The sequence below is a fragment of the Budorcas taxicolor genome, chromosome 5, assembly GCF_023091745.1.
Source record: "Budorcas taxicolor isolate Tak-1 chromosome 5, Takin1.1, whole genome shotgun sequence".
NCBI classification, from domain to species: domain Eukaryota; kingdom Metazoa; phylum Chordata; class Mammalia; order Artiodactyla; family Bovidae; genus Budorcas; species Budorcas taxicolor.
This window is the reverse complement of record NC_068914.1, coordinates 66,819,960-66,964,138: the sequence shown is the minus strand read 5'-3', so window position 1 is coordinate 66,964,138 and position 144,179 is coordinate 66,819,960. Positions and strand designations below refer to the sequence as shown.

Here is a 144,179-nt window from a genome sequence, read left to right as displayed (position 1 = left end):
CCATGATCTTTGTTTTCTGAATGTTAAGCTTTAAGCCAACTTTTTCACTCTCCTCTTTCACTTTCATCAAGAGGCTTTTTAGTTCCTCTTCACTTTCTGCCATAAGGGTGGTGTCATCTGCATATCTGAGGTTATTGATATTTCTCCCGGCGATCTTGATTCCAGCTTGTGTTTCTTCCAGTCCAGCGTTTCTCGTGATGTACTCTGCACAGAAGTTAAATAAGCAGGGGGACAATATACAGCCTTGACGTCCTTCATTTCCTATTTGGAACCAGTCTGCTGTTCCATGTCCAGTTCTAACTGGTGCTTCCTGACCTGCATACAGATTTCTCAAGAGGCAGGTCAGGTGGTCTGGTATTCCCATCTCTTTCAGATTTTTCCAGTTGATTGTGATCCACACAGTCAAAGGCTTTGGTATAGTCAATAAAGCAGAAATTGATGTTTTCCTGGAACTCTCTTGCTTTTTCGATGATCCAGCGGATGTTGGCAATTTAATCTCTGGTTCCTCTGCCTTTTCTAAAACCAGCTGGAACATCAGGGAGTTCACGTATTGCTGAAGCCTGGCTTGGAGAATTTTGAGCATTACTTTACTAGCATGTGAGATGAGTGCAATTGTGCAGTAGTTTGAGCATTCTTTGGCATTGCCTTTGGAAGGGCCATGGAAAGGGAATGTAGAAGCCGCCCCCCCCTCCACTGGTCCCCATCAGCCTAGCAGGCAGCTATAACAATGTAGCATATAATGTAGCATTGCAGTCAAGAGGAAATCCTGGCATGATACAACAGGAAAAACAATTCAGCAAGCAAACAGAGAAACAACATGCTGAATGTGGATCAAACTCAAGACTTTATGCCAAGTGGAAGAAGTCTGATACAAGTCTGAGACAGAGGGCAAGAGGACAGGGCACATCCATTAAAAGAAAGACATAGCTGTTAAGGACGCAACATAAACTGGTTAGAACCTACTAGGTACAAGATGGCAGAAGATTTGACTTCCTGTGGACCTTGAGCCTTATTATATGCACATTGCAATATACCAGCATGCTGAATGACACACCCACAGGCACCATGACAGTTCCAAGGCCAACCATACAAAGCCAAAAAGTGGCCAAATTCTTTGAAATCACTGCTCCTTGTTCAAAATAGTTGGGATAATCCTGCCATTTGTTAGCCTATGAAATTACCCAGCCCATAAAAATTAACCACCCCATATTTGGTGGCCACTCTTGCCTTCTGAAACTCCAATACTTTGGCCACCTGATGCAAAGAACTGACTCATTGAAAAAGACCCTGATGCTGGGGAAGATTGAAGGCAAGAGGAGAAGGGGATGACAGAGGATGAGATGGTTGGCTGCCATCATCGACTTGATGGACATGAGTTTGAGCAAGCTTTGGGAGTTGGTGATGGACAGGGAAGCCTGGGGTGCTGCAGTCCGTGGGGTCGCAGAGTCAGACATGACTGAGTGAATGAATGACTGACTGACTTGCCTTCTGAGGAGCCTCCCAGGTGGTGCTAGCGCTAAAGAACCCGCCTGTCAATGCAGGAGACGTAAGAGACGCGGTTTTGATCCCTGGGTCAGGAAGATGCCCTGGAGAAGGAAATGGCAACCCACTCCAGTATTCTTGTCTGGAGAATCCCATGGAGAGAGGAGCCTGGTGGGCTATAGTCCATGGGATCGCAAAGAGTTGGACACAACTGAATGACTAAGCACTTGCCTTCTGCGATGGACCACATTCTGCCTATGGAATGTGTATCTCTCTGAGTAAATCCTTATGGTTTCCTTTTGAATTCTTTCCTGAGGGAAGCCAAGGAACCTCACTTGGTGGGCTGTCCCAGGGCCTCGCCTGAGACCTGGAACATGACCATCCTCTCTGTGTTCTATTTTCCCACAACAAGGCCATGGATTCTATGATTTCCATACATAAAACGTCCAGAATGAGCAAATCTATAGACAGAAAGTAGGTTATTGGTTTCCTGGGACTGGGAGTGCCAGGGTTAAGATTGAGATTTTGTTGAGGGAGATGAAAATGTTCTGAAACTGATTATGGTGATGGTTGCACAAGTTGATAAGTTATCTCAAAATTATTGAAAGGTACACTTGAAATGGATGAATTTTATTTTATGTAAAATATATCTCAATAAAGCTCTTTTTCAGAAAGGTGAGATCATCCATTCAAGGGGGACTAAGGATAGAATTTTCAAGGATAAAGATAAAAGTGCTCATTTTAACTCTCACAGCTCCTACCATCTAAAGATTGTACAGAGAAGTTTGTTTCTACAGGGAGATCCATTCCTGAGTGCTGTATCTCTTACTACAGTTTCAGTGTTTGAAATCTACTCGTGCAATAAAGAGTAAGGTCAGGGAGACATTAAAAACAACAGGGAGACAGACCATTTCTTGAATTTGATGGTGGTCATCACAAACTTCAAATCAGTTTTCAGAAGATGAGAATGTTTCCTATATTCTGTTGAAAATGATGGAAAGATTTAAAGAGACTTCTATTAAAACACATGCAAATATAGAATGTTTTCAGCAAATACAGTAATGCTAATGATGGACCCTTTGCTTTTGCATTTGACTACATCAAACTATTACAAATATTATCTAGGCTGAAGATTGGTTTTGCTTCATTTATAAGAATTTACTAGCCAAGTGGATAAGAACATAAGATAATAGGAAGTTTCTTACTTTATTCCCTTTAGAAAATATAATGCAATTTGACATGCTAATCACAGCCTCCCCATTCCATTTTTTTCTTTAGAGGATTTCTCTATAGCTAGACTATAGTCTTTTTCAGGAATTTGTATCTAATTTGCTATGCCTTAGAGATGAATACATCCTAAATTGCATTTTCCAATGGGATTTCAACCCTTGAATTCCTGCTAAAGTATATCCAAATGCATGATGATGGTTTTCACAATCACGTTGGATATCTACATATATATAGGGCTTCATATTTATTTATCACACTTACTTTTGCAACTTGGATGCTCCTTTGTTTTAGCTGGACATTTCGTTTGGAAGGGATGAGGCGACATTACTTAATGCATGTAAACCTTTTAGGCCCTATCGAGTGGCATGTAGGGTCTGCACATGGGCCAGGCCAGGGGTCAAACCCATACTCCCCACAGTGGAAGCCTGGAGTCTTAACTACTGTACCTCCAGGGAAGTCCCTACTTATTTTAAATTCAAGTTCCTTAAAAAGGACAAGTTGCTGCTTTTCCTAAAAGTGAAAATAAAGGCATGCACTATACCAACATTTGATTAGATGGTTATCTTATCAAGCTTCCTGAGTATTAGCTTCTCTTTTGAGAGTAACATAGGGACATCACTGTATACTCTCACTTGCCTATTGTTTCAGAAGCTGAGAAAAATGCATTTTACCCAGACTGCAGAACCTCAGAAAAGCAAATAACCACTCACTTAGAACATACTTGATACTTAAAAGGCAGCTTTTACATATTAAGTTAGTATGCTACTTTTTTCTTTCAAGGGATAAGATTTCTATTTGAGGTAGTATATGCCTGGCTATGAAGTTTGTTTGCTGGTTTTATTTACTTATCTTTAGTGAGAAGAGAGATTTTATTTATTTACTTAGTTTTGGGCTGACCTGGGTCTCCATTGTTGCATGTGGGATTTCTCTAGCTGCAGTGATCGGAGGCTACTTTGTGTTGCAGTGCGCAGGCGTCTCATTGCTGTGGGGCACAGGTTCTAGGCATATGGGCTTCAGCAGTTGTGATGGCGCAGGGGCTCAGTTGCTCCAAGGCATGTGGAATCTTCCTGGACCAGGGATCAAATCCATGTCCCTTGCATTGGCAGATGGATTCTACATTCACTGTGCCATGGGGGAAGTAAGTCCCATTTGCTGAATTTAAATTGTAGAAATGTTGCCATTACTTTTTAAAGCAGTTGTCCTGGAACGTTAGTGCTAAACTGTTGAACCCCACCCTTCGAGTTTCTCTATTAGTAGGTCTAGAGCCAAAAGTTTGCATTTCTATCAATTTCCTGGGGTGATGTTGAGATGGCTAGCCTGGGTTCACACTTTGAAACCTGGCTGCCCTATGGGTTTGGCAGGAAAGGGAGGTCCGTGTCTTCCATATTCAGAAAGTTATAACTACTCTAGTTAGGCCAGGGCCGTAACTTATAAGAACCTTGTATGATTCCTTAAGGCTTTCAATTTTCCAAAGTTGATTCTTATCATCTGTCTCTTTCCTCACACTGTTGTTAAACCGTAAAACTGAAGAAGACTGTTGGTGCTGAGAAGATGCAGATTAACATCCAATAAGCCTGAACAGTGGGGGACTGCCCCAGGAGACAGAGTAGATGGTGGCAGCTTTAAAAAGAAAAAAAGTAAGTAAAATCATAGGGTCTGCTAAAAGCAAGGATAAGAAGAAGCATGTTACACCCTCAGTCATGTCTGACTCTTTGCAACTCTATTGACTGTAGCCCACCAGGCTCCTTTGTCCATGGGATTCTCCAGGCCAGATTACTGGAGGGGGTTGCCATGCCTTCCTCCAGGGGATCTTCCCCACCCAGGGATGGAACCTCTGTCTCTTGCATCTCCTGCATTGCAAGAGGATTCTTTACCACTGAGCCACCAGGGAAGCTGGCGAGAAAGAGATAAGACACAAAAGCAACCCTTCTTGCTGCTCTCCAGCTCTTTCACTGACGCCCTCAAAGCTCACTGGACTCCACTTAATTGTTGGAGAAGGACTGTGGGGCCGACCCACTTCCTAGTTCCTTCTGCCAATTTAAGTCAAAGGAGAAGCAAGATGCTAAATAGTCTAAAATAGAAGGTATTTTTTTTTCTGCTTTCTCTTATCTGCCCCTAGGGATAGTTTTCATTCCAGTGAACTTATTTTATTTGGCAGATTAATGTTTTAATATGTCCTTTGATTCATTTTTCAGTGCGCCTTTTAAGAAATATAGCTGTATTTTCCAGGATATGTCAGCCATGAGAACACTCCTAAGCTGCCTTGAATTTTTTTTTTTTCCTTTCTACCATCTCTAATTTCCAAAATGTTTTATACCTTTATAAGATTTTATTTCTCATGATCCCTTTAGAAAAGGTAGTATCAGGAATTCACCTCCAAGTTTTATAGTGTAGACTTGAGGGTTTAAATCTGGTTGTTAAGACCTTGAGTAAATTACTTATTTTCCTTAGGATTGAAACCTCACATGTTAAATGCAGACAATTATACTTACCTGGTGGTGTTTCTGGGAGAATTAAATGGGATGCCTCTAAAATACTTAGTACATGGGAATTCTCTGGTGGTACACTGGTTAGGACAATATGGTCTTACTGGGGAGGGCCCAGGTTCATTCCCTGGTTGGGGAATTAAAATCCCACAAGTGGAGTGGCATGGCCAAAAATAAATAGATACATAAATAAATAAAAAGTAAAAATAAAATGGGCTTCCCAGGTGGTGCTAATGGTAAAGAACCCGCCTGCCAATGCAAGAATATAAGAGATGCAGGTTCGGTCCCTGGGTGGGGAAGAGCCCCTGGAGAAGGGCATGGCAACCCACTCCAGTGTTCTTGCCTGTAAAATCCTATGGACAGAGGAGCTTGGCAGGCTTCAGTCCATAGGGTCACAAATAGTCAGACATGACTGAATTGACTTTGCAAATGCAAAAAAATAAAGTAAAATACTTAGTACCGTGTCTGGTTCACCTTCAATGATGTTAATTTGTATGATCATTGTTACTACTACTCAGGAGCAACTCTTTAATCCTTTTTCCCAATTGCTTTAAGAAGAAGAACAGTTTTGCCCCAAATCTATACTTGTCACTGTCTGATTTCTAGTCCTCTTATGTTTCTTGATCTAAACCTCGTACAAGGGTCTTAGTTTGTGCCCTTGAATTCATATCTAAGCAAAGCAAAGCAGGTTGGCAGGTGGGGAGGCTCCTAAAAGTGGTCTGCTTCCCATGGATAATCAAGAAAAGAATAAACAAAAGGCATTAAGTCTCTAGTTGAAGAGATGAAAGCTAAATTATTTAAAGATTTAAATAAGAATTGGAGACAAAAATAGAAGTCACTTCAAATGACCCCAATTTAATTCATCATCCATAGGACTTTCCAAAAAATAAATCTGATAATTTCACTTTCCTGCCCAGAACACTCACTCTCCCCCTCACTGCCAGGTAACTATGGCCCTATTTACTCACCAGTTTTTTCAGCAATATTTATCTTCCTCATAGTGGTTTAAGTCTTTAAAATACTTCCAGATCAGGTCCCCTCTTTTTCTTCCTTCCAGAGACCTATCTATGGGCTAACTTCACTGATCAGAGAGCTCACTTTGGGCAGTGGCTTCCTTATCTCCTTCTGCCCCCATACACACCTCAAAATAAATACCGTGACTCTATTTGCTATTAACACTCTGTAAAGAACTCTCCTGCTTGAACCAGCTGTGAGTTTTCTAAAGCTAGCCCCAAGGACACCTAGGACTCTGGAAGTAAATTCACAACAGAGGACACAATAGATAATAACTTCAGTGAATGCCTTCAGCAACAAGCAGGCTCATCCAGCTCAGCAAGGGAGTCTCTGGGCCTAAAGGTGCCTTTGGGGAGGGAGGGGCCAGATAAGGAGTAAAACCTTTGCAATAATGCAGGAAGCCAGAATCACAGGGATGAAGTGGAAGCCTGGAGTTTAGGAAGGACTCCTTGTGAACAACTTCAGGATAGAAGGGCAATGTGAGAGCGTCAAATGACACCCCCGTGTAATCTGATATATAAAAATACTAAAACATGTCTACATAACACGCGGAGAAGTAAGATAGGAAGCCTTAAATGGGAGCGATGTGGAGACTTCCACAGGATTTCTTAAGCAGCATATCCAGGTGACTTTGGTCTCCATTTCATTTGCTTTGGAAATGCAGCCTATCCTAAAACAACATTTATCTAAAACACTGTGGAGTCATCTAACACTCACGGGAGCCAGAAAGACAGTGCCACAGAGGTGAGTTACTTATCTTCTCAAATATTGACTGTCCGATTTCAAGCAAGACAGCTTGCTCTGTGTGATCTGTCAGCTGACAAACTGCAAGTCACGTTGTTTTTTGTTACTGTTTGGTTTTTTTTGGTCAGTTTTGTGTGTGTGTGTGTGTGTGTTTGCAAGTCATGGTTTTGATGAACTCATTTGTATTTAACATCAGTCAACAGCATTTACTATGTGTTTGTGTGTTTCTTAGGCATTCACAATAGTGAATGACGGAAGATGCTTGCCCTGTGAGAATTTACAGACCAGAAAGGAAAAGGCATTAGTAAACATAGTAAATCTAGTATGTCTGATCAGTACCAGGGCGAGGGCAAGGGGAAGCAGAATACTGTAGACACAAGTCCAGAGAGTCAGGGAAGTCTTCTTGGACGATAAGCAGATATTAGCCAGGAAAAAAAAGGGGGGGGGGGGAGGGGATATTCCAGGCAGTGGGAATAGCATATCCAATGAATAGCATAAAAAATTAATTTAGTGCTCTCTTATTCATAGATTAATAGTTTTGATGAGTTCCCAAACGCTGAAATGCAAAAGGTGACATTTAGTGACTTAAAATTTATTCACTTAAAAAGACCATGCTTTATTTTCTGATATGGATACCTTTCTTACTTTGGGGGTGTTAAAACGTCATCTTTACCCCAAAATGATAGTGACAGCAGATGATAATGTAATTCTTTAAATAACATCTTTGGCAAAATAAGATTTTCAAACTTGTGTTGATTCCTAAATTTTACTAGTCTATGAAATAGAGAAAGAAGTTCATTCCCTCACCCTATATAAACTTTTCTTTTTTTTAATCTCTCCCTTTTTTGGTTAACACAGTTACTCAAAAAGTCTACAGGGAGCTGTGATTTGTTAGTTCAGAGCAAACAGTTCAGGTAACAATTGAACTAAGGGACGGAAATATAATCCAGCCCTTTGAGGATTCTAGTTGGCTGATAGTTTCCTCTATAGAAAGTACCTTCTGAATTCTTAAGCACTCCAAAGACCTGACGTTTGTCACTTGCAGATTTATTTTGAAACCCAGGTTTTTGGATTGTTTTGACTTATCCCTTAAGGTTTTTTTTTTTTTTTCTAATACTGCTTTGAAAATTTTATAGGTTTTAGAAATTAATTTGATAATTATATATATTATCACAGGCAATTTAATATACCTATCTATCTATCTAAGAACTTTCCTGGTGGCTCAGACAGTGAAGAGTCTGTCTGCAATGTGGGAGACCCAGGTTCGATCCTTGGGTGGGGAAGAGCTCCTGGAGAAGGCAAAGGTAATCCTCTCCAGTATTCTTGCCTAGAGAATTACATGGATAGAAGCTACAGGCCATGGGGTTGCAAAGAGTCAGATGCGCCTGAGTGACATTTTCAGAAGGCAGGAGGAGAAAGAACAGTTCTCACTCCTTGCCCCACTCTGTCTGTTTTCTGTCTATATATGTGGCTTCCCTGCTGACTCAGATAGTAAAGAATCCACCTGCAAAGTGGGAGACCTGGGTTTGATCCCTGGGTTGGGAGGATCCCCTGAAGGAGGACATGGCAACCCACTCCAGTATTCTTGCCTGGGAAATCCCAAGGACTGAAGAGCCTGCCAGTCCATGGGGTCAAAAACAGTCAGACCCGACTGAGCGACTAAACAACAGTTATTCCACTTAGTCCTCATAACAACCTTTCCATTTTTTGGAGATTACAATGCAGAGAAGTAAATAACTTGCCTAAAGACACAGAATGAAGAGTTGGGTTTGTAAGTAGTTGGGAGTACCCTGTAGTTTAGCATATTAACAAGATGAGAAAGTGCCTTTACAAATTCAAAATGTCAAGAAATACCTCCTAGTTTCTTGGATGGGAACAGCCTTACCAAACTTCTGGAAAAATATTATTAAACATATGTATGTCCCGATTTGAAAACCATTAGCTATTAACATTGTCTACTATCCAAAGCTTGCATTTAGGACCAATATTTACCTCCTTTTTTCCCTCCTGAGTACTCCCTAGATCACCGTAGTGTAAAAGAGTAATTTCTTAAATCCATTTATCTCTTAAAGGAACGATTTAAAGTGGGAAACACACACATACAATAGAAAACAGTGGGAGGAAAACCCCTTCTAGAATATGAGTTCAACTTTCTGTTAACTCTATTCTACTGATTTTAAGAAGCATTCAGAAAGGGTCCAGCTGCTGTCTGGGAAGGCAGTTAAAAGTAGTGGCCATTTCGTAATGTATGCAAATATTAAATCATTATGTAGTACACTTGAACCTAGCATGATATTCTACCTCAAATACATTTCAATGAAAGAAAAAAAAAGTAGTGGAGAAAACATGGGCTGGGAGACAGGAATGAATTCGGATCCTAATATTTTGTTAATTTCATTATTTCTATTTTGTAGATGAGTCAGTTTAAGCTCAAAATTTTTGAAGAAGAAAAACCCACCTGATTTCTAATCCAATGCTCGAATGACTGATGGTGTACCGGAAATGAACAGAGCAGATGAGTAAGGGTGGTGGGGGTTAGAAGGATATCAGAAAATCTAGATCTAGGGCTATGGTAATTTTAAGGATTACTTGTTTCCCTATCTCCATTTTGAGTAGTGCAGGAAGTTTCACATCCCTAGGGAAGTAATTACCATGACATTTACTTTTAAGCACAGTTCTATCTGTAGAGTCCTAGAAGGAAACGAATGTATCTATTTACCATTATTTTTGATGCACTGATGTATTTATTCAAAGAAAACACTTTCATGTCAATGCTTTTAAATAATTCAGTTTTACTATCTTTTAAAGTATTTATTTGACATGTAACTACCTATAATTATCGTATACAAATGAAAAAATAACCTAGAAGCTATTCTTTCAAGCCCAGTTTTACATATTTCATTCAAATAACAAATATTTTTCTCCTACTGCTTTATGGTGAATTGTACTTTTCCCTTCATTTCTATACCCTTTGGATCAGCAGTGTTTTGCAATATTGATGACCAGCTAAGTTCAGGATATTTATTTCCATCTGGTAGAGTTCAACTTCTGCCTCTTGTTTGCTTTCTCCATCTGCCCAGCTCACCATCTTTTTTTTTCCCCTCCTCTTTAATGGAGTTCGGGTTAACCCTCTCGCAGGCCTAATCGTTTTAGCAGGCTCCTGCCTTCGTATTCCCGCGTCCCCTCCGGCCCCCCCACCCCCACACCCCCCAGCCTGGCAAGTAGGACTTCAAGTAACCTTAAATGTCTGCCCTAGTACTTTCACAGCCTTCACATTTTATCTTTATTTTCTTGTTTTATAAAGAACAGCAAAAGGCGAAGGCTGAGACAGTTACTTAGTTTAGAAGAAGAAACAACCTTCGGTTTTGTGCGTAAACGGTGTAAAATGCATTATATAGTTTTTTTCTGTTTATAGATTAAACGTTACGGTTACCATACTTATCTGCAATAACAGGCTTTCTTATCAGTTTTAAGATGGGTTCAGTAAGGACTCCATTCTTCTCTCCTTTTGACTCTTGACGCCACTGAACAGCAACCCTAACAGGCTGACTAACCCTCGAGAGCCGGTTCGCTCCGCTCTTCTCCACACTCCCCGTATCCTCAGCACTGGTACCCACACCCCGCTGCTCATCCTGCCCGTGGAGCCAGCCACGTAGACTCGGCGTCGGGGACAGGATGTAAACACTGAGTACAGTCAGCGGGCCACTGCCATGCAGACGTATTCGTGCCGCTGGCGCGGGCGTCCACAGCCTAAGCCGGGCCGCTTTTATCTGCACAGCATTAACCCTCCTTGCAGGCTAGCCCGGGCAGAGTACTCTTGCAGAGGATGCGCTGGCGCGGTGCCTGGAGTTGCTGGAGCGGGAAGGAGGAGCTAGGGCTGGGGAGGCGGGGCTTTCACACGCGCACCCCTAGTTTCTTCCTTCCCGCGCCACTTGCTCCCCCTTCTCCCGCTGCCACTCCAGGGTTTATTTGTTTACAAGCGGATTACGTCAGCTCCTCCCTCTCTTCCTAGTCTATGGACCCGCCCCTTGGCCCCTTTTTCCCGCCCCCTCCGACTCCGAATCTGCTTGCGTCACAATGGTGCGATCTCTGGATTGGCTGGACTGGGCCGTCACGCTCCAGCTACGCCACTTCCTTTCCGTGGCTCTATAAAAAGTGCTGCACCACCCCTTTATCTCTTAGCCCGTCGGAGCTGGAAATGCAACTGTTGGGAGCTTCGGAGGCTGCGGAGCTGGAGGCGGAGGCGGCTGGGGAGGTCCGAGCGATGTGACCAGGCCGCCGTCGCTCGTCTCTTCCTCTTTCCTGCCGCCTCTTGTGTCGAAAATAACTTTTTTTACTATAAAGAAAGGAGAAAAAAAGTAGCCTTACGCCGCTCACGCCCTCTCTCCCTCTCAGCCCTCTGACTTGTGAGGGAGCCCGGGGTGGCCGCTCCTCCGTCGGGGCCGCGCCGCCGAGCCCCGGCCGCCCCGGGCCGCCCCCGCCCGCCGCCCCCATGCATCCCTTCTACAGTCGGGCCGCCACCATGATAGGCGAGATCGCCGCCGCCGTGTCCTTCATCTCTAAGTTCCTCCGCACCAAGGGGCTCACGAGCGAGCGACAACTGCAGACCTTCAGTCAGAGCCTGCAGGAGCTGCTGGCAGGTGAGCGGGCCGTGGTGGCAGGAGGGCGAGGGACGCCGGGGGCGGGGGGGGGACGCGGCCGCGCTTGTAGGGGCCGGGCCGTCGGGGCCGCGGGAGTGTCCTCAGCGCCGCGGGCGACCGCGCTCGAGTCCGACCGCGGGATGGTGGCTGGCGCGCCAGGCGGCCGCTAACGGCTGGTCCCGGGGAGGGTTTGGGGCTTGGGTCGAGGGCGCTCCCTGTCCTCCCGCGGTTGGCCCACGGAGGGGAGAAGAAAACTGACGCACAACAAAGAAACTAAAGCCGACCGAGGCGGGAGCTGCGGTCTTCGGACGTTCCGCGGATTTGGGGGGGACAAAGGACCCACGGGCTGGGGTGGGTTCGACGCTCCCTCCCCCCGCTCCGGCCCAACCGTTGCGGGCTCGGCGGTCGGGCCCGGGGGTAAAACGGCGCGGCTGCCCCGAAGCTCGCTCGGGACAGACGTGCGGTCCCCCCGCGCCTCCTAACCCTGCCCATTAATCATCGGATTTGTCAGCGGCACAATTACAGCTCTGCCCAGAGCGTGGTTTAGGGTGGCTTGTTTTCCTTCTCTTCGGGGTTAACACTCCCGTGGCGTTTCTCCTCCAAAGTCATAAACCCTATTGTGTGCGGCCAGGGTGGGGTGGAGAAAGTAAACAGGTTCCCGCCTGGCCGCCGGTGCCGTCCGGCTGGCGCAGGCTGCGCGCCTGATTCCCGTTTTGGCGGCTCAGCCGGTTGGTTCCCGGAGATTGTTTTGTCCCGTGCAACTGTTGTTTCTAAAACCCTGCCCTGCTCGTTTTCCATCCGCGCACATCCGCGAATGCGTTGCGGGGCTTTTAAAAAAAAAAGTTGATATTCGGCATTTTCACTTAAAGGAGCCAACAGAAGAAGGAGACTAAGGCGGGAGCCGGCAGTAACGGCGTCTAAGCATTGTTTTCTCTCTTTTCTTGTGTAGAACATTATAAACATCACTGGTTCCCAGAGAAGCCCTGCAAGGGATCAGGTTACCGTTGTATTCGCATCAACCATAAAATGGATCCTCTGATTGGACAGGCAGCGCAGCGGATTGGACTGAGCAGTCAGGAGCTGTTCAGGCTTCTCCCAAGTGAACTCACGCTCTGGGTTGACCCGTACGAAGTGTCCTACAGAATTGGCGAGGATGGCTCCATCTGTGTGCTGTACGAAGCCTCACCAGCAGGAGGTAGCACCCAAAACAGCACCAACGTGCAAATGGTAGACAGCAGAATCAGCTGTAAGGAGGAACTTCTCTTGGGCAGAACAAGCCCTTCCAAAAACTACAATATGATGACTGTATCAGGTTAAGATATAGTCTATGGATGGATCATCTTATAATGGATGGATAAATTTGATTTTTGCTTTGGGTGGGCTCCCCTTGGGGATGGATTATGGAATTTAAACCATGTCACAGCTGTGAAGATCTGGCACAAGATAGAGTGGTAAAAAAAATTTTTTTCAAGTGACAGTGCCATAGTTTGGACAGTACCTTTCAATGATTTTAATAGCCTGTGAGTCCAAGTAAATGATCATCTTATTTGCTAGGAGTGAAGTCCTAGGATGGTTTCAGTTTCTCCCAGACATGATACCTAAATTTTTACGTCAGTCCCTTTAATGAAAATTTGTATTTTTCTGCAGTAGAACTTGCAGAGAAAATTTGCACTATTACACTTAAAAGTTGTTATCCTTTTTGGCAGCTCAATAGGAAAGCTCAACATTTTAAACATGGTAGTACTGGAAATTTTATGACAAGACTTTTACCTAGCACTTAAAATATGTATAAATGTATATAAGACAAACTAGTAAGCATGACCTGGGGAAATGGTCAGACCTTGTATTGTGTTTTTGGCCTTGAAAGTAGCAAGTGACCAGAATCTGCCTTGGCAACAGGCTTAAAAAAAAAAAAAAGACCCTTAAAAAGACACTGTCTCAACTGTGGTGTTAGCACCAGCCAGCTCTCTGTACATTTGCTAGCTTGTAGTTTTCTAAGACTGAGTAAACTTCTTATTTTTAGAAAGTGGAGGTCTGGTTTGTAACTCTCCTTGTACTTAATTGGGTAAAAGTCTTTTCCACAAACCACCATCTATTTTGTGAACTTTGTTAGTCATCTTTTATTTGGTAAATTATGAACTGGTGTAAATTTGTACAGTTCATGTATATTGATTGTGGCAAAGTTGTACAGATTTCTATATTTTGGATGAGAAATTTTTCTTCTCTCTATAATAAATTGTTTCTTATCTTGGCATTTTAATCAATCTCTTGTCATGATTATAGAGGTTCAGCTAAAAGAAATACATTTCTCAAAAGACTTAGGTTTTGTAAGCCATGTGAATGTCAGTTGCACACTGGTCATGCTGAAAAACACTTGTTAAGGAGTAAAGATGATTTTTGTATACAAATTTAGGTGTTAGAGGGGTAACATACTTTTCTAAGAAAAGTTCTAAAGTTGAAACATTGGACACAGTCCCAAGCTAATGCAATTGCATGAAATGAGGATGAGACAAAGGTAACATCAACCAAAGAGTTACTCAAAGGATTACATTTCACTGCTTCCCTGTTGAAGTGAAGAAATAAACCTTCCGTTCTGGCCCACCTTTGAAAATGTTATTTTGCCCCATGGATTCCTTGTTCATTTAGAAAATCCTGGGGCAGGTGACCCATAGTCTTAAAGATGACTAATCACTGCAGAGATTGGTTGCTTTTTGCCTTTCGTCAGCTGCAAGATTTACATAAAAAATCACTTAAGCTGGAATTCAACAAAAGGTATGTTTGAATTTTTATTCTCAAGTTGAAATGCTGAGTTCATGATGCATCATTTTCAGACTTCAGATAAATACTAAGAACCTAAATGAAACGAATACTTTTTGCTGGAGTGTAGATTGCTCCACTAACCCGTATGATAAAGCTCTTTCATAATTCTTTGGCTGTAGGAAGAATAACATGGTTTTTCAGTACAAGTTGAAAACGAAAAATTTCTGAGTTTTTCTCTACGCAAGTATGTCACTAACTGTCTTTTGGGTGGTATTCATGTAAACATGGTCAAACTGGAAATAACACAATCTAGGTTATTTGGAAATCGGTAGTCCGAAATAAGTTCGGAGTTTCATTTCTCCCTGTACATTCTGATTTTTGTAGAGACAAAGGAATACCCGACTAAACAAGCAGGTATTTAAAATACAAAGGATGTTTGTGTACTTTACCAGAAGCCTGTCCTTGAGAGTTCGAATTAAAACAATAACACATGGACTACCTTTGCCACTTATTAATGGTATTATTTTTCAGTCTGTTCTTCGGAATCCTATCCACACCCCTTATAGTTTTTCAAACAAATTTACAATAAAATAGCTGGTAGTATGGTTTTTACACAGATCTCACCCCCAGCGCTGGCTGCTACTGTTTACCAGCTACATTTCATCCGGTAACTCATTTGAGGTTGGGTGTACTTGTGTTCAGAAGCCTGTAACTGGTAAAGCTTTGCACACTGGGATCTGGGACGAAGGATGACTTTTCGGGCAGTTTAGGGGGATATATTTTAGTACCTAAAATTTCTGTCAAGCCTTTTCTCAGATGGGGAATCATACTTGAAGATACTGACATCAGACTTTTTGGTACTTTAAAGAGAGTTGATGCAAGGAGAACTTAATGAAAACAATTCAGGTGATGCCAGGCATGTAAGGAACTGGTAAAAGTTCCTCTTTAAAAGGCTTGCAAACATCACTAAGGCCTAGCATCCAGCTGTTCCCTGTGACTTTAACCTTAACATTCCCCGGACAATTGTGTCCAGTTTAGTAACTAATACATCTTTCTCGTTGCTTCTGAGAATGTTTTACCGAGCCATTTTGATAAAAGCATTTGAGTCTCTTGTATGCATGTGCATGTGCAGGTGTCAGGCCTATACACAGACGTTTGTAACAGTGTGTTGTGTACTTTTTTAAAAAACTTTAATTGTGATAGAATTTAAAGGGCATTTTACACTGCTTAAGAGTTTCTTAGGGATCCTTTCTTAAAAGGATCTGCTTTTTTTCTCTTTAACTACTTTCAGTATTGTTAGTTGCCACTGGCCCCAAGATTCACATTTATTGGCACTAAGTTTAGAAATAATTACTTTGAATTTTAACAGGTAGTATTGAAATCACTTTCTTTTTTTCAAATGTAAATACTGTCTTGTTCTATAATGCAAGAATGAAGAAGGCTTAAAGTGGATTGTATGGAGAGAGTTACCCTATTTCCTGTAGGATAATGGGGCTGTTGACTTTGCCCCTGCAATCTGCAATGACAGTCACATGTTAATCACTCTTAATTTCCAATATTTTTGTAATGATAGACTGGGTAGGCCACTAGAAAATTGCTTTCTGGTACAATTGCACAAATGATCTCTCGCACATTGTAGGCAGACGCTTTACCGTCTGAACCACCAGGGAAGTCCTTCCTTAAGTCACTATAACTCAAATTGCAAGTAATGTTGTTTTGTATAGGTGTTACACATCACAGGATTGGCCTTCAAATTAAAAATAAGCAATATTCCTGACTTCTTGAGTTTCATGACCAAAGGTTTCAAACTCCCTTTAATCTTAGAAACAAATATATCTACTATTGACATTTTCTTTGGCGATTTTTAACATATCTGATACAGCCCTTCCTCTTTGCAGAAGAGAAATAAGGTAACTGCAACAGTCTTCTTCAGTATATTGAAGTTTAAAGATACTGCCTCTCTGCATCCTTATTTCAGGTGATACGATAAGAGGCTATTGATAAGCTTTGTGGGGAGATTTTGTCCAAAGTGTTATATATATATATATATACACTTCAAAAAGTGTATTTTGGATTGTCTGAAATGCTGAATTTTGTACTTATCTGAAGGTATGCAAATAATTTAGTCTCTGCAATCAAACTGTTGTATATGACTGCTGCCAAAAGTATCACAGTGGTTTATTTTTCATATTTGAAACGTAAGTTTGAAAAAAATCTTTTGTAGTGAAATGGTTAGTAGTTTGTGCTACTAACCAAATCCAAACCAAGCTGCCTCACTGAGTCCTTAGTTCATTTACATGAATACAAAGGGGTCAGAGGAATTTCATAGCTTGAATTACTTCTTGTTATTTCTATAAATCTTTGTTTTCTTCTGAAAGTGAAGGAAAGTCATTAAGCAAGATGTTAAGTTTGGTAATTTTGAGATGCTCCTGAGCAAGTAAGCCTTAGATTGTATTAATAGGGTTGACACCATTTCCTCAACAGTTTGTGGAATATAGTTGACAGTTATTTTGACTGCCATCTTGACTTGGTGTACCAGTTTTTTTTTGGCATTGATCAGTGTGTCAAACAGGAGTGGAAAAATGGTAAGGCTTCTGTCATAGGATACTCAATTTTCTTTTTTTTTTTCCCCCTCAAGGCTTTGTCATCTCATAGTTGAATAATCTTACAGGGAACATTTGGAAGTTAAATTTCTGACTTTTATATGAGTCTTTTCATGTTAATTTGTTGTTTTAGTGTGGATGATGCAGTGATCTTTTGGGAATTCTGTAATTATAGATTATTAATATTGAGAGAACTGATTCAAGTCCAGGGTTGGATAAAAAGGGAAAGAATGGAGAAAATGAAAAGTAGGAAACTTAGCTGAAATGGAGGAATTTAAAGGTTTAGTAATAAAAATGAATTTGCTGTGGTCATAGGTGTTCATCAAGAGAGGTTTGTGCACCTTGGTCTTTGGCAGAGAGTTTGGGAAATACTACTGTAGGGATTCTAATTCATGAATCTAGGACAAAGTCTACGTTCAGTTTGTTTGTGAACAAGCAAGTCAAAGCGGTAGTGAGGTTTATGGCCTATATTAGGTAGAAACTGAGCTTGTGGTAAGAGTGACGAGAAGCATAAATAAAGCATATTCCTACAGGCATTTTTAAAGAAGTTCAAATATAGTGCTCAATACCTTTGTCCCAATGTTTTATAAAAGGAAAAGATTTAAGCTGTGTAGTAGACTTTGATGATGATAGCCTCGTTCCTGGTACCTTTAAATGGTGAAGGCATTTGTGACTGCATTCCTGATGATAGAAGGATAATTGAGTGTAGGCCAGACACCTATCATCATAACAGGGGCCACAAAACGGAGAAAAACTGTCATTAACTGCATTCCTGTTTGGAGAATATTACATCAAACACTAATTATTTCAAACTGTGCATTGATAAAGACATGTTTATTCATTGGTATACTTTAGTAATTAGATAGGTCATCCCCAAAGTTATGTCATTCTTTTAAAATATTGTTGCTTGTGTTTTCATGTGTGTATGGAAAAGCACATGGTACATTTTATAAATGCATGTATATTGGGGATTACTAAAAAATTTTATTGATGGGGTGCATGAACAAAAAATTGAAGTTTTCTCTAGATTATCACTAAAGTAGACAAGTGTTTTTTCTCTCGAGAGTAAGTTGATTATTATGTTCTTTAAGTGATGATATTGTCTTAAAAGAAGAAGCTGTTGTAGCAATCCAGAGAAAGTTGTTTAATTTTCGTTAATCTGCTTGACTGCTTAGTTGTGAAATTAAGACATCTTTTAACACCCAACAGGTACCCCAAATTAAGTCCTAATACCAATTCAAAGTCCATGTGCACCTATATATTATGTATTGATACGTTTTAAAATTCACATTTTATGTTCTTAGAAATTCTCTTTTCAGACGTTAGGGTTCTTGTAACATTTCATTCATTTGCGTGGTTGTAAAGGAACGGACTTAATATAGTAGGTCAGTGTTTATTTAGTTTTTGCAATTATGATTTAGCCAGAAATCTTGTTTCTTTTCCCTCTTGTTCTGAGCAATCCCTAAATTTTTAGGAAAGAAAAATGACTAACCAACTGGACTTTATTTGAGAAGATTCTATATATGGGCATAAACCTAAAATGGTCATATGTAACAATTACGCTGTAAGTTAGACTGAGTGCATTTTTCAGTCTTGATTTACGGCAGTTTGTCCCGTCAAGTCAGTAGACTAAATGGAGTTGTATTTTCTGTAAGTTGCACTTGTAAGCCTTCAGGTTACCAATGTACATTTTTATTTGACCACCCAACAACTGGGTGAGATTGGTAGGTAGGTAGGTCAGTATTTTTAATCTTTATTTTATGGATAGAAAACTTTTAGGGAGTTAAATTTGCACCAAAGGTAAATAGCTAGTAAATGGTTAATTCATAATTTGAACTCAGGCCTTACTGAACCCAGAATCCAAGTTGTTAACTCTTAGTATATTGTGATATAGATTGATTTACCTTGTTTTGACATTGTTAGAACATGCATGCCTTAACTTCTCATGGTTAATTAGTCATCTTTGGTCATTTTCAGCCTTGAAATCATAATCTTTTTACTCTCTATGCCCAGGAAGCATAAAACTGTCTTAAACTAGGCTTCTTTCTTTGGGAGGCAGTTAGAATTTAGTATAAAGAACACTTGTCTTGGACTTACCTGGTGGCTTAGATGGTAAAGAATCCACCTACAAATGTGGGAGACCTGGGTTCAATCCCTGAGTTGGGAAGAGGAGGGCATAGCAACCCACTCCAGTATTCTCGCCTGGAGAATCCCCATGGACAGAGGAGCCTGGGGTTGCAGAGAGTCAGACATGATTGACCAACTAAGCACAGCACGCGGTCTTGGACTTCAAAGAATGAATAGGAATCCAAGCCTGTACTGCTTGCACCTTGTGGCTTTGGACAAATTGCTTAGTCTCTCTGGGCCTATTCACTTCATATGTGAAACTGGAGATAAAAAGCAGTCTTGTTAAGGTCAAACACCTAGGAAAACACCAAGCACCGAATGGCTGGATTCCTAGAAGTGGGATGGATGCTCTCTGTCATGGGAGCAGATGAACTACGGTGGGATGGATGCTCTATATCATGGGAGCAGATGAACTATGAAGATGGTTTTCTTGCTTTCTTGAAAATTAGATGGTGTCACCTGACAGTGCTTGGAGTTTCTTGAAAGTCTTGCTTTTCCAATAGCTGTATGCTTATGTTTTTGAAATAATATAGAGTGCTTGGAATTTCTTGAAAGTCTTGCTTTTTCAACAGCTGTATGCTTGTGTTTTTGAAATAATATAGGAAGGAAAATGAACTATCCCTCTGCACTCCTCCGTCTTTTAAGGGTGAAGATACAGATAACCTAGGACTTGCATATTTATTTTACAGACTTTCCCTTAACATTGCAGTTTTCAGAGCTATATTCTCAGTAAAGTTGGGGGCGGGGGGGAGACATTTTTCAGATCTTCTATTTATATTGAAGGCACTTTAAGTTGGGACAGGGAGTGAAATTGTCAATTACCACTATCTGTGTATAGTGTATAGCAGTGGAACCCACAGCTGCACATTTGCATCCATTATCTTGTTTAATCCTTACAGCTCTTTGCTATATAAAATAAATTGACTTTTCCCAGGGTTTGCAGTCCTTTGAGCCATATGTATTTGGCCGTGTTTTTGCAAGAGATTTTCAAACAGAGCTCAGTGGTTCTCAATCTCCATAATCTAGAGTGGCTTGAGTACTTCCTTTACTTCAAAGAAAAGCAGTCTTTTTAAATAAGCCATCAGTTTAGGTTTGAGTTTCTTCTTGTGATGTAACCTGATGCAACGTTTGCTTGAATCACTAACAATCTAATTGATTTTTTTCTAGTCAGCCATTGGTGACTCCCTGACCATGAGTTCTTTCTGGTTGAATCTCAAGTCCCTTTTTCTGTGAAGATGTCTTCATTGAGCTAGGTAGTGTAACGCTGCTCTATGAAGGAGGCACACTGAGCCAGCAGAGCTGCTTGCTAATTTATTTTGCAATAGTATATATTGGAAACTATTGGAAATATATATATATACATGTATATATAGGAAACAAAAGGCTGCAAGAGACTTAGAGGCAAAATTCCTTAAACCTTTTCAGAAGTCTTGCATCTTAAAGTCCCTGTGTGGTTCAGACCTTTCTTGGAGTTGTGTGTAGCTTTGTAAATTAGTCATTGTGTTCCTGTCATGTGTAAGATTGTGATGTAAGAGTGGGGAACTAACTGAAACAAGGTTTGGTGGCTAGTGTTGTCAGAACAGTTATCCCATGAGACAGCAGTTATGGTTGTAGAGTTAGAGATGGGGTACTTGTGTAATGTTGAAATAATAGATGTCTGCTGTCTTCTAGTTCCCAGATTCTTGCATTTCCTCATTTCCCTGACCTTTTAAGTCTGCTGGGATCCTTTCTAGTGGTTAACGAATGATCAGTGTTTTGTCCTGTATCTGTGACATTTATTGAACAAATACTTACTGAGCCCTTCTGTGTGCTAAGTACTGTGTTATAAGCACTGAGGATACAAAAATAGTCACTGTCTCTGCTCTCAAGGGGCTTGGAGTCTAGTGGCAGAGAGAGTTACCTAACAAATGTAAAAATTGGACCTGAGAGATACTCAGGGAAGGAACATGGTGGAGTGGTGTTCTGAGAGACAGGACTACTGTAGAAAGCCTTCTCAGAGAAAGGGTTACTTGAGCTGAGACCTGAACGATGAGTAGGGGTTTTCAGTGAAGAAGGTAGGGAAGAGTTAAGTGTGTGGCTGAATTCCAAGGTGGTTCAGTTCAGTTCAGTTCAGTCATTCAGTTGTGTCCAGCTTTTTGCGACCTCGTGGACTACAGCATGCCAGGCCTCCCTGTCCATCACCAACTCCCAGAGTTTACTCAAATTCATGTCCATTGAGTTGGTGATACCATCCAACCATCTCAACCTTTGTCGTCCCCTTCTCCTCCTGCCTTCAATCTTTCCCAGCATCAGGGTCTTTTCAAATGAATCAGTTCTTCACATCAGTTGGCCAAAGTATTGGAGTTTCAGCTTCACCATCAGTCCTTCCAATGAATATTCAGGACTGATTTCCTTAGGATGGACTGGTTGGATTTCCTTGCAGTCCAAGGGACTTGCAAGAGTTTTCTCCCAATCACAGTTCAAAAGCATCAATTCTTTAGTGCTCAGCTTTCTTTATAGTCCAACTCACATCCATACATGACTACTGGAAAAACCATAGCTTTGGCTAGATGGACCTTTATTGGCAAAGTAATGTCTCTGCTTTTTATATGCTGTCTAGGTTGGGCATAACTTTTCTTCCAAGGAATAAGTGTCTTTCAATTTTGTGGCTGCGGTCACCATCTGCAATGATTTTGGAGCCCCAAATAAAGTCTGTCACTGATTCCATTGTTTCCCCATCTATTTGCCATGAAGTGATGGGACCAGATGCCATGATCTTCGTTTCCTGAATGTTGAGCTTTAAGCCAGCTTTTTCACTCTCACTTTCATCAAGAGGCTTTTTAGTTCTTCTTTGCTTTCTGCCATAAGGGTGGTATCATCTGTGTATCTGAGGTTATTGATATTTCTCCTGGCAATCTTGATTCCAGCTTGTGCTTCTTCCAGCCCAGCATTTCTCATGATGGACTCTGCATAGAAGTTAAATAAGCAGGGTGACAATATACAGCTTTTGATGTACTCCTTTCCTGATTTGGAACCAGTCTGTTGTTCCATGTCCAGTTCTAACCGTTGCTTCCTGACCTGCATATAGGTTTCTCAAGAGGCAGGTCAGGTGGTCTGGTATTCCCATCTCTTTCAGAATTTTCCACAGTTTGTTGTGATCCACACAGTCAAAGGCTTTGGCATAGTCAATAAAGCAGAAATAGATGTTTTTCTGGAACTCTTGCTTTTTCGATGATCCAGTGGATATTGGCAATTTGATCTCTGGTTCCTCTGCCTTGCCTAAATCCAGCTTGAACATCAGGGAGTTCACAGTTCACGTACTTTACCAGGTGATGCTCTAGTGGTAGAGAACCCACCTCCCAGTGTGGGACACCCAAGAGATACAGGTTCGATCCCTGGGTCACAAAGATCCCCTGGAGGAGGAAATGGCTACCCACTCCAGTACTCTTGCTGGAAGAATCCCATGGACAGAGGAGCCTGGTGGGCTACAGTCCATAGCGTCTCACAGAGTCGGACATGACTGACGGCAACTTAGCACAGGTATACGGAGGAAGACCAGTGTGTCTGGAGAGGAGAGGAAATAAGCAATGAGGCCAAATGATGTGGGGTTTTCTAGGTAGAGGAGTAATCATGTAATTTGATCAATAAGTTTATCAACCAGACTGTGACTATTTAGAATAAAACAGGGTGCTGTTAATAATTAAACCCAGACTATGAGCATTGGCCAGAACATACTCACTTTTATAAGCCATGTTGATAGCATCTCTTTGAATAAGGGCTGGGCAACCAACAGTGCCTCTATTTCCTAGTGAACAGGTCAGAGAATTAGAACACCTTATCCAGTCCAAAAGGAACTCAAATAGAATTCAAAGGAGTGTTTTTCAGAACAGCTAAATTTATGATTTGCTTTAGTACGGACATAAGTAATTTTCATGTTATAAACATTTAGCATGGAAAGTTGGGTTTTTCGAGTGAGGTACTTCCATGGTATGATTCAAACATTTCTCAAGTATTTTCCACATTTTTGTTGTTGTTGTTATAGCACTTGTCATTTGCAATGAGTGTTTATTTAAATGAACTTTTTTTTAAGTTTCATTCTGGGTTTACATTTTGAGTATAAGTGAGCCACTTAAATTTTTTTCCTTTAAATTGCTGTAAAAATGTTATATACAGTTAAATGCATTGAGTCCAGTGAATTTTGCACACCCATGTAATCCACACTCAGATCCAGAGATGTAACATCTCTCTTTTACCCCAGAATACTCCCTTTTGAGGCACTTAAAATTTGATTAAGAAATATGGTTGTGGAGCCAGGCCTCAAAGTAGAAATGAGTTGTTTTCTCTCTCCTTTTATAATGTTATTTTTGCTTCCTAAACATGTGGTAGTGGTTTCTTTAAACATGAAGGAAATTGTCCCCAGAAGAAACCGTTGCCTTTCAACTAGTTATGATTTAGTGGTTACTAATATGGTTCATCCCTGCCCAACTGGCTATGGCTTTTTAGTCTTTTAAAGTGAGTAGTAACATTTGAGTCATATCTCTGTCAGTGACTCACAAACTTACTAAGGGTTGCCTAGTGTTTATTATTAGACTGAAATTTTAGAATCTTGAGCAACAGAAAAAGATTGTGATAATGCCAAATTTACATAATATTCTCCCCTGGTCCCCACCTTTTTTGTTTGGCCCAGTGATGTCAGTCTATAGTAGACTGCAGATAAGGAGAGGAGACAAGCCGACACTGAACCTGTGTGTAGAGCTGAATCCTAGCCTTTAGTACTTCCATCTCAGTGTTCTCAGCTCCAGTTGCCAAAGAGCAGTTAGAATATCGACCTGAGTTATAGCACAATCAGTTGTGAAATTGATTGAACCCAAGAGCTGTATGTCACTGTCTTTAAAGATTCTTAAATGTGGAGATAGAAAGACTTGTTCTGAAGAGACTGTTAATGAGTTTGGGATCTATGGAGGGACGGGGAAAGGGGGTATTCATCAGTGATTGAAAAGGGAGTTTTTACTCCCTTTTTTCCCGTAGCTTTAATGTTCTAATTTGTAGCCTGATCTGGAACCAGACCTTTTTTTTTTCTCCAACTGTACTGAGTCTTTGTTGCATCCCGTGGGCTCTGCAGCTTGCGGTACGCAGGCTCTCTAGTTGGGGCACGTGGGTTCTTAGTTCCCTGACCAGGGATTGAACCCACATCCCCTCCATTGCAAGGCAGATTCTTAACTGTTGGACTACAAGGGAAGTCCCTGAAAGCAGATCTTGAATTAACTATTTTTATTTTTCCTGAGGAAGATAATGTGTTTTCTTAGCAAGCCCTCTGCTGCCAAAGTAGTGCTGTGTCGTGATGGTGATGGTGGTTAGTGGCTTAGACATGTCTTTCTCAGGGCAGTACTACCTAATATTTCAGTACTAGTTGGGCTTCCCACCCCCCCCCCCCGCCCCCCCACCTATACTGCATTTTAAACAGAGTGAGTTTAGATGTATGGAAGGCTAAAGCCAAATTGGGTTAGGATGAGGCTTGTCAATAACACTTCCAGTTGGAGAGGCTGCTACTCTGATCACATATTACTAGCAGCTTCATTCCTCATTTTCAAAAACTTCTGTGCATTAAGCACAGGAAAATTGAATACAGCATTTCCATTGTATGTACATTGAGGAATTTTCCTTCCTTCTTACTGCAATCCTCACTGGCAGGCCTTCCGGGAGCACCAGACAGCTTTAGACTTCCTGCTCTGCTTCTCTGCTTCCATAAAAGTCAGACCTGAAGCTTCAGGCACTTCCTGTAGACTTCCTGAGTGCCAGGACTGTGTACCTATGTGCATCCCTTCACTGACTCCTCATCACTGGCCTGCAAGATAGACAGATTGTTACTGTCATCATCTCTGATTCTGGTGGTATAACAGTGTTATAAAACTTGCCCAGGTTCACAGAGATGTGGGACAGTTTGAGGCTGGAATTCAGGTTTGTTTGAGGTCAAGCACCCCAGAGAATGAATTGGCAACCCATTGTAATATTCTTGCCTGGAAAATTCCATGGACAGAGGAGCCTGGTGGGCTGCAGTTCATGGGGTTGTGAAGAGTTGGACACAACTGAGGATGCACGCACCAGCTCCTAACTAATACCACATCCCAGTGTCTTGCTGTCTGAGCCCATAGTATTGTAATGGTTTGTATTCATGTCTGATTTTCCCATTAGATGGAAAATCTTAAGGTCAGGAAACTCCACCAGAGCTTTAGAAGAGGCTACAATTGGTTAATGTGCTGATTCTTAAGTATTTATTGAGCACCTACTCTGTGCTCAGCCTTGTTCTAGGCACTTGGAGTTACAGCAGCGAACCAAAGCAAAATCGTACCCTTAGAGCCGGAGGGAAGGAGGCCAGTAAAATATATGGTATCTCAGACTGCTGGTGCTTAGGAACAGGGCTGCTGTGTTGGTATGTGGATATTGCTCTGTGGGGGCCCAGCAGAAAAGGGTGTGATTTAGGGAAGGGGTGCTTGGGGGGGGGGGGTGCAAATTGCTATTTTAAGTAATATAGTCAGGAAAGGCCTTACTGATAAGGTGACGTTTGAGCAGAAACTTGAAGGAGACCAGAGAAACAGCCTAGGAGTTATCTGGAAAAAGAACATTCCATTCAAATAATTGAATGAATTCCCAAATCCTTCTAGGCTCATTTCTCCCCAAGTACATAATCGTAGTTTGGCATTCTTGGACGCCGTTCTAATGTCAGCTCACCTGGTGTATGGCAGTGTTTTCCTGATCACTTGTTACTTAGTTTTCTGGTTGGTGTATGCCCCCAGGAGTCAGCACAACTTTGATTACTGGAAAACTCAGCTGGTTTTTTTTTTTTTTTTTCCTTCTCTCCATCTTAGAATTATAAATCATAATAAACAGGCTGATAAGAAGACTTGAACTTTTTACAGAAAGGATCTGGTTTCTTTAAACTCTGTATCTACAATAAATATGAAATGGGAACTGATGCTCGATATGATACAGCAGGGTGCTCAGGGTTTTGTTAGGATGTTTAGCTAGGCAAGCTAACACACAAGCCCTGAATACACAGAGGTTTTTCTTGCTGGCGTTTGGATAACTGGAAAATTCGGTTATCCAAAATGCCTAGTTCTTACAGAATGTGAGATTACAGAGACTTGTGATCATTTAGAGCCCCAGGTCTTTCATCTATGAGATGTGATAAAAGCAAGGGTAACATTACCTTCATCATACAATCACTTAAAAATCATGGAATACTTACTCTTTAAGATTCTGAAGGGGAATCTGGTCTATTCTTAAGTTATGGAAAGTCCCTGGTTTTAGGATATGAAAATGTATGTTGCTTTGGTTCCACTTGCCTTATCAAAGATGAATGAAATGTACTTTCTCAAATATGTTCCCCATGAATTTTTCCCCATCCTTGATCCCAGCCCAAGAAGTAATATATTCTTTCAGTTTGAAACTTGCTGTATCCATCCAGTGAAGGTGGTCTTCCTTTTGCTGTATAAAAGTTGGAGTGCTTTAGGCATTGTTGAGTCCAGATAAATACAAGATAATTCTGGCTATTTGATTAAATATGGTGGGGTGGAATTGTGGGGAAGAGGGAAGAGAAGGAATTTTAAAAGGGAAGTACACTTTAAAGAAAAGCAATGGCGATCTTATGTAGGATTTCATGCAGAACTTTATAAACTTTTTATCCAAATCATTGTGTTAACTGTAAGTCATTTCAGTTGCATCCAACTCTTTGCGATCCTATAGACTGCTGCCCGCCAGCCTCTCCCCTGTCCATGGGGTTCTCCAGGCAAGAATACCGGAGTGAGTTGCTGTGCCTTCCTCCAAGGGATATTTCCTACCCAGGAGTCGAAAACCACGTCTCTTAAGTCTCCTGCACAGGTTCTTGACCACTAGTGCCACCTGGGAAGCCCTGTCCAAAGCAAATATTTACCAAAAGCGCTATGAAGCCTTTTTGGGGGTCAAATAAGTAGATTGCTCCAGACTTGTTGTTCTTGCAAATGCTAACTTATCTTGTACTATCTAATTATCTCAGTTCTGTGTATTGGCCTGATGATGACAGGCCCACAACCAAAGTTCCCTTATATTGCATTTGGGGACAGAAGTAAAATAGCCATGTTATCTGAAACTTGGTATGTATACAGGTAGTGATTAGAGCCTGTGAATCTTGTAATAATAATTATTGCAGTAATCTATGACTTCTCTCCTGAAAGATTTCCCAGATTCGTCTGTGCGGATTAACATTCATTGTCTCATCAAGATGCTGGCTCTGAGTCTCTGGCTATGAAAGGTATATTTTTACCCTTCTGTTTCCATGAGAAAAACCCTGCCTTCATTTCTTAATGAGCGTCCCCTTTGTTTTTCTTCCTTCCACCTACTCACGCTGAACTTGTCAATTTAGACAGGAAGACACACTACCGTGTAGAATAAAATGAAAACATTTAAAAGTGTGGTTGGACAAACTTATTTTTAACCTTTTGGTGTAACACTTTGTGTTAGGCAGTAACTAAAGTTCTGATAAAGCTAACTGAGACGGAGTTCCTTAGTTGAGTCTTTCATAGTTAAAAGGCTTTAGGGCGTTGTTAGAGTAAAACTATATTTCAGTATCTTGAGTATACCTCTCTGACCTAGTGTATTTTTTTTTGTGAAAACTCTCATTTCACTAGAAATTTATTTTGGGGGAATAAAACCCAACAAGTTTGTGTGAGTGGGTGTGTTACATATGTTTGCTGGAGGTTTGAGGTGGGTAGAGAGTAAGCATTGGAAAGAGGGTAAAATTCAAGAAATAGTACAAAAGGAACATTTCTACATCCTCTGGGTGTCACATGTGTATGATTATGTATGGTCTTAAATCAATGCAGGGAAAGAAATGTGCTGATAAGCTTCAATTTTTTTTTAATAGGGTTTATACTGATGCCTGGCGACTGATTTTGATAAAAGCAAGTAACAGAGAAAGAAAAATATTTCTTTTACCCCAGTCTGTCGTCACACCAGGAAAGTATGCCCCTGGGTCCATACCACTTAAAACCTTATCCTGTTTGGTTGAGACTGGAGCACCTGACAGTGTATGAACCAGGAGGACAGAACTCTCATAAGCTTTTCAAACCACCAACCTTTAGGAAGTGCCTACGATAGCAGGGACTCTCCTTCTTAGAACTGAGTTTTCCATGTTGGAAACAACTTGGCAAACTCAAAAGGTCCTAATCAGTGCTGGCGGTCAAAGACCAAAAGCTATAGCATTAAAAGGGACAGACTAGCAAGTGGAACCTCCCATTACAGAAAGAAGAGGTGAAGTTAGAACTGCCCTTTTATCCTTAGACCTAGATGAAATGTCCATCTATGAACTCAACTCCCACGATAGTAACGTGGGAATCGGATTATAAGATGGGCTGCTCCAATTTCAAGGACAGGAGGCTGCTGTGCCCATGCAAGCCTCTGATTCTGTGGGCTTGGGTTTGGGTTTTTTTTTTTTTTTTTTTTTTTTTGGCGTTAGTTTGGCCACCAAGCTCAAGTTTTGCTATTAGGATTTTCAAATTTAAAATGCCAATGATAGGTCTCAACCCTTTTCTTCTTTTCTAGGCCCTGGCAAAGAGCAATCACAGACCACATGTTCCCATGGTCATTTCAGGGTTGTGTGTAATTTTGGATACACTCCGTTCTCTCCTGGGAGAAACATATTAGAACATAGGAGGGAAGAGTAATGGTGTTGTAAGTAGCCTATCTCTGTATGTAAAGAAGTTAACTCTCCACACACCACGGTACCTACTATAGCCTTGATGCCACCCAGGGTCACTTGAGAGCTCCAGAGCTGGACCGAGCAGACCGCCATTCTTCTGGTGTGACAAAGTCCAGAGTCATTCTCAAGTTTTCTCACGTCCCTAGGCAGCACACCCTCTCCTCTGAGCTCTGCCCTTGAACCATACCTCTGCTGGATGAGGCCGACTGGGTTAGCATTGTAGTAGCCTGCATGGACTGTGCCACCCAGCCCTGGAGCTCGGCCTTATCTGCATTTTGGCATCTTCTCTCATAGAAGTAGAAGCATCTCTTTGTACATCTGGCTTTAGCAAAGGAACAAGAAGATGGAGGAGACTGACATTGCAGCAGCCAAGACATTGTGAATTCTTAGGAATTTTTTTTTTTTTTTTTAATGCTTTGGTCACTTCTGGATCCCAAGCCCTGCTGCTAGTGCCAAAGGACAAGGCACATTTCATCCTCACCGGGTTCCTGGCCTGGAAAATGCAGTTGAGAATACATCTAACCTTTTAGCTCTGAAATTCAACCTCTGAAAGTAGATTTGGGGTTTTCTTCCATCCAGGTTTGGCAAAAAACATTTTTGGCAGTCAAACCTGACCTGATGTGAAGAAGCAGCCTTCTTCTTTCTGTGTCTGTCCACACATGGTACTGCGGGAATGTTCACGTGGTTGAGTTCCAGTCCCCAGGAAAGGCATTCATACCATGTGATACATGATCCGTATAGACTCTCCAACATCTGAAAAGTGCTGAATTGCAGAAACTCAAGTGGCCCTTAGGTGTGGAATAGAGTTATCCAACTCAGAAGGTATTGTTGTTTATCGCTAGGTCATGTCCAACTCTTTGCGACCCCTTGGACTGCAGCCCGCCAGGCTCCTCTGTCCGTGCAATTTCCCAGGCAAGAATACTGGAGTGGGTTGCTATTTCCTTCTCCAGGGGATCTTCCTGACCCAGGGATCGAACCTATGTCTTCTGCACCGGTAGGTGGATTCTTTACCTCTGAGGCCACCAGGGAAGCCCTCAGAGGGCATTAGGAGGGATAGCTAATAGCTGTGAGGGGGTTAGAGGATGGTCATTTAGTGCTGGCCACTTTTGCCATCACACTGTGCTCTTGAATGACAGTAGGAGGCTATGTTTAGCTCAAGGAATAGCTACAAAATTTTGTTTCAGGAAGTACCTGCAAGCTTGTAGTTTATACATTGGCTTATTTTATTTCTGTTGTTTACATTTATCCTGAGTGTTGAATTTTTATTTTATTTTAAATTTATTTTTAACTGGGTATAATTGCTTTACAATGTTGTGTTTCTGTCGTAGAACAACATGAATCAGCTCTAAGTATATATATATAAGTATAATCTATAAGCCTCCTGAGCCTCCATCCCACCCCTTTAGGTCATCACAGAGCACCGAGCTGAGCTCCCTATATTATGCAGCATCTCCCCACTAGCTATCCCACTAGCTGGCTATTTTACACGTGGTAGTGTATATATGTCAGCGCTCCTGCATGTTGAATTTGCTTGTGATTTTCTTTGAGGGTGGCTTCTCAGTGCTTCCTAACTCCAATTTTTTTTTATGAGGAAAAATAGCATTTTCTCTTTTCCCCCCTTTCTCTCTCTCTAGCACTTAAATGCCCTTTCTTCCTGATCACAGGGAACCAGAAAGCTGATTACTGGTGATGCTGCAGAGCCTTTCTCTGAGAGTGGTGATGAATGGCCAAAAGATGCTAAATGTGAAACAGTAATTCAGAAAAGCTCTCAGGACATTTTCCCCCGAGGCAGGTGCTAAGAACTTCTCAACAGGGACAAATTAGTGGGGGAAACGGAAAATGAACACGCACGATGTAAACCTTTGGCTATAAATATAAGCTGATTGAGGGAGAGACTTGGTATTTTGTTTGATGTTTTCTCTATGGTATAGTCTGTTGCCTGAGGTAGCTAAAATTCTTTTTCCTGCACATAAACCTAGGAGCTTGAGTATGAGGGAGAATAAAGGGAGCTGAGGTAGAAGAGCTTGTTTGATTGAAATAAAAAATGAAGCACTTTTTGTCCCATGGTGATAAGATAATCAAAATATCCTTCTATTGTGAGAAATGTTGGTGTTTAGTAAAAAACAAAAGGAAAAAAAGGGAGAGAGTAGTGGATTCATTTTGCCTGTTGAAACCTGTTTCCCAAACTTACTGAATGGAGACTGTTTTCTGAAAATGCATTCTACCAAATATTTCAAGTTGTTACAAGTATTTTTGTTTTTGTTGTGTTTTGTTAAGATTTTGGATTCTCAGATTCTAAGATCTGAATTTCTATGTTGTCTTCATCAAAAACAAAACAAAAAATGTAAATGAGCAAAATAAATCATAGTAAGTGGAAAGGAGATTTAAACAGCAATGAGAACTTAAAATTTTAATAATGTTTTATGTTTACACATTTACAAGTCTTTTCATGCCGACAGCTATTTTAGAGGCCAAAGAAATAAATTTGTCTTGAGCACAGTTGCTATGAATTTTTCATAGAATCCATATTTTTTCTCTTTAATTGTCATGGCTTTCTGAGTTCTAAATGGCATACAGCTCCCCCACTTCCCTAGGTTATATTGCCTTGAGACAAACAGAGAATTTGTTGAAAATTAAAGCACTCGCAATTGGTGTTAAGGAAAAGGAGAAAATCACCAGAGCTCTCTCCTTTTCCTGTAACGGAAGAGCGCAGGTAACCATGTTTTTGTTGGCCTTCTCTAAGGGTGCGCACAGACCATGGAATCGACTTCAAAATAAATCAGTATTACCCACTCCCCCAGCCCCCACCCAAAGTGATCAGGGCTGCATTTATATTCGGTCCTCAGTTATGGTCCCACACCAGACGAAGTCTGATCTTCCCCTCAAACACAATAGAATTTAATCTGTTATTTCTTAAATGCCTTTTAAGATTTCTGAGTCTCTGTTTCTTAATTTTCTTTTTCATTCAATGACTGTTTTTAATTTTTATTTTTGATAAAAGGTAAAATCTACCTCCCAGTGTCCTTCCTCCTTCTGTACTGAAGACACATCCATGATAACTTTCCAAAGAATAAGGAGAAAATGGCTCATTCTTGAGTGGTGTGTTCAATAGAAGAAGAAGTTAGGATCTGCAATGTTTCTAATGTATATGAAAGGATCTGCACAATCTCTTGAGAGAGGACTTTGAGGTTGTTAAGCAAACTTTGACGTTTGTTTCAAGCTGTTGTTGGGTCCACTTTAACCAGTCCAGGCCTACTCATTGTATCTAAACCTCTTTTCCTTTCCTTAAAAATTTTTTTTTAATTGAAAAATTATTTATTTGTTTGGCTGTGCTGGGTCTTCATGGCAGCACCAGGATCTTTAGTTTTGGCATGTGGGATCTGTTTCCCTGATCAGGGATTGAACCCGGGCCGCTTGCATTGGGAGCTCAGAGTCTTAAGCCACCAGGGAAGGCCTTCCTTTCTCTGTAAATGTGTGTTCAATATGCGATTTTATGAGCATCAGCCAACAGGCAGGATTCGGCTCAGTTGAATTCAAAGGTCATGACGACATGGTTTATAATCTAATGCAGAAAAGGGATGTGACAGAATCTCACAGTAAGAGTATTTTGTGTCATGATAAAGGTTTCGTAAGGGAAGTGCCATTTAAAGAAACCTGATGGGTTGAGGGAAGCTGATAGTGAAAAGGGAATGATGTCAAGACTGAAGTGGCTTGAGTTCAGTGAACAGAGTATTCCAGTGTACCTAGAGCTCAAGGTATGTGTTTAAGACCTTGTCCTTAAAAGAAAAAAAACAAATCACAGTCTGGTGAGGGAGAAATGTAAATAAATGAATGAATGAAAGTACATTTTGCACTCTGAGTTATGCACAAAGACCTTTGGAACATCGAAGAAGAAACCCTAACTGTGATGGAGACTGGGGGTTGGTTGGAAAGCTTCACTGAGATTTGAAACTTGAAGGAGTAGTACTTTGTCCACAGAAATATTAAAAAGGGGAAAGTGCATATAAGTTCCCCTTGTCCTTTGAACTTGTAACAGACACAACTTTTCTGGGACTTTCTAAGGAAATTTTATTCCCAGATTCTGCTAGGTAGTAGTTCTCCCTTCTCTGAATTGAAGTGCAAGGATGCCAAGTTCTGCTTTTTCTTTTCTTACCGATTTGTCTCAGTTTTTTCTCTCACTGTTATTTTTGGTATTTATCTCTTTTCTTTCCTCAGCAAAGGTCCGTTTGCTTCTCAGCCTGGACCCTGTAGGCAGCACCCATGCTGTTTTACCTTCCAGGGGAAACTCTCAGGTCATCTTCCCCAACATCCCTTCAGTTTCATGAAGCAAGAAACCTAGTTATTACAAAAGCATGGCGGGACCCTTGCTTTTGGTGAGAGTGGTATAAGAGACATTCTTAGGATTGCACCCAGAGATGGTGTTTGAAGTTGAGGCTCTGAAGTCAGATTGCTCAGTTCTGCCAGTTACTATATCTTTAATCTCAAACTAGTGCTCAACCATCAGTGCCTCAATTTCCTCTTCTGTAAAATGGAAACAATATAGTACCTACCTTACAGGGTTATTGTGAAAATTAAATGAGATAATCCATGGAGAGCATTTAGAAGTGTGTAGAACTTAGGATGTAGTCACATTTTAAGAAATACTGGCTATTAGTTAAATTTTTCAATGAGCCTTGTGGCACTTTCCTGCTTTGTGTGCGGCATAATGCCAGCCTTTGATGAGACTGTAGATGTTTTCTGTGTCACCTTGACTGGGCCCATGGGATGCTCAAATATATGGTTAAACATTGTTTTTGGTTGTATCCACGAGGGTGACTCTGGAAGAGATTAGCATTTGAATAGGTGCCCACAAAGACACGACTGAGCCACTGAACAATGTGGACTGAATAAAGCAATGGCCTCTCCAGTGTGGGTGGGCATCGTCCTATCTATTGAGGACCTGAATTGAACAGAAAGGCTGAGGAAGCTTGTTCTGCTGACTGAGCTGAGGATCAACCAAGCTTCTGCCCTTGAGGATGATCAAACCTTTAAACTACATCCTAGGCTTTCTTGAGTCTCCAGCTTTCAGACAGCCCACGCAGGGCTTCTCAGCCTCCATAATTGTACAAGCTGATTCTTCACAGCAAATCTCTTTATATATATATATATTCCTATTGGCTCTTCTCTCTGGAGAACCCTGACTAGTCCACAGCATTTCTAATCAAAGTGTGGTCTGTAGCAAACAGCCTCAGCATCAGCTCGCTAGTTCATTAGGAATACCAATTCTCAGGTCCCACCTTGCAGTTTTAACAAGATCCCTGAGTGATTCCCATCCACATTAGAGCACACAGTTCCTTGTTCCCCATGAAAACTTCATGGTTGTATCAATGCTCCAACTATGGAATAGCCACAGCCTCACATCCCAAATTGAGGATCAGCCAATTAAAGACAATTTCAGCAAAGACACACAATTAACAAAAATCTAGCCCTATTTCAGGTGGTACAGTTCTTGGGGAAAAAACTACATGGTTTTAAAGGCCTAACAAGTCCAGAAAGATGAGAACAGGAGGAGTAGATCCACACTTTGAACACAGTTGCATACCACAGAGGAAGAGAGGAGCTGGAGGGGAAGAGAAAGCTAGTGACCAGGAGCAGTGTTCTTTACCCTGCTCTTACAGCGGCAACCTATGGACCTTCTCTGGTGGTCCAGTGGTTAAGAATCTGCCTCCCCAGCCAGGATGGGAGGAGAGTTGGGGGAGAACGGATACATGTATATGTGTGGCTGAGACCCTTCACTACTTACCTGAAACTATCACAACATTGTTAATCGACTATACCCCAATAAAAAATAAAAAGTTAATAAAAAAAAAAGGGATCTGCCTCCCAACGCAGGAGATGCTGGTTCCATTTCTGGTTGGGGAGCTAAGATCTGACATGCCTCAGGGCTACCTGAGCCTGCATACTGCAACTACCCAGCCCAGCAATGAGACATCACAAGTGAAGCTAGGAAGACCCCATGTGCCACAGCGAAGACCCAACACAGCCAAATTAATAAATGAATCAATTATCTTTTTTTTTTTTTTTTAAAGGGGCAACCTAGAAAAGAATCACGGGGTCCGAGAAGAGGATTACCTAAGAGTCAAGCGTCTACTGAGGAAAGTTGACCAGAGATAAGAACTAACAAAAGGCCTTTGAGCCAAGAGCTCTTTCACTGACCTGGTTTCCTGTCAGTTAACTTTTGGCCAAGAAGGGGGAGAATGACAAGAACTTAGGAGGTATTTTTCTTAATGGGATTGACTGGGATGGGAATCAAGACATTGGTTGGAGAGGTACCTATGTCTACCTTCCCTTCTCTCCTCAGTTTTCTGAATGACTGAAAATAAACCACTTTACATTCTCTCAAATGTTCAGATCTCCAGCCGGAGTCCTCAAGAACTATTCAAGAGGACCAGGAGAACATTGAATGGATATAGTGGTAATCCTCAAAGCTATTGGGCAATATCAGGACCAGATGAAACTGTGTCCAATAAAAGTTGAATAAGTAGGAAAAGTGGAATTTCCTTACAAATCATAAAAAAAAAAAAAAAAGGAAAAAGTGCAACATGTGAAAGGAAGGTGAGATATAATACATGTTAAAGTAGAGCTTACTTCAGGGAATTGCAAACAACAGGTAAATTTCCTCCATCTTCTCGGAGGAATTTGAGTGCTGGTAAATGGATAGGCGAGCTGGCATACTGAAGAAGGACACTGAAGGGAAGAAGACGATCAGTTTTGAAATGAAAACGGCTTTAGAAGCAGAATCAACATTGAAAGAAGATCAGAGTTATGGAGGGTAGGCATGAGAAAAACCACACAGAAGGCAGTGGAAAAATAAAAGGCAATGAAAGAAATTAACTTGGAGCTCATAGAAGTGGAGACCCAACACAGGGCTGATGAAAATCTAGAATCAGCTGTTTTTAAAGCTTAAAAACATACTTCTATATGTATAACATGTTGTGAAAATATAAAGCAATGGGTGGAAATAATGACTTAATTTGAAAGAGTGACTACCTCAAGGGATTGGGAGATGGAATCTGAACCGCACACAGGGTGATGGCGCTGGTCATGTCTTATTTATCTTTCAGGTAAGGTAGTGGGAGGGTGGGTATTCACTGTATTATTATTTATAGCTCTTTGTTTTATATTCATGAAGATGTGGTAGAACAGACCTCCTCATACTTTATAGATTAAGAGTTAAGTTCTAGTAAATTATTTCTAGAACTCAGCATTTTCAAAATTCATATTCAAAAATTTCTTTATTCAGAATTTCTTCTATTTTTATCTTAACATTTTTGTGTTATAAAATGTTTATAAAGTCTATAACCAGGTTTAAAGAAAACCTTTTGAAATTATAGTTGCATTAATTTTATATTATTTTTGAAAGGATTAACATTTTAATGACATTAAATCTTTCCATCTAGGACAAGAAAAATACAGCAATATCTGATCATATTTGGTTTCTAAAGTCTGGATGAGAAAGCCAAATAATCTCTTCTTAAAAGTTGAGAGACTGAAGAATTTGTTAAAGTTTTCTGAATATATTCAGCTCCTAAATTGCATAGTGAGAGCTGAGGTTAGTAAAGAGAACTATCTGAACTTTTACTTGTTATTTTGCAAGTTAAATTCTGCAGTAAAATGAACTTTCTAATGGTAAATTGTTCATGAGTTTCCAATTTCTTCTTTGGTAAAGAAGAGAGGGAAAGTGTTATTTTTGTTTTACATTTTCTCTTTTGTATTATTTATATCTCCATGTCTTTGCATTTTTTTTTTTTTGGCTTCACTGGGTCTTCATTGCTGCATGCAAGCTTTCTCTAGTTGCAGCCAGCGGGGGCTTCTTCTCCAGTTGTGGTATGCAGGCTTCTCATTGTGGACATGTGGGCTCAGTAGCTGTGTCACACAGGCGTGGTTGCCACACGGAACATGGGATCCTCCTAGACCAAGGATCAAACCCACGTACCCTGCATTGGCAAGTGGGTTCTTAACCCCTGGACCACCAGGGATGTCCACTTTGCTTATTTCTATTTGCTTGATTCATCAAATTCTCATGCAAAATTCCCCACTCTGGCTTTGGTTTCTGTGATGGTTAAACCTGATTTTGTCAGAGTTTTGCTTTATATATTTTGCTGCTGTAGTATTTGGTGTATAGGAATTCATTCATTATACTTGTAGACATCATAATATGCCTCTTTTTCCTGCTTAATGGTCTTAAATTCTTCTTATCTGATCTTGATTCTGCCATTTCTGCTTGCTGTTTGCCTACATTTGCCTGGTATGATTTTCCACAAGCTTTTGTTTTCAAGCTTTTTTCATCAGTCTGTTTCAGGTGTGTTTCTTGAATACCACACAGGGCTGGTATATCTGTTAGGGTAATTTGGGTTGCAGATAAGGTGCACTGGTTTCGAAAGGTAGAGGAGGATATATTTGGTCCTATATAGTTGCAAGATAGGTTTCATTTCAAGCATGGCTTGTTTCGGTTTTGCTGCTTGATTTCTGAGTTCTTTCAGCTCTGTGTTCCTTTGTGTATTGAACTGTTTGTTTCATGGGAGCAAAATGGCCAGAGAGGTCCCAGGTCCCCCATGTCTTTATACCTCACAGTTCAGAGGAGAAAACTCTTCTGAAAACCTTGACAACTCTTTAATCATGTGTCAAACCCTTTTTTAAAAAAAAAGAAAAAAACCCACTATGACCAATGGTGTGCCATGCCCGATTGAGTCTGGGCCTGTATTACTCATCCTTGAACCAATCACTTTGGTGAAGAGATTGGTATTATGTTAAGTGGTTAGTTAGTTAGTTAAGTCGCTCAGTCATGTCCAACTCTTTGCGACCCCATGGACTGTAGCCCACCAGGCTCCTCCGTCCATGGGATTCTCCAGGCAAGAGTACTGGAGTGGAAGCTTCAAACCTATGGGACTTCCCTGGTGGTTCCATGGTTAAGACTCTGAGCTTCCACTGCAGGGGGCACAGGTTTGATCCCTGGTTGTCTGCCACATGACATGGTCAGAAAAAAATCTCAACCCTAAAACTGAAATTTGAGACTAATTCCCAGCCAAACTAATGTGCCATTATTCAAGAGAACAGAGTAAGTAAGTACTGTATAGAAAGAAGTTAGTACAGTTCTCACTAACAAATAGCAAAATCATTGTATATCTTCAGAAGCCAAAAGGGTCAACTGAAAAAATATCCCAGAAATAATTAAAAATAATAAACAAGATTGTTGTTGCAATATTATTAAAAAAAATAATAGTTTTCCTATTAGAAAGAATAACCAGTTAGAAAATATAATTGAAGAAAGTATTTCATTTATAAAAGTATAAAAATATATTGGAATATATTTATTTAGGAATATGCAGTATTTATATCAAACCATATGAGCTTTTAGATTTAAGCTGTTTCTACCTCGAGAAACTTAATTTTATAAAGTTGTCTGTCCCCTTTAAAATACTCTTTTTTTGGGTGTGTGTTTGATGGTGGGGAGAGCAGCTGAGATGAGAGATTTAAAAGTGCATCGGATAAAATGGATTGTTATACTATCCAGAAAATTTCTAAAAACAAAACCAAAACATGTAATGGGCCTGGGTGGAAGAAGAAAGCCTTTTGTCACCAGATACATAAACATAGTATAAAACTAGAGTAATTAAAAACAATGGTGTGCTGGTGTAAAAGCAAATAAAGAAAATAGCTAGACACAAAAGAAAAATCCAGAGAAAGACTAAAGTAATGTAAAGATGGCTTAGAAGATTAACACATTAAGTATGTATGTATATGTGGTGTATGTAAATCCAAAAGTTATGAATTATTCAATATATAATTAGATGATAGTTAAAATACAGAGCCAGATCCTTATCTCACAGCTCATACTAAAATCAGTACCAAATGTAATTAAACTATAAATTGAAGTAGAGTAGGCCTTTCTATGAACCAATCAAGAAATATGACTATATAGGTTTTAATTTTTATATGTGAAAACAAATTTATTATCAAACAATCCTTTCCCTCTAGCTAAGAAAACTATAAAATCTGAACAAAATTTTAAGAGGAAAAAACCATTTAAATCACCAGTGAGCTAATAAGTCAAAGAAAAAAAGGGGTGAAAAAAAAAGGAAACCCAGAGAACTGAGACGAGCCCGTGGAGGAGGAAATGGCAACCCACTCCAGTATTCTTGCCTGGAAAATCCCATGGACAGAGGAGCCTGGTGGGCTATAGTCCATGGGGCCACGAACAGTTGGCCACGACTGAGCGACTGAACCTGCACACTCCCAGACAACTGAGCTTTGCATTTGGGACTGCTTTACCCTAGGCGTATCTACCAATTTTGGAAATTAAGCAGGAGGCTGATAAGGTGAACTGAAACTTTAAAGTCTAGTGAACTAAACTTTAAGGTCTAGGGGAGGAAAAGAAGTTCAATGCTGTCAAGGAGGGAAACCTAAACTCATAGGTTTTAGGTTGGGACTCCAAACTAACGAGCTACATTCCATGAATAAGGGTGATCCTAAATAGATCTTCCCCAGAAGGGACTGATTTTGTTATATTATGATTGAATTAGCATTATTTAGGATTGTCAGTGTCCCTAGCCACCTGTCAGAAACAAAGTCTTCTCTGAAGGAAGGTAACATTTCATGTTCAGTTCAGTTCAGTTGCTCAGTTGTGTCCAACTGTTTGCAACCCCATGGACTGCAGCACGCCAGGCTTCCTTGTCCATCACCGACTCCCGGAGCTTACTCAAACTCATGTCCATCTAGTTGGTGACACCATCCAACCATCTCATCCTCTGTCGTCCCCTTCTCCTCCTGCCTTCAATCTTTTCCAGCATCAGGGTCTTTTCCAATGAGTTAGCTCTTTGAATCAAGTGGCCAAAGTATTGGAGCTTCAGCTTCAGCATCAGTCTTTCCAGTGAATATTCAGGACTGATTTATTTTAGGATTGCTTAGTTGGATCTCCTTTCAGTCCAAGGGACTCTCAAGAGTCTTCTCCAAAACCACAGTTTAAAAGAGTCAATTCTTTGGCACTCAGCTTTCTTTATAGTCCAACTCTCACATCCATACATGACTACTGGAAAAACCATAGCTTTGACTAGATGGATCTTTGTCGGCAACATTACCTCTTACTAGTTTTTATATAGAAATTACTTCTTACTCTTTTTCAGATACAACACATCTGACACTCATTCAAAAATAACCAGACATACAAGGCATCAAGAGAGTGTAGTGGAAAATCAAAAGAAACAGCAGTTGGTGTAAGGAGCCCACCAGGTATCTTAAAATTGGAGTTTTCATGCAATGGATTTTAAATTAAATATAATGAATATATCTGATACAATAAAACATGAGATTGGTAATTTCAACAGATAACGGTAAATTATAAAAAATACACAATGGAAATTCCAGAACAGGAAAAATGGAAATCAAGTCTTCAATGAATAGGTTTAACATGAAGTTAAGACAAACAGAAGAGAGAATTCGTGAGCTGAAGATAAACGTGAAAAAATATACAGAATGAAGTATGAAAAGGTTAACGCACAGAGACAACAATGTAAGAAGCATAGGGGAACTAGGGAAAAGTTTCAACCTATTTGTTAAGATTCCCAAAAGGAGAAGAGAGAGACAATAAGGGAAAAACAATATTTAAAGAGACAATGAATGATAATTTTCTTAAAAAACTCTCTGAACCCAAGCCCGATGAATATGTCATACAAGCTGTGACTGTAATAACAGAGATGAAAATAATAGCATGAGGAGTAATAGTGCCATCTAACAGTGATTGGCAGCATTTTGTGCATCAGGAATCATTGTAGAATCTTTTAATTCTATTAGCATATTTAGTCCTCACTTTGAGACAGATACTATTGTTATGCATATCCGAAAACACTTTATAAGCCAGTGAAAACACTAAACCAGCGGTAATGGTAGGTTATGTTATTTTCTTTATATGCACGGTAGACCTCACCTGCCTCTTATTTTCCTTACATACACATCTTTTCTCTAGTTTTGTGCCATAGGCTAAAGAGAGGAAGAGAGACAAAAACACAGAAGGAGAGGGAGAGGGAAAGAGGCAAAGACAAGGAGAGAGAGAAGAGGAAATGGGGAAAAGGAAGATCTTGGTGAAGTTATTATCCCTAACTGCAGTTTGAGTTTTGTTTTTCTTTTTAAAAGTCATTTAGAGAGAGAGAGAAAACAAAAAGGCAATGGTATCATATAAGAGTATTATTCTGTCTTGCTGATTTTGCCTAGGTTGAGATTGCTAGGTGCTGAATTAGAGATTCTGGAAGACACATGGGGTTTAAAGCTAATGGAGAGTTTGTCTTCTGTACTTGCCTATCAAGCTAGACTCAAAGTAAGTGCTATAATGCAATATTCTCCTCCCCACTCACTGCATTTGCACAAAATCAGGGTCTTAAGTGCCAACTCAAGACAATCACTAACTTTCCACACAGAACTTTTACCTGGTTATGGGAAAAATTAGAAATGGACTTTTGAGGCTCTCAAAGTACTTTTAGGAAGACATTAATGGGCAGCCCCTTAAGATTGTAATTAATTCTGCAGAGAAATTATGATGGAATTGTCCATTTAGAAATTTAAATTTTAGACTTAGATTAAAAATTTTTAAGAAGAAGAAAAAAAAAACAACCTTGCATAAGCAGGGATTCACGTAAGGTTCTTTTTAATCCCTAACAACTGTGGGTTTAAGAGTTTTACAAAACGAGAGGAACCAAATGATGTGTAATTTTATCATCTTCACCAGTCTCTTTTTGCCCAGTCCTTCCCAAATTTCAGCTGCTTGGCATGTCAGCCAAATCCTGCAGTGCACGTCACTTTCGAACAATCTAAATAGGGAAACCACAGAGCTCCACTTCTTTAAAATTATGCACCAACAAACTTAGAATAATCAGAGGAAACACAAAACAGGTAGATTTTCATCTAAAGTGGAATTTAAGACCGGTCACAAGTAATAGATTCACTTTCGAGGATAATCTGAGGACAAAAGGTTATTTAACTTCAACAAAACAGTGGGTCAGTATTTTAACATTAGTGTCAAGCTAGAACCATGAAGACCTTTTCTGGTGGAACCAATCTATTTTTTCGTTTTGCCACCGCTGTACCACCCCCTCTGTTTCAGTACCTGCCACCCTCTGTTGCAAATCCCCGTTTGTGTATGCCTGTCTCCACTGTTCGGTTTTGAGTTCCTTGAAAGCAGGAATCTCTTCTTCTTCACGCTTTTATTTGTTTGTTTTTGGCCATGTTGGGCTTTTCTCTAGTTGCGCTGAGCAGTGGCTGCTCTCTCCTTGTGGTGCTCAGGCTCCTCATTGTGGCTTCTCTTGCTTTGGAGCGCGGGCTTTAGAACGTGGGTCCAGTAATTGGGTCACACAGGCTTAGCTGCCCCACAGCAGGTGGGATCTTAATTCTCAGACCAGGGATCAAACCCTTGTCCCTTTGCATTGCAAGGTGAATTCTTAACCACCGGACCACCAGAGACATCCCTAGTGTACTATTTTTTTTTTTTTCTCTTATTTTTGGCAAAGATTTCAATTACTCTCCTTTCTGGCTCATTTTCTTTCTTTCCCACAGATTCTTAGGGTAAGAAAAGAAGTGAGGAAAACAGTCATTGTATTGAAGATTATCGAAAGTCAGGAAAGTTTAGTTTTTTCTTTCTTTTTTTTGGAAAAAGTAGTTCTTAATACTGGCTTCATTTCTCTGGGTTGTTTCCATAGCAGCCTAAAGTAGCAACCTGGCCGCTTACGTGTGCTGTAATTCTACTACAGTTTATGACAGTGAAAGTTTCAAGACACAGTGGGAGAAGGTAGATCACATTGGATTTTCTGAGAAAATTTCAAACCACAGGTTGGTTATTGGGTGATATCTCCTTTTTAAAATCATCTGGATTCTGGGGTTTCCCTGGGTGGCTCAGTGAGTAAAGAATCCACCTATAATACAGGAGACGCAGGAGATGCAGGTTCGATACCTGGGTCGGGAAGATCCCCTGGAGAAGGAAATGGCAACCCACTCCAGTGTTCTTGCCTGGAGGATCCTATGGACAGAGGAGCCCGGTGGGCTACAGTCCATGGGGTCGCACAAGAGCTGGACACGACTGAAGCGACTCAGCATGCACGCGCAGTCATGCACGCATGAATTCTATGTATAGGCAACAATTGCCCTAGAAAGTTTCCATGCTTTGGGAAAGCTTACATAATTGCAAAACCATCCCTTGATGTGAACTTAACCCAAAGAAGGGAAAATCCTACTTGAAATTTCAGGCTTTCCCTCCTGCAGAGATTGGAAGCAGGGATGGGGGATATTTGTAAGGGTGGAAGAAGGCAGGGTTTTGTGTAATGAGTGGAAAAAGCATTGAAGAGTTTATAAACAGTCACAGTGCATTGAGGCCACTGCATCTGAGATTTTCCGGTGAGGGTTGTGGGGGACACAAAACCATAAACTCAATCGTTTGTCCTCATTTCAGCAGAGAAGGAGATTGTCCACTTTGTGTCTTGTTCTTTTATGTTTTGAAGATTGACGTCAAAATGAAAGCACTGAGCTATTCCTGGGCTTTTCTTTCCTAATTTGTCAATTGAAAATCCACTTCTGAGGTGGCGGGATTTTGCGCGTGCTACAGATGAGTTTTATTCAGAACCTTTGCGAGTTGTGACTTCAGAAAATTCTTTACCTTTTTAATTTTAAGAGAGCAATGAAAGTCTCATGGAGAAGCTTGTTACTGGAAATCAGTTTAGAAGTCTCTGATATGGGAGAGGGTGGGTGGTTGATGATATCAAATCCAAGGTGGGAGGGATTTTTCAAAATTATCGAAAGCAGGGTAGGTGCAGAAGATATTAAATTCTTAACTATTAATAGGGGGTTTCAAGACCAGGTCCTTTGTTTTCCCAGACAGTCTTGTAGCTTGGAAAGGAGAGCATCTCTAAATCCTGGTCTCCTCCTTGTGTGTACGTGTGTGTGTGTTTGCTAAACAAAAAGACAATGTTCTTTCCCCAGATCTCCTGGATTTTACAGGTTCGGGGCGGCTTGCCCTGTGTAAGACAATAAATATGCAAGATAGCAACAGGGCAGTTACTCTAAGGCCTTGGCCTTTGTTAGGATTAACTGTTAAACCAAGAGGCAAAACAGGGCGGCCGGGTTTTTTTCACCACTGGCCTTGGCTGTTCCTGGGTGCCAGATGGCATTATATCCATGAAAAAAAGAAAATGCTGCAAGTTATAATGTTGACCAGGCACTGTTACTTCCACTTGATCACACTGTTTGGGACACGCTTTGATGTACAAAACACTCTTAAGATAATGAAATGCGTTGGCAGCTGGCTAATGGCTGGGAAAGTGCAAACCCTGCATTGAACTCTTCCTCCAGACTATTCAATGGCAAGGTAACGGCAGACCGGGGCTGGACAAGGAGTAAAGAGGCTCATTGCCAGGCAGGCCCGGGACTCCTGGGCGAGCGGCTGTGGAGTGGCTGGTATTTTTCTCCCTTCAATAGATGTGGTCTGTGCCGGCAGCAAATGAGAAATAAATCCATCAAGGCCAAGCTCAGGCTGATTTTGAAGCAGCTGCTGGAATTTGCATAAGAGCCTGGTGCACACAGGTAAACAAAGTTGGACCAAAGTGGAGGTGACCTGAATGTTAGTTTTTGTTTCTCTACAAACTTGGGCCTCATCTTTATGCAAAAAAAAAAAAAAAAAGTCTTTTGAATTAAATTTGACTTTGCTGCCGCTAATCTTTTCACTGGCCTGATTCACTGGGAAAGTAGAGCATGCATAATTGGACAGGGAGGCATTTGCTCACCCCTCTCTCCCCTGATGCTACAGGCCAGCTCCACAGAGGTACACCTCGGTGGGTAGCAGCCCCGTTGGGAAATCCTCCTGTACCCTTGGTCCCACAACCCCACCCCACCCTCCACTCATTTGCTGGCCACCAAAATTTCTTCTACCACCCAGACTTCCCCCAGCTAAACAGAAACCCTATTTCAAATGCCTCCTGATTCTCCAGTCTGTGCTCTTATCTATGTTGTTAGAACATAAACTCAGGGCAGAAACTCTCCTTTTAGACCAAAGGTCAGGAAATGACAGGCCAGCCGTGGAACCAGCTCCAGCTGGCCACCTGTTTTTGTACAGCTCAGAAAGCTAGAAGGAGTTTTTATATTTTTAAAAGATTGGGAAAAGTCAGAGGAATAATATTTGGTGGCACAAGATCATTCTATGAAATTCAAATGTTCATGTCGAGAAGTAAAGTTTGATTGGCACCCTGCCACACCTCTCACTCACTGTATGTATGAGCTGTGGCCGCTTTTCACCACAGCTGCAAGGCTGAGCAGTTGCTTCAGAGACACTAGAATGGGCCGCCAAGCCTAACATCTTTACTATCTGATCCTTTACAGAAAAAATTGGATTCCTGCCTTAAGCTTTCTGCAGAGCCACAGAAGGGGTGCTTAATACACCTTTCCGATCCTTTCTGAAGTCTGAGAGTAAGTTTAGCTGGGTGAAAAGTTCTCCAGAATCCCAGTGTTTGCATCACCTTTATCTGCAAAGGTTGTTAGTATCACCAATTGAGACACTTTCCTTCCTTTCTAGCTTCAAATGGAACCAGTTTTTGAAGCTCTTGCTAAAGCTTCCTTTCTGTACTCTTTGTTTCTCTACTGTCAAACTGTGTGGCCTTTAAACAAATACTTCAGGTCTGAAATGTCCCCAGGGTGTCTGTTCAGCTGAAGTGGAAATCTGTGGGGGAATGTTGGTGTGGGGGGAATCTGACGATAAAGCTTCTTCTTGTGGCATTTACGCTTTGCAGACGCCTTCTGCCAATCTACAACCTTGGGTTCGCAGCTCAAGGCTGGAAGCTTATCTGAGCCAACAGAAATGGATCTGCCCATCCCATCACTAGTGTCTGTTTCTGCTCGGAGCTCTGCCTGTCTTAGTTTCAAAAGTGTCTTCTTCAAAAAAAGTCACTGACCATGTTTTTGTTTCCTCCTCATCCTGTTTGTCAGAGGGTTCTGGGCATGCGGTCTGTAACTTCCTACCTACTCCACTTTATCTTACAACGCTGGGACCTTCTTCTTGAACCCTGGCTTTGCAAGATTGTGGGCCACAGCTGTTCTATGTATAATACATAGAGTCTTTCTTCATGAAAAGATATAGCAGTTGGCTCTATATGGTAGATTATGGATAACTATTTCTTTCTTGTGCTTTTCTGTGTTTCTTAAAGGGGAACATGTATTTCTTTTATATAAAACAGGAAAAAAAAGGTTTTAAAAGGAAAAAAAAGGGAAAAGGTTTTAAAAATACTATTTGGTAACAATTGCCACTTACTGATGAGTGTCTCAATTTCTTCCTTCCTTCCACCTCTTCTTGAAGTGTGCTCAGATGTGTACAAATAGTATTAAACCCATAAAACTAAATGGATCAACTTTGTATATTATGATTTCATAAAAAAATTATGTGTGAGAGAGACAGAATATCTGAGACTGTTGTATTTGCGTTATGAACCAAACAAACCTGGACTTCTAGTTTCCGAGGACAATAAGTGAAAAGCTGGAAAAAACTAAAAAAGAGACTTGTAATGATTCTCATAGAATTAGCAACAGCAAGTATCTCTGTCGGAGAAGGCAATGGCACCCCACTCCAGTACTCTTGCCTGGAAAATCCTATGGACAGAGGAGCCTGGAAGGCTGCAGTCCATGGGTCGCTGAGGGTCGGACACGACTGAGTGGCTTCACTTTCACTTTTCACTTTCATGCATTAGAGAAGGAAATGGCAACCCACTCCAGTGTTCTTGCCTGGAGAATCCCAGGGACAGCGGAGCCTGGTGGGCTGCTGTCTATGGGGTTGCACAGAGTCAGACATGACTGAAGTGACTTAGCAGCAGCAAGTATCTCTGTACATAGGTTTAGGGGGGATGGGTACTTTTAGTTTATGCTAAACTTGTTGAATTGTTTTAAACTTTCAATTGTGATAAAGTATTGCATTTGGAATGGTAAACAATATTTGAAAATCATTTTAAAACTCCAATCCTACATATATTTTCCACAGAGCCTTTGAATGTCTGTTGTCCCCACCTACATCTGTTATTAATCAGTCCCTCCCTCCCACCCTCCCACCCCAACTCTTAGACCCCTCAATCACCCTCCATGGAACATTTGAAAACTGCTAGTGTTATAGCTCATCTGGGAAGGGAAAGGGAATCAGACTTCCTTTATGGTTTCAGATTTCTGAGTTATGTATAGAAAACTCTCTTTACTCCAAGGTTATATTATGTATATATAGTCAGTTATGTTTTCCTTTGTTATTTGTGCTATTGTACAATTTCTGACCCATCTGGAATTTGTTTAATAAGTATATAAATTGTGAAGTAGGAATCTGATGTAGGATGTTTTGATCCCACCATTTTGTAATCAACACAAATTAAAGCTGACAGTTACAAGAGCACATGGTAAAATCAGATACTAACTAGTTGCTTCCAGAAGAATAAATCTTCTTGACAAATTTATATCTGCAGTTATTTGACTTGGGGAAAATTGGACTTGATAGAAATAGTGGTCATAGAGAAAAGCTAAGAGTGGCAGAAGTTTTAATTAGTAAGATCTGGTAAAGATAACGGAGAAGGCACTGGCACCCCACTCCAGTACTCTTGCCTGGAAAATCCTCATGGACAGAGGAGCCTGGTAGGCTGCAGTCCATGGGGTCTCGAAGAGTCGGACACGACTGAGCGACTTCTCTTTCCCTTTTCACTTTCATGCACTGGAGAAGGAAATGGCACTCCACTCCAGTGTTCTTGCCTGGAGAATCGCAGGGATGGGGGAGCCTGGTGGGCTGCCGTCTACGGGGTCACATGTTGTGTAAGCCATTTATAAGATTCACATGACATAAATTTTTGGTCTCAATGAAAATCATTTTTGATAAGAAAAATGGAAATGATGATAATTAGAGAAATGTTTTAAGTATGTTGTATAGCAAATTCATCAAGGAAAATTAAAATTATTTGATTCCAGAAAATTTTCCAAGGGAAATTCATTCGGTGTTGGTAAAATCATTATTTAATAAAAACATAATTTTATTTATTTGTATATTTATTTTTGGCTTTGCTGGGCCTTGGTGCATTGAAGGCTTTTCTCTATTTGTGGTGAGCAGGGGCTAGTCTTCACTGCAGTCCGCAGGCTTCACATTGTGGTGCCTTCTTGCCATGGAGCACGGGCTCTAGGGCACACAGCCTTCAGTGGTTGAGGCTCATGGGCTCAATAGTTCCAGGCTCTGAGCTCAACAGTTGTGGTGCACAGGCTTAGCTGCTCTGTAACATGGGATCTTCACACACCAGGGTCACACCTGTGTCCCTTTCACTGGCAGGCGAATTCTTCACCACTGAGCCACCAGGGAAGCCCTAAAATCATTATTTTAAAAAATATATATTTCTGTTGATAAAACCAGAGTGAAAAGGCTCTTGTGGTCATATCAATGGCATTAAGATGCTCCTTTTTGTGGAGATCATCCTTTATTTTTCTAAATGAATTTCTTACTTTTCTGACACCATTTATGTAGGCACTGATCAGTCTTTAGAGCTGCTTTGAAATGAAATTTTTGCATTCACTGAATTCCCATACCTGGGTCTAGATCTGAATTCTTTAATTTCATCAGTCTGCTTGCCTAATCTGCACTGTTTAATTATTGTAGATTTAAAGTACTGTTGATAACTAGTGAGTAAGCTTCCTCTGCACCTCTAATAGAATTAGTTTTCAACATGTTCTTAGCTGCTGTCTCACTTTAATTGTTCTAAGGAACTTTAGCATCAGTTAATTAAATAGACCAGTTTTTTTTTTTTTTTTTTTTAAATGTATTTATCTGGCTCTGTCAGGTCTTGGTTACAGCACTTGGGACCTTTGCATATCCTGCGGGATCTTTCGCTGTGGAGCATTGACTCCTTAGATGTGTCGGTTATCTGGCTCTGTCAGGTCTTGGCTGCAGCACTTGGGACCTTTGCGTACCATGCGGGATCTTTCCCTGTGGAGCACTGACTCCTTAGGTGTGTCGGTTATCTTGCTCTGTCGGGTCTTGGTTACAGCACTTGGGATCTTCGCATATCATGCAGGACCTTTCGCTATGCATTGCTCTTTAGGTGTGCCATGTGGGGTCAGCAGTTGTGGTGTGTGGGCTTAGTTGCTCTGTAACATGGGAGATCTTAGTTCCCTCACCAGGAATTGAACCTGTGTCTCCTGCATTGCAAGGTGAATTCTTAACCACTGGACCACCAGGGAAGGTTCTCAATAAGCCAGATTTTTTATAACTCGTTGACAAGCTGCATGTTGTTGTTTAGGCAATAAGTCACATCCGACTCTTTGGTGACCCTATGGACTGGGGCCCACCAGTCTCCTCCTCCTGGAGTGCGTTGTTTCCTTCTCCAGGGGCTCTTCCCCACCCAGGGGTTGAACCTGCATCTTCTGCTTGACAGGTGGATTCTTCACCTCGGAGCCACGAGGGAATCCCTTGACAAGCTGCATGATACGATATTTTAGCTTTAATCTCCTACTTGGATTAATTTTATATGTATTTAGATCTATTTAATCTTTGGGCTTCCCAAGTGCTGCAATGGTAAAGAATCCCCTTACCAATGCAGGAGGCTCAGGTTTGACCCCTGGGTCAGGAAGATCCTCTGGAGCAGCAAATGACAACCCACTCCAGTATTCTTGCCTGGAAAATTCCACAGACAGAGCAGGGCACAATCTATGGGGTTGCAAAGAGTCAGACAGAACTGAGCAGACACGTCTAATCTTTATATATCTTTACATCTGCATATAGAGATATATCTAATCTTTATATATCTTTACATCTGCATACAGAGATATATGGGCTTCCCTGGTGGCTTAGAGGGTAAAGCGTCCACCTGCAATGCGGGAGACCCAGGTTCAATCCCCGAGTCAGGAAGATCTCCTGGAGAAGGAAATGGCAACCCACTCCAGTACTCTTGCCTGGAAAATCCCATGGACAGAGGAGCCTGGGAGGCTGCAGTCCATGGGGTCGCAAAGAGTCAGACACGACTCAGCGACTTCACTTCACTTCACTTCACTTCTTAGAGATACATATATGTAGATTTAAATGTGTGTATATATGTTTGGTTTTCAGCTCATAAATTAATCAAATATATTTATTCTATTTTTAATTTCAGACTTGTTTTCTTTTTTATATATATTATTTATTTATTGGAGTATAGTTGATTTACAGTGTGTTAGTTTCAAATGCACAGCGAAGTGATTTAGTTATCCATATACAGCTATTCTTTTTGATTCTTTTCCCTTATAGGTTATTACAAAGTATTGAGTATAGTTCCCCAGGCTTGTTTTCACATTTTGAGCCTTAAATGATCCTTTGTTGTTCATTTCATTTGAAGATAATTTTTGGTACTATATTATATTTTGTCCAGTATCTGTTTATTTCCAAAAATGATAAGGCCTGAGAGCCCTAGGATCTTCAATATGAGATAGTTTTGGCATCTACTTGGAAGTAAAAGTGGCAAAGGTTTATTTTTTTCTCTGAAATTCAGTATGTCCTCTGAGTGTTGATGAAGGGCTAAGATGTTTAAGTGTCCTTGCTAGTGGAGTGGGATTTCCCTCTCTTCTTTCTCCTTTCCAAAGAATAAGAATCTATTATTTATCCTGTCCTTTGCTGTGTCCTCTAAATTCTTGGATGAAATTCACAAGTAGCTTTTGAAGTCTACCTCCCCTTTGATGAGAGCTGGTGACTTGAATTTGCATTCTAATGTCTCTCCTAAGAGGAGAGCCTTAACCTTCACAGTGCTCTACCTTACAGATGTGATACTAGATAACGGACAATTCTTTGAACTGTTGTTTCACTTATATATCGCTTGTTTATGGTTTATTAGGGGGTTCATCATGTGACCTTTGGGTTTCTGTGGGGTTTTTTTCTTCTGTTTGTTTTTTTGCAAAACCTCTTTCATATACAAGTCGTATTCCATGAAGGCAGAAATTAGTTCTAATTCTTAGTTCTATTCAGTGTATGAAATACACTCCCTGGTATATAGTAGGTACCCAGAAAATATTGTTGGTTGACTGACCTGTGTTCTTTTATTTCCAAATACAGCTTTTGAAAAGAGCCAGCTTATCACAATTAGCTATTTGTCTGCCCCAGATGTCATGATGGCATATCTGAAATGAATCTGACACCCCCAAGCCTTTGACTCTTCTTATTTCCAAATTCTGATGTGTCCTCCTCACAATGTTGAAGCTCATCCTTTTCAGTTGTTGTGATCCCCCTCTCTTCCCCACCTGCCTTCACATCCACAGAAGATGTCAATTCTACTTTACAGTATCTCTACACCTGTTCCGTTCTTATGAGGCCCACTGCCCTAGTTCAAGACATTGCTTTGTTTCTCTTGCCTGCTCATATTTCTAATCATTATCCCTTCCTTCTCTCCTCCCTCTCATTTCACCAAAATCCGCTTAAATATTGCTTCTAGAACAACCACCCTTAAACAAGTATGAACCCATCCCTCTATGCCTGTGATTTCTTGTTGCCTCTAGAATGCAGTTCAAACCCTCCAACCTGCTTTGCATATTCTTCTACAATGTGAAGGACCCCAATTATTGTTTCCAGTTTTACTCTGTCTCCTGCCATGCACATTTCTCTCTAGCCTCGGTAGGGTACTGTTGGGGCTTCCCTGGCAGCTCAGTGGTAAAGAATCCATCTACCATGCAGGAAAAAGAGGTTTGATCCCTGGGTCAGGAAGATCCCCTGGAGTAGAAAATTGCAAACCAGTCCAGTATTCTTACCTGGGAAATCCCATGGACAGAGGAGCCTGGCAGGCTACAGTGCATGAGACTGCCAAAGACTCGGACACAACTTAGTGGCTAAACAACAACAGTGTACTGCCTTTCTGTGGACAAACCCGACCATCTCTACTGCTGATCTTTGTTCCATCTCTGTGAGCTCTTTTCAGCTAATTGCCTCCAAGACCTCTCCCAATGTAGACTTGGCCAGCTGTGCCCTCCCTGGCTGGTCTGCCAGCTGCACTTGGTTGTTTAACTGTCATTCATTGCCCAGATCTCACTCCAAAATCACTTCGCAGGACAGCCTTCCATGATCCCTTCTCAGAGAGCCTTCCCTGATTCCCGTTCTTAATCTCGGTCAGATGAAATAGATCTAGGTCAGATCATAGCTCTAGTATTAAAAAGTACCCACTATTATATGCACATTCATGGGATTATTTGACTAAGAACTGGCTCCCTCACGTTACTTTAAACTCTGAATGAAGAGATCTGGACCACTCTGCTCACCACTGAATCACCCCTTATACCCTGCACAGGAGTACACACTAAATTCTTAGTGAATGAATCTGACACTGTCTACACAAGTCTTGACCTGCTACTTAACCCATCTCAGAAACAATCTGAGAGCCCTCATTTAGAATTCATCTCTCATCTCTTTCTAAAAAAAAAAATTTTTTTTTGATGGCACAGCATGTGGGATCTTAGTTCCCCAACCAGAGATGGAACCCTCGCCCTCTGCAGTGGAAGGTAGGAGTCTTAACCGCTGGACTGCCAGGGAAGTCCCAGAGTTCATCTCTTTCTCTCTCATTACCTCTTCTCCAGTAGGTGGTAGTTTCTAGAGAATAGTTATCTGTCTTATCTCCACCATAGACTCTGCTAGGAAGACAGAAGAATGATTAAGTTTTGTGTTTAAGGAAGAACACTAAGACAAGGTTTTGTTCAAGGGAATGTGCCATAAAGGTTTGTTTGCAAATGTTGAAATATTGGTTCCATCTGAAATGTTCTGAGTATTATGTCACGCTTCTAATGACATCGAGTTAGGGTCAGAAGCCTGTCTGATCCAGTGTCCTCCACTTACACCTCGATCTTAGGAGTCAATTCACAGATGTGTGAGGATATTGATTAGAGTGGAATGGAATATGTGATGAGTTCAGTGGGGATCCATTCCTGCAAGTAGAAACCTATGCCCTGGTGCTGGTGGGTTAAGAATATCTTCTTACATTTTTATTTGGTCTTCTTTTGCATACCTCACTTGATAATCTTGTTAACAAATTCTAGTGGGTAATGATAATCAGGAAATGGTAGAAAATGATGGTTAACTAATCTGTGTTTATGCTATCAACTTCGCCCTAGCTGAGGACCTAAACATTCATGGAAAAATTTGGCCTTTGTCTATTTAAGTCTGTTTTCACAATAGAAAGGTGGTCCTGGAGTTTAACCAAAATGAAAGTGAAAGTTGTGCAGTCATGTCTGACTCTTTGTGACCCCACGAACTATACACAGTCCATTGAATTCCCTAGGCCAGAATACTGAAGTGGGTAGCCTTTCCCTTCTCCAGGGATCAAACCCAGGTCTCCCGCATTGCAGATGGATTCTTTACCAGCTGAGCCACAAGGGAAACCCCACGCTGCAGGTTTATTGCTCTTAATTCTACTCACAGCAAAATGAATTGTCCTTCAGTCTGCTTTCACCAACTATGTCATTTTGGACTATAGGATGATGTATTTTAAAAAGCCATCAAGGAATGTTCAGAAAATTGTGTAACACCATTGGTTTTGGATTGCCACAGAGAGTTTGGAGACTTTCCTGGGGCCTATACATTAGTTTGAAATCACAGTAAAGAAAATGGGAAGGGACAGGAAAGGTTATTCTCTAACCTGCAGCTGCAATGGAGGTAGATAGCAATGGTGTGTTGCAAAGTTGCATTCTATTTTTTTTCTTTTTGAACTTTTTATTTTGTATTGGGGTATAGCCGGTTAACAATGTTGTGATAGTTTCAGGTGAACAGTGAAGGGACTCAGCCATACATATACATGTATCCAAAAACAGAGATGTCCCTTTGCCAACACAGATCCATCTAATCAGAGCTATGGTTTTTCCAGTAGTCATGTACGGATGTGAGAGTTGGACCATAAAGAAGACTGAGCGCTGAAGAACTGATGCTTTTGAACTATGGTGCTAGAGAAGACTGGAGTCCCATGGATAGTAAGATCAAACCAGTCAATCCTAAAGGAAATCAACCCTGAATATTCATTGGAAGGACTGATACTGAAGCTGAAGTTCCAATACTTTGGCCACCTGATGCGAAGAGCCAACTCAGTGGAAAAGACTCTGAGGCTGGGAAAGATCGAGGACAAGAGGAGAAGAGGGCAACAGAGAATGAGATGGTTGGATGGCATCATTGACTCAATGAACATGAGTCTGAGCAAACTCCAGGAGATAGTGAAGGACACGGAATCCTGGTGTGCTGTAGTCCATAGGGTTGCAAAGAGTCTGACATGACTTAGTGACTGAACAAAAAGCAATTCTCCCTCAAACCCTTCTCCCATCCAGGCTGCCACATAACAATGAGAAGAGTTCCATATGCTATACAGTAGGTCCTTACTTATATTCATTTTGAATATAACAGCATGTACATGACCATCCCAAACTGCCTAACTATTCTTTCCCCCTGGCAACCATAGTTCATTCTCTTTCTGTTTTATAAGTTCATCTATATCATCTCTTTTTAGATTTCACATATAAGGGGTGTAATAGGATATTTCTCCTCTGACTTTCTTCATTCAGTATGGCATTCTGTCTTTTTCTTATCTTAGCCATTAGAAAGGTAGGGTATGTGTGTGTGTGTGTGTGTGTGTGTGTGTGTGTGTGTGTGTGTGTGTGTGTAGGGTTTAATAACAGAAAATGTACCCACTTATCTTTCTTGCTCTTGTGAGAAAAATTCCTAAGAGATATCTTTCTGAAAGTCAGAGAAGGTATTTTCCAATCTCCATGGGTGTTGGGGATGCAAATTCCTCAATTTTGATCATAGCACCTCGTGTGTTTCTTAATTGTTTCCTTGATAAAGGGAGGGCTTTCCTGGAAGATAAGGGCCAGGAGAGGGAGAAGACAGATTTCAGTGCTCTAAAAGAAAAAGCTGAGATCACTGGGATTTCAGGTAACCTGCTCAATGAGGGTGGGGGTGGGGTCAGATTCTATAGGTCAGAAAGAAGAACAATGAGATCATTGTCAGGTTCTGAGACTTTTGTCACCTCCAGGTTTGCTGTGGTGGTCCTTTTCCATCCCCATTTGGGCCACCAGAAAAATGCTTAAAATGAAAATTATTCATGGGCAATATGTTAATATCTCCCATCAGGAAGCTTCCATAAGCCTCTTATCCTTCTCCATCAGAGGGCAGACAGAATGAAAACCACAGTCACGGAAAACCAACCAATCTGATCACATGGACCACAGCCTTGTCTAACTCAGTGAAACTATGATCATGCTGTGTAGGGCCACCCAAGACAGATGGGTCATGATGGAGAGTTCTGACAAAACGTAGTCCCCTGGAGAAGGGAATGGCAAACCACTTCAGTATTCTTCCCTTGAGAACCCTGTGAATAGTATGAAAAGGTAAAAAGATAGGATGCTGAAAGATGAACTCCCCAGGTCAGTAGGTGCCCAATATGCTGCTGAAGAAGAAAGGAGAAATAACTCCAGAAAGAATGAAGAGACAGAGCCAAAGCAAAAACACCACCCAGTTGTGGGTGTGATGGATGATGGAAGTAAAGTCCAGTGCTGTAAAGAGCAATATTGCATAGGAACCGGGGATGTTAGGTCTATGAATCAAGGCAAATTAGAGGTGGTCAAACAGGAGATGGCAAGAGTGAACATTGACATTTTAGGAATCAGCGAACTAAAATGGACTGGAATGGGTGAATTTAACTTAGATGACCATTGTATCTACTTCTGTGGGCAAGAATCCCTTAGAAGAAATGGAGTAGCCATCATGGTCAACAAAAGAGTCCAAAATGCAGTACTTGGATGCAGTCACAAAAACAGAATGATCTCTGTTCATTTCCAAGGCAAACCATTCAATGTCATGGTAATCTAAGTTTATGGCCCAACCAGTAATGCTGAAGAAGCTGAAGTTGAATGGTTCTATGAAGACCTACAAGACCTTCTAGAACTAACACACAAAAAAATGTCCTTTTCATTATAGGGGACTGGAATGCAAAAATAGGAAGTCAAGAAACACCTGGAGTAACAGGCAAATTTGGCCTTGGAGTACAGAATGAAGCAGGTCAAAGGCTAACAGAGTTTTGCCAAGAGAGTGCACTGGTCATCGCAAACACCCTCTTCCAACAACACAAGAGATGGCTCTACACATGGACATCACCAGATGGTCAATACCAAAATCAGGTTGATTATATTCTTTGCAGTCAAAGATGGAGAGACTCTATACACTCATTAAAAACAAGACCGGGAGCTGACTGTGGCTCGGATCATGAACTCCTTATTGCCAAATTCAGACTTAAATTGAAGAAACTAGGGAAAACCATTAGACCATTCAGGTATGACCTAAATCAAATCCCTTATGATTATACAGTGGAAGTGAGAAATAGATTCAAGGGATTAGATCTGAGAGACAGAGTGTCTGAAGAACTATGGATGGAGGTTCATGACATTTACAGGAGGCAGTGATTAAGACCACCCCCAAGAAAAATGCAAAAAGGCAAAATGGTTGTCTGACAAGGGCTTACAAATAGTTGAGAAAAGAAGAGAAGCTAAAGGCAAAGGATAAAAGGAAAGATATACCCATTTGAATGCAGAGTTCCAAAGAATAGCAAGGAGAGATAAGAAAGCCTTCCTCAGTGATCAATGCAAAGAAATAGAGGAAAACAATAGAATGGGAAAGACTAGAGATCTCTTCAAGAAAATTAGAGATACCAGGGGAACACTTCATGCAAAGATGAGCCCAATAAAGGACAGAAATGGTATGGACCTTGCAGAAGCAGAAGATATTAAATGGCAAGAATACACAGAAGAACTATACAAAGAAGATCTTCATGACCCAGATAATCATGATGGTGTGATCACTCACTTAACCAGACATCCTGAAATATGAAATCAAGTGGGCCTTACAAACAAAACTAGTGGAAGTGTTGGAATTGAGCTGTTTCAAATCCTAAAAGATGATGCTGTAATAGTGCTGCACTCAGTGTGCCAGCAAATCTGGAAAACTCAGCCATGGCCACAGGACTGGAAAAGGTCAGTTTTCATTCCAATCCCAAGGAAAGGCAATGCCAAAGAATACTCAAACTATCACACAATTGCACTCATCCCACACACTAGCAAAGTAATGCTCAAAATTCTCCAAGCCAAGCTTCAGCAATACGTGAACTGTGAACTTCCTGATGTTCAAGCTGGTTTTAGAAAAGGCAGAGGAACCAGAGATCAAATTGCCATCATCCATTGGATCACCAAAAAAGCAAGAGCGTTCCAGAAAAACATCTATTTCTGCTTTATTGACTATGCCAATGCCTTTGACTGTGTGGATCACAACACACTGTGGAAAATTCTGAAAGAGATGGGGATACCAGACCACCTGACCTGTCTCCTGAGAAGTCTGTATGCAGGTCAAGAAGCAACAGTTAGGACTGGACATGGAACAACAGGCTGGTTCCAAATAGGAAGAGGAGTATGTCAAGGCTGTATATTGTCACTCTGCTTATTTAACTTATATGCAAGGTACATCATGAGAAACGCTGGGCTGGAAGAAGCACAAGCTGGAATCAAGATTGCCGGGAGAAATATCAATAACCTCAGATATGCAGAAGACACCACCCTTATGGCAGAAAGTGAAGAGGAACTAAAGAGCCTCCTGATGAAAGTGAAAGAGGAGAGTGGCAAAGCTGGCTTAAAGCTCAACATTCAGGAAAGGAAGATCATGGCATCCGGTCCCATCACTTCATGGCAAAAAGATGGGGAAACAAAGGACACAGTGAGAGACTTTATTTTTGGGGGGCTCCAAAATCAATACAGATGGTGACTGCAGCTATGAAATTAAAAACATTTTCTCCTTGGAAGAAAAGTTATGACCAACCTAGACAGTATATTAAAAAGCAGAGACATTACTTTACCAACAAAGTCCATCTATTCAAAGCTTTGGTTTTTCCTGTGGTTATGTATGGATGTGAGAGTTGGACTGTGAAGAAAGCTGAGCGCTGGAGAGTTGATGCTTTTGAAATGTGGTATTAGAGAAGACTCTTGAGAGTCCCTTGGACTGCAGGGAGATCAAACCAGTCAATCCTAAATCAGTCCTTAATATTCATTGGAAGGAATGATGCTAAAGCTGAAACTCCAATACTTTGGCCACCTGAGGCAAAGAACTGACTCATTGGAAAAGACCCTGATTTTGGGAAAGATTGAAGGTAGGAGGAGAAGGGATTGACAGAGGATGAGATGGTTGGATGGCATCACCGATGTGATGGACATGAGTTTGAGTGAACTCCGGGAGTTGGTGATGGACAGGGAGGCCTGGTGTGCTGTAGTCCATGGAGTCACAAAGAATCAGACACGACTGAGTGACTGAACTGACTGAACTGTTAAATATGGTGAATTAATTAATTCAATCAATTTTTTTTTAATGCCTCTTCTGTACCAGGGGTTCTTCCAGAGCCTGTTATTGAACACAGTGATGATCTGTGCCTTTGCTGAGCTAGCATTTTAGTGGCAAAACACACAGTGAAGTAAATAAATAAAATCTATAATCTTTTAGATGCTGTTAAGTGCTACATGGGTGGTGAGGGGCGGGGAAGGAAGGAGAATGGACATGTTGAAGAGGAGGGTTGCAGTTTTAAATATGATCAACAAGAAATATTTCATTGTGTTGGTGACATTTAAGTAAAGATCTGAAGGAAGACTTACCTGTGTGGTTATTTGGAGGAAGGGTGTTTCGGGAGGAAGAATGCAAGGTTCAAAGATGAATTCTAAGTTAGAAAAGCAATTTATTGACTCATGGTATCTGAAAACTCAAGAGTTCAGGCATGGCTTGATAAAGAGATTGGGAAAACATACTCTTTTTCTATGCTCTAGGTGCTGGTTTCATTCTTACATAGATTGGTCTCTTATAGTGGCGAGAGAGTTGTGTCTCCTGTTCGTACATCCTTGTACTTCAACTCTATGGGAAGAGTAAAGGACTTTGTGTCAGCATCACCAGCAAAAATCTTATACTGCCTCTTGCTCTGATTGGCACATTGCTGATTTCTGAATCAATTTTTGTGATCAGAGTAAATGCTGTGTGCTGATTGTTTTATACTTGTTTTACTTGTCCCACTGGAATGGCAGGGACTGCAAAAGTAAACATGTGTCTTTTTTATTTTTTTAAGGAGAGTGTCTGGGGTGTTCCCCTAGGGAAAATTGGGGAATGAAGAGAACGGTGAGTGGATTTAGAAGAGCAAAAGCAGAAGGAGTCCATTATACCTTCTCTTGAAGCTTTAATGAATTTTTTTTTTTTTTAAATTTTTGGCTGCACCCCTTGGTGGGGGAATCAAACCCACACTGCTTGCCTTGGGAGGTGGAGTTGTAACCACTGGATTCCTGGGGAAGTCTCCTTAAATGAAATCATTAATAGAGCTGTGTCTATCACAGACTTGTTGGGGAAAGTAACTTCTTCTCTATTGTATCTCATTTCTCTTTCTCAAAAACTAAAAGATTAGACCCATGAACGTTGTCATATATAATTTATACTAAGTGTATTCTTAAAGTCTTATATTATTATAGTATGATATTACAAATATAATGTGTTGAAGAAAAAGTAAAAATAGAGAATTTAGTCTTTATTATGGCTATTGATATTTGCCATAAGGGCCAACATGAATTTTTTTTTTTTTTTTTGCCATGTGGCATGTGGGATCTTAGTTCCCCAACCAGGGATAAAACTCGCGACCCTTACAGTGAAAGCTCAGAGTCTTAACCACTGGACCAACAGAGAAATCCCATGAATTTTTGAGGATAGGATTAAAATGCAAGTTTCTTAAAAGTTGGTGTGATCAGTCCCAGATGACTTTGTACTCTGATTTCCTGTTCCTCTGCTTGATAAGCTATTGAAAGAAAGAGACAAAGAAAGGGTATTATATCAGAATTCTCTGCTGGGTGAATTTCCAGCCTGGAGTTGGGGAACTCTGTTGAAAGACCAGTTCCAGGAGCATATTTAACACAGCTTTCTATATTTGAAACTGAGAATGGAGAGTCTATGCGCTTATTTGTATTGGCCTTTGTGGCATTATGATAATGAGAGCATAAGATCCCCGAAAGAGAGGAAAGCCCTGTGACTCATTTCCTGAACTTTCAGGATTGCACAGCCCTTCTTTAGTGCTCGACTGCAGGGAGAACGGGCCGAAGAAGTGGCCTGTACCCCATGAGGCATCTTGAGACCTAGACTCTCCTAAAAGTTGGTATTTCCAATAAGAGGTCTTCATAGCTGTTTTGCCTATGAGAGGGGTATCAGAGCCCAGCATTTTATATTAAATTTGTGAATGTATGTGTCTGACATATGGCATTGCATCATAAAGACTAGTATCTCCTTCAAGCTTTCTGCACGATTTGGGCAACACCTAAAATACCTCCGTGTACAATTTCCATGTGTCACACACAATGCACTTAGGTAACCTGAGACCTGCCTCTGGGAATATTTTCTTGGAAATTTCCATGTGCTTGAGCACAGTGCACAAAGACGATATCAGACCGAGCATATCCTTCTTCCTCTCTGACAGATTCAGGGATTTATGGCCTTCTTGGCTTCCTTAGCCAAATCAAGATAAATTCCTATCTGGTTTCAGGAGGTCTTTAGGGTTCAATGAAGACTATTTGCTTTATTGCCGCCAGGCTTTGTTTCAACTTGGAAGGACAATACTTCAGAAGGAAGTGGGGTCCTGCAAACTCACTCCCCACCCATCCAAAATATTCTTATTGTGGTTTTTATGTGATTGACTCATCAGAATGATATTTGTCTGTGACATATTTTCCTACAATAAAATATATATAATAATTTATTACAGTACAGCATGAACACATATTGCTGACCCAGCAAACTAGACTATGTGTGTTTGATCAATGGTTACTATTCTGTGCTTGCTGAGTGTGTCTGCAGTGCGTGTTGTTTCTTTTCTTGTGGTCTCCCTTTCTGTCATTTCTTTTTTTGCATGTGTTATTTTCATGGCTTACAGAAAAAGGAATAGCAATAGGCTGGCTGGAAAGAAAAATTGCAATAGATGTGAAAAATGTAAGTTTTATCAAGAGATGAGAAGAGAAACCAGACTGTAGAGAAGATATTTGCAAGAAGCATGTCTGATAAAGACTGTTATTTAGCATATGCAAAGAACCCCTAAAACTCAACAATAAGAAAATTAAAAAAACCTGGTTAAACAGTGGGAAAAAGACCCAGATAGATACCTCAGCAAAGAAGATATACAAATGGTAAATAAGCATATGGAAGGATGCTCAACACCATATTCATCAGGGAACTGAAAATCGAAACAACAATGAGATGTCACTACCTACCTATTAGAATGGCCAAAATCTTGAACACTGACATCAAATGCTGGTGAGGATGGAAACAACAAGAACTCATTCATTGCTGATGGGAATACAAAGTGGTTTAGCCCCTTTGGAAGACAGTTTGGCAATTTCTTACAAAAGTAAGCGTACTCTTACCAAATAATCCAGCAATGGCACTCCTTGGTAACTACCTAAATGAGCTGAAAAGTCATGTCCATGCAAAAGTCTCAACAAGAATGTTTGTAGAAACTTTATTCCTAATTACCAAAACTTGGAAACAACCAAGATATCCTTCAGTCGGTGAATTGATAAATAATCTGTAGTATGCCTAGATGCTATGGAATATTATTTATTCAGTGCTAAAAAAAAAAGAGCTGTCAAGTCCTAAAATAGACTTGGAGGAAACATAAATGCATATTCCTAAGTGAAAGAAGCCAAACTAAAAAGGCTACATACTGTATGATTCCAGCTATATGACGTTCTGGAAAAGGCAAAATCATCGACAAGATAAAAAGGATCAGAGAGGAGGGAGGGGTGTGTGGTCCTGAGCACCAAGCATTTGGGGGCACAGTAAAACTATTTTGTGTGACACTAAAATGGTGGATGTGTGTTGTTATACATTTGTTCAGACCCATAGGATGTCCACCATCAAGAATGAACCCTCCTGTAAACGGTGGGCTTTGAGTGATAACGATGTATCAGTGTAGGTTTGTGGATTGGAACACTCATGGGCGATGACAGTGGAGGAAGCTGTGCCTGTCTTTGTTAGGACAGGGAGTATATGGGAAATCTCTATACTTTGCACTCTATTTGCTGAGACCCTAAAATTGCTCTAAAAATAAAGTCTATTAAAAATGCAAGTTGTGGGCCAGTGGTTAAGAATCCACCTGCCAATGCCAGAGACACAGGTTCGATCCCTGGTCTAGGAAGGTCCCACATGCTGCAGGGCAACTGAGTCCACGTGCCACAACCACTAAGCCCACACTCTAGAGCCCAGGAGCCACAGCTGCTGAGCCCGTGTGTTGCAACTAATGATACCTGCACACCTAGAGCCTGCGGTCCACAGCAAAAGAAGCCACCACAATGAGAAGCTGGCCATCCGCACGCAGAGGAAGCCTGTGCGCAGCAGCGAAGACCCAGCACAGCCAACAATAAAGAAGAATTTAAAAAATTGTAAAGATATGCCATTTGTATGGATTTTTATGGTGACTTCTTGTGGAAATTCTTTGATATAATAAAGGGGGTCATCACCACATCCTAGAAGGACTAACACTCAGCTCCACGGGAAAGGAAAGGAGAAGGAAAGAGGAAAGCAGGAATGGTGACGAGGCCTGACTGTGGAGACTGACAGTGCTTCTCGTAAGGACTGTGCAGTGTCCACCTGTTGAGAGCCATTCGGATAGCAGGTTAAGCTTTCCCAGCCTCTCCCTATTCCTGAGTGTCTCCTTCCAACAGGACCAAGGAAGGAGAATGGAGATGTATGCTTCTCACTCTGAGTTTCCAAAAGGCTTTCATGGGAGATAGCTCCCCTCCCTTATCAGAGCTGGGCTGTATCGAGTCCTGCCTTATCTGGGAGGACAGCTCAATTGCAACTGAATCTGTTTTCCCAGCACAGCTGCTGTAGCCGCAAGGGTCCACTCCCCTGCTCTTCCCTCTCTGCCTCTTGCTAGCTGGACAAGAAGGAGGACGTCCTGAGTGACTTCAGCTAATAATCATGGTGACGGCCAGCATATAACGATTGCACGTGTTGTGCCAGGCCTAACTCTAAGTGTTTTATATGGATTGTCTCAATCTGAGAAGAATAACAGCCAGTAGCACTTAGTAAATGTCAGGCACTGTTCAGACATATTATCCTGATTTACTTTTATGAGAACCCTAAAGAGGAGGCTCCCTTATCTTTCCTGTTTGACAGATGAGGAAACTAAAGCTTAGAGAAACTGTGTCACTTGCCCAGTGTCACACAGCCGCCGAGTGATCAAATTCGAGGGCTCTAAAACAGTCTTTTAATTTATAATTGTGCAGAGTTGTTCCACTACAATTTTGTTCTCTCTAAAATATTTTCTAAAAATAAAGGGTCTCTAAGAATCCCTGATATGACCATGGGCACACGTGTTTTTCCCCTGCTTTTGGTGTTCTGCATGATCATGGCTAGTGCGAGCTAGTGTAACAAACTCTACCGCACACGCTTAATTAATCAGCCCAGGTGCCTGTGTCCCACTCTGATTGTGAAAGTCCAGAAGAGAAGCAAAACCAAAATTCGATACACAACCAGGATCCCTATTAGTTTGCCACGTGCCGTTTAGATCTATTTCTGCTTGTTCCTCCGTGTTTATTCCTCCCAGGTGTTAGGGTGTCTTCTTTAGCCTCATTCTTATGTGCTTTATACTGTAGTTGCTTCTCTTTTCGTTTTCCATCTGAGCTAGTTTGAACTTGCCGGCCTCTAATTTTAGGCCTTTCACCCTCCCATCCAAATCACTTCTGCCAGAAACGCACTACTGCCAGAATGTTCCTTCTAAAGGACCGGAACTTCTGGATAATAATCTTCACGGTTGGACCCAGGTTTCCCTTCCCAGCCAGACCTCCTACCGCTCCCCAACTTGTCCCCTAAGACCAGCCACACACAATCACTTGCTGTCCCCCCACATCACCCTTCCTAACTGTGCCCCTGCTCAGATTTCCCCTCTGCCCAAAGCCTTCGGGTCCCACAGGGAGCTCCTTTCCATCCTCAGTGCTAAAGTCAAGCTATGCCATTCCAATTTCTCTGACCTCTTTTCTTTGAAACCATGGAACCTTGGACGCACCTTAATCTTAGTGCACTAGGTACACATTTCAGCTGACTGTTCGTTTTTTTTTTTCTACTGACCAATTTAATTTACATTTTGAACTCTGCCTCTTGTTGGATACATGGTAAAGCAGTGTACTTCTCCCATCTCTTCTCTGGGCTTATGTCTAAACCCATATGAGTTCATATGGCTCATGTAAACCAAAGCACTTAGGTTGGGGAGTGTGGTCTTGGCCATCACCTCTTCCTGCTGGCCTCCACTTGATGCCCGATGTCCTTTGGCTATCAGCCCAGACAGGTGGCTATGATATCACTCTCCCTCCCATCTTTGAAGGCCTCTCAGGTTTAGCAAATGCCCTGTTTTGGTGCCCTTTTCCTTGGGCATTCAGACATGTATGTTCCTAGGCTGTGCCGGGAAATGGGAAGTTTAGGGTGCCAAGGCCTGCATCTTTCTGGATCCCTCTCAGAAACATAAGCCCATTCTGTTGACTCAGTGAGGCTTTCCTAGCTACAGCTTGCACTTCTTCGGTGGGGTCTGAATGCTCCTCCTGGGCTCCCTGAGACACTGAAGCACAAATTGTTGCATTCTGGGAGCTCTCAGTTGTGTGTGGGAGCCCTGTCATTTGGTCTTTCCCTGTCCACGGGCCCTTTTTGGAGTCCTGGTTGCATGTAAGTTCTCTTGTGTTTATTTTGACTCTTCTTCCTCCCCACATGCTGAGGAAATGTTATTCACCAGTCGGTGAGTTGGGTGGAGGGTTGGGGGAGGGTGTGGGAAGTCTCGCTCTAACCCCATCCTGTCTCTATGTCCTCAGGCCTAGCCTTTTGAAACTCAAAAACTTTTACCCTGTTTTTTGCTATCACAGCCTTTTGCAATGAATCCCATAATGCTAAAGTGGGGCAAAACCTAGGGGTTCTAGAGATATATCTTTATCTCACTGTCATGGTATCCATCTTATTTGGATAATAGTATTCATTACATTAAAGGAAAACTTCTACCTTTCCCTTATGATACCTTCTAAGTCAGGGCAGAACCCCAGAGAAAAGATGCAGGAAGTACCTGGATTTGCCTGAGCTTAGTATCTATCAACAGGCAGAAGGAAGGTTCAAAATGTAAAAAAATTTTTTGTACTTAATTTTATTTTATTCTATTTTCTTCCAGTTATATAGAGATAGGCCTGCCATACAACACTGTGTAAGTTTAAGGTGTATAGCATAATGACTCAACATAGGCATACATTGCAAAATGATAGGATATAGTCTCTTAATAACTTTCAAATATTCAAAGTATAAATTGAGCAATAGAAAAAAAAATATGTCAGTTGAAATATATACCTAGTACACTAAGACCAAGGTATGTCTGGGGTCCCCTGAAGGGTAGGGAAGGAGAGAGTACGAACTCAGTGTCTGGTGAATGAATTAAGCGATTAAATGATTAATGCTAACAGATTTTGTTTTTCCAGTGCCCACCACACGCCAGGTACAACTAGCCTTCTCAACAATCTTATAACATTTCCCTTATTTATACTTAAGGAAAGCAATATAGCTCAGAAAGGCAACATATTTCATCCTGGAATGAACAGCTAATGAGCAGTAAATACAGAATTCTGACCCAAATCTATTTGATCCCAAATCCTGAATTCTTTCTGCTGGGCACACTATGTAATCAAATTTATTTAACCTTTGAGGTGCTTACAGGTGCTAAATCCCATATGAAATGTATATATATATACATATATGTGCATGTATATACAGATGCATATATCATATATATGTATATATGATGACATCTCTTGCTTTCTAAAAATTAAATGCACTTTCCAACCACTGGAAAGGATTGTTTAAAAATATTCTCTTGCTCTGCTATTCTTAGAAATTTTTTGTGTGATTATTTTCTGGGAAGCTTATTGATCCTGCTAATATTTACTGCCTCACTTATCAATAACAGTAGGATGCAATGTCACCAGTTTACACTTGGAATCTTAACGTTTGCAACTCTGGTATATTTCCATCAAATGATGTATTTATCATTTACACCATTTAGACGTTGGTGAGGATGAAGGAAAAAATGTTTGTGTGAGTTACATGGGGATAAATGTTTTCTTTTTGCACTGCCTGGCAAGATGGTGGCTGTATTTTTTACAAATAAGATATGTAATTGTGTGTCTATTCCAAGCAGCTTGTTTATATTTTCCCTCAGGGTTTGACTTTCTTAGATGTCTAAAACACTCTGAGGGGAGGGAGGGAATGCCATAAATTTTTACAAACAGACATTGTCCTTGTTTCCCAGGCAAATTCAATGCACCTTCTGTTGGGTAATTGGAATCCAAGAAGTAACATGGAGTGTTTTAACAAAATGTGAATGAGCTGTATTTATAATGAAACGAGAGAGATTTGGAAACCCAAACTATTTATGTGAGAGAAAGTGATTAAAAAGACACAGTGAGAGATCAGAGTGTACTGACTCAGTTGTAGAATTTGGCATTAAACATAGGAAACATAGGTGAATGTGAGTAAATATTTCCAGAAGATGGGTCCCACAGCCTTTCTATTTCTAGGGTAGCATCCCACTGCATTTTGCTGGTGTTGCATTCTCTTTTGGGGGTGGTGGTGGTTATAAACTGTACTGTTAAAAATGGGCTGTAAATAAAAAGTGCATCTCAGAGTGGTTCTTTTTCTCTCTCTATTTTGGGTTAAATTGATCAGAAAGAGATCTCAGGGGAGCTGTGAATAAGCTTCATGTTACTTTTTTGGTGCAGTAATGGCCCCTTTTGCAAAGAGCCATGTGTCCATGTATCTGGAATTGTGTCTTTAGAACATCTGGGCTTCTACTGCCTTATAAATGCAGTCCCTTCATATTTGAGACCACTGTCTCAAGCAGTGCCAAGAACTGAAGGCAAAGGCCAGATGCCACATTGTTAGGAGAACCAGGTGACAGGGTTGGGCTGTGCAGTGTGGTGGGAGGAGGAGAGAAATGCAGCTGGTGATGTCAAAAGCTTGGTGAGATTTCCATTTCCTTTGCTGTTCATTTTAGAAACAATTGTTTGATGACTGTTTACTCATAGGAAGATATAAATAAGACTGCCGCCCTCCCTCTCTTCTTCCGAGTCATTCATTCCAATTTTCAGTTTTACTGATTGGTTGTCATCTCTCTCAAAATTCTCAGGTTACTGTTTCTTCCATGTGAGAAGAGTGGTTCTGAACCTTTGGGGAGTCACATACCTCGGAGAATCCTGTGAATGGTAGGACCTTGCTCCTAATTCACACATAGTCAGAATATTGTTCAGAGAGCCTCAGAAATTCATCAATGGACCCCCTGGTTGAAACCACCATCCCCTGTGACCTCCTCTCCCCATTTGTCTGTAGTACCACACCCTGGCTTCTTGTCCTTTTTTATTTTATAAATATTTGTTTACTTATATACGGCTGCATCAGGTTTCAGTGTGGCAGGCAGGGTCTTTGGTTGTGGTGCGCCAGCTCTCTAGCTGAGGTGCCCAGGCTTAGCTGCTCTGCGGCATGTGGGATCTTAGTTCTCCATTTAGGGAGCGGACCTGGATCCCCTGCATTGGGAGGCAGATTCTTAACCACTGGACTACCAGGGAAATCCCTTCTTGTGCTTTTAGAGCGCCTCTCATTTGCAGCGTGGCGAATTGCTGTTTCTAGTGTTGGTTGAACAATGGTATGCTGTTTCTTTTGTATCATAGGAGAGCGGGTGGTGTAAGTTTCTCCAGTTCTCCACTCCTTTAGTATGAGCCTTTTCCCCACGTTATTCTGGAAATGGAGTCTAATGCATTCTTCTTTCTACCTGGTGGTGATGATACGTATGCACAACAGTAGAAAATGATTATTGAGTTGAAATGGTAAGACATCTTGTATATGACTATCTGTACTTCTGAACATGGACTCTCTTGAATTCAAAGGATTTACACGTATTTACAACATGACATGCCCATCTGGTGGAGTCTTTGATGGTAGAGGTAAATAGAGTTAACTGGTTCCCATGGGAATCCAGTCTCTGATTAGACAACAGGTCTTGAACTGCTGGAGAAAAGCTAAATGTGTTTCTGAAACTACAATATATCTGAAAAATAATGTAGATTTTCAGGATTATATGTAATATCCATCCACTCCAATTTGAAAAGTGCTGACTTATCAGGCTAAAATCTTATTCTAAGAAAGTGTTTTTTAGTTGCTAATTATAAATGAAAAAGAATTCTAGTGTTAGGCAGAATATTGCCTCTCCTCCCCACCCCCCACCCAAGAAGACATCCGTACCTTAATCTCCCAAACCTGTAAATATGATCAAAGGGACTTTGCAAATGTGATTAAGTTTAAAGACTTTGAAGTAGGGGGATTTCCAATTGGGCCCAGTCTAATTACCTGAATTCCTTATACTTGGAGAATCTTTCCAGGCTATGATTAGAGAAAGAGATGTGGTAGCAGAAGCAAGGTTACAAAGATGCTACATCACTGGCTCTGAAGACGGACGACAGAGGCCACAAGCCAAAGAATGTGGATGCCCTCTCAAAGCTGAAAAGGCAAGAAAATGGATTCTTTCCTAAAGCCCTCAGGAAGGGGCCCAACCTGGTTGACATCCTGACTTTAGCCCAATGAGACCTGTGCCAAACTTCTGACCTTCCAAACTAGAAGATGATGAATTTGTGATGGGGGAGCCTGGTGGGCTGCCGTCTATGGGGTTGCACAGAGTTGGACACGACTAAAGTGACTTAGCAGCAGCAGCAGCAATAAGATCTTAGTAATGCGTTCTATATTCACCAGAAGCTCTACATTCCTTTTTTTGCATGATTCACATTTACTCTGTTTAGGATGAAATAGCAGTTTAGTTCATCTGCAGTGATATATTTTTTAAATCTAATACAGATTTAACTAGTTGTTTTTCGTAATATCTTGAAATGTAATTGTGTTATCTCTAGGAATAACTCATTTGTACAAAAGGGAAAATGTGCACCTCTTTCAGATAATATTGTTGTCTCATCTCTGTCAAAATTTATTGATAAATTGATTTTAAGGAAGAGGAGAAAGAGAAAGAAGGAGAGAAGCAGAGAGAGAGACAGAGAATAAGAAAGGATCTTGACAGGCCATCTCTTTCTTCAGGCAGAAATGTATTTAAGAGACTCTAAACAGATAAATATCTATCCTAGGGATGGAAATGGAATTTTTTTCCCCCCTAAGGGAGCCCTAAATATATTTCAGCCGGTTCATTTGCGCGAGTTATTTACATTGATTTCCATGAACCATTCCTGGGTCTCTATTCTCCATATAACCCTTGACTTAACAAGATATCTCTCTCTCTGCCCTGTTCCCCCTTCCCTCTCTCTTCCCCCTATTTATCATTTATTCCATTCATATTGAATGTCTACTCTGGGAATGACTCTGTGAAGGCATCATGGGAATCTCTGAGAAATAAATGCAGAATCTCACCCACAGCAATTTACCATCTTCTGGGGGAGAGCATGGGCCTAAGGAAAGGTGAAATGACAAGAGGTGTTTATAAAGTGTCATGCAAGGCAGTGTCAGTGGAGGATAATAATAGCTGAAAGTGTGGGTCATGGTGATGGCAGAAGCAGCATCCGAGTATCCCACCAGCGTCAGGCTCCCTGTGTATGTTTTCTCTCTTTATCCTCAACAAGCTTTTGAAAGAGATTATCCCCATTTACGTAATTCTGGAACATTGAACTCAGTATTCCAACTGACTCAGGTTCACTTGAGTTGAAAATTCAGCTTCATCTCATTGGGATGCACTGTCATTGATGCGCCAGCACAGACGTGTTCCCTATGGATCTCATCTTGTTGGAGGACGTGACCCATTTATCAAGCATCTGCTACTTGCCAGGCACTTGCTAGGTCTATTCTCTCATTTGAAGAATGAGAAAAGTGGGCCCTAGACAGGTTCAGTAACTTGCCCAAAGGCCCATCGTAGGTGAGTGATAAAGCCAGGATGTGGACCCAAGTGGGCTGATTCCCAGCACGACGCTGTCTGCTCTGCACCGGGCTGGGTTTTATAACCTATTGCTGGGCAGGACGGGAGGCCTTTCACTCCTTTCTGCATGACATGGAAAGAAAACACATTCAACAAGTTGTTTCATGAAGTGTGATAAGTATTTTGATAGGGGAAGTAGAAATGCTGTGGGGACACAGGAGGAAAGAGTTTCTAACCTGAACGAGAAAAACAAAATAAATTCTTCCTCAAGGAAACCATAGTTAAGCTGAACCCTGAGGGAGGAGGAGAAGATAACCAGATGAGGGGGATGGGAGCACGTCCACAGAATCATAGCCGCCAGCCTTCAATCAGCAGTGGCTTCAGAAATAAGTCAGCTGCGTGCACCACCCTCTTCACGTCGGTCGCCACTAGGTCCAGGCCCCAGCTGCATTCAGATCTTGACTCAGATGTCACGTCTCCTTAAGGTCTTTCCTAACCACCCTACTTAAAATGTTACCACAGCCCCCAGCCTTCCCAGCCTCTTTCCATGGCATCTGGTTTCCTCAGTGGCCTCCATATAACTTACCACATCTTATTTATTCATTGCTTTTGATTGTCCGTTTCTTCCCGTTGGGATACATGCTTTATGCAGGCAGATTTTTTTTTTCTCACTGTGTTTTGTTCATGGGTGAGTCTTAAGAACTTAGAACAGTGTTTATAGCATGGTGGGCTCTCCATAAATACTTACTGGATGCACGTCGAGATATTCACTTGTTCCTGATTTCATGACCGCTGTGTCCTGTGAATCAGAGAAGCTCACTCAGGTGATCTTGCTGAAATCTTCCTGATGCCCTTAGTGTGCCATGCTGTATTCTAGATAGCCTGGGAGCCACCAGGCAGTGCGGTGGGTGGGCACCTTTCAGCAGGGTACTCCTTGCTCCACAAAGTCTACATACAGATCACTCACAGAATTTTCTCTAACTTTGCGTGGAGCCAAGAATCTTAGTGTTCATTTCCACCCATCACCTGAGCACTCTCCTTTCCAGTTTCTTCCTCTGCAGAAACATGTTTCTAGATCTCTGCTTAGTCCCCTGAAGCTCACCCCTGGGAAATATTTCTGTGCCATGATATTTATTATACCAAAATTTAACTTTTCCCTTTCTTATTTTCACTTATCTGGTAAGACCTTTGAGTTTTGGTGACTGAAAATGTTTATATTTAAAAGAGTGTACTACCAACAATATTTGGCATAGCAGAGTTACCAGATAGATCCTGTTTTGTCTAAGTTTACAGCTTCTTTTATTCTCTTGGATAGGCTAGCTTACTTGACAAACACGGGCTGACAGTTTCTTGCTCTTTTCTGTCCAGGTGGAGGAATTCAAGCAGAGAGCCCAAAGCCTGTGTGCAAAGAGCTCATGATTGCAAAGGAATCCAAGGACCTTAGAGATGAGAGTTACTCATTTTATGAGAGAGAAAAACAGAGAGAGAGAGAGACACATAGAAAGTATCCAAATGTGTCAAGTACTGTATAGTTGTCTGACCAGGAAACTGCAGAACAAAGCTATTACTCCTTTACCATTCCTGCATGGCAGTTTCACAGAGGTTTGAAATTCTGTTGCTCTGGTGATGTACTGCTGCTGCTGCTGCTAAGTCACATCAGTCGTGTCTGCTAAGTCACATCAGTCGTGTCCGACTCTGTGTGACCCCATAAACGGCAGCCAACCAGGCTCCCATCCCTGGGATTCTCCAGGCAAGAACACTGGAGTGGGTTGCCATTTCCTTCTCCAATGCATGAAAGGTGATGTACTAACTAATGTGAAAAAATTTTGCTTACAGTTACTGTGTGACCTTTGGGGACAGTTTGTAGAGTCACTGGTTAACTAGGTCAACTCTATCCATATGGTATCATTATGGTCATTATGCCCGGAGAGGAATAGCAAACTAGAAATCAAAGCTAGCAAGAAAAGTTATTGAGGTAACATTTAGTCTCTGCCTGCCTGAGGTGACCTGAGCTTCTGCACAGTGGCAGCCATACCTAGAATAGGCTAGGAAGGCCAAGGTCAGAACAGCAAACTGCTCCCTGCTACTACTTCCCTACTAACCTCGCTCGAGATCTTGGATATAAAACAAGCCTGGTTTTCAATTTTCCCAGCTGCAGAAGCATCAACTTAAGCCTCCTTTTAGGTGGTCTGCATCTTGTTTCTTCAGTATTAATTCAGAAAAAAAGCAGATCATTTATAAGTCTTTTAATCAACCCATTAGATGTTTTCCTTGGTATCTGAACAGACAATTACCACGAATTCCTGAAGGCCAAATACATAATTCTGAACAAAATATTGAAGACAGTTTCAGGTTTCATAGCTTGAATTTGGGGATAATTGTTTCCATGTGTTTCCTGCTGATGAATCAACCTATAGTCACTTAATAGGTTGATTTAAAACATTTTTTTTTCTTTTCACAGTTTTGTTTTTCTATTACATACGTGTTTCTCTTTATCCCACATGAAATATTCCGTTCTCCAAGAGAATTCATGAATGGGAAAGAAGAGAGGAAAAAGCAATGAAGTGCTGAGCATGGAGTCAGTCGGGGCAAATTCTAAGGCTGTTCACACAGGAAGGAACAACAGGGGTGGAGTGTGGGCCTGGTGGGAGCACATGGTGGCTGAGTCATGTGGGGACTAGGGTTCCACACTGGGATCAGAAGCTCTTGGCAGATTAGCGAGAGTTTATCTGTGTTTTCTGAAGTCATTGGGATGCCTAAACCACGCCCTCTAATCACACAACAATATCACATCCCATGACTCAACTGTTAAGACTCTTTTTGATTCATGATCATTATTGCCCCATAAAGATCATTTCCTGAACTGTTTATAGTTTAGAAAAAGACTTGCAAGAAGGTTGAATAGTACAAGGTAGCTTCTAGAGTTAGTTACTTCATTCAGCATCCGCGTATGGAATACCTGATATGTATTGGCCCTGTTTGTTTTTTTTTTTCCTAGGAACTAGAGATAGTAATGGGTCCCCTATCCATGAAGCTTACGTCCTAGTGGTGGTTGGGGAGTGGTGCAGATGGACAGGCGACAGATAAGCCAATAAACAAATATGGTGATTTCTGATGGTAATGTTTACCAAGGAAATAGACCTTGGAGTTATGATTGCAAGTGATGAGAATGAGGTGGAGGTGGGGGAATTCCAGGCAGAGGGAACCGAATATGCAAAAACCTAGCAGCAGACAACAGTGACTTCCATCCTTGATTCATCAGCCTCAAAGTGTTTCTGGGAACAGTGGGAGAAGTTCTGACACCGCCAGGGCCCTCCTGTGAGTCGTTTCACATCAAGGGAAGTACAAGCGCCCCAGGCAGCCTGGCCTCAACTAAGTACAAAGACCATGGAAAGAGGTCAATGGAAATTCACCCATATCCACTTCTTCATTTTACTATTTCACCTCTCCTTTTAGCTCTAGCCACTTCAGAAAAAAAAAAATCTCTTCTTTAGGGCAGCTGCATACACAGTCCCCAGGGAAATGCCGAATAAAAGTGTTTGAGGAACTTGTGTAAATACTTGTGTGAAGTGATACCGTAATTACACTGGGTTTAGATAAAATGCTTCATTAGGGGCTGGTGCAGAGAAGGCAATGGCACCTTACTCCAGTACTCTTGCCTGGAAAATCCCATGGGCGGAGGAGACTGGTGGGCTGCAGTCCATGGGGTCGCGAAGAGCTGGACACGACTGAGCGACTTCACTTTTCACTTTCGTGCATTGGAGAAGGAAATGGCAACCCACTCCAGTGTTCTTGCCCGGAGAATCCCAGGGACGGGGGAGCCTGGTGGGCTGCTGTCTATGGGGTCGTACAGAGTTGGACACGACTGAAGCTACTTAGCAGCAGCAGCAGCAGCAGGGGATGGTGAGCTAGAGTCCATTAAGCCAATGATCTCAATGGGGGTGATCCTTCCTCACCCACAGGGGACATCTAGCAAAAACTGAAGATAATTTTAACTCATAACTTGAGATATCAGGTATCTAGTTAGTAGAGGCCAGAGATGTTTCTGAACATGCAACAGTGCACTGGACACGCCCCACGTGATTACCTGATCCGACACTAAGCGCTGAACTGGGGTTGTTCTGGTTCTTCTTGCTACCATGAATTTAATCCTCCACACCAGTCTTCCAGGGTTTCAGGGTACAGAGGAGGTTAGGCACTTCTGAAAATTTCTAATCTTCTAGGTCTATCATGTATGCGTGCTTAGTTGCTTCAGTCAGATCTGCCTTTTTGCGATCCTATGGACCGTAGCCTGCCAGACTTCTCTGTCCATGGGGTTCTCCAGGCAAGAATACTGGAGTGGGTTGCCGTGCCCTCCTCCAGGGGATCTTCCCGACCCAGGGACAGAACCCACATCTCTTACATCTCCTGAAATGGCAGGCGGGTTCTGCACCACTAATGCCAACTAAGAAGCCATCATTGGGGTTCCAGTCCCAGCTCTGCATCTTACTGGATGTGTAACTAAATGCGTACATGAGACCTTGGCAAGTCACTGAATTTGTGCCTTTCTGTTTCTTTTAGTTGTAGGATGGAGATAATGCAAGTCGTAAAGTGACTTTGAGGAAAAAGTAAAGTGATGTATTTGATTATTAATGAGGTCTGGCATACAGTGATTGCTCAATAAACGTTAAATATTGTGTGTGTGTGTGTGTGTGTGTGTGTGTTGCAGTTGCCTGGTTTCTGGGAATGTGATTGGTAAATATCAGGAGAGTAGTGTGGGGATCATTTACTCAATATATACCACCCCCCAATTCAATTCCATCCCTTCGTTGATTAGCTGCTTCATGACAGGCATTCTGCTGGGGATTTAGGGATGGATGACAAATATGAAATAGATAGACATTGTGAAAGTTTTCTCCCTGGCTGCAGCTACATGATGACCCTAGAGAAAATCAGTAGACATATTTGTCTTTCCCTTGAAAAGAGAACTGATGTTTTCAAGCCTCGCTAAAACATCATGTCTATTTGACCAGAGATCAAATTGCCAACATCTGCAGGATCCTGGAAAAAGCAAGAGGGTTCCAGAAAAACATCTACTTCTGCTTCTTTGACTATGCCAAAGCCTTTGACTGTGTGGATCACAATAAACTGTGGAAAATTCTGAAAGAGATGGGAATACCAGACCACCTGACCTGCCTCTTGAGACACCTGTATGCAGGTCAGGAAGCAACAGTTAGAACTGGACATAGAACAACAGACTGGTTCCAAATAGGAAAAGGAGTACGTCAAGGCTGTATATTGTCACTCTGCTTATTTAACTTCTATGCAGAGTACATCATGAGAAATGCTGGGCTGGAACAAGCACAAGCTGGAATCAAGATTGCCGGGAGAAATATCAATCACCTCAGATATGCAGATGACACCACCCTTATGGCAGAAAGTGAAGAGGAGCTAAAAAGCCTCCCGATGAAAGTGAAAGAGGAGAGTGAAAAAGTTGGCTTAAAGCTCAACATTCAGAAAACGAAGATCATGGCATCTGGTCCCACCACTTCATGGGAAATAGATGGGGAAACAGTGGAAGCAGTGTCAGACTTTATCTTTTTGGGTTCCAAAATCACTGCAGATGGTGATTGCAGCCATGAAATTAAAAGACGGTTACTCCTTGGAAGAAAAGTTATGACCAACCAATATGACCAATATGAATATGACCAATAGCATATTCAAAAGCAGAGACATTACTTTTCCAACTACGGTCCATCTAGTCAAGGCTATGGTTTTTCCAGTAGTCATGTATGGATGTGAGAGTTGGACTGTGAAGAAGGCTGAGCGCCGAAGAATTGATGCTTTTGAACTGTGGTGTTGGAGAAGACTCTTGAGAGTCCCTTGGACTGCAAGGAGATCCACCAGTCCATTCTGAAGGAGATCAGCCCTGGGATTTCTTTGGAAAGACTGATGCTAAAGCTGAAACTCCAGTACTTTGGCCACCTCATGCGAAGAGTTGACTCATTGGAAAAGACTCAGATGCTGGGAGGGATTGGGGGCAGGAGGAGAAGGGGACGACAGAGGATGAGATGGCTGGATGGCATCACTGACTCGATGGACGTGAGTCTGAGTGAACTCCGGGAGTTGGTGATGGACAGGGAGGCCTGGCGTGCTGCAATTCATGGGGTTGCAAAGAGTCGGACACAACTGAGCGACGGAACTGAACTGAACTGTGTCATTGTACCACTAGCTAACCTGGAAGCACTATTCAAACTGAACTTAAATTATCTTTGGTACCTGCCAGAAGGTTTATTAGACAGTTTCTGGGGACTAATCCCTAAATCCTCCAGAGAAAAAAGAACCAACAGGATGTGCATACATGTAGAAAGAGGTTTATTTCAAGGAATTGACTCCCATGGCTATGGAGGTTAGCCAGTCTAAAGTCTGCAGAGGAAGTTGGCAGGCTGGAGATTAAGGAAGGGCCACTGTTGCAGATGAGGTCCAAAGGCTACCTGTTGTCAGAAATTCTTCTTTGGAGAGGGTCAGTCTTTTTTTCGGAGAAGGCAATGGCAACCCGCTCCAGTACTCTTGCCTGGAAAATCCCATGAACGGAGGAGCCTGGTGGGCTGCAGTCCATGGGGTCACGAAGAGTCGGACACGACTGAGTGACTTCACTTTTCACTTTCACGCATTGGAGAAGGAAATGGCAACCCACTCCAGTGTTCTTGCCCGGAGAATCCCAGGGATGGAGGAGCCTGGTGGGCTGCCATCTATGGGGTCGCACAGAGTCGGACACACACGACTAAAGCGACTTAGCAGCAGCAGCAGCAGCAGCAGCAGTCTTTTGTTCTAATTGGGCCTTCACCTGATTAGATGAGGCCCACCAACAGTATAATGGTCTGTTTCACTTAAAACCCATCACTGAAAATGACCATCTCTTTCAAAGACACCTTTACAGAAAAGTCCAAAATAATTTTTGACCACATATTTGGTCATCATGGCCCAGCCAAACTGACACAAAGAATTAACTCTCACAGTCAAGAAGGCAATGTGGTCCAATACTGGTCCAGGAAGTGTTTGAAACCACCTAGGTTTCAAAAGCACTGCTACCTCTAAAGTGTCTCTGTCAGATGTATGCTTGGAGGAATAGGCCAAGTGGCAACACTGACTTTTCAATTGCACATGTTACCTGGCAGAAGAAACATCACAAAAGGAGCCAGCTCACTTTTTCTAGAACACTGTAGAGCCTCTGGTTTTCTCATGGGCAGATCAAGGTCCCACCTTTTATTAATGTCATTCTATACGGCATTTTTTTCTGTGATTATGTCATAGCTGGAAAGGAACAAATCTTCTTTGTGTTTGGATAGTTTTCTTAGATTCTGCCATCTTTTCGAAGCTTATTGATATGGATAAGTTGAAACCTCATTGTCATATTTGTATCTCTTACTCTCTTAGAATAGTGATTTAAGAGGCTCAACCCTTAACAGGAAATTTCTCTGAGGAAATTGAGCAGAGATATGAAAAATAAATTGTCATTTGTTTATCATCAAATTCATTCCCCTTTAATAAATTTTGCATTAGAAGCTGCCAAATCCAGTCTCAGCTTCCTGTTTCTCCTGCAACCTGGATACAAAAGTGTTTCATTCAACCACCCCTCCTAGTGATTGACTCCTTGCCAGGAACTCCCAGCATGCACTGCCATCTGTTCACCTCTCAGCTGCTTGAATCCACTCTCCTTTCTAAATTAATTCTAAAATCTTTTCTTCCAAATGCCAGTCCTTTGCCAGTTTACTCCAACCTGAGACAAAGTATCGGCTCCATCCACTACTCTCTAGGAGGAAACAACAGCAACACAGCAAAGAAACCAAACTTGTCTCGATGGATGTATAGCTCAAATAAGTTACCTAAAAACAGTGCTGCAATCTTGAAGTGTGTATCCCTAACAGATTATCTGAGTCTAGTTAGGTTCATTGATAGCAGGTTTGAATTGAAGGACCCTTTAGAGCCAAATTCTGTTTTTCTCTTCTTCAACTGCTGCTGGATCATCCAGGCATAAAAGTCCTTAGTGCAAGCCTTTGGGGGAGAAACGCTCCTAGATCAATAGTTATTCCTGTAGAAACGAACTCAACATTGTAGAGCAACTATACCCCAACAAAATCAATCAAAAAATAAAGTTATTCTTTATTTTTAAATATTTAAAATAGTTCTTCTTTAACTTTCTTCCTTCTTGGCTCTTGGGTAGAATTAGCCACTTACTGTTATGTTGGAAGTTTCTTGTGAACACCTCTTTGGAAATTAGGAAAGACTGGATTCAAGGATGGAGAAGGAAATGGCAACCCACTCCAGTATTCTTGCCTGGAGAATCCCAGGGACGGGGGGAGCCTGGTGGGCTGCTGTTTTTGCGGTCGCACAGGGTCGGACACGACTGAAGCGACTTAGCGGCAGCAGCAGGGTTCAAGGAGGAGGAGAAGATGGAGGGAAAACCTATTCTCAAATATTTCTCTATCCTTTGAAGATGCCATGTGAATAAAGGAGTGAGAGGAAAGATGTGTGGTTGCAGGAGGTGACCTGGAGAAAATCTAAGTGTATTTATTTGCTAGGACTTCTATAAGAGAGTAGTTGGTTTAAACAACAGACCTGGAGACTAGAGTCCAAGGTGAAGGTGCCAACAGGGTTGACTTCTAAGGGTGGTGGGGCTTCTCCAGTGGCTCATTAAAGAATCTGCCTGCCAATGCAGGAGATGCCAGTTTGATCCTCAGGTTGGGAAGATCCCCTGGAGAAGGAAATGACAACTCACTCCAGTATTCTTGCCTAATAAATCCCATGGACAGAAGAGCCTGGTGGGCCACAGTCCATGGGGTCGCAGAGTTGGACATGATTTGGCAACTAAACAACAGCAGCAGCAGCAAAGGCTGTGTGAGAGAATCTGTCCCCCTCCTGCCTCCTGGTTTCTGAGGATTTGCTGGTCATATAGAGTCTTCCTGCACTTAGGCATGCTTCATCCTGAATTCTGCCTTCATAGTCACGTAGCTGTCGCCCTGTGGGCCTACTTGTCTCTGCATCCACATTTCTCCTCTTTCACGAGGGCACAGTCATATTGGAGTAGGGCCCCACCTCATGACCTCACCTTAACGTGATCATCTGCGGACCCATGTTTCCAAATAAGGTTACATTCACAGGTATTGGAGGTTAGGACCTCAACATCTTTGGGAGAGAACCATTCAGCTTATAACACTTGCATTGACTGGAGGTGGAAAAATCCATTTTCTTCTTCTGTACCGAACTTCGATACGGAAGTTTCGGGGCTGTGCATGAACGTTGCCTGTTGCTCAGTGTCACAACTCACCAGTGCAAAGGCTGTTCTTTTCCACCTGTCTTGTGTTTATGTTCTCCTAAATAAGATTCCTTATTGCTTTGTTACTATCAGTGTAACTTTCTCCAAGGGAACGACTGTGTATGGTTTTGGAAAAGATGAATGGAATGAAATTTTCCATTTCAAGTATGAGAAATTGATCCAAACCATATAGTACTTCAGCAAGTAAGAATTGCTTTTAGATTCTTGCTAGCTGTTCTTTCACTCACAATTTCCCATCTCCATCCCATGCAGGCATTCACATAATTCTAAAGCACACACATGCATCTGCGTGCAGACAGACAGACAGACACACAGAAAGTATGGTTTCCCCAAAGAAGACCTTGCTTTGGTCTGAAACAAGGCTACCCTAACAAGGTATTCATTTTAATTCCTCTGATATAAAAGATTTCTTTAATCTTTTTTTTTCTGTTGTCTGTTTGGTTTTGTGTGTACGTGTGTGTGTGCACGTGTGTTTTATTACCCTCCACTGGTTGATGATCATCTCTTAGATGCCCAAACAGCTGTCTGCCGGCAGTAGAGGAAAAAGATAAACCTCTACTGGCTTCCCCCAGAGAAAACCTGCTTTATCTCAAGGAGCCGAGCTGCCAGGTGGGGTTGAGTAAACTCTGGGGTTACGATACAGTTGAGGCACAAAGTTCACCACCAACGTAAACCAGCCAGCCCAGTTCTGCTTTTTAATGTGCTCTAAACTGACAGAACTGAGCAATGTAAACAAGGGAGAAGCAATAGCTTCAGGAGCAAAAGGGGCCGAGATCTATTGACGACTAGTGGGTGAATTGGCTGCTTTAGCATCCTTATGCTTGGAATACCATTTTGTTAACTTGCCCACAAAACTTACTAGGAAATTAAGGCTGAGAGGGGAGAAGGTATGTGGAAATTTTAAGAGAGAAATTGTCCGTTGCCTGCTGGGCTTACAGAGTTAGAAGGACTTTATTATTAGAGCAACCACTTCAACCGTCTTGCCTTCTTAGGCGAGGAAACGGACACTCGGGTAAATTAAATGCATGGGGCTGTATGCTTTAACGCAAAGTTTCGGGACCTTGGGTCGGTGTCTCTAACTTTGTAAATGGAGATACTAATAGGTGAACACTGTAGGTGATGGGTTGTTATGGGGCTTTAATGAGAGAGCACAGTCTGCGTTCCTAATGTGTCACCTTGTGAGCTACCTTTCCTCCTTAGGCCGGGATTACTCAGCTAATTAGTCCCAGAAGAGGGACTTGACATCATTTCTTAGCTGGATGTTTTACCTTTGCCTGTGTTACCTCAGCTAAGAAGCACATGATTTTGGAAATCCCCAGAAGAATGAGCTCTACGGTTAAATGAAAAAGCTCTTTCCAAATAGTTGTTTCCAGCGGCTCCACCAGCAACTTTCGCCAGAGCTGTTAATAATTAACCAAGGGGAGTGACTGGATGGAAACTTATCCAGGCCTCTCCAACGTGTTCCTTGCCAGAAACGGCGTGAGAGGCAGCCAAAAGAAGGATGAGAGGAGAAAGCCAGGGGCCTGTGAAAACACATGTGTGTGATCGAACGTCCTGGCTCTTGGACAGATGGAGCCGTGAGACACAGAAGCACTTTCTCCATTTGTGTGTTTACGGGTTCAGGACCTCATTTCGGATCCAGAAGAGTGGACCAAGGCTCTCGGTTTTCTCAGTGGTGTTTACTTACTCGATAGATAAAATTGATTAGTGACTTTCTGCAGCTTTATCTGAATCCCAGTCACTGTTTTGATGCTGTGACCTTAGTAAGGGATCACATACAGTGGGTTTTGGAAGAGAATGGGGACGAATGGAGGGAGCGGAAGAGAAGGAGTGTGTTTGAGCATCAGGCATTGTTGTCCATGCTCTGGTGCTTGGCAATGCTGCATTGAGACCGGAGGTCAAAGAATGCTTAAGCTAGATACAAAAATAGAAGAAGAACCGAGGGCCCCTGACTTCTCTCTAAAACACCAGTGAAGAAATTGTTCAGTGCCAGTGGTGGGCTGCCAGGTGAAGCCTGTGTCCCTAACTTTGTTCACTTTCACTGTTTAGTTCCACTGAGCAGTTGGTAACATGGCTATGTCACTGGAAGCTGTCTTTTCTCAGGAATGATCAGACGCTTGTCCAACAATGTTGTCAAAGTAAGGCCAGATCGTTTTCCCACCCAGTTTCAGAATGAGAGGTCAAAGTGCTCCAGGTGATGTGAATTGATAGCCACCCCAAGTTATCAAACACTCAGAGGCTGTCCTGGCCACCACCGTGCAACAATTGCTCAATGGTTCCTTGTTGAGCAAATAAGTGACGGAAGAGGCTAATGATGAAGGCCGTTGCCCTTGATTTAGATGACTCACACCAACCTTGACTTGTTGGGCAACTATACTTTTATTGATGGTAACTTGTTGAATTCCACTTTTAAATCCAGGCACTAAAGAAAACAAAGCACTATCACTAAAAAGCAAATGAGATGGATGATTTCATTTGAATTTTTCAAATGTTCAGCTCTCAAGTTACAGAAGTTTAAGTGGGACTCCTCTCGTCGAAAATAAAGATATTAATATCTTCACTGTAGGGTTGCTGTGAGGATTAATAAGTCAACACATGCTTAGGACACTGTCAATAGTGAGGGCTCAGTAAGCATTAGGTTTTATATTACCATGTTTGATCTTGCTTTTGAAATAGTTTTTCTTTTCTGGTTATAATTTTTCATGTGCACACATTATGTAGTTTTGCATAAATACATCCATTATTTCACACATATATTTATCTGTTACTTAGAGAAGTCTTCTTTCTTTCTTTTTTAATTGAAATACAGTTGATTCACAAAGTTGTGTTCATTTCAGATCTACAACAAAATGTTTCAGTTATATATAACTGACTCATTACATACTTTTTCAAATTGTTTTCCTTTATAGGCTATTACAAAATATATATTGAGTATAGTTAGTTTTGTCTTATTCTTGATGTTTAGCCTCATCTTCCGTCTCTTTTCTCCTTTGCATCCCCTTTGCACCCCTCTCTGGCGTGTAGCTATTGTTAGTGACCTGATGCATGCTTCACATTTTCCCCCTCGCCCATACGATCACATCTATGCATATTATACTTACATGTGTTTGTGGGGGTGATCTGTCTATTTTTTGTTTTATGACCGTTGAATAATGCACATTTTCTTTCTCTTGCTTTTGTTTTTTACTATTTCTTTGGCTGCTCTGAGTCTTAGTTGTGGCACACGGGATCTTTGATCTTTGTTGTGGCATGTGGGACCTAGATCTCTGACCAGAGATTGAAACCAGCCCCCCCTGCATTGAGAGCACAGATTCTTAGCCACTGGACCACCTGGTTAGTATCATTTTTCTCATTTATGATGTATGTGTAGAAATCCCTCCAAAGTGACTGTTCAGTTGTAACTCTTTTTTTTTTTTTTTTTTGGAGTGGCTACGTAATAACTCATGGTATGGATGAGCTGTAATCTATTTCAATGTTCTCACTGCTGAACATTTACTGGGATCCCTGTCCCCCTCTCCTTTTCTTGCTGTGAATAGTATAAGTGTCTTCTTACATTTGCCCCTGTGCTCTGATGATCTTGAAGTGTCAAGAGGAGATTGCAGTGTTGAATGGCACATATAGGTATGTGTTTAATTTTTTATATATGCTGCTAAATGGCTTGTCAAAAAGTTATAACGTAAATTTTTCACAGCAATGTATAAGCAGCAATTTTTCCATATAGCTATCACGAGTAGAGCTTATTGATCATTTCATTTTTTGCCAGTCTGATGTGTATAAATATACATTGTTGGTATTTTAATGTGCATTTCCCTGACTAATTTAATGGGAGCATGTTTTCATTTTCCATGTGGGTTTATTCCTCTGTGAATTTCTTATTTCTTTATTCATTTTCCTATGAGTTTGTCTACTTTTGTCAATTTATAAAAACAAAACAAGAACTGTTGTCATCTGTGGTACAAATATTTCCGAACCTATCCTTTGTCTATTTATCTGGTAAGGGAAACTTTCTTTTGTCAAAAAAAGATTTTAAATCCTTATATGATCAAATTTGTTGTTATGTCGCTAAGCTGTGTCCGACTCTTTTACGACCCCATAGGCTGTCAATGGGATTTTCCAGGCAAGAATACTGAAGTGGGTTGCTATTTCCTTCCCCAAGGGAACTTCCTGATCTTTTCTTTATAGCTTCTGTATTAGATCAAGAAATGCGTCAGTCAAGAAAGTTGGCTTTCACTGGTGGTTTGTACATATAAGCACTTATAATGTGCTAGATTCTCTTGAAAGTATTTTTTGTACAATTGTCTTTAATTTGGTCATTTATTTTTGGAGCTGATATAAGACTGGGGTTCAATTTTTTTTAAATGCAGTTGAATAGCTGTGCCATAACCATTTAAATGCATATATGAATGCATTTGCACATATATATATATTCATATACAAATGGTCCTGACTTACAAGAGTTTGATTTTATGATGGTGCAAAAGTGATATGCATTCAATAGACTCTGTACTTCGAATTTTGATCTTTTCTTGGGTTAGTGATATGTGATCTGATATTTTCTCAAGATGCTGGGCAGCGACAGCAGCTCCCAGTCAGCTCTGTGAACACAGCTGTGAACAATCGATACACTTACAGCCATTCTGGACCCACACAACCATTCTGTTTTTCACTTTCAGTACAGTATTCAATAAATCACATGAGATATCCAACACCTTATTACAAAACAGGCTTTGTGTTAGATGATTTTGCCAACTGAAGGCTAATGTAAGTGTTCTGAGCACGTTTAAGGTTGGTTAGGCTTAACTGTGATGTTTGGTAGATTAAGTACGTTAAATGCATCTTTGACTTTCATGGCATTTTCAGCTTATGATGGGTTTTTCAGGATGTAATCCAATCATAAATTGAGGAAAATCATTATGTATGTGTGTACATATATATATATATATATATATATATATTTATGTCCATATATGTGTAAGTATGTATTGTGTGTGTGTGTATCTCCATATAGGTATATCAATAGATATATATCCATGGTGTGTGGGTGTGTGTGCTCAGTGGTGTCCTCTGTCCATGGGATTTTCCAGGCAAGAATAGTGGAGTGGGGTATTACTCCAGGGAATGTTCCCGACCCAGGGATGGAACCCATATCTCTTGCATCTCCTGCAATGGCAGATGGATTCTTTACCACTATACCTCCTGAGAAGCCCATTATCCATATATAATATATCTCAAAATATACGTGTGTAAATGTATACACATATTGGTATGTATACGTATACAAAAATGTTTTGATTCTCTGTATAGTTTCACTGAATTCTACTACTACCTGTAGGCCTCATAAAACATTTGATTAAGGATTTGAAGAGAAATCTGAATTAGTTTGAAAAGGAAGAAAGCTATGTTTAAGCCCCCCAGAACCCCAACATTTCCTTTTAAATCTTTTGACCCTGTGACACTATAATTCATCCTCTCTTTTTTCATGAATGTCATTCTTGTACTACTTACCTCTCTGCATTGGAGGCAGATGCTTTAACCTCTGAGCCACCAGGGAAGCCCACTGCTTACCTCTATCAGCCATCAAATGAGTTTGTTCATGTCCAGTTAGACTCAAAAGAGCCAACACAACCCCTGTCCTCTCATTCTTTCTATAGAAAGCAGCTAGACAAGCAATGGACTCTCAGATTGGTTGTTAGAGAAGAAATAGTTAATGTATAGTTTTCCTCCTTAACATCCTTCATCACCTAACCTATTTTGGTGTTTTGGTACCTGAAACCCCATTTTGCTTATAGCTACATTAAAATGTGGATATTCATTTTGGAGATTTGCTGGCGACAGTTATGCCAGTAAAATCAAAGAGCTACATCCAAGCATTTCAGAAAAGCACAATTAGATGTACTTAGAAATATTTCCCAATAATCTAGGTTTATTTCAACATGAATTCTATATAAAGTCACAGGGGAAAGAAAAGACATGGCAATTTAATTATTTAACCTAAAATGTGACACACTGTAACAGTTCTCCTTTATCCAAGGACAACGCGTCTCATACTTGAAAGTGACTAAAGGGCAATGATTCTTTATGAGTTTTCCCTTCGGTGACCTTTATAAAAAGTCTATGGTAAAGTTCTAAGTCAGGGCATTCCTCCTCCCCCTCACTTCTCTCAAAGAAGTATTAGAGAAGTGTCACTTCTACAAATCAAGTCTGGACTCAATGCCAAAGCAATTTTAAGGAACAGAATTTTGTATGCAGTTTGTCTAACCGAAGACAACTTTTTAGTTCCTAGAACACGCTTTTTCAGTGTTGTTCCTTGTTAAATTTTATTACGTAAAGCAGTCCTTTTCCTCTTTCTTTTTTGTACTTAAATGAGAAAATAGATTTGCTTCTTCTCATCCCAGAAATGTACAGAATCATAGGGTGTTAGAGTTGTCAGGGATATTATAAGCCAGGCAACCTTAGAAACTGTCTACTTTAAACTCTTGCTAAAAGATTCTTTTCCTTTTTTTTTTTTAAAGCCCCCAGTTGATTCAAGGAAAGGCAAGATTCTGTGAATGCCTGGACTCTGTTTCATGTCCTACTTCTGTCTTCTCTGATCTTTTTTTAAATGGCTCTGCCAGGAGGACTTTCCAGGGGGTGGGGTTGTGTGCTCAAACACATGTGAGAATCCACTTGTGCCCTGCGTTTTCTGGAGAGGTGATTTTTGGCAGGGGATTTTTGCTCCATGGAGGGAGAGTGTATGAGCACTTTTTTTTTTTTTTTTTCCCCTACTCAGCACAACGGTAGTTCCCTACTGACTGGTTTCTGTTTTGAAGTCACATGGCAAAGGGGATTTCTGTCAATGTTTATTCATTGCACATTCAAATATGACATTCTGATGACCATTCACAGGATCACGTCAGTGTTAGTATACAATTTTTCTGCCAGCAATGGGAAGTTTATTCTCAGAGCTAAAGTTGCTTTATTTGAAAATGCAGGAGGTTTCATGCACAATAGGCATATTTTAGAACTTATTTTTTAAAATATTAAATTTATTTAGTTATTTTGTTTTAAAATTGTATAAGATGACTGCTTGGCTGATCCTTAATCGGTACTGCATCGATTAGTGAATACCTTCATGGTACAAGAAGATGATGGATAAAATGACTTTATCTATCACTACCCTAACATAAATTGAAACATTTTTACTCCTGATTGGGGCCCCACCCTGTGGAAAGAGAAACCATCTCTGCTCTATTATATGGGATAAGTGCATGTGACTTGATTTGGCCAATGAACGGAGACTGACGGCCACTTTCTATCAGAGGTTTTCCCAGCTAGCGTGAGGTCCATTACTCTTGCTTTTCACTCTGCCCCATAACTGCCTGTGTTCCGGGTAGAGGCTGCTCTGTCATCTGGATCCACCTGTAAACAAAAAGTAGACCAAAGCCCCAGGTGACATGGGACATGAGCAAGAAACCAAGCCAGATTACTGTGAGCCCCTGAGGTCTGAAGTCCATTTCTTCCTGCAATGTAATCTTGGTCCTCCTGACTCATGCAGACTGCATACCAGAAAGAGTGAATAGAACCTAGGTTCAAATCCTCGTTCTGCCTTTAAATAGTGATGTGAACTGAACATTTCTAAAACACCGGTGACCTTCATAACGTGAACGTCAGTTTCCTCAGGAGTGGATACAATGACCATCACCGTGTGGATCTCACAGAAGATTGATATGAAGCTAAAATGACACTGTTTATGTTATCATACACTGAAAAGAATGATGCCCTTTATAAATGCAAGGCACTAGGAGTGTTGGATTTTCCATCTTTTAGTGAGTGGCATATACTAATCTTTGCTTCTTTGTTTATTTACGGCTGCAGTGGGTCTTCAATGCTGTGTGCAGGCTTTCTCTAGTTTGAGCTGGGACGACTCTTCATTGCGATTCGAGGGCTTCCCGCTGCTGTAGCTTTTCTTGTTGCAAAGCAAGGGCTCTATGGCACTCGGGCTTCAGAGTTGTGGGTGAGCTTAGTTGCTGCAAAGCACGGGGGATCTTCCCGGACCAGGGGTCAAACCTGTGTCTCCTGCACTAGCTGGCAGATTCTTAACCACTGGACCACCAGAGAAGTCCATTATCTTAGCTTTTTTCCAACTTTGAAATAAGTAAACATTCTCAAATGTATCATCTGCCCAAGGCTTTATAAACCATTAAGTGCAGACACTTCCATATACCTGTCTGAGAAAGGCACTTCTGACTATAGAAGACCATTCTTTTTAAGCACCCAGCTTTGAAAAGAGCACACTTGAAGTAATGTTGAGCCATGGGGATACTTGCTTGGCCAAGATGATCAGCCTGATTATAAGGCCAAACTGCTTCACTTTGGGAGAAAACATTATTAATGATAAGAACACTATTATATTTATTTTACTAGGAAGAATTGGTGGAAAGAACATTAGCTTTAGAAACATAGACCTGGCACTTGGTAGTCATTCAGGAAATATTTATTGACTAAATGACCAAATCAGTTCAAATCTCACCAGCAATTTCTGGCTATGTGATTTTGTGCAAGACATTTAACCTCTCTGAGTTTCCGATTGTTCACTTGCAACCTACAAAATAATAATCTCCTCATAGGGCTTTTTTTTTTTTAAAGGATTAATGAAGTGGTTGATGTATGAGATCTCTCAAAGTGCTCAGTAAAAATTTAATAAGCATGAAAGTTTAGTTGATTAGCTATGCTATGTCCTAGAGTGCGTAGCCAGCTTGTAGAAAAAAGAGTGGGCTTTTGATATTGTTTGCTATGTTCCATTAACGAAGTCTTGAGATTCCTTTTGAAAAAATCAATTCCATTTTGATAAGACCATGCTTTCTTTGCCACAGAAGCCGTACCATATGTGTGCACCTGAGGAAAGCATTTAAAATGCTTTTGACATGCAAAGGCTTCCAGGGCACTGCTTTGGAAAAGCTCTCCTAACAAAAGGAACCACACTGCCTCCTATTGCCTGGTTTCTGGATTGGTTTTCCATCTCTTCTTCACTGCCTTTATCTCTCGGGGCCTGGTGTCTGCCTCTTTAACACACTTGCAGGTCCCTGAAGGGCCCTTCTGTAGATGTCCTTAGGAACTTCCATCGGCAAAAATAGGGTGGGTGGCAAACTTTTAAAGGATCCGCATCAATCAAAAGGGAGGAGAGGAGGAGCCAACGACACACATAGTGACTTTCTAGGTATTTAGCACTCATGTAATCGTGGTAGCAGCTCTTTGCAGTCAATGGCTTTGTTTATGTATTTCAATGGTGATTTAAAAGCAAGGACCTCAAAGTACAAAGAGGTTCAGGAATCTGCCCAAAGTCATACAATCAGTAAGTGGTATGGCTCGAAATTGAACACAAATCTGTTTAGTTCCAAAATCATGTTCTTTCCTGGCCATTACCTTGCCTCACTCTTTACTGACATCTCCCTACCTCTATGCATGGTGCAACGAAGGTGTTCAGACAGCACGGTGTGTTGTGGAGAGAGACATCTGAGCTAGAGAACCTGGCTTCTCACGCTGATAAAGTCATTTACTACCTAGGAACTCTTGAGCAGTTTACTTATCAACTCTGTGTCTCAAGGGCTTCATTGCTCAAGAGAGAGAAGTCATCCCTTTCTGGCAATGTCAGCAAGAAAACTAGACACAGTGTAAGCAGACCGAGTGCCTGGCATAGAGGCCCTTCCGTCAGTGAAAGCTACTGGTGCCATTATTGTTGTCCTCAAATGAATCCCTGAACAGGAAGATTCACTCTACGAAGCTGTACTGGGTGAGTGTTCAGTGGGTGGTATAGATACGATGCAGATTTGAAAGGTTGTGCAAGAGAGATTATTTCTTGCTCGAAGAACTGTCTAAGAGTGAAGCCTAGACAGTCACAGGAGTGCAGATTCCACAATGGTAGAAATTGTGCCTGCCTTTCTTTTCCTTAGCAGCATTTCTCTAGGGCTGAGGACAACAGGTTTGAGCACTAAGTGGATACTCCTTTAAAATGTATTGAATGATTGAATGAAAGTTGATCCTTGATAATGGACTTTGAAGGGGCAGTGAAGTGAAAGTCACTCAGTTGCGTCCGACTCTTTGAGACCCCATGGACTATACAGTCCATGGAATTCTACAGGCCGGAATACTGGAGTAGGCAGCCTTTCCCTTCTCCAGGGGATTTTCCCAACCCAGGGATCAAATTGGAGTCTCCTGCATTGCAGGCGAATTCTTTACCAACTGAGCTACCAGGGAAGCTTGAAAGAGACTGGAGGGGAAAGCAAAAGGTGATTTTAAAAGGTAGGTGGGTCAGAAAACCTTCAGCATTTATCGAAGACAAAAAGGAAGGTGATACAGCTGGAGGACAGGTGGTTAGGTGGATAAAACAAGAGATCGCAAAAAATTGGAGTTTGAAATATAACATGATACTCAGTAGGATCGAATCCTGCAGAGAGTTTGAAGAAAGGCTAATTTAGTCATCGGGCAATGAAGAGACCGATCATTGTCCCTATTTTAGGATAATTAGAGTACTAACTCATCTGAGTGTTGTGAAGATTAAATGAAGTATTACTTGTAAGGAGCTTGGCCTGGTGCCTGGCCCATATCAGGCACTCAGTTCATTAGTTGTTATTCACATCAAATTGTTGTTTTTAACTTTGTGATGTTTCAGCTAGTGATGCTAACAGAGGCCACTGTGGAGGTGGAGGCCACAGGCCAGAGGGAGTGTGGAGAACCTGTAAGCATAAAGCATGAGCCAGGCCTGCTGGGCACACAGAGAAAAAACCTTCCTCCTACTGATTCTCGAAACACTGAAACGTCCCTCAAGGACTTTACTGCCAGGTGTAGAGTTTATGTCTGCATAACAGGTATATTGTCACAAGCCAGTTTTGTAAGCTGATCTTTGGGACCCCTTCCTGTGACTTCTCCCAAACACAGTTAGTTTCTCTCCTGCACCCAAATGCCATTCTGGGGAAAAGAAAGAAAAGGAGTCGGGAGATCTAAGGTCTGGCCTTTATCCAAATGTTCCTGACTTATCTAAGGCAAGTGTTTCAATTCTATGATCAATCTGAGATAACAAGATTGGACTAGAATTTACTTTGTTTTTTTTTCCATTGCTTGCAGCAGCATAGAGTCTCATGAGAAAGAACAGAGAAGTTGTAGACTAAATAAAGAACAGTTTTAGAGCAAATGTTCTCTGCATAGCTGAGTGTTATTTTAGCAGTTTTATGACCCACTATGTGAGTACTTAAATAATATAATGCAAGGTAGAAACTGATAAACATAGAGTACATAAGTGCTATGGGAATTTGGAGGAATTATTTCAGCGAATTCAGGGAAGGCTTTGTGGAGGAGATAGAATTGGAGTTGTTTTTCACTCCAAAATTGGATCTTGAAAACTTTAAAACAGGCAGAAAAAGGGAAAGAATTATAAAATGAATAGCTGTATACCCTTTAGGGAGATTCAACATTTAGTCCTGCTTTGATATGTTTGCTGTCTCTCTATATACATACATATAATATACATATTACATATTTTTCAGAAGCATTTGAGAGTAAGTTGCAGCTAACATTCCTGAATAATCACTGTGCATCTCTTAAAAACAAGGACCTTCTCTGGTATAACCACAACATCACTATCACTGAAGAAAGGGACGAGTCATGATGGAGCTGGATTTTGGAGGAAAGATACAGTTGGGCTTTTGATGACCAGTGGTAGGTCTTCTTGGGTAGGAAATGCTGTGTGAGTCCAAACCTGGATGTAGTGACCTTGGACCAGTGTATTTTAATCCCTTCATCTGATGAGAAACTGCTCCTAGACCAGAAAGCCCAAGTGATTTGCCACAAAGGTAGTTTGGAAAGAGCTGGAGCCAGCAGCTGCATTTCCTGATTCCTTTTGCCTCGCTCCCCACCACACTCCTCTTGCTGGCTAAATTTAGAACACAAGGCTCTTGGTTCTTACACAGGCCCACTTTGAAATCAGTCTCAGTTTAAAAAGTTTTTTGGATGGCACCTTTCTGTGTGGGTTTCCAAGATGTTGCCAAGCTGAATCTTGCCAGTTCTCCTGGAAGATCAAGGTTGAAACAGGTGGAGAAACAGAAATAGGGATGACTAACTGCACAATAAGTCATAGAAAAAGCCGGGAGGGATGTCTCGAGTTCCTGCAAAATAAACAAACAAACAAACATTGCTGAAGCCTGCGCCAGCCTCGAGTCCTGTTCTAACTCACCGCACCCCTCCACCCCTCTCTCTACCCCTGCTTCCCATGGCCAAAGAGGATTCAGCAGGTATGGGGGGCCGGGGGCATTGCTGAGCTGTGAATTAGGACTCCTGAGTGCTGTTGTGCCTTTGCTTCTGATTATTGGTGTGACTTTACACAGTGGTTCTCAATCAGGGGTGACTTTGTCCTCCAGGGAATATTTGGCCATGTCTGGAAATGGTTGGGGACACTCCTAAACGTCCCAGAGTGCACAGGACAGCCCCCCAACAACAAAGGGCTGCTCAGTCCAAAATGTCAGCGCTGCTGATGGGATAGAGGAAGAGGCTCGAGAGGGAGGGGCTATATGCATACTCACAGCTGATTTATTTCATTGACAGCAGAAAGTAACACCACCTCATAAAGCAATTATATTCCAATGAAATAAAGTCAGTAAAGAAAAGATACCATTTTGGACAAATTACTGATTTTCTTCAGTTCTCAATATCCTCACTTCGAAACGGGAACAAGTGGTTTTCCATCGTGAGACTGCTGAAGAATCCCCTGAGATGCTTGTTTAAAAAGGCAGGTTTCTGTCCCTGTCTTCAGGGATTCCTAGTCAGTGCACATGGCACGCCTTGAGCAAAGCTGTTCTGAATAGTTCCTAAGGTCCTTCTCTGCCCTCCCCTTTTCCAATTCTAAGAATGTAGATGAGCAACAAATGTATGTCAGAGTTCCTGCCTGAGCACAGGATGAATATGGTAATAGGAAGTGCTAATCTTCCTTCAGACCTCCTCACGCACGCGTGTTCCTCCGTGCCCATGGGCCACACAGGGTGGTCGAGCGTGTGCATGGTGAGGTTTGAGGCCTGCCCATCGCTCCAGCTGGTTGCACACTCCAGACATGGAGCTGCCTTTCACTTCCTCTCAGGTGCTGTGCTTCCTCCTGCATTTGGCTGTTTCCCATTTGCTGGGTTCTGTCTGCCTCTTCCTCCTCCTACTTCTAAAGCATGCACTTTGGCTAAAGCTTACTCATCCTCAGGTTACAAGTTACCCATCACTTCCTCGGGGCAGCCCCCATTACTTCCCAACAATCTTACTCATTACACGTCATTGCAATTGCTTATGTTTAACCAGATCTGTCAGGGGATTTCCCTGGTGGTCCAGTGGCTGAGACTCTGCTCCCAATGAAGAGGGCCTGGGTTCGATCCCTGGTTGGAGAACTAGATCCCACATGCCGCGACTAAAGATCATGCATGCCGCAATGAAGATCAATGATCCCGAGGACCATAACTAAGACCCAGCACAGCCAAATAAAATAAATAAATAAACAGATCTGTCAGCCCTGCTAGACTATAAGCTTTGCCAGGGTGCAGACACTGTCCTTCTGATGTGTTACTAACCACAAGCCCCTACACGGTGCCTGAAATTTTAGAAAGGCTCAATAAATACTTGTTGAATGATGAAATGATTGATTGAATGAATGACTAACAGCAGATAAATAAGGGTGAGTGGGATAGTGATTACAAAAAGGGGAAGATGCAACATATGGGATCCAGCTTGCACAGAAACTGGCTTTGGCCTGGATTGGGGGAATGTTGAGTGCAGCCATGTAAAATACTGATTCTCACTGAACCTTCTCTCTTTCCAATGTGACAACACCTGACTTTTTTTTCTTTTTTTTTAAAAATTTTTTGGCCACATGGCATGTGGGATCTTGGTTCCCGACCAGGGGTTGAATCAATATCCGCCCCCGCTTTGGAAGTGCAGAGTCTTAATCGCTGGACTGCCAGGGAAGTCTACACCTGAATTATCTGAATAAAAGTGAAATCTTGGACTTCCCTGGTGGTCCAGCGGTTAAGAGTCCTCCTGCCAGTGCAGGAGACACAGGTTTGATACCTGGTCGGGGAGGATCCCACGTGCTGCCAGGCAGCTAACCTCGAGTGCCACAGCTACTGAGCCCGTGCGTCCCAGAGCCTCTGCTCTATAACAAGAGAAGCCACTGCAATGAGAAGCCCGCACATCACAACGAGAGAGCAGCCCCTGCTCACTGCAACTAGAGAAAGCCTGCACACAGCAACAAAGACCCGGTGCAGCCAAAAATAACACAAGCAAATCAAATTCAACATCTTTGTAAACAGTGAGATCTTTCCTTGTTAGGGGTCCATGGGGACTTTCTGTTACGTGTGTGGTAGGGTCTGAAGACCTCAGCATAACATACGAGTCCATGGAAGTCTGACTCCCACTTTGCTTCTTCCCCCACCACCTCCTCCATCCATCCCAGACATACTCTGCTTTAATCATATCAGGTGTCTCATCCTCTCTGAAATATACCTGAAGCTCCCATCCTGCCACCTGGCCAACTCTTACTTGTATTTTTAAACTCAGGTTAAAATGTCACCTCCTCTCTAAAGACTGTTTTCAGTCCCACTGGGTTGGACACTCAGCATTTTGAGCTTCAATAATGCTGTGTCTTTATGTAGCACTCAGAGCATAGTTTTTTTTTTTTCAAACTTTAAACTTTTTATTTTGTGTTGGGGTATAGCCAATTAACAATGTTGTGGTAGTTTCAGATGAACAGTGAAGGGACTCAGCAAGAATATGCATGAATCCATTCTTTCCCTAAACTCCACTCCTATCCAAGCTGGCATATATCACTGAGTCGAGTTCCATGTGCTATTCAGTAGGTCCTTGTTGGTTATCCATTTGAATATAGAAATGTGTCCATGACCTTCCCAAATAGAACATAATCATTTGTTTAGCTGTGTGCCACTCTCACGAACAGATGAGCAGCTCTCAGGGGGGGCTCTGTGTAACTCACTCATCTTTTACTTCCTACTATACTGCCTAGTCACCCCACTCCAGCACTCTTGCCTGGAAAACCCCATGGACGGAGGAGCCTGGTGGGCTGCAGTCCATGGGGTCGCTAAGAGTCGGACACGACTGAGTGACTTCACTTTCACTTTTCACTTTCATGCATTGGAGAAGGAAATGGCAACCCACTCCAGTGTTCTTGCCTGGAGAATCCCAGGGATGGGGGAGCCTGGTGGGCTGCCGTCTATGGGGTCGCACAGAGTCGGACACGACTGAAGCGACTTAGCAGCAGCAGCAGCATCAGCAGGAGCAGCGTAGTGCCTAGTCAAAAGCGCTATGAATGCTTGTGGAGTGAATGAATGAGTTAATGAATGAACAGAAAGAAAGCTAGAATATGACAGTGGATGCAATTTCTAGTTTTGCTCGTTGTTTTAAAATATTTCCTTTTCCTGAATGAAAATACCTAGAGGAATGGAGGTTACATAGGGGGAAAATAGCTTCTTTTAAAAAATCCAGTTTTCCACTTTTTCATTTTTTCTTAGGATCAATTAGAATTCAAAGTGCTATATAATATGGACAGCATGCTTAATACTTCAAGGCTATGTAGGGCTTAGTAGCAAAATTTTTATTCAGAATGCACATACCTTTGATTTCTGACAAATAGAAAATAGCTTTTCTTAATTACCTTAAAATTAATACTTTGCATATATTTTAAAATATGAGCTTTTCTTTTGAAAGTTTCCTTTCTGGGACACATAAATGTAACGTTTTTCCTAGGTTGAGGGTGGGAGGAGTTTGATTTACATCTATCTTTTCTTCCAATTGTAAGTGTTTTTTAAATTATTGTTTGTTAATTCTTTTCAGTTATTCATCCCTGAGCCCTGGGAAAATCTCATTTCCCCTTCACCATCCGGGATATTGTTGTGAAAATTTATTAGTTTTGACAACTCTCCGAGATAGTGTCACTGGCCCATGATACTAGATTGATAGAAAAAAAAAAAAATTCACATATCTCAGTGGACTGACTATTTTTTGTTTTGACTGTACTGCACAGAATGCGGGATCTCAGTTCCCTGATCAGAGATCAAACCCACGCCCCCTGTATTGGAAAGGCAGAATCTTAACCACTGCACTGCCAGGGAAGTCCATTAGATTGACTTATTAAGAACCTATTGAAATGATTCCCAAACACTCAATGCTGGTTCTGGTTTTGCTCAGACCACAGGACTGCCTCATACCCCTATTGACTGGCCCCACCTCTCCCCACCCCAAAGAAGGTGGGGAGATTTTGAAAAGTAGCTGCTCAAGCATTGGGGCAGACACTTTAGGAATAAATAACACTTGGAGGAACACCCTGTATAGCTCAGGATCTCCAGCTAGGTGAAGGGGCCTGAGATTTGAAGGACAGAGATTCTTACTCTTTTCAGATCATGTAGAGTTTTAGCAAAATCACACACAAAAAAGGAGTGGGAGGTGGCAGATTTCAGCTATATGTGGTCTAGACTTTCAGACCTGACATATTCCACTTCAACCTAGCTAAAAGATTCCCAGTGGCATCTCCGGGACTGTCAAGAACAATTTGTGTGTGTGTGTGTGTGTGTGTGTGTGTGTGTGCGCGCGTGCGCGCACGTGTGTATGTGCCTGTGTGCTTGTGGGTTCATACATGTCCACCCTGCAGGGACAATTGCGTTTTAGCTTACAGGTATAAAGTTCTGTTTTCCTCTGTCAGGTGACCATGGATTTTGTCGTATTCAGCAGGCCTTTTGTCTAATGCATTGACATCTTAATGAAAAACAAAAGGTATATTCATCAAAAGAGACAAGATTACTCGAATCATACATGGAGAGCATTGGGGAGGCTAGCAACAATAATAATAATAAATTGCAGCTATTGTCCACAGAAACTTGCTTTTCTGAGGTGCTTTTGATAATTACCTGTCAGTGTTCCTGTTTCAACTCCCGCTCCTTGAATTGATGGAGCCTATTTATATCACATGAAATTCTTGTATTTGCTTCTTGAAGTGAATTCCATTCTCAGGCATGAGGAGGGTGGGGGTTATTTCATTTTTTTTTTCCAGCAAGGGGACCTGCCATTGTTGAATCTGACACATGTAAGCTTTGCTTTCTGGATGGAAGGAAGCAAAACAAAGCAAAAAATGAACATCAGCCTTAATAAGGAAGTGAAAGGCGGGAGCTGTAGCTCGGATGGTTTGGGGGGCAGTCTGTCTGTGTCTCTGGCAGAGAGGCACCTGGTCCTTTCCATGAGGTTGTCTGACTCAGGTAATGTCTCCCTCATTATCTCTGTCAGGTGATGAAGTGAAGCTTCAGAGAAATGCCAGCACAAGGGAAGATGGGTAAGAATGGCATCAGTGAAGATCTATGTTAAGAATGTAGGAACTCCAGGGATTATAGTTTGTCTTTATTTAAAGACTGTCTTAGTATGAATGACTAAGTTGAGTAAGACTATGAGCATCTAAACAAACTCTGGGAGATGGTGAAGGGCAGAGGGACCTGGCATGCTGGCTGTCCATGGAGTCACAAAGAATCGAACGTGACAACAATTAAACAACAAGCATCTAAAGAGAAGGGATGTCTCATTGATTCAGTTCTTTCTGGTTTAATTCATGGAAATAGAAGTGGGGGAACTGGTTACACAGGACCGTGTGGCAGGGGACCTCCACATTTCCATCAGAGGAGAAGAAAGCCCCAGATCAGGAGACATGTGTCTCGACATCAATTTTGCTACTGTGTGACTTGGGACAACTGGTTTTTCTTCTCTCAGGCTCATGTTCCTTATTCCTTAAATGAGAAAGTTGGGTCAGATCCTATCCAGCTCTAAAATCCATTTAAAAAAATCTTAGTATCCTTAATTGTTCACACAGTGTCTGACATGACCCTGGGGATCAACCTGTGTTTATTAAGTGACTGAAAAAAACAAATGCGTGTTTCTCCTAGGTATAATTGCCTATGCAAGTCTCTTGTTCAGTTAGTTGGATGGCTGGATTTAAGAATGACAAGGGTTATCAGTAAGGATAACCCATATTTAATAAACACACATTTCCCTGATTTCTTGCTATGTGTGGAAACAGCTTCTAAGATGGACTCTGGAGACCCCCTACCTTCTAGGGTCCAAGTCCTGTGTCATTCCTTCCTCTGGCAGAGGCTGGATATATTGACTTGCCTTTAACAAGTAGAATAGAGCAGAAGTGATGGGTGCTCACTTCTGAAGTTAGGTTACAAAAAGACCCCTAACTTCTGTTTTGTTTTCTCTCTCTCTGAGAATCTCTGCTCTGGGGGGAAATCAGCTGCCAAATTGTGAGCTATCCTTTGGAGAGGCCTACATGGCAGAGAACAAGTGTCACCAGATAACCCCCAGCAGACCTGGGACTCCAAGAGTCACATGTGTGAACTTGGAAGTGGATCCCTCCCTAACTGAGCCCTAAAAGGGCTGCAGCCCTGGCAAATGTCTCAGCTGCATTCCTTGCCAGAGACTCTGAGCCATGCCCAGACTTCTGACTCACAGAAACTGAGAAAATAAATGCTTGTTATTTTAAATGGATAAGTTTTGAGGTAGTTTGTTACACAGCAATTGATGACTAATACACTATGCTGCAAAAAGAATCTCAGATATTTTAAAGTGCATTAATCCAAATAAGGGGTATAGCAAATACACTTTTAAGTATTATGTACAATTGTAATATTCAGTCAGTTCAGTTCAGTTGCTCAGTCGTGTCCGACTCTTTGCGACCCCATGAATCACAGCACACCAGGCCTCCCTGCCCATCACTCCCGGAGTTCACCCAAACTCATGTCCATCGAGTCAGTGATGCCATCCAGCCATCTCATCCTCTGTCATCCCCTTCTCCTCCTGCCCCCAATCCCTCCCAGCATCAGAGTCTTTTCCAATGAGTCAACTCTTTGCATGAGGTGGCCAAAGTATTGGAGTTTCAGGTTTAGCATCAGTCCTTTCAGTGAACACCCAGGACTGATCTCCTTTAGGATGGACTGGTTGGATCTCCTTGCAGTCCAAGGGACTCTCAAGAGTCTTCTCCAACACCACAGTTCAAAAGCATCAATTCTTTGGCACTCAGCTTCTTCACAGTCCAACTCTCACATCCATACATGACCACAGGAAAAACCATAGCCTTGACTAGATGGACCTTTGTTGGCAAAGTAATGTCTCTGCTTTTGAATATGCTATCTAGGTTGGTCATAACTTTTTTCCAAGGAGTAAGCGTCTTTTAATTTCATGGCTGCAGTCACCATCTGCAGTGATTTTGGAGCCCAAAACAATAAAGTCTGACACTGTTTCCACTGTTTCCCCATCTATTTGCCATGAAGTGATGGGACCGGATGCCATGATCTTCGTTTTCTGAATGTTGAGCTTTAAGCCAACTTTTTCACTCTCCTCTTCCACTTTCATCAAGAGGCTTTTTAGTTCCTCTTCACTTTCTGCCATAAGGGTGGTGTCATATGCATATCTGAGGTTACTGATATTTCTCCCGGCAATCTTGATTCCAGCTTGTGCTTGTTCCAGCCCAGCGTTTCTCATGATGTACTCTGCATGTAAGTTAAATAAGCAGAGTGACAATATAAGGCCTTGACATACTCCTTTTCCTATTTGGAACCAGTCTGTTGTTCCATGTCCAGTTCTAACTATTGTTTCCTGACCTGCATATAGGTTTCTCAAGAGGAAGGTCAGGTGATCTGGTATTCCCATCTCTTTAAGAAATCCACCGTTTATTGTGATACACACAGTCAAAGGCTTTGCATAGTCAATAAAACCGAAATAGACGTTTTTCTGGAACTCTCTTGCTTTTTTGATGATCCAGCGGATGATGGCAATTTGGTCTCTGGTTCCTCTGCCTTTTCTAAAACCAGCTTGAACATCAGGAAGTTCACAGTTCATGTATTGCTGAAGCCTGGCTTGGAGAATTTTGAGCATTACTTTGCTAGGGTGTGAGATGAGTGCAATTGTGCAATAGTTTGAGCATTCTTTGGCATTGCCTTTCTTTAGGATTGGAATGAAAACTGACCTCTTCCAGTCCTCTGGCCACTGCTGAGTTTTCCAAATGTGCTGGCATATTGAGTGCAGCACTTTCAGAGCATCATCTTTCAGGATTTGAAATAGCTCAACTGGAATGCCATCACCTCCACTAGCTTTGTTCATAGTGATACTTTCTCAGGCCCACTTGACTTCGCTTTCCAGAATGTCTGGCTCTAGGTGAGTGATCACACCATCGTGATTATCTGGGTCATGAAGATCTTTTCTGTACAGTTCTTCTGTGTATTCTTGCCACCTCTTCTTAATATCTTCTGCTTCTGTTAGGTCCATACCATTTCTGTCCTTTATCGAGCCCATCTTTGCATGAAATAGTCCCTTGGTATCTCTAATTTTTTTGAAGAGATCTCTAGTCTTTCCCATTCTGTTGTTTTCCTCTATTTCTTTGCATTGATCGCTGAAGAAGGCCTTCTTATCTCTTCTTGCTATTCTTTGAAACTCTGCATTCAGATGCTTATATCTTTCCTTTTCTCATTTGCTTTTCGCTTCTCTTCTTTTCGCAGCTATTTGTAAGGCCTCCTCAGACAGCCATTTTGCTTTTTTTGCATTTCTTTTCCATGGGGATGGTCTTGATCCCTGTCTCCTGTACAATGTCACAAACCTCCATCCATAGTTCATCAGGCACTCTGTCTATCAGATCTAAGTCCTTAAATCTATTTCTGACTTCCATTGTATAATCCTAAGGGATTTGGTTTAGGTCATACCTGAATGGTCTAGTGGTTTTCCCTACTTTCTTCAATTTAAGTTTGAATTTGGCAATAGGAAGTTCATGATCTGAGCCACAGTCAGCTCCCAGTCTTGTTTTTGCTAACTGTATAGAGCTTCTCCATCTTTGGCTGCAAAGAATATAATCAATCTGATTTTGGTGTTGACCATCTGGTGATGTCCATGTGTAGAGTCTTCTCTTGTGTTGTTGGAAGAGGGTGTTTGCTATGACCAGTGCGTTCTCTTGGCAAAACTCTCTTTGCCTTTGCCATGCTCCATTCTGTATTCCAGGGCCAAATTTGCCTGTTACTCCAGGTGTTTCTTGACTTCTTATTTTTGTATTCCAGTCCCCTATAATGAAAAGGACATCTTTTTTGGTTGTTAGTTCTAAAAGGTCTTGTAAGTCTTCATAGAACCATTCAGCTTGAGCTTTTTCAGTGTTACTGGTTGGGGCATAGGCTTGGATTACCGTGATATCGAATGGTTTGCCTTGGAAATGAACAGAGATCATTCTGTCATTTTTGAGATTGCATCCAAGTACTGCATTTCAGACTCTTTTGTTGACCATAATGGCTACTCCATTTCTTCTGAGGGATTCCTGCCCGCAGTAGTAGATATAATGGTCATCTGAGTTAAACTCACCCATTCCAGTCCATTTTAGTTTGCTGATTCCTAGAATGTTTATGTTCACTCTTGCTGTCTCCTGTTTGACCACTTCCAATTTGCCTTGATTCATGGACCTGACATTCCAGGTTCCTATGCAATATTGCTCTTTACAGCATCGGACCTTGCTTCTATCACCAGTCATATCCACAGCTGGGTATTGTTTTTGCTTTGGCTCCATCCCTTCATTCTTTCTGGATTATTTCTCCACTGATCTCCAGTAGCATATTGGGGACCTAATGACCTGGGGAATTCCTCTTTCAGTATCCTATCATTTTGCCTTTTCATACTGTTCATGGGGTTCTCAAGGCAAGAATACTGAAGTGGTTTTCCATTCCTTTCTCCAGTGGACCACATTCTGTCAGGCCTCTCCACCATGACCCACCTGTCTTGGGTGGCCCCCCAGGCATGGCTTAGTTTCATTGAGTTAGACAAGGCTGTGGTCTGTGTGATCAGATGGCTAGGTTTCTGTGATTATGGTTCAATGTGTCTGCCCTTGATGCCCTGTTGCAACACCTACCATCTTACTTCAGTTTCTCTTACCTTGGATGTGGGGTATCTCTTCACAGCTGCTCCATCAAAGCGCAGCCGCTGGTCCTTACCTTGGATGAGGGGTATCTCCTCATGGCCGCCCCTCCTGACCATGAACTTGGAGTAGCTCCTCTTGGCCCTCCTGCACCCGCGCAGCCACCGCTTCTTGGTCCAAATCCGTCTGCACTCCTCGAGGAGGCGGATGGGCACAAGGGGCCGCTGCTGTTACCAAAGTTCTGGTTCCTCGTGGAGTCCAGTCGCAGGAAGGAAGTCCACACTGGGTTGCTCCGTTGGTCGCCATAACTTTCGACTAAAAAAGATGTACAATTTGAGAGTTGTGAGTTAAGTTTAATTTGGGGAAAAATGAGGACTGCAGCCTGGGAAGCATCTCAGAGAGCTCTTGCTGCTGACATTCATTCATTTTTTATTTTTATTTATTTATTTTTTTTGTGTTAGATTTTTTTTTCTTTTTTCTTTTTCTTTATTTTTCCTTTTTTTTTTTTTTTTTACTTTACATTACTGTATTTTTTTTTGCCATACATCAATATGAATCCACCATGGGTGTACATAAGTTCCCAGTCCTGAACCCCTCTCCCACCTCCCTCCCCATACCATCCCTCTGGGTTATTTTTATTTTTTATTTATTTATTTATTTTTTTAATTTTAAAATCTTTAAATAATGATTTCTTTTTTGACTTGTGCCAGTGATGTGGACACATTCTCTAGTATTCAGTTCAAGAGCACAAATGTAAAGTCAGCCTGCAAAGGAAGAGTAGGCTGCAGCTTCCCATTTTCCTGCTTGCTGTGGGCTGCCTGCTAGAAGGTTTCAAGGCTCCCATTCCACACCACAATCTGGGGTCTCGAGAGTTCAACTCAGATGCAGAGTCTCATTTTCAAAGGTGTTACATTTGCATAATTTTACATCTGGGGATATCAGTAGCTCAGGTAAATCAAATAAGTTTGTGCCTCTGCACAAATAAAAACTAGCTCCCTTTCCCCAGGCCTCCATCATCCTCTTATAACCATTCCTTCGGTTCTGGCTCTTTCTCAAACCTCCCCACATTGCATCTCATGCTCAGAAATGACTTGGGCTCTGTAGCCATTTCACTCTGCCCTGCCCCGTGTGCCTCCCTTAAAAACACAAAGCTTTGCTGTGGTGGTGGAAAAGGGCAGGAGCCTCAGTCTTAGGAGACAAAATTCAAATTCTATTTCTGTACCATCAGAAGCCTAGTGATCAATGTCTCCTGCCTGGTCAGTTGCAGTAGCTTCTTAATTTGTCCCCTTGTACTATCTCCCACCTTCAATATCTCTTTCTATTCAATGGACAGACTAATAACTCAGAACAATTTGCTTTTTTTTAAAAGTTAAATACCGTGTATAAATGTAGATAAGAAAACATAGAGAAAAATTCAAATTTGCATGCATTCATCAGTCTCTCTACTCCATTAGCTTCCTAAGAAGCAATCACACTCATCAACTTACTGTTTATTTTGCAGAGATAGTCTATGCATATACACATATGTATAAGATATATAAGCATATATTTTTGATGATTTTTTCTTTTAAACGTGAATATTTTTTATATGTAAATTTTTTCATGACAGACACCAGAAGCTCTACATTAACTTTAGGAAAATGTTCAAAATTTTTAACATGGTCTTCAAGTCCCTGCATGATCTGGCCCTTCCTGATTGTGCAGCCTTGTCTCATGCCATTATCTTTTTCATTTAGAGGACTGTAAATCATGTAAAATCTGGGCTATGTCGGTCTCATTACTGCTTGCAGTTCCAGGTCCTAGCATGTACCCGAGCTTTATTAACTGTTCAGTAAATATTTGTTGCAAAAGTAAATGAATAATATAATTTATTATAGATAACTTGATCATTCACAATGATTTTGAAATTGAAGTTAGTAATATTCCCATAAATTGAACTATATATATGTATGTATTTTTAATCTTTGATCCAACTCAGGCAAAATATTCTTAGTCCCCAGGATATTTTACTAGCTGTAATCTGATTCCCATCACTGAATCTCTGTAGAGAGGATGTGTAGGTGATAGTAAAGAGTTCCATTCTAGTGCAGATAGGAATCTTGGATTAGAAACCTGGGTCTTTCATATACTAGTTTCTGGTCTTGGACAAGTTACTGAACTTCCTTAAGTCTTAGTTTACCTTTAATATGAAGATTATTATGGTATCTGCCTCACAGAGTTATTGTGAAGATTCAGTGACAAATCTAGACAGCATATTAAAAAGCAGAGACATTACTTTGCTGACAAAGGTCTGAATAGTCAAAGCTACGGTTTTTCCAGTAGCCATGGATGGATGTGAGAGCTGGACCGTAGAGAAGGCTGATCAGCAGAGAATTGATGCTTCCAAATTGTGGTGCTGGAGAAGACTCTTGAGAGTCCCTCGGACAGCAAGAAGATCAAGCCAGGCAATCCTAAAAATAATCAAGTCTGAATCTTCATTGAAAGGACTGATGCTGAAGCTGAAACTCTGATACTTTTGCCACCTGGTGCGAAGAACCGACTCATTGGAAAAGACCCTGATTTGGGAAAAGGTTGAGGGCAAGAGGAGAAGGGGGTGACAGAGGATGAGATGGTTGGATGATATCACCGACTCAGTGGACATGAGTTTGAGCAAACTCTGGGAGACAGTGAAAGATAGGGAAACCTGGTGTCCTGCAGTCCATGGGGTTGTTAAAAGTTGGACACAACTGAGTGACTGAACAACAAGAATAAGTACATACACACAGTATTTTCCATCATGTAGTAAATACTTATAAACATATTACATGATAACTGTAGCTACTTGCAGTTATTGTTATTACTTAGAGTTGAATCTTAATTTCTAGGGCCTCAAAATGAAATTACTTTGAACTCTATGCCAGGGCTTTGAGATGCTTTACTTATGAATGATTTAACATACATAGGATTGGCCAAATGCTGGATATTTTATTATTTCTGCTTGATTCAGATTCTTGTTTAACCCCGTGATTCTGAATAGCCATTGTTGTTCAAAAAAGAAAATGGATTTGCAGGAGTATTCATATTGATTTATTGTTGGTTGTCTGCAGAAATGTAAATAGCCCTGAATGTGTCACTCACTGGGACAGGATAGTGCTTTTCATAATGGACAAAATAGCCTTGTTTCACTGTAATAACCTGCTTGTGGTGAAACCAGTCATGGGATTCCTTTAACACAGCAGAATGCCTGCTATTGTCATCTGTGTTATCAATGAGCAGACATCTCTCTGCTGTAGCTATTACGCAGCACTGCCATTTCCCTAACTTGGGAACTGCACTGAGGGATTTAAATGTGAAATGCACACGTCTGTCTCTTTCATACAGACATGCATCCACTAAGCACAGGCAGCAGCTGCCAAGGAGTTAACACAACTAATCTATTGTGTGTGTGTAGAAGCTGTAAGGGTTAGAAATAGATAGCCCATCCCCACTGTCTTATGGACATACGTGTGTACATTTCTTTTATAGAAGTACGCTCAGAATAAGCATTGGGGGCTTTTTAAGTTGTTTACATTAGATGAGGTAGGTTTACATAATAATTTTTTTAAAATACTCACTATTTACACAGGAAACTCTCTGACTTTAAAACTCAGTGGGGGGAAAAACCCCAAACTTGTTTCCTTTGCTTATCACCCTGTTCCTGCCTAAGCATTTTCCCAGAGTTGGAAAGAATCCTTCCATTTTACCCATTTGGAAATAAATGGGCTCATCAGTCTCCTGCCTAAGGGTCACTGTGGGTGATGCGGTTGGATACAGTTTCCTGATTCTAGATGGATGCCCAGAAAGTGAGGACCACCAATTAATTGAGTGATCATCTCTAACCCTCTTTGACAAGCCCTGGCAAAGTGTTTTTGTGTGTGTGTGTGTGAAATTTATTGCTTTTATTTTTGGCTGCATGGCATGTGGGTGCTTAGCTCCCCACCAGAAATCAAACCTGCCCTCCTCACAGTAGCAGTGCAGAGTCTAAGCCACTGGACTGCCAGGGAAGCCCCCCTAGCATAATGCATTATATATATATTTCAGTGACCTTAATCATCACAGCAGCATTAAACAGCAGTTTCAAACCAGAGCTACACTTTGAATGAGGACGTATTACTCAGACCAGTTCCGTGAGAATGCCAAGCTGAAGATACAGAGCCTGCCCAACATTATCAGAATAGTTGCAACTGCACTTTATACAATGAAAGAATCAAGTATGGGAAATATCCATGTGATAGTAGATTTTTTTAAAATTGAAAGTGGGTTATCAACATCATCCTCATCTCTAGAAAAACGTGAGATGCACACGTGAAATAATACTCATATTTATCATATGCTTGACACTGTTCTAACCCCTTCCCTGGTGGCTCAGATGGTTAAGAATCTGTCCGGAATGCAGGAGACCCAGGTTTGAACCCTGCCTGGAGAATTCCATGGACAGAGGAGCCCGATGGGCTACAATCCATGCAGTCACAAAGAGTGACTAACACTGTTCCAGACCTGTTTGAACAGTAACTCATCAAACTTCTTTCCTCATCAACACAATGAGACATATATTGTTACTGTTCATGTATTCTGTTGAGCAGCTGAGGCAGGAGGAGGTCTATGGCAGGTGTATAGAGGTAAAATCACACATCTATCACTTTCATGTGACATACAGATCTGATCTGGAGGCCACCAAGGTAGTTGGTTAATTTCTCTATTGTGTATTTATAGACGTTGTAACGGTAGGAAATAAACTGCTCATTTCCAATATCTTATACTACACCAAGAGTAGATCGTAGAGATGTTAATGAAAACAATAATAACAACCATGAACTGAGTATTTCCTGGGTTAAGCCAGGCACTTTTCTAAGGGCTTTATTATATATATTATTTAATTCCTACAACAGCCCAAGGAGAGAGTTCTTACGTTCATTTCAGAGCAACAAAAGTTAAGGACTTTATTCTAAATCTTGGGAATAGGAGAGTACGGGTTTGACCTCCCACACTTATGTGATAACCATTGATCAGTAGTGTCTCTGCCTGGACAAACTCTTCAGCTTGGTGGGCAGGAGAATGGTGTAGGCCTCTGGCTCTGCTGGTTGCAAAGACAGTGGGCTACTGGGCTTATCTGTTGGGTTTCTTCTCCCTCTACCAAACCTCAGGACCATTCCAGCCCCTTGTTCTCACATCTCATTGCCACAATCACCCACTTCCCTTCCTGATCTATGTTTCTAAGCGCATCCTCTGGCTTGCTAGCCTGTGGCCCATTTGAGAATCTGCTTCATAACTACATATACGGTGGTCTCGCCTGTATCCAGATTCACTTTCTACAGTTTGAGTTACCTGTGGTCAACCGCAGTTTAAACATGGCGTGCGTGCGTGCATGCTCGGGTGCGTCAGTTGTGTCGACTTTTTGCGACCTCACGGACTGTACCCTGCCAGGCTCCTCTGCCCATGGGGTTCTCCAGGCAAGAGTACTGGAGTGGGTTGCCATGCCCTCCTCCAGGGAGTCTTCCTCACCCCGGGATTGAACCTGTATCTTCTGTATCTCCTGCATTGCAAGCAGATAGATTCTTTGCCCACTCAGCCACCTGGAAAACTCCACAGTTTGAACACATTAATTGGAAGTTTCCAGAAATAAACCATGAGTTTTAAATTGCGTGCCATCATTCTCAGTGGCATGATGCAACCTCATATCTTGGCTTGCTCCATCCTGCCCAGGATGAGAATCATCCCTTTGTCCAGTCCATCCCACAGCTTAGTCACTTAGTAGGCATCTTGGTTATCAGATCTACTGTTGTGTTCAAGTTACTTTTATTCCACTAAATAACAGCCCCAAAGCACAAGACCAGTGAAGTCATTCGGATATGCCAAAGAAAAGTGAGTAAAATGCTTCCATTAAGTAAAAGGGTGAAAGTTCTCCACTTAATAAGGAAAGAAAAAAAAAATCCTATGCCAAGGTTGCTAAGATCTATCTTCTTTCTGTGCAATCATGACAAAGAAAAAGAAATTTGTGTTGGTTTTGCTGTAGCATCTTAAACTGCAAAAGCCACAGCCACAGTGTGATAAGTGCTTAGTTAAGATGGAAAAAGGCCTTATATTAGTCCAATAAGATATTCTGAGAAAGAGACCACATTTACATAAATTTTATTGCAGTATATTGTTATTATTGTTCCATTTATTATTGTTGTTGTTAACCTCTCACTGTGCTTGATTTGTAAATTAAACTTTGAGTATGTAAAGGGAAAAACATAAAACATAATATAGAGAAGATTCAGTACCATCCACGGTTTTATGCATTCACTGCGGGTCTTGGGAATGGACGCCCTGTGGTAAAGGGGAGACCGTGGTAGTGGGAGCAAGTGAGTTAATACGTTTCAGAGACTCGCATATATTTGGCATAGAATCTAACCAATATAATCACAGCTTATTCTCCTTTGCAGGCAACAATCATTCTTCTATTCGTTCAATAAACACTGAGTGACTGAGATGGCATGGGCACTGTGTGAGACCTACATTAGTATTTGTGACAGGAGCATTTTGGAAATGCAATGCCCCATTCATTGGGGTGACTTTAATGGTGGAAGCCTTAGGCACCTTGGCAGCCAAGTTTTTTTGGCTCCTCTCAAGTCGCATTAACTCAATGGCCATGGACTCTGCTTATCTGAAAGGCTGGTCTCACTGGCACCACGTTAGAAAAAAAAGTGATGGATTTGATTCCATGGCGAAGAAAAGAAGAAAATGGCTCATTTGAGGTTAGCTGAACTCTTTCAGATGTAGAAGGTGCCATTTCTCTGACCTGGGAATATAACACATGTGAAATGGAACTTAGCTGACGTGAAATTCAGCTCCGGAAGAGAAGCTTAGTTTCCATGACAGGACAGTGTCTTTGTGATTTTTTGTTATTATTGCGCGTTCATTTAAATAGCTGGGTTTTCCTCTCCCCATCTCCAGGCCAGTTGGGAGGCCCTTTCTTTGGACCGGCCTTGCCGTTGCTGCACTGTCTCCCCCCACTCCCACCCCCTTTTGAACTTGAGCTTTTTATGTCATCCAGGATGACTGTCATCTTGTAAGCACTTGGTGAAGAGCTCTCCCTGACTCTAGAACAGTCATAATATGAACAAGTTGGGAGACTCGGAGCTACAACAGACAGGATTTTTGGGTCTAATGAAGCCTCTCTGTCAGGCCCGATTTGGATCCAGTTAATGAGGGTCTGATTGAATCCGCCATCCTCACACAACATCGTGAGGTCTTTTGGGGCCAATAAACGATTCCCCTTATTTTTCTGCACAGACACAAGGGAGAGGTTGAGTTGCCAGTGGAAGCCTTTGTGTGTCACAAGCGATCAGGAGTCATGCGTTTGGTGGATGACTTGCTAGGTCATCTTAGATAGGCCGTTTAATCTTTTTGTGTTTTCGCTTTTCCCATCTGTGAAAGCATGATAACGCACAGTGGGCTTCTAAAGAAAGAGCTCTTAGGAAGGATATAGAAGGTGTGTTACTTGAGAGGCTTTTACAAAAACTCTGGATCACTGTTTACCAGAGATTGTAATCTGGAGGTGGCACAGTAGCTTTATGGCAAGTTTGAGCCAAAGTCTTTGCCAAGGAAATTTCAGATCTGAAGGAAGGGAGGGGGCACTCCTGGTAATTCCTTCGAGAAGGTCATTAGAAAGTCTTTGACAGGGGCTTTGACGAGGGCTTGCTTGCTCATGCTGTTGTTTTGTTGTGAGGATACCATTTGAGAGGCTGAACTAAACCTTTCCACAATGAGAAAAGGCAGATTCCTATCAGCTTCAGATTATAAACCGCCACTAACATCTGGGCAGTTTCACTGCTTTGGAGGGACTTTCCCATGCTTAGGAGCACTGCTTTGGAGGGACTTTTCCATGCTTAGGAGCATTGCTTTGGAGGGACTTTTCCATGCTTAGGAGCAAACTCAGCAGAAACCCTGATTTTCTGTCACCATCTTGTTCACCTGCTCTCCGCCTCCTCCCTCCTCCCCGCCTTCTGAAACTACTAGGAGCGAGGTTCCTGTGGCTCCCTTCTGTGTGAATTTTCCATTGGCGGTGACCCAACTCTCAGAATCATTCTATTTTCCCCAAAGGGGATCACCAGACGCTGCAGTCTGTGATCAATGAGCAGTGTGCTATTTGGCTTTGCCTGGGCTTGCCCACGTGTCCTCGCAAAAAAATGTAAACAGAGCTGCTGCAGCTCTGCCCTGGGGTGAGGGGAAGGACTTCAAGTCAAGAAACAAAGTGAGACAAAGACAGGAAACATTGTTCCTTTCCCCGAGTAGCTGGTACTTGCAGGAAGATGGGTTTTCTCTGTAAGAGTTCTGGGCATTGGGTGGTGGTGTTCTAGCAGTGACGGGTCTCTAAGGTAGACAGTCATCTCCTAAGAGCTCTGACAATTTGTCCATCTGTGTTACTCCACACTTAACAAATTCTCAGCCATTTCATATCTTGCAGTCTTACAGGAAAAATACAGAGTTATGCGGTTAAACTTTAAAGCAATAGTTGCATTCACTGTGTATTGTTTATATCAGCCAAAAACTGAAATGGACCTAAATGTCTTACAAGAATAATTGGGTTAAACAGATCACGATATCTACGTGTATATTTCCCTGCAGATATTTTTGTTTTTACCATATAAAATGAAGATGTAAAAGAGTGGGTTTTTAATTTTAAATTTCTGATGAGCTTAGAGAGCTTGATAAAAGTGATCAACCACCTCCTCAGACAACAATGTCTATATGCTCAATATTTTCAGGGGATTTCAGCATAAACTTCTCTATCTCGAAGGTTAAGAGCACTCAATATGAAGAATTTAGTAGAAGTAATATTCATATATGGAGTAATGGAACAAGCAGCTTATAAAAGACTAAAATGTCATTAAAAAAAAAAAAACTCACCTACATATGTATTGGGAGAAACAAGTTTTTCTCAGCCCTCTTAGGATCCCTTGCTGGGCCTGAAAATTCAACTGACAAAGAGTAACAGAAGAAAAGCAAACACATTATTTAACACACTTCTTCATACATCTATTAAAAATAAACACATTTATTTAACATAAGCTTTACGTGTTACGGCAGCCTTTATAAGGAAATGAACACCCAAGCAAAACACAGACTTGAATATTTTATCCTAGCTTCAATAAAGAGGACAAGATAAGTTAAAGAGTACGAGGTACCTGCACTGAACTAGGGAAACTTAGCAAAGCCAGTTTGCTAGGATTCTTCATGGTGTTCCCTTGCCTCCAGAGGTAAGGATGCTCCCTCCCTTTGGGTGTCGGGGGAGCCCTTTCACTAGAGGGTTTTATGGCCTCTTTGGGGAAGAAAAGTGAAGGAGGAAGAGGTCAGGGTGACCTTCCAGTTTCTGCTGTTTGTTTGCAAACTCCTTCAGCTTAAAGTATTCCAGAAGCCAAGGTGTCATCACAGAGGCTTTGACAGGCTAAACAGAAAGATGCTTAACCACAGCTTCTCTGGAGGATGATAATACAGTCTCTGTGTGCTTATTTGTAACTTCTGCCTTTCTAGAATTATCCACAGAATTGCTTTCATAAGAAGAAATATGTTGTGTGAAAGTGAAAGTGAAATTTGCTCAGTCTTGTCTGACTCTTTGTGACTCCATGGACTATATGGTTCATGAAATTCTCCAGGCCAGAATACTGGAGTGTGTAGCCTTTCCTTTCCCCTGGGGATCTTCCCAACCTAGGGATCAAACCCAAGTCTCCCACATTGTGGGTGTAATAAGTTTGTTTAAATTTTCTTTAAGAAGCTGTAATCTTTTTTGGCAAGTGTGTTAAAAACCTGGGGACATTTTTAGCACTGCTCTTTATTCAGCAAATGATGAAATGCTAGAATGAAGGGACATTAGGATGAAGGGACACAATTTCCAAGTGACATTTAATTAGGGCCAAATAAGAAGATACCACATTGACAAATTTCTTTTCAGTACAAAATCCACAGATAAAACAAATTTAAATCAGAACCAATTAAAAAATTCCAATCTTACACAGAGTGCACAAGAAAAGCCAGTTTATAAGTAACCTTTAACTTGTCACCAACAGCATTTCCACTCCCAGAGTAGCCTTTGGGGACCTGTTCTGGGTCTGTGCTTAGTCACTGAGTCATATCTGACTCTGCAACCCCATGGACTGTAGCCCGCCAGGCTCCTCTGTCCACAGGATTCTCCAGGCAAGAATGCTGGAGTGAGTTGCCATTCCCTTCTCCAGGGGATCTTCCCAACCCAGGGATCGAACCCTGGTCTCCCTCATTGCAGGCAGATTCTTTATCGTCTTCGCTACCAGGAAAGCCCCCAAATGAAGGATCTGCCCTCCCTGAGGACCTAGGACAAGTCAATATCTTGAGAGATTATGGGTCTGATGTTCTTGTCTTGCATCTTAGAAGGCAGCTGAGAGAACTTGTTCTACTACCTCTGACCTTGCTGTCACAATTTGAAGATTAAGTTCACACATCCCCTCTTCACAGGCTAGAGTCTTTAATGAAAGAGAAATTAGTTTGGGGACTGCAGTGGTATGTACTCGGCATCCATGCCCCTTTTCTTGGGTGGTAGGGTGACTTCATCTTCCTTTGGAGAAGCACCTTCTCCCAGCCTCAATGGCTGCAGATTCTGTGAGGCTGGAGGGTGGGTATCACCCTCCTCTCCTAGACAAGCATGTGACCCAGACCTGAGTAATTAGTGCTTTCTCTGTCTCTCAGGCTGATGGCTTCAAGGATGCCCAAACGATCCATCCCATCAATGAGATTACAAATTAGCAGCTCTTGATGGAGATTTCTACACTGTGGCTTCTTTATGGAAACCTGGAATCCTGGAACGATCCTGCAGAAGAGTCAAGGCCAAAGAGCAGGGCAGATAGAAGGCAGGGAGGGGTCAGGGTAGGAAATCAAGTTTTAGGGCTTCATTAGATCAGCGTGTACTTGAACCAAAGTGGCCACTGTGTGTGGGAATTATTTTGTTTTGTTTTGTTTTTTCTTTGTTTAAGTCAGCTTGTATTAGAGCTATTTCACTTGCAGCCTATTGTGAATTCATATACTAGTGTGATCGGAGAAGGCAATGGCACCCCATTGCAGTACTCTTGCCTGGAAAATCCCATGGATGGAGGAGCCTGGTAGGCTGTAGTCCATGAGGTCGCTAAGAGTCAGACCAACTGAGCAACTTCACTTTCCCTTTTCACTTTCATGCATTGGAGAAGGAAATGGCAACCCACTCCAGTGTTCTTGCCTGGAGAATCCTAGGGACGGGGGAGCCTGTTGGGCTGCCATCTCTGGGGTCGCACAAAGTCGGACATGACTGAAGCGACTTAGCAGCAGCAGCAGCATACTAGTGTGATAATACTAATACCTATCGACTGTGTGTGTGTTCAGTTGTGTCTGACTCTTTGTGACTCAGTGGACTGTAGCCCACCAGTCTCTTCTGTGCATGGGATTTTCCAGGGAAGAATACTCGAGTGGGTTGCCGTTTCCTACTCCAGATCTTCCCAACCCAGGGATTGAACCCATGTCTCTTGCATTGACCAGCAGATTCTTTACCACTATGCCATCTGGGAAGCAATAATTCCTGTTGAGAACTCCCCAAAGAGCAGGATTTTGTGTAAATCCTTTATATAGATTCTCCTATTTAATTCTTATGATAGATTTTTGTCTTTTTAAGAAAAGAAACTGAGGCTCAGAAAGGTTATGTAACTAGCACAAGCTCCCTCAGCAAGTAGTAGAGGGATTCAAACCCAGATTCGTCTAAAGCCTTGCATTCCTAACGAGCATACTCTGAACTTTGCAGGGACACTGGATGAAAGTTAGGCCTGACAGCTAGTGGGCTGTTCAATTTTTACAAAGGGAGGTACCGAGGAGAGCAAATGAGTATTTAATCAGCACGGCCAGTTGTGGGGGGGTTAACCTTTCTTCACCTTCAGTGGGGTGGTCAGTGCCCCCTTGCTATCATTTCGTTTTGTTTTCTGAAACCGAACAATGTTTAACGGAAGGCTCTTAGCTGTCTTCATGTTTTAGTCAAAGAGTCTGGCAGAAACGAACTGACCTGCAGGTGCGTCTGCAAAAAGGGCTTTGGGGCTCCTTGGGCCGCAGACAAGCGACCTGGAGACGAAGTCCTTTAAAAGTCACGGAGGAGCTACCGGCCACTTTGGCGCTACGTTGTTATGAACCAGAGTGGGCTTTCTTTTCAATCATGACATGAAAACAAGGAGATGGATCAGTTGTGTGCTGCCCCATTCCCCGGGTAGCGTTTTCTTACACTTTTACAGAACGGAAGAGTTTTCTCTTGAAGTTTGAAGAAAACAAGGGAAACATGTGCCTGGGAAGCGCCGAGTATGGTTTTGACTCTGGCTGTGAGGTTCACGCTGTACTCATAACATCCTGTTCTTCTCTGCTGGCTGTGATGTGGTAGATAGCAGTCCCTCCCTGGGCTGTTAACAGCTGAGCTCATTTTTCATAAAGATGCTGCCCTGTGAGACCGAGGAAGTGGGCCACAGCCACCTCCTCCTCCGTTACTCTTATGGTTAAGGATGGGTTTTCCCAGTGGCCCTTGCCATCTTCTCTAAAATTAGGTCTTTAATGCCTCTGGGATATGTGGCAATCTTAAAATTTTACTGGAAGCCCACAGAGTATTAGTGAGTGGGAAATGTGCCTCAAAAAAGTCATTTGTTTAGCATAGGAGAAGTCTGCTCTGTCAAAACCTGCAGCTATGGAGTCAGGAGAGGAAGAGTGGCTGCTGGGGAAAGGTGTGATGCCACCTGATACTGAGAAAAAGCAGAGTAAGAGCAATCATCCTAGGGACTGGGATTTCTGCCTTTGGATCCATCCCTTCGGTAGGGGACTGGAGGGCTTAGAGCTGACTTTTTTTTTTACACAATATACTTATCAGTTTCCAAATGACCTTGGGCCTAAAAATCACATCTATTACAAAGACACAAATGGAATAAGGAATAGAATCTCACTTCTGCGGTCAGGGAGCTGACCCAAAATTCATTCACTGTATTTGGAGATTCTGAAGGCATAACTAGAATAGGAATGACTTCCGCTAGTCAGTTACAAATGAAATTGTTCCCCTTCTGTCTTCACTGAGTTGCGGAGTCACTGCTTTGCCATCCAGGAGATGGACAACACAGTGGGTGTGTTTTTCTGAATGGCTTTTTAAGAGAGCAAGATGGTATCCATTCTTGTGATTGTGCTTTTCATTGGGCAGTTCAAAAATTTGCCTCATCACTGGAATCAGGAAGATGCTTTAAAAAGGACAGAGAGATCCTTTGTCAAACTGAGACCTACTGAATAGCACCAGGTAAGAACAAAGCCATTCATAATTTCTTCTGGGTGATTCTTTTAATCAGCCAGGGAGCCACCACTCTGGTCTTCCCTCCTTGGGATAGATAAATTAATCAGATTAGAAACTTGCCATTTGAGATCTGTAGGCATCACCTATTGGACAGGCCAGCTTTCAGTTAGGGGTGGAGGGCAGGGTATGAAAAGTGAAGATAAGAGGGACACGGCAGAAGCAAGACTGGACTGATGTTAGCAGCATGGTAGAATCATATATGAAGGCCCCAGATGGACATGGAGGATTCTTGAGATGGTTGGCTGTCTGGCCACCCACTCCAGTATTCTGGCCTGGAGAATTCCATGGACTATACAGTCCATGGGGTCACAAAGAGTCAGACAAGACTGAGTGACTTTCACTTTCACTTTAGCAACTGAACAATAAAACAAAGGACATCACATGCCCATTTACTCATTCAGTCATTTAACTCAGCATCTTTTATTGAGCAGAACTCATGCTTGTTGGGTATGGGGGCAGGGGTTGGGGAACTTAATGAACAAAACACAGTCTCTTCTTCCCTCTAAATGGCCCCAGTTCAAAGGGCATGTAAGAAATTAAGAGGAAATGATCAGCTGTCCCTGGGCAGGAGAAAAGGGTGAGCCAGAGAAATCTTAGAGAAGGAAGTGCCTGACTAAGGTGTATAAGAATGAAAGGGAGATTCACCTGGGAAATAGACCCAGTCTTCTCAGAGCCTGAACAAAGGCAAAATGGCCTGTGGGTCTACAGAAGTCTATGAATCGATAACGTGCCATTATAGTGTGAGATGGAAAGTGGTGGGACGTCTGGTGATTTGGCGGCATCCAGATCACGCAGGGTCTTCAATGTCCACACTTCTGTTCAAGGAAAGACCTTGGCACAACTCAAACACGTGACCGCATAAACACACAACAGAAGAGAACAGAGGCTGTTCAAAGACACAGGTGAGTATTCATGAACTTTTGCTTTTATTATGTATATACCTTGGAATCAGGGTTGTTTAAGATTCTACTTCTCAGAGAAGCTGGGTATATTAGTATAGCAACTCACAACTTTTAGAAAATTAGTATATTTTTTCCTTAGCTGCAGGATATGTTTTTTTAAAAAATGAAAACCACTTCTTGCTTTGATTTTAAAATACCTTAATTTGAGAGACTGTTAGTCATGAAGGTGTTTCCATAGCAAACGTGTGTGGGACATCCTAGCTTTGCTGGCAGTGGTTCAGGGGAACTTATCTTATTAAATTGGGACAAGGCCTGGCTTGATGGAGGATAAGGTCATGGCACTTTTCCCATAGCATGAGGCCTCCATTTAAGGGCAAGATAAAGGAAAGGCAAAGAGCAAGAAGAGAAAGTGCTGGAATGAAAACAAGTAACAAAAGGAAGATAAAAATGGAAATCCCAGTTCAATGTGAATAATAGGCATGCAAATGGTGCTGCTAAAATAGGAAGGAACATTACTTTTCAAAAAGGCAAAGCAAAGGAAAATTGTAGTAGCAGAAGCATTTTACATGGTAAAATTGTACACTGTGTATGCCTCTCAGAAGCAAAGCCACCTACTCTAATTTTTCCCAGCACGATGCTGTGAATCTGGTGAGTCATTTTTTAAAGGTTTACTACAAAGCTCCAAAAATCTGCATATATATATATTTTTAAGCATTTGGATTAAATCTTCTTTTTCCCAGCAGCTGGCCACTAATGCTCCTATTTTATAGCCAAACTTTTCACATGGGCTACAAAATAACACACTTTTCAAAAGTTAGTAAGCTTATGGAATGATCTCTACGATTTATTGTTAATTAAAAAAAATCATGGTGCAAGAAGTGTTTATGGTATGCTGCTCTGAGAATAAGGTAGTCTGAATATAAATTTGCTTATATTAAAAAAAAAAGACTCAGGAAGAAGATACTTTGAGGGAGTGAGAGAGGAAATGAGGTCGGAGGGGACAGGGTTAAAAGTTAAATGTGTGACTATATTTTTGTTTCTGATTTAAATTTTAAAAACACACAAGCATTTTACAAAGCTAATCTCAAGATAAAGCAATCTTAAAATTGAAAGCAAAATGGTGCAAATGAACACGAGTCTCAAATTAATACCATAAACTCAGAGAGAAAGTACTTCAAGTGGCTAACTCATCTGTAGAAATACCTTAAGGGGGGAAAATGTCAAAAAATTTTAAACTGTGTTTTCTAATTTTATTGTTGATGATAGTATTGTTGCTGTTTCAGATTCTCTCTCTCCTTCTCTCCCTCCCTCTGTCACTGTGTATAGTGTGTTAGTTGCTCAGTTGTGTCTGACTCTTTGTGACCCCATGGACTGCAGCCAACCAGGCTCCTCCGTCCATGGAATTTTCCAGCAAGGATACTGGAGTGGTTTGCCATTTCCTTCTTCATGGGATCTTCCCGACCCAGGGATTGAACCCCAGTCTCCTGCACTGGAGACAGATTCTTTACTAACTGGGCTACCAGGGAATACTATGTGTATATTATGGAATAAAAAAATGAGAAATTATCTTGGTGTTGGGAATTAGATTTTTGGCACGGAAGAAGGTCGTTCAAATATAAGATCAAAGAGGTTAAGTAAAAGCCCTGTGGTCTTGAATTTGTATTGTAATTGTCAGTCGAAGTTGTGATGTATTTTAATACGAGAAAATGTAGATTCTCTATCTCTACTATCTTTTTTAGATGTGTAACAGGTACTCACCTAGTTGTTGGTATAGGGGAGGACTTTGGGGGTCTGACTGCTCCTTATTTAGACTTTCTTTGAAGAGTCCTTTCTCTAGTTTCACCCTCTCATCTCTATCTTCAGAGATACTTGGAACCGTCAGTTCCTAAAGTATTCTGGGTTTCTTCTGCACAAATTGTCTTATTTCCTATTAGCATTCCTCTCTTTAGGCGTAAGATTTAGCTTTATCTAATCTATCAAATATGTTACCACGTATTCAACTGCTTTCCTTTTCTTTCTTTGTTTTGCATACCTCATTTGCTATCATTTCCTCAGTTCTTTGCTATTAGTATTATTGATTAAGAGTGTGAGTGGGTGCATGTGTATACTTAATTTCCTTTAAAGTTTTTAGAAGCATTTCAAAGGAAATAAAATGGATATGGGTATTTAATTCATTAAGTTTAATCAGTAGATTTACCTTTAAATTTATTTATTTATTTGTTTTTATTTTATTTTTCTGGCCATACCACATGGTTGGTGAGATCTTAGTTCCCCAAGCAGGGAGCAAAACTTGGCCCTTGGCAGTGAAAGCATAGAGTCCGAACCATTGGGACTGCCAGTGAGTTTCCTAAATTCTTCAGAGATAGCTTTAAACATGATTAGTTTTGGACAACAAATAGAGCTCATCAGCATTATATGCTCCCAGAAAACAAAATAAGAATGTTAATACCGTTTCATTTCCTTGTGTTTCATCACTTCCCGATTTGGGATCATTTGAAATTTTAGTAAAAATTTTTTTCTATTAAGCATAAAAAATTTAAGCTTAACAATACACTTTTAATTGCTTCTTTTGTTCTTTTTTTTTTTTTTTACCATGCTTTCTTATAGCCCACATTTTCCCTAATCTCAGCTTCTTAGTTTCAGTGGTATATAAGATTGAATAACTTGTTCACATTTTATAGAAATTGGCTCAGGTTATAGAGCTCATCTCGGCAACTGTGGAGGCAGAAGAAGACACCCTGCAAGGAGGACATGTGAATATCACTAGCTGCTTGTGACAAAGAACTGCCCCAGCCCTTTGGTCTCAGAGCCCACAGTCTTGTATTTTAGCCTGTGGGCAATCCCTGCTCTGTCTTGCTCCACACATTCAGGAGGTGGGGGGCTGGCTGACAAGCCCAGTTCCTTTGAATGCACTGCCCCAATTAATCACTGTGACAATTGCTCCCTGACCTCCTTCCGCCTGAAGTTCCCTGTAATCACTCTCATCACTGCTTCTCTCCTGTATGCTATTCTCTGGGCTTGTTTCCCCGAGAATTCAAACCTCTCTGCTCTGTATCTCATACGATGATCTTCCTCTTTGGTGTTGACATTGCTCTTGTTCTCCAGTGCTGTTATGAATATATTTCTTTGATCATATCACCGACAGAGTGGGAGAGAGTGTGTGTTCATTCAACTATTTTGTTCCTATTTCTGGATTACATATATAACATGTAACAATGCTGCTAACATATATAACATATGTAACAATGTCCCTGCTAACCAGCTCCTCTACTCTTGCTGTGTTGTTTCAAAAAGAAATTTTAATTTTTTAATTTGTTCTTCCTTGTCTTGTCTTTTTTTTTTTTTCCTTAGCTGTTTCTCCTTATTTTTGTTCAGTATAATCCAACATGATGGTAAAAGTCTGTCTTTTCAGCCAGCCACACATAAAAACCAGCAATAAAATCTTAACTCTGTTACTTATTTACTATGTGTACTCTGCCAAATGGCAAAAAAAAAAAGAATTTCCAGTATGGATTCCCCTACTGGTACTAAGAGCATCTGTAAAATCACAGTCATGTGAAAGAAAGCCAAAAACGTACAATGGAGGTAGTGTTGTCCAAAATGGTTTTCTTTAAATGTACTTATCTTAAAAGGACTCTGTATGTTCCTTCAGCGAAATGGATACTTTCTCTTCCCACATGTTCAATTGGCAATCACCTTATTGTCTGGAACTGCATTGTCAACTTTTCTTGTTTGCTACTGGAATCATGAAAAGAATATTAATATTTTATCAGGGAGTTACTGTTTTATAAAAACTATTATAAAGTTTTCATTAAGCTAAAAATATATATATTTCTGTGCTTTTTAAAGTAAATTGTTCTCATTAAGAGAAATTGTTCTCATTTATTGGTTCCAGTTATTGCTTTTGCCCTGCAATTCCATCTCTGAAATTATAATGTAAAACCTTAGAATAAAAGTTAATTTATATTATTTCATCTAAGGCTTTTTTGGCATGAGTGTTAAGGTTAGTGATAATGTTATTATATTGTATGTGATAAATGGATACCAGGAAGTGTGATTTACCTAAATTAAAGCAATTCTCGTAGAGCAAAGGAATGATATTCTCCTTTCAAATTCTCCAAACATACTTGAAGTTCCAATATTATTCATGTAAATTCAAGAAAACTGATCAGTGCACAAACAACAGTAGTTCGTAAAAAAAAAATCTGTAGATATTTAATGCTTTTAACACCTTGAAATCTGTATTTTGGGAGTACAGTTTTACCAGCATCTTGAGATATATTTAACTTCTGAGTATCACTTATATCATTTCTCTCTTATTGGAGTATGATTGTTTTACAATGTTGTGCTAGTTTCTGCTGTACAACAACTATGAAACAGCTGTAAGTATACGTATATCCCCTCCCTCTTGAGCTTCCCTTCCACCCACCCCCATCCCATGCATCTAGGTCATCACAGAGTCCCGAGCCTTTTTTCCTAGTCCCTGCGATGCATGTGTACCTTTAGACTCTTCCCTGAAGCCTCCTTTGCTTTGTGCTTTTTCTTATGCCTGTTCTCTCTGTTCCTGGGACATATGTTGAGTCTTATTTAGATTTTGGAGCAAATAATAAAAGTGAGAATTAAAAAGAACAGGCTATTCTGATGCTACAAGGAACTAACAAGGTAGTTTATCCCACTCTTCATTGTTTCCATGAGAAAACTTAAGCCTAGAAACAACAGTGCTTGGTGAAATTTTCATGACAGGCTCACGCTAATGAGAAAGGGTGTACATCCGTGGTAGGTAGATTAGGTTTTCTGGCATCTCTTACTCCTGTCCCTGCTTTGAGCAGATGATTCAAGTTAAGATGATGCCAAATTTCAGGAGATTTAAAAATGTCTTTAGCTCTAGAATGTGGATAATACATACTAAACTCCTACCTTGATTTTGAAGAAATCTATACTTAAATTTTGGTTTTTGCATTGTCTTTTTTTTCTTAATCATCTAAGCTTATGCTATTTGAATATGTAAAATAATTTAAGTTGCTAAGGCAAATTCTGAATAACCACAGTATGGAAAGTACATGAATGTCACCTTGGGAAAAAATTTTGCTTGTCAAAGGCTGATTATATTTTGAGTCTTTGAAAAAGTTCTCATCTGTTCCACATGGGCTTTTATGTGGAACTAACTAAACCATTTTCTGTATAAAATCAAACAAACCCACAAGTAGACAGCAGAGAATCTGGGGTAATTGACTGGACTTTGTCTGAAAGCTTCATTTAGGGATTGAATTAACAAAGAACACATATTTTTTTTCTGTTTGTTGTGTAATTCTAGTAGTGGAAAGCTAGATTACTATTTAGTTGATAGCTTTTGCCTTAAGCATATTCTTTTATTTCTTTCTCTCTCTCTGAGTATGTGTGTGTGTGTGTGTGTATGAGGGAGAGAGGTGGGAAGGGGGAGGATTTTAAAAGCAAACTCTGACCTGTTGGGTAATTAACACCCTTACAAAAAAATAAAGGGTTTATTGTAACTTGGTTTGGAGGAAAGAAGCCTGAATGAGGAAACCCAAGTTTCACTTCCAGCTCTTACACACATGCTTGTGTGATGTTGAGTAAGTCACTTGCTTTTTCTGGATCTTAGTTTCCTCATCTGTGAAACTATAAAGGGGGATAGGATTTACTTTCAAAACCTTTTCCCAACTTTAAAGTTTCATAATTCTCTGAAATAAAGTATTTGTACTTCACTGATCCTCACAAAATAAATAGATAACATTTAGTAGCCATAAATATCAGAATGATTTTTTACACCACTTTCTTCTTGGAAAGAAATAAAGTACATGAGAAAATAGCCTGTCTTACTGGACAAACTTACACTTAAGAATAATTTTATCTTCATCAACCCAGCAAGCTCTATCTTTTGGGGTAGTTTTTTGGTTGTTATAACCAAAATTTCAATTGTACTTCTTTCTTAAAAATTCGCTCATTATACATTTTTTAAAATTAATTATTTTTTTCAAGAGGAATATGATAGTTTGTTCAGTTCAGTTCAGTTGCTCAGTCGTGTCTGACTCTTTGTGACCCCATGAACCGCAGCATGCCAGGCCTCCCTGTCCATCACCAACTCCCGGAGTTTACCCAAACTCATGTCCATTGAGTTGGTGATGCCATCCAACCATCTCATCCTCTGTCGTCCCCTTCTCCTGCCTTCAATCTGTCCCAGCATCAGGGTCTGTTCAAATGAGTCAGCTCTTCACATCAGGTGGCCAAAGTATTGATAGTTTGTACTCATCTATATATTTCTGTGATTATTTGACTACCTGTTTTCATACTAGACTATATGGCCCAGGAGGGCAGATATCATTTTTGTATAGTTAACAATTGTAGAGTTCCACGTAGTGCCTGGCGTCTAGTATGTGTTCAATGAAGGAAGAAGTATGGTTGTATAGGTCTGATCGAGATGGTTATCCTTGAATCCTCCAAGAACATTTCTGAAAGAAAGTCCGAGACTCACCTTTCTTTTGAGTTCTCTAGCATGTATTGTTGATGGGGAAGCATTTTCTTAGGGGTTTTCTCTTTCGGAAGGTGAATAAAGATGGCATTGATCTGGCCTGATAAGTTTCCCACAGCCACTAGGTGTCAGACAGTTTAGATCTTATCTTTTTTTCCTGTGTCATCTGTGTAGAAAGGCTGTTTGTAAACCAGATGTAAGCACCTAATTGATGAGGCCTCCTCTACCTCCCCACAAACGTTTCTGACTTTTCATATAGATCCTTAATCTCAGTTTGCTAAAGCACTTGACTGAGCATTCTGACTCACCATCCTCCACAAGAATGAGGGGATCAACACCAGCAAGCCAGAGAGATCTCCCCAGAGCCAGGATAAAGGTAACAGATTCAGAACACACCCATCAATGACGCTGTGGCAAGCAGAGTCTGTGTGGTTAGAGCTTGACGCTGGCTATGATACCCAAGCAATGTCACAGCTCAATGAGATCAGGGATTTTGGTCATCATTATAATATTCCTTCATAAACCATAACTGACAGGTGGAGCTGGGTCCTATATGGAAAGTGATGCAATGATGTTGCTTGAGGAATTTTGCAAGGATAAGGTTTATACAGGTTTAAAAGAAAAACCCTCTCAATGCTCTTTGCTTTCTTCTTTCTTTATATTTCTCCTCCCTCTCTTCTCCCCTCCCTCCTGTCTTTCTTCCTTCCTTCCTCCTTCCCTCCCTCCCTTTCATTTCATAAACAGACTGTATTCTACAGTGAAAGATCTTGGATTTTAGAGTGAAGCAGTTATTATTTAGCATCTTGACAATGCCATTTTCTATCAAGCCACTTTAACCTTTCTCAGGCCGTTTCCCCCGGAAAAGGCAATGGCACCCCACTCCAGTACTCTTGCCTGGAAAATCCCATGGACAGAGGAGCCTGGTAGGCTGCAGTCCATGGGGTCGCGAAGAGTCGGGCATGACTGAGCGACTTCACTTTCACTTTTCACTTTCATGCATTGGAGAGGGAAATGGCAACCCACTCCAGTGTTCTTGCCTGGAGAATCCCAGAGACAGCGGAGCCTAGTGGGCTGCCGTCTATGGGGTCGCACAGAGTCGGACACGACTGAAGCGACTTAGCAGCAGAAGCAGCAGGCTGTTTCCTCAAGTATTAAAAGGCAGCTCATAAATGCTTACTTACATCATAAGGTTGTAGGGAAACTTAAGTATTATAGCAACATCAGCTACTATTTATTAAACATCAAATATGTGCATTATCTAATTTAATACTCACAATAACTTTGCAAGTAAAATGTGTGGTACATGGTAGGTGACATATAAGTAACAAGGTAACAGAAATATTAGGTGCTCTCTATACCATGTTTTTTTTGAGTAAGTGCTTCCTTAATTGTCAAGTGTCATTATTCATGCGTTAGGCTGCACAGTTCCTGCCACCAAAGTGAAACTGATCGTTCATTCATTCAAAATATGTTCTTTGAGTATCTGCTACATACCAGGTGTTGTGTGTGTTACTTGGGAGAAAACAGAACAAGGAGCAAGACACGATTCCTAACTTCAAATGGGTTATAATTGAGGAGAGGTTATAGACAAATAAAGAGACGATTATAACCAAATGTGTTAAGTCCATTGATAGCAGGAAATACAAAATGGATGTTTTAGAAGGAGAGATCCGTGATTCCAATTTGGTGGGTTTCAGTGAGAGTTCCTGGGAGGATATCATATCTACGCTGAGACTAGAAAGATGAGTAAAATACAGATTAGAGGCTATGGTGTGTTCTAAAGAACTCCGTATTCCAAGGCACTACGAGAGGCAAGCTCCAGGAGTTGGTGATGGACAGGGAAGCCTGGTGTGCTGCAGTCCAAAGAATCGGACACGACTGAGCGACTGAACTGAACTGAAGAAGAGATTCACTGTGATGGATCTGAGAAACTGAAAGCAGTTCATTCTGGAATTTGAGGGGATCAGTGGTGAGAGTTGTAACTGGGGTTAAGCAGGACTGCTGGTCCTGGAAATGTTGGGTACCCTCATAGCAGACATTGTTGAATTCCCAGCTACCTTTTAGCTGTTCCCAAGTTCTCAGTTCCTCTCTGCCTCACGGGACGCTGATCTGAGTGGGCTTACAGTTAAGAGTGCTAACTCCTGATTCGCATGTAACCTTTAGGCTGTGTTCTTGGTGCTGAAGAGGAAAGGCTTATCTTACGAGTAACATGGCGGGATATTCTCAGTCAGTTGGCTGGCTGTGAATATCAGCCCTCCTCTTATCTAAGGGGGGTTTGGCTCCAGGGCAAGGAGGCTCTTATCAAGGGGCTCTTCTAGCCAGCACCTGGCAGTCTGGGGCCCTTTTAACAGGCCAAGGAATCTGAGGCCAAGGCTGGTGAGGGTCAAGTTTCACTGAACTTGGCCTTGACTCTAAGTGCCTTCTGGGAATCCTGAGCAATCAGGATCGGGGGACATGATCACCTAATTGCCAGACTCTGGGATATGACCATCTAATTACTATTTCACTTTTCCTGGGACTAGAGAGATAAGCGACACATAGATCAATAAGCTGGGAGGACTGATTCATTTATTGACTCCCAGATAGCTGATCTTTGAGCTTGTGTTACAGAAAGTTCTCTTCCAGGAGCTAGGCTGCCAGGGTGCGGAGAAAAATCTGAGGTGTGGTCGGGATCCAGAGATAGGAAAACAGATGGTCAGTTCTCAGCGTTGCCTTTCTTTTGTGCATGAGTTAAATGTTCACAGATCCAACCAGTCCATTCGGAAGGAGATCAACCCTGGAATTTCTTTGGAAGGAATGATGCTAAAGCTGAAGCTCCAGTACTTTGGCCACCTCATGCGAAGAGTTGACTCATTGGAAAAGACTCTGATGCTGGGAGGGATTGGGGGCAGGAGGAGAAGGGGACAACAGAGGATGAGATGGCTGGATGGCATCATGGACTCGATGGACGTGAGTCTGAGTGAACTCCGGGAGATGGTGATGGACAGGGAGGCCTGGCATGCTGTGATTCATGGGGTCACAAGGAGCCAGACACAACTGAGCGACTGAACTGAACTGAACTGAACTCAGTGTAAATGTGAATCTATATGTCATATCCAGACCCAGACATTTTGAAAATGGAAGAGGCTGTTAGTCGTAAGTGTCCTGGGACGGGCATCAGCTGGGACTGCTTCAGGCAGACTCAGACGTGTGTGCATTCATGTTCAGTTGCTTTATTGTGTCCGACTCTGTGACCCAGTGGATTATAGCCCGTCGAGCTCCTCTGTCCATGGGATTCTCCAGGCAAGACTACTGGAGTGAGTTGCCATGCCCTCCTCCGGGGGATCTTCCCAACCCAGGCACAGATATGGGGTGCCGTAACCATGAGCTCCCTGTTGGTCTAACACTGCTCCCCAGTTCATGCTGCGTGTACTTAAGGGGGAAGAACCTGTGGCCAAGGCATTTCTGGGTCTTTTTATGGCATCATGTGTTTATGCTCCCCAAAGCAATTTTTGGAACATTCCCCATTTTATGTAATCCTCATGTTTCTGTAAGGCCATTCAGCCATTTGAGTACAAGACAGTCGGTTTCTATTCAAAGTAAAGGAATGGGATGGTAAAATGGAAAATCTGAAGGGAGAGATCATCCCAGAAGGGAAAGCTTGAGCTGTATATTCTGACTTTTTATAATCTTTTATTAGTTAGAATGTGGAGGTGGAGACATCATTCTCTTTAAAGGGTTGGCTTTTAAATTGTGTCTCATTCATGATTAACTTTGATGATACCCGACTAAGTGGGTAGGGATAATTATTTGTGTTATTATTGTTTATCCAGAGAGGTGACAAGGAAGAAAATATGTCACGTGCAACTAACAGACGAGAGACTAAGGAGGCGCTTTCTCGATTTATGAACTGTTTTCTCCTGAACAAGTTTCTTGGTAAAATAACTAAAATGACAGTGTGCTGCGAAGCCAATACCCATCTCAGCAGCAGCATTTTTCTCCACCTCAAGTCAAACAGGTTGTGGGAGAATTTGGTGACCGAGTGCTACTTTCATTTCTTCTTCTTTTGTCCATTCTAACAATGTTAATAATAATTCTAACAATATTAAAGAGTAGTACTTAAGGCACTGACTCCCAAAGCAGAGGTTCTCACCTTGGAACTTTTGCCAGTCAAGGGGTATTTGGCATTGTTGGGCATATTTTGGCTTGTCTCAACTGGGGTGGGGTGTGATTGGCATCTAATGACTAGAGGCCAGTGATACTGCCAAACATTCCACAAAGCCTAGGACAGGCCCCCACACCAATTATCTGGCTCCAAATATCAGCAGTGTTAACGCTGAGAAAGTGCTCTGCAGCATCCCGATCGTTCATGCATTTATTCCTTCAATAATTATTTATGGAGCATCTGCTGTGTGCAGGCGCTGCCCTGCTAAGGACACAGCGGTGGTTAAAATCCACACTCTGGTTTGCTGCATTCTAATAGGAGAAAAAGGTAATAAGCAAGATAAATAAAACGTTGCAAGTATTAGTGAGGAAACAAAAAATAAGCTGGGAAAAGGTAGGGAATGGTGAGATGGAAGTGCTCGCATGACGCATTGAGGTAGGGATATTTGTCACCATTTATGATAAGGAAACTGCATCTTAGAGAGGTGAAACATGTTGGCAGGGCTAACGCTGCTCCCAGGAGATGTAGCTGAGATTTGGTGGTGGATGTGTCTGATGCTTTAGAGTCTAAATGGTTATTTCCACTTGTTCTTTGAGGTATGTTATTCCCAGGGGTTTCTTTGCTTCTTTTGAGGAAATGGCCCTTTTTAATCCTCCCCTTTTAAATTACAGATAACCATCTCCTGCCCCACCCGAATTCTTCAGTTCTAGCATCTGTATTTCTGTTGGTTCCCTGATTACATCCTTTCCCCAGACTCCTTACCCTTGTGACTTAACAGGTTCCAAGCTCTCTGCCATTTAAAAACTAAAGTGAAAAAGTCCCCGCTTTCATTCTACAAACTCTTCCATCTGTAGCTGTAGCCCCTCCCTCTCCTTTTTCATAACTTAAATGTCTTTTAAAGACGCTCATTTATGCTGTCTCTTTCCCTTCACATTCCCCCAATTTACTTGTAAAATGACCTCTGTGCTCATTGCTCCACACCCACTGTTTTTGTCCAGGTCCAGCAGTGACCCCATGGTCTCCGTTTTAGTAGACTTTCCCCTGTTTGTGCGCCCTCTCTCACACGGCCCCCTCCCTGCACTTGGTGCTCATGACCCTTTCCCCACTGTGTCTGACATCCTTCTTCTCTCTTGACTTCCATTTTTTTAGCTCTGCAAATTCCTCCTTGCTCTTTGGCTTTTCCTTCTAGCTAGCCTTCATGGGTTCCTCTTCTCTTTCACCCCTTCTCAAATTGGCAGGTTTTGTCTCTCTAGCTTTACTTGCAACTATGGCTTCTATTGATTTGTTGCTTAGACTGATGCCAAAGGTATATAACACATCTGGAATCTGCTGAGATGCGAAATGGCTTAATGTGATAAGCAGATGGTGCGCAAGAGTGAGGAACACCTTTGATGGTGGCCAACCTACCCAGAATCTACACTCTTGAACTAAACTGACTGAGCATCACAGCAGGGATCCCCCTGCAGCCCCCCAAGTGTTGATGAGGCCTCCCTAGCTGATCCCTCTATTGCCAGCTTTAGCTCCATTCTTTCCTCTCACCATATTCAGCTTTCCAAAGGGCAAAATCAGGATCTAGTTACTACCCCCTTGTATCAGTCTGTTCAGTCTGCTATAACAAAATGCCATGGACTGGGTGGCTTATAAACAGCAGACTTTTATTTCTCACAGTCTGGAGGCTGGGGAATCCTAGATAAAGGTGCCGGCGTGGTTGAATGAGGGCCTTCTTCCCAGCTCTTCGATGTCTGTCTTCTCATTGTGTCCTGACATGATGAGAAGGGCAAGTGACTTATGTCTTTTGTCTTGATTTATGTCATCTAACTGGAAGCTTGTACCTCGTCATCCCTTTCATTTATTTTGTCCACTCCCTAGCCTCCCCCACCCCTGGCAAGCCTAGTTTGTGTATATGACTCTTTCTGTTACTGAAAGAGTGTGTGGTGGGGTTTGGCTACTCTCGGCTCAAAAGTCAATAAACAGGCCAGGTTTGTGGAAAGGAACATTTGCTTTATTTCAGATGCTGGCAACTGGCGGGGAGGTAGGGGAGAGGGTGGCAGACATCTTTCCAAAAGTCAACTGCCTCGCCCCCCTCCCCCATGACCCAACAAGCAGGGGATGTGAGCTTTCATAGACAGAGAGTGTGTGGGGGGGCACTACATGCAGAAACAGCAGTCATCTCTATCAGTCGTCTTCAGATTGGCCATGGGTGGTCTGAGCAGCGTCATCTTGGTTGTTTGAGGTGCAGTTAACCTTCAGTTCCATTTGTTCCCATTTCTCTGAGGCTAAGTCTCGGAATTGTTGCAGCTCATGTCCTGGGTACAGTCTGGTCATCATATAGTTAACTTCTCCATCAGGGAGTTTTAGTATCTACAAGACAGATCACAGGGTATGGCTCAGAATATTATCCGTAGCCCTTGAGAAAGAATGAAATGTCCTTGAGGATGCTTAATGACTACCTTATTACTGTTTAGTCGTCTGTGATTGTTTTCCTTTGTTTCAGCATTTCTCACTTCTCTGATTAAATTTATCCTTTGACTAAAGTTTTCCATGAACAAAAGGCAGGCAGCGGACATGGTGGTGTGGGGGTAGGGGGAGCAAGGCCCATAGGGTCCTGCTCCGTTCTTGCTCTGTTTCATTTGTTTTATGCTTGTTCTTTCAGCTTTTAGATTGTCTGTATCAGGGAAGTCACACAGTTTGTCTTTTTCTATTTGACTTATTTTACTTAGAACACGTTCTCTAGGTCCATCATGTTGCCCCAAACAAGATTTCATTCATTTTTATGACTCAGTAATATTTCACTGGACATATATACCACATCTCTTATACGGGCACAAATGATCTAATCACTCACAAAGTTCCCTCCTCCAAATATCATCATATTGGGGTTTAGGTTTTAATATATAAGTTTGGGGGCCACAAACACTCTGTCTACAGGCCCCCTTCAACTTTCACAACACAGCTCATTTACACTCATGGTTTCATGCTCTTGCACAACTCTCCCATCTGCTTGGAACAAGCCTTCCCTCCCCACACCTACTCCAGGCATGGACCATGGAGGTCTTACTCTTCTATCAAAGCTCACCTTGCGTGTTACTTTTGTACCCCTTGTCAGTTTTCCAGGCAAAGTAGTATCTCACATATGCCCCATTGTGCACCCCTTTTCCAATGAGATTGTGCTTTCCTTTAGGGTATGGAGAGGAGGGTTCAGAGCGAAGTTTTGCCCTCAAGCAAACAGAGTTTCTGTCCACAGCAACTCACCTCTGGTTTCTCACTGTGAAGTTTCTGCACTCTTAATTTCAGAGTATCGAATTTCTGTCACTAATATGCTGTGTGACCCTGTATTTTTCACTTAGCCTCTCTGAATTGTCATTTTATCAACTTCAGTTCAGTTCAGTCGCTCAGTTGTGTCCGGCTCCTTGTGACCCCATGAATCGCAGCACGCCAGGCCTCCCTGTCCATCACCAACCCCTGGAGTTCACTCAGACTCACGTCCATCGAGTCAGTGATGCCATCCAGCCATCTCATCCTCGGTCGTCCCCTTCTCCTCCTGCCCCCAATCCCTCCCAGCATCAGAGTCTTTTCCAATGAGTCAACTCTTCTCATGAAGTGGCCAAAGTACTGGAGCTTCAGCTTTAGCATCATTCCTTCCAAAGAAATCCCAGGGCTGATCTCCTTCAGAATGGACTGGTTGGATCTCCTTGCAGTCCAAGGGACTCTCAAGAGTCTTCTCCAACACCACAGTTCAAAAGCAAATTCTGTCAAATAATGCTCTTGTTATACCTCAAGGACGTGTATCAAGTTCTCTGAGTTCTCCAGAGGAAAAGATGTCATAAGTCAAAGATGACATAACTTGTCATTCATTAAAATAATAATTTTTATCAAACATTTCATTCAGACCCCAACAAAGTGAAATTATTTCCAGCAAAAAATGTCCTCCTCCTTATATATCTTTAAAGCTTGAAACCACTTATAGCTGGGCTTTGCCCTGTAGTTTTTTTCTTGTTCACAAGATTATCAATCATTTTTTTCTTCGAGTTCTCTTTAAATTTATGAAAAACTAAAGATTCAACTTTTGCTATTTTACCCTCAAAAGGAGAGTTTCATGTCAGAGACGTGAGCAGATAGAAGTTTAAGATTATGTGTCCTTGATCTTGATCTGAAGCTTTCTTATATTATCAGCAGCATTTACTGTCACAACCTGGGGAGAAGAAGCGAAGAAACAAAAAAGGGGGAATTGGAAGAAAAGAAATGTCAAGATGAATGCCAAGTACCTTTATTCACTTTATTACTGTTAATTTTAGTATTAAAATCATCTTTTAAAAATCTCATTTTGGTGAGAGAGCTAAATGTGTGTGAAACGAATAATGGTAAGGGAAAATAATGGAAGAAGGGTTTTAATCAGGACATCTTTCAGTCATAACACTTCTGTGTCCCATTGACATTTCCCTGGAATATCTCCGTGAGTGGAAAACCGATGCTTGGATAATAGGGGCGGGATAGTTATGAAGAGAGAGAAATAGAATGCATTGATTATATCTCCTGTGCTATGCGTTTATATAATTAATTTCATTTAACCTTTAACCCTTTGTAGTATATTTACCTACTTCTGAGTTAAACCAACTGGAACTCACTATACAGTTAGTAGTACATAGAGTCAAAATGGAAACCTCAGATTTTCTGACTCAAACACCATACCACACTGATTCTACTGATTCTACAAGTAGAAATAAATGTCCTGACCTCAATATTTATGGCTGAATATTATTCAGTCATAAAAAGGGATGAAATAGGGTCAGGACATTTAAACATTAAAGCTGCTTTTAAAAAGCAATTAAAAAAATTGGAATGTGTCAGCTTCTGCTGTAAATGAAGGGCCTCAGCTATAGGTACTGGTTTATCCCCACCCTCTTGGACCTCCCTCCCACCTCTCCCCCAGTCCCACCCATCTAGGTCATCACAGAGCACCGGGCTGACCCTCCTGTGCTTAATAGCAGGTTCCCACTAGTTATCTGTTTTGCCCTTGGTAGTGTGTATATGTCAATGCTACCCTCTCAATTTGCTCTACCCTCCCCTTCTGCCCCGTGCCCACATGCCCATCCTCTACAGATGCATCTCTATTCCTGAGCTAGAACTAGGTTCATTGGTACCATTTTCTAGGAAGATGTGGTACATATATACAATGGAATACTGCTCAGCCATAAAAAGGGAAAAATTGGGTCATTTGTAGTGATACGGATGGACCTAGAGCCTGTCATACAGAGTGAAGTCAGAAAGAGAAAAACAAATATTGCATATTAATGCCTCAAGCAGTTTACAACCCAGAAAAGACAATCAAATGTCCCCCTAAAAAGCAAAATCAGCAGACCACATATTTATCATATTGTAAGTACTATAAAAATAATTTCATCTGCAATGATGATGAAGGTTCAGCCTCACTGTCAAGAAAACCCATTTTGAGTTGTTGTTTTTTCCTCGACAGTAATGCAGAAACATAGAGGTACTATTTTTGCTAGTTTTTTCCAGCAAATAATGTTAACGTGTCACATGAACTTTGAAGTTACCCAGATTTAACTTCACTTGCTTTGCAAATTTGGTAAAGTAATCTCTATCAGACTCGGTTTCCACCTGTTAAATTGGGAAGATGATATTAATAGAGTTGGTGCTGGTGGTAAAGACCCTGCCCATCATTGCAGGAGATGTAAGAGACACAGGTTCGATCCCTGAGTCAGGAATATCCCCTGGAGAAGGGAATGGCACCCCACTCCAATACTCTTGCCTAGGAAATCCCATGGACAGAGGAGCCTGGCTGGCTATAGTCCATGGGGTTGCAAAGAGTCGGACACAAACTGATCAACTGAGCACACAGCACATAAAAATTAAAGAGCTGCCTGATTTATGCTTAGTTTTCAAAAGTGATGGTTGTGAGAATTTGCAGCAGCCTTTAAGGTCGGCATGTGTTTTGATACATTTTAATGTATTTTTAAGACCTTTGGTGGTAGGTGGAAGGAATGTGGTTCGAGATGAAGCCTCTGGACTCCTGACCAGTGGTTACAGTCAGTCTACTATTTGCACCAGAATGCTAAGGAATGGAGTATGCAGAGGAGAGATGCTAGAGTCAGGGAGATATCCAAAAGATGGAATCAAGAGTTTCACTAAAAAGTAGCTTTCAAAATGGAGTCGAGGAACTGGCAGCGATCTCCGGGAAGAAAGCAGGAAGGGGGCCGGAGTGGAAGATAAACATGAACATTTGTTTTTCCTAAACTGATCATCGCAGTTCTTGGGCCAATTATCACACAATTTTCCTCTCTTTCGAAGGACTAACCTTACAAAGTACAAAATCACAAAATGATGTCACCCTGTATTTTCCTTTCCCTTATTTCATTCTTTAATATCAGACATTGAAAGGAGAAGTTATTTCATGTAAACCTAAAGAGAGTCATAACGCATCCAAATCACTTAAATGAAGGGAAAAGAAATAATCAGGCTCCCATTATGCAAAATGGTGCTCAGTTAATTTATTGCACTGCACTGAATAATAAGCTGTTCGACTCCACATTACGTTTTTCACGTTAGATCAAATAGCCTACTGCTGCTGGAGCTTATTTCATATCGCATAAAATTTGGATATATTACAATGGAGTGGATATGAGTCCATTATAAGAGACAGACTTAAGTACTTCATTGATAGGATCTCTCCATTTGGAAAATGGCATGGGAGAAGAAGAGATGCAAACAAGGAAATGGACAGAGGGGGATTTATGTGCGTTGCCTGTCAACCTGCTCTGCTGTGGGTGACTGCTGTTTACCACACATGGGGCTGGTGCCTTAGAGAAAAGCAGCATTTCCAGTGGGAAGAAAATCCAAAGAGAGTTTATGTTCCTTTTCAGGGAAGTGTTGACATTTTAATTACTTTCTGTTTTCTTTGGAGCTAAACTTGAGAATTGGAAGCAAGTTAGAAAAATAAAAATTGGCTTTATTAGAAATCAGATGAATTGACATGCAGCCATGACCTGGAGAAAGTCCAGATTCAGCCCTTGACAAACTCAAATCTCCAGCAGGACTCAGAGAGCCAAAAAATCCAGCCATTGAAAAATGAACCAGATGAATTCCTGCTTGGGGCGTGTCATCTGTGAGAGCAGACTGCTTTTTTTCTGAGCAGTTTCATCTTTTCTGCCCTGTGGGCCCCCGTTCTCCACTTTTGTATACTTTTTCCTTTAAACTGGTCTCTCAGGGATTTGTGAGGATAAGTAGAACAGGGGTGCAAAGAGAATGATCTTGAAGAGTTGGTATGAGTTGTGAAAACTGGTGGGTGGGTTTAGCATTAGTTTTTAAGATAATCAGATAACTCTTGGTATTTCATCAAAGAAAAGTGCCTGTCTTGGTGTAGGTGGAGCTGGAGTAAATGGTTTAGGGAGATGTGGTTTATTTGCACCCTCTCCTTACAAGGGAATCAAACCAGTCGATCCTAAAAGAAATCAGTCCTGAGTATTGACTGGAAGGACAGATGCTGAAGCTGAGGCTCCAATACTTTGGCCACCTGATGCGATGAACTGACTCATTAGAAAAGACCCCAATGCTGGGAAAGAGTGAAGGCAGGAGGAGAAAGGGATGACAGAGGATGAGTTGGTTGGATGGCATCACCGACTCAATGGACATGAGTTTGAGCAAGTTCTGGAGTTGGTGATGGACAGGGAAACCTAGCATGCTGCAGTCCATGGGGCTGCAAAGAATTAGACACAACTGAGCGACTGAACTGAACTGAACTTGCATCTGCCTAAAATGCAATAAATCAAGGTTTGATCCCTGGGTCAGAAAGATCCCCCGGAGAATGGAATGGCTACCCACTCCGGTATTCTTACCTGGAGAATCCCATGGACAGAAGAGCCTGGTGGGCTATGGTCCGTGAGATTACAAAGAGTCAGACATGACTGAGTGATTAAAACTTGCACCTGTGGTTGCCGAGAACTGAATAAATATTTAACAAAACCGGTGTACCTACATGGGCTCCAGGATCAGCAAAACTAAAAACTGTAACTCGGGACAAGATTGAAGCTGAAAAAAACAAAACAAAACAAAACAAACAACTCCAACCGGCATGTTCATGGTTCCCAAAAGGGTAGCACATGAGGATATAAGCTCTTGTCCCCTCCTAAGCTTTCCTACACTTCAGACTAAGTCTTACTACACTTCAGAGACAGTGTGGAAATTCTGCTAAGCTTAGATTAGTTAATTCAGTAATAAGTGATACACCTGAGCCCCTAAAAAATAATTTTTAAATTATCTACAGCATTCCAAGTGTTTAAATCCATATTTTAAATTTTTCAAAAATCCTGTAAGGAGATGTTATTCCTGCTCTAGATAATATTATTTCTGTTTTACAAATGAAAACTAAGGTTGGGCAGGTTAAGTAAATTTGTAAGTTATCAAACTTGTATTATAAAACATTTCAAATACATGCAAAAAAAAAAAAAGAGAGAGAGAGAGATAAAATAGTAAAATGAACATCTGGGCTTATTTTACTTGATCCACTCAGGATTGACACTTACCCCACCCCATTATTTTGAAACAAATCCCAAAAAATATAGGTCATTTCTTCTATATATCTTCCAATAAGAGTCTTGAAGAGATATGGATTCTTTAAAATAAAATAACCATAATACCTTTATCACATCTAAAACATTAATGATAATACAACATATAGTAATATCAACAATTATGCAGTTAGCACTCACCTATCCCCAACTGTCTTACAATATGTTTTTTTTTTTTTATGTTCATTTGAATCCAGATTCAAAAAAGGTCCATGCACGGTGCTTGTTTGTGAGTCTCTTCAGTTCAGTTCAGTCGCTCAGTCGTGTCCGACTCTTTGCGACCCCGTCAATCGCAGCACGCCAGGCCTCCCTGTCCATCACCAACTCCCGCAGTTCACTCAGATTCATGTTCATCGAGTCCGTGATGCCATCCAGCCATCTCATCCTCTGTCGTCCCCTTCTCCTCCTGCCCCCAGTCCCTCCCAGCCTCAGAGTCTTTTCCAATGAGTCAACTCTTCGCATGAGGTGGCCAAAGTACTGGAGTTTCAGCTTTAGCATCATTCCTTCCAAAGAAATCCCAGGGCTGATCTTCAGAATGGACTGGTTGGATCTCCTTGCAGTCCAAGGGACTCTCAAGAGTCTTCTCCAACACCACAGTTCAAAAGCATCAATTCTTTGGCGCTCAGCCTTCCTCACAGTCCAACTCTCACATCCATACATGACTACTGGAAAAATCATAGCCTTGACTAGACGGACCTTTGTTGGCAAAGTAATTTCTCTGCTTTTGAATATACAATCTAGGTTGGTCATAACTTTTTTTCCAAGGAGTAAGCATCTTTTAATTTCACGGCTGCAGTCACCATCTGCAGTGATTTTTGAGCCCCCCTAAATAAAGTCTGATACTGTTTCCACTGGGTTTCGTTAAAATCTGTGAGTTCCTCGTTTAACTCCATTATTTTTTTCCTTAGGATTCTTGGCTGAAAAAAATGAGAGTGTTTTTCCTGAAATTTTCTAATATTCTGAATTGTTTTCCCCTGAAATTTCCTAACAGTCTGAATTTTCTTGATTCTGTTCCTTGAGGTTTTCTCAAATATATTTACTGCCTTGTACTTTGTACTTCTTATACATTTGTAGGTAAAGACAGAGATTTTGTTAGATTCTGGTTCCATATTTTTAGCAAGACTAAGTCATTAATTGTGGTATATATTTTCATCTGTAGAAATGTATTTGTGTGTGTGTGTAATCTTATCAATTATTGAGGCTTATTGCTTGGATCCATTATTTCAGTAGCTACTGTAAAGTTGTGATGTCCTAATTTTATGATTTAAAAAAATAGACTATTTTTAGGGTAGTTTTAGATTCATGGTAAACCTGGGTGAAAAGTACACATATACTCTTTCTTCCCCCACTCCCATTACCCCCCCATCCTCTTTCACTTTCAACATCCAACACCAACGTGGTACAAGTGGCAAGGAGTGAACCTGTGCTGACGCATCGTTGTCACTCAAAGTCTGTAGTTAACATTACATCACTCTCTGTGTTTTATGTTCTGTAGGTTTTGATAAATATATAATGGCATGTATCCATCAGTGATTTTATTTTATTAGCCAGAGTCCTTCTACACTGAGAAACTTCCCTCTCATTACCTATTTGGTTATATGAAGTAAAGTTCATATATATATATACATACAGGACAAATGCTTTGTCCTTTGCCTTTAGCTACTAGTTTGTAGACTAATGAGCTGCTTCTCTTTGGTATTCTCTGAAGTGAGCAAAGCTGCTGCTTTTGTTGTTACTGCTACTATCACGGTCACTAAGAGATCATGCATTTAAGCATATTTGATGTTTCAATATTTTATTTTATATGTGGATATACATATACATGATGACTTGTTGGTAAACTTCTAGGTTACCTGTGTCTATAAACCTACACTATTTTTGGTGTTTTGATTTGGAGAAAATAATTCTTGTGGTGACTTTGCATTTTATCTTACAATCCTTTTCCACTTACTGATTCTTAAAAAGATTCCTCTGGACCTCTGAGGATGGTAGAAAACCTTCCTCTGTTGCTAGAAAAACAAAAGCAGCTGTGTTTATCGACAAAAGAGCAGGAAAGAAAGAAGGAAGGAAGGAGGAGGAAAGGAAGAAGAAATAAAAACCAGAGCAAGCAAATAAGTATTAAAATATAAGCCCCTTTAGGGACTTCCCTGTTGGTACCATGGAGGAGAATCCGCCTGCCAGTGCAGGGGACATGGGTTTGTTCCTGATCCTGGAAGATTCCACATGCTGCAGAGCAACTAAGCTCACGTACCGCAACTGCTGAAGCCTGGGAGCTCTAGGGCCCATGAGCTGCATCTGCTAAGCTCACACACCTAGAGCACATGCTCTGCCCCAAGAGAAAGTCCACATACAGCAGTGAAAACCCGGTGCAATAAAAAAAAGTACATTGTAAAAAATATAAGCTGATTAATTAATAGGCTACTGCATAGTCGGGGGAAATTGTTGCAGTTAACTTATTTACATAGGGTCATGTGACATTACAGTGAGGTGGTTAAGCTCAAAGCCTTGATATTCAGCACTTGGGTCAAATCTCTAGCTCTGGTCCTTCCTAGTTGTGTCGACTCGCCCACTGTCACTTCTCTGTGGCTCGGTTTCCTTGCCAGTGAAATAGGAATAAAATAGCACAGACATGTAAGGATAAAGTAAATGCTAGTTGATTTTGTTGTCATAGTGATGTTGACAATGATGTGTAAATATGTGAATATTTACAAGTAGTGTCTCTTTCTCGACACAGAAGAGAAGAATAGTAGAAACCGATACTTGTTGAATAGCTACTACAGGCAGGTACCAAAAAGCGTCTGTCGTATATTATGCAATTTATTATCAACTTTAATATTTTTAAAATCTATCACCATTACTCACTATTTATCCTAGCGCATATCTGGCATAGAAAGGAGATACAATATACCTTTTCTGTCAATTGAGCAATTAGATGTATTTGACCCATATTAGGTTTTGCAAACATCTGTGAAGAACTTTTACAAAACAAAGGAGGATATGATATTAGCAAAGAACAGAACCTGAAAAATCTGTTAAAAAACCTTAACAGTGAGTCCCAGTAAAGATGTTGAAGCATTAAAGTGAGCAGTGAGAGCCTAGTGAACCACACAATTCCAGTGTTGTCCAAGGCAAATCGATATCAGTATTCACCAGAGTTTTATCTTGCACAGGAAAAGAAAGAAAGCAAAGAGGAACAATTTTGGAATCACTCCTCCAACCACGGAAATGATTTTAATTACCAGTTCATCTGTTGGCAGACTCTTCTGGCAGATGTACCTGCAACTTGGAAAGATAACAAATGAACCAGTTCCTTGCTCCAGAGTTGACACTGATAGTGCTTGCTGAATTTGTTCTCAGAAAAGTATCCCAGGCAACAATACATCTGGCACTCTGTTCGAGGAATTTGTCATGTCATTGACATGTTCAGCCTCCATTGTCCACACCACCCTGACAGCAGGTCCTTTATATTTCAAAGAAATTGCAGTCTGAATTAATATAATTAGAATGTAACTGCTATTCTCTGCACAAACTCCTCATTTCCAGGAGTACAGATCTGATAGCATGTCTGTGTTCGGAATCTTTCCAGTGATGGCTGGAGGGGAGCAAGCAGATGATAAAATGATAGAATATACCCTCTTTCCCCAGCCTCTTTAAGTACCAGCTAATAGAAATATAAGAAGAGGAGAAAACGGTTCTGTCTCTGGCATATCTAAGTAGAAGTACTTCTCAAGTTTATCAGCCTGTATAACACTTTTATAAAATCAGCAGTATAGAGTGTCTGACGTAAGAGAAGAAAATGAAACAGGAAAGACAGTTTTATGAAGTAGGATGGATAATTTATGGATAGAATTAAAGAATTAAAAGGTGGTTAGATAACTGGTGGCTCAGACGGTAAAGCGTCTGCCTACAATGTGGGAGGCCTGGGTTCGATTCCTGGGTCGGGAAGTTCCCTGGAGAAGGAAATGGCAACCCACTCCAGTACTCTTTCTTGCCTAGAAAATCCCATGGACAGAGGAGCCTGGTGTCCATGGGATCGCAAAGAGTCAGACACGACTGAGCGACTTCACTTTCACTTAGATAACTACAGTCGTTCTTTACTACTTCATTTTGAACAGTCAATGCCTCCAGCCAAGCAATCACCACCAAGTAAACAACTAGATTCTTGAATTTCATTCTTTGTTATTGTTATGTTTCCACAAATGTTTGACTATCAATGTAGTAAAAACTGAATACCAGCATCTTTTTTAGGGGGGAATAGAAGATTTATTATATTCTCTCAAGTATGTCAACTTTCTCCCCTCAAAGAACTCATTTGAAGGGAGCAAAGACTGACAATCGATGTGGAGACTGATGCTCACAGCCTCTCCTCAGGAGCGTAAAGTTTATCCTTGTGTATGCTAGGGACTGAATGTCTGTGCTCCTCCAGAATTCACATGTTAGAGTCCTAACCCCCAGTGTTCTGATAGTTAGAGGTGAGGAGGTGAAGCCTTTGGGAAGTGATAGGTCTAGAAGCAGTCATGAGATTGGGGCTCCCGTGATAGGATTAGTGACTTTATAAGAAGAGGAAGAGTTGCCAGAGTTCTCTCCACCCCTGCTGCTTCACTCTCCTCCCTGGCTCTATCTCTTTCTCTCCCTCCCTCTCTCTCTCTTCCTCTCTGCCAGGTAAGGACATAGCGAGAAGGCAGCTGTCTGCAAGCCAGGAAGAGAGTCCAGCAACCACATGAGCTGGTGGCTTGATCTTGAACTGCCCAGCCTCCAGAACTGTGAGAAATGAATGACTGTTGCTTAAGCCACCCATGCTTATGTTAGGTCCAGCTGACTGACAGTGCACAGGAGTCATTTGTTAATGAGCGTTAAGAACAGATAATGGTTTTCATTTTCTTGTTTTTCTTAGAGGTATCTTTTGATCTTCACCAGGGAAATTCTGTATCAGAATTGCAGGGACTTCCCTGAAGTCCAAGGTTAGGTTAAGACTCTACACTCCCTAGTGTGATTAGATTGACTAGTTTTCTGTGAGTATGGTTTCAGTGTGTCTGCCCTCTGATGCCCTCTTGCAACACCTACCATCTTACTTGGGTTTCTCTTACCTTGAGTGTGGGGTATCTCTTCACGGCTGCTCCAGCAAATCACAGCCGCTGCTCATTAACTTGGACGAATGGGTATCTCCTCACTGCCACCCTTCCTGACCTTCAATGTGGGATAGCTCCTCTAGGCCCTCCAGCGCCTGCTAGGACCACAGCCTTGTCTAACTCAATGAAACTAAGACATGCCCGTGGGGCAACCCAAGATGGGCGGGACATGGTGGAGAGGTCTGACAGTATATAGTCCGGTGGAGAAGGGAATGGCAAACCACTTCAGTATTCTTGCCTTGAGAACCCCATGAACAGTATGAAAAGGCAAAATGATAGGATACTGAAAGGGGAACTCCCCAGGTCAGTAGGTGCCCAACATGCTACTGGAGATCAATGGATCATCCCAAAGAATGAAGGGATGGAGCCAAAGCAAAAACAATACCCAGCTGTGGATGTGACTGGTGATAGAAGCAAGGTCCGATGCTGTAAAGAGCAATATTGCATAGGAACCTGGAATGTCAGGTCCATGAATCAAGGCAAATTGGAAGTGGTCAAACAAGAGATGGCAAGGGTGAACGTCGACATTCTAGGAATCAGCGAACTACAATGGACTGGAATGGGTGAATTTAACTCAGATGACCATTATATCTACTACTGTGGGCAGGAATCCCTCAGAAGAAATGGAGTAGCCATCATGGTCAACAAAAGAGTCCGAAATGCAGTACTTGGATGCAATCTCAAAAAAGATAGAATGATCTCTGTTCATCTCCAAGGAAAACCATTCAGTATCACAGTAATCCAAGTCTATGCCCCAAGCAGTAATGCTGAAGAAGCTGAAGTTGAATGGTTCTATGAAGACTTACAAGACCGTTTAGAATTAACGCCCAAAAAAGATATCCTTTTCATTATAGGGGACTGGAATGCAAAAGTAGGAAGTCAAGAAACACCTGGAGTAACAGGCAAATTTGGCCTTGATTGCGGAATGAAGCAGGGCAAAGACTAATAAAGTTTTGCCAAGAAAATGCACTGGTCATAGCAAATACCCTCTCCCAACAACACAAGAGAAGACTCTACACATGGATATCACCAGATGGTCAACACCAAAATCAGATTGATTATATTCTTTGCAGCCAAAGATGGAGAAGCTCTATACAGTCAACAAAAACAAGACCAGAAGCTGACTGTGGCTCAGATCATGAACTCCTTATTACCAAATTCAGACTTAAATTGAAGAAAGTAGGGAAAACTGCCAGACCATTCAGGTATGACCTAAATCAAATCCCTTAGGATTATACAGTGGAAATGAGAAATAGATCTAAGGGCCTAGATCTGATAGATAGAGTGCCTGATGAACTATGGAATGAGGTTCGTGACATTGTATAGGAGACAGGGATCAAGACCATCCCCATGGAAAAGAAATGCAAAAAAGCAAAATGGCTGTCTGGGGAGGCCTTACAAATAGCTGTGAAAAGAAGAGAGGCAAAAAGCAAAGGAGAAAAGGAAAGATATAAGCATCTGAATGCAGAGTTCCAAAGAATAGCAAGAAGAGATAAGAAGGCCTTCTTCAGCAATCAATGCAAAAAAATAGAGGAAAAGAACAGAATGGGAAAGACTAGAGATCTCTTCAAAAAAATTAGAGATACCAAGGGACTATTTCATGCAAAGATGGGCTCGATAAAGGACAGAAATGGTATGGACCTAACAGAAGCAGAAGATATTAAGAAGAGGTGGCAAGAATACACAGAAGAACTGTATGAAAAAGATCTTCACGACCCGGATAATCACTAGAGCCAGACATTCTGGAAAGTGAAGTCAAGTGGGCCTTAGAAAGCATCACTACAAACAAAGCAAGTGGAGGTGATGGCATTCCAGTTGAGCTATTTCAAATCCTGAAAGATGATGCTGTGAAAGTGTTGCACTCAATATGCCAGCACATTTGGAAAACTCAGCAGTGGCCAGAGGACTGGAAGAGGTCAGTTTTCATTCCAATCCCAAAGAAAGGCAATGCCAAAGAAGGCTTAAAGTACCGCACAATTGCACTCATCTCACATCCTAGTAAAATAATGCTCAAAATTCTCCAAGCCAGGCTTCAGCAATATGTGAACTGTGAACTTCCTGATGTTCAAGCTGGTTTTAGAAAAGGCAGAGGAACCAGAGATCAAATTGCCAACATCTGCTGGCTCATGGAAAAAGCAAGAGAGTTCCAGAAAAACATCTATTTCTGCTTTATTGACTATGCCAAAGACTTTGACTGTGTGGATCACAATAAATTGTGGAATATTCTGAAAGAGATGGGAATACCAGACCACCTGACCTGCCTCTTGAGAAACCTAGGTGCAGGTCAGGAAGCAACAGTTAGAACTGAACATGGAACAACAGACTGGTTCCAAATAGGAAAAGGAGTACGTCAAGGCTGTATATTGTCCCCCTCTTATTTAACTTATATTCTGAGTACATCATGAGAAATGCTGGGCTGGAAGAAGCACAAGCTGGAATCAAGATTGCCAGGAGAAATATCAATATCCTCAGATATGCAGATGACACCACCCTTATGGCAGAAAGTGAAGAGGAACTAAAAAGCCTCTTGATGAAAGTGAAAGTGGAGAGTGAAAAAGTTGGCTTAAAGCTCAACATTCAGAAAACGAAGATCATGGCATCCGGTCCCATCACTTCATGGCAAATAGATGGGGAAACAGTGGAAACAGTGTCAGACTTTATTTTTTTGGGCTCCAAAATCACTGCAGATGGTGTTTGCAACCATGAAATTAAAAGATGCTTACTCCTTGGAAGGAAAGTTATGACCAACTTAGACAGCATATTCAAAAGCAGAGACATTACTTTGCTGACTAAGTTCCATCTAGTCAAGGCTATGGTTTTTCCTGTGGTCATGTATGGATGTGAGAGTTGGACTGTGAAGAAGGCTGAGCACCGAAAAATTGATGCTTTTGAAGTGTGGTGTTGGAGAAGACTCTTGAGAGTCCCTTGGACTGCAAGGAGATCCAACCAGTCCATTCTGAAGGAGATGAGCCCTGGGATTTCTTTGGAAGGAATGATGCTAAAGCTGAAACTCATTGAAAAAGACTTTGATGCTGGGAGGGATTGGGGGCAGGAGGAGAAGGGGACGGCAGAGGATGAGATGGCTGGATGGCGTCACTGAGTCGCTGGACGTGAGTCTGAGTGAACTGCGGGAGTTGGTGATGGACAGGGAGGCCTGGCATGCTGCGATTCATGGGGTCTCAAAGAGTCAGACATGACTGAGCAACTGAACTGAACTGCCCTCCCACCACAGTGGGCGTGGTTCCATTCCTTGTTGGGGAACCAAAAAATAAATAAATAAAAGAATCGCAATATTAGAAATATGGAGAATGGGTAAGATATTTCAAAATAAGGCCAAGGTTTGTTATGAGAGAAGGTTTCAACAGAAGAATACCAATTTCCCTTTTAATTTTAAACCAAATACATGATATGAACCAAAAACGTTATTTTAAAGAGCCATGTAGCCTGATGGATGGATCCATGGGAACGACTTGTTCTGGATTGAATCTGGATCCCTTTAGATTCACTGAATCAAAATTTTCAGCTGTGGGCTCAGATGGCACAAGTTGAAGACCACTCCAAGTGCTTCTGATGGATGCCAAACCTGAAATCCACAGATCCATCTTCTCTTTCACGGATACAAATACTCAAATTTACTATCGGGGTGGATCTTCCTATAGATGATATATGTGATTTTACAAATGGATACGTTTAATTTCTATGCATATGTGTGTGTGTTAGTCGCTTAGTCATGTCTGACTCTTTGCGACCCCAAGAACTGTAGCCCACCAAGCTTCTGTGTCTGTGGAATTCTCCAGGCAAGAATACTAGAGTGGATTGCCATTCCCTTCTCCAGAAATTCTTCCCAACCCAGGGATTGAACCCTGGTCTCCTGCATTGCAGGCAGATTCTTTACCATTTGAGCTACAGGGAAAAATGAAATCTATTCGGGATGTTTGGGGCTGGTCATTTTTAGAGGGACTTCTCAGAACACCTGTCTGTGTATACTCCTTTTCCTCTTTGCCATAGTTGCCTTGGTTTATGTTCTCAGTCTGTGTGTTCTGTCTTGGTTTAGGAAAAGAAATCTGGCACCTCAGAGTTTCAGGCAATTTGCTTTGCAAAGAATGCAATAGGGATTTATAATTTCATGTGAAAATCCTTTAATAGAGTAAATAAAAACCCCTCCCTCCAATGCATTTGACTCATTTCTCTAGATGTTTAATAATAGGATTGTGTGTTATAAACACATGTTTAGACATCCAAATATATGCACAGATGGAAAATATCAAGCTTGCAAGAAAGCCCAGCCTCTGAACACGAGCATTCAATGGAACTCGTCTCTCCTTTCTCTATGGAATATGAACGTCAGACTTCAGTTCAGGGGGCTTAGGGAATTCTTGTCCCCAGTCTCCTGATTTCTACCAGCTGTTGACTCTGACATTGTCTTGTTGATTTTTAGTGGTCTTAAGAGAAATCTCAAGAGGGTAGGTAGGAAGTGGA

The 144,179-nt window shown here is 41.5% G+C and overlaps 1 protein-coding gene across 1 annotated transcript; it reads left to right on the top strand.

Annotated features, from left to right (window-relative positions):
• Positions 1-11,151: 11,151 nt before the first annotated feature.
• On the top strand, positions 11,152-13,850 carry BTG1 (BTG anti-proliferation factor 1). The gene is made up of 2 exons (XM_052639988.1): positions 11,152-11,596; positions 12,546-13,850. The coding sequence occupies exons 1-2, from the start codon at positions 11,449-11,451 to the stop codon at positions 12,911-12,913; spliced, it is 516 nt and encodes a 171-aa protein (XP_052495948.1). The 5' UTR covers positions 11,152-11,448; the 3' UTR covers positions 12,914-13,850.
• Positions 13,851-144,179: the final 130,329 nt, after the last annotated feature.

Excerpts from the sequence above, each read along its gene's own strand:
- BTG1 (XM_052639988.1), top strand. The coding sequence starts at position 11,449 with ATGCATCCCTTCTACAGTCGGGCCGCCACCATGATAGGCGAGATCGCC. Across the intron at positions 11,597-12,545 it reads CCTGCAGGAGCTGCTGGCAG|AACATTATAAACATCACTGG; the intron begins GTGAGCGGGCCG and ends TTTCTTGTGTAG.